Genomic DNA, 144,179 nt, shown 5'->3' with positions numbered 1-144,179 from the left:
GGAGACAAAAGCTTTAATTCATCACTGATATCAGCCAACTGCCTGTACTAGGTGCTTAGACTGGGAGAGGTAGCAGTTATAACTGACACTCACTAAGTGTAGATTGTGTTCTAAGAATCTTGAGCCACAAAGGAAACTTGTAGCTTCCAGAACAGTTTGTAGATTCAGCTGTGAACTGGTTCACTTGAACAATTGGTAGAAGGAAAAATGCTGTTCAGAACACAAGAGAGGTAAATATTCAAAGCCAAAGAAATTTGATAAAAATTCAAGTAAATTTCAAATGAAATATGTGGAGTAGAGGGTTGGGGGAAGACTCATTTCTGCATACAAACAAGTTCCCCCTAAATCAAGTAGCTAATTCTAAAAATAAAAACAAAACAAAACAAGTAAATAAGCAAAAACTAGGGGGTGAGGGCTGGGGTTGTGGCTCAGTGATAGAGCCCTTGCCTAGCATGTGTGAGGCACTGGGTTTGATTCTCATTGCCACATAAAAATAAATAAATAAAATAATGGTCCATCAACAACTAAAAAAATATTTTTAAAAAAATCTAGGGGGTGAAACTCAACAAAAATGTAATGAGAATAGGAAGACATATTTAGTATTAGTTTTCCCTTTCTTTATTCAAAGTATAGCTAACATTTTTTTAGTAAGAAAAAATGTCAGTTCTATCAATTTTAAATGTGAAATTCAGTGAAATAAAGTCAAGAAATCTAAGTATTTCAGATTCATTTAAACTTTGTTTGTTTTCTCTCTCTCTCTCTCTCTTTCTCTCTCTCTCTCTCTCTCTCTCTCTCTCTCTCTCTCTCTCTCTCTCTCTCTTCCTCCCTCCCTCCCTGTCTTTAGATGTCTCCTTTTTCTCTGTCTCTTTCCAAGCACAGAAGGGGGGGGGGGAATCATCTTTTGGAAATGGAGGATAAATGTTAATCTATACACTTAAAAACTGAAATGACTTATTTAGAGTCCTCAGGGCATATTATAGACAGGTTATAAACTAAGATACTAACCCATACCTGCAGTAAACAGACATTTCTTATCTAACTTAGTCTTTCATCTTCTCCTGACAAGCATTTACTAGAATAAATGACCCACATATCTACTGCCATGGGAAGGAAAACAAAACAAAATCATTGTAGTGCTACCTCTTTGTTCTGGGTAGAAAACAGGGTTAGTAGTAAGGTGGCATAAACAGCAGTCCAGAGAGATGAAATCAGTGAATACTAAACTTGTCTTTGCCTTTCCTTGCCTTTGGGATTACCAGCAAAGCATTTATTCCTTCATCGACTCATTTGTTTAATCATTCCCTTTGAATGCAGATAATAGCACCAGAGAAGCAGATGTGAGGAATAGCTAAACAATATGATAGAGCTTTGTCAACATAAAATGCTTTATTTAATAATTTCTTTAGAGACTGAAATATTATATACACAATTACTTGTTTACTCAGATTTTTATTATATAAACTAATCTCTGCAAATAAGTAGGGAATTTTGTTAAGATAACTCTTAGAGATATTATAAAATCTTTTAGGTTACTAGGAGGAAAGACTGTCTCAGAGCCCAAATTGGTATTCTTCTCTCTTAAAAGTTATTGTGGTTTCCAGAGAGAAGACTTCTGTTTATTCAGTGCTTTCACTCCACAAATATTTACAGATCATCTGCCAGTATCACGAATACATGTTATTCCTTGACAAAAGTGGGAACACAAAAATCTCTTGATCAGCCAAGCATGGTGGTACATGCCTGTAATCCCAGAGATTTAGAAGTCTGAAGGATCAAAAGTTTGAGGCCAGTCTCAGCAATTTAGAGAAACCCTCAGCAACTTAGTGAGAACCTGTCTCAAAAAAAAAAAAAAAAAAAAAAAAAATTAAAAAATGGTCTGTGAAGCCAGTTGCAGTGGTGCATGCCTGTAATCCCCATGGCCAGCTCTGGAGGCTGAGGCAGGAGGATCACAGGTTTGAGATCAGCCCCAGCAACTTAGTGAGGCCCTAAGCAACTCTGCTAGACCCTGTCTCTAAATAAAAAATAAAGGACTGGGGGGATATGAAAGCACTGAATAAACAGTGGTTAAATACCTCTGGATTCAATCCCCTGTATTCTACTTCCCCCTCAAAAAAAAAAAAAAAATGGTCTTGGGATATAGCTCAGTGATAAAGCACTCCTAGGTTCAAATCCAATTACCAAAACAAAACAAAACAAACAAAAAACCCCTCTGGATACAATAACTAAATACTCATGAAAGCAGAGAAATGAATGAAAATAATTTTCTCCCAGATGCCTATAAACTTAAGCCATGTTGATAAAAATCTACTTTAGAAAATAGAGAATAATTCTGTGTGTGTGTGTGTGTGTGTGTGTGTGTTTGTGTGTACCGTATGGTATGCTGGGAATACCCAGGGCCTCATGCATGTTAACATGCACTGTGCTACTGAGTTATGTTCCTCATTCTCCCAAGAATCTTCTTTTTGTTTAGTCTGAAAATCACAGCCATTACTTTAATTGTCTGGATGCATTTAATATAGTACACTTAAATTATTCTTTTTATAACAAATATAATACAAATGATTCCAAAGAGTGTCAAGTAAAAATGGATGTCTGTCCCCAGTAACCCCACTGCAGGAATAACTACTGTTACCATGTTTATTTGTCCAGATTTTTTTCCCTATATGCATTAAATTATAATAGATGATCCAAGAAAGTAGAAATTTCCAAAGCACTGGCAAATTTGACTAAAACCTCTTTTATAATTGATGAAAGCCTGAGAGAATCTTAAGTTACCCAAAGATTGCCAACCATGTCTGACTTTCCCAGACAGGGAAAAGTGGTCTGTTGTGCTTCCTTGCCACACAAGTGTGTAACAGGGACAGAAAACACATCTCTTCAATCCTTTCCTAGTCTTGTTGCTGTCCATAAGAGTTGAAAACTTCAAAACAGTCTCAGAATCAAAGTTTGGTCACCACCCTTCATAGGGCTTTATATCCTGTTAATGATTCCCAGACTCAGACTTCATGACACCACATGTTAGATTATTTCCAACAGGAAGACCTTTAACATGTCCCCATTCCCAGCTAGTTCTTTCATTTGGCTGTCAAAGAGAAACTTATAATTCTGTCCTAATATGCACTTAATCAACAGGCTAATATTTATTCCTTCAATGAGTATTTTTGAACAATTGTTTTATGTCAATTAATATTAAGAACAAATGGAGAGATCATCAAAGCTAGAATTTTAAATTTTACCAAACTTTTGAATTTTAAATTTCCCCAAAAATAAAATTGAGCTTTGAGAGGAAAAGAGACTTTTCCTGATTGTTTAAGCAGAGTTAGTTTACAATCTGGGTCTGTGTCCAGGTTAGGGCAGTATGGCAGGTAGAAAAAATTCCTGGAAAAAAAAAAATGTCCTTGCCCCAAGAAAATAAAACAAAATTGGAAAACAGAAGACATTTTGAGGTAAACATAAAATACAGAATGATTAGATGTTTAGCAATTCTTTATGACTTCCAAGAAATTACTACTGAGAGCAGAAAAATAGAGCAATATACAAGAAACTTCAAAGGCAAGATTCACAATTTCATCTCCTGAGAAAACCACTCTGCATTCCTTATGTATACCTCTCATAAGAGGTTTTAGATCAAAAGACTTTCCAACAGCCAGAACAAACCCAGTCCAGCATTCTAGAAGTATAAGAGTCTGTTGCATTTATTAAGTATCTTGGATTAGGCCTTGTTTTGTGAAAGGGTGCTAGTGTCTCTGTTTGGATGCTCCTTGCTTTTAGTCTGTAAATGTAAAGTCTTAGAAATAAATTATGATAGAAATAGGATTCCATGAAGACTGTGATCCATATCTCAAGTGACCTTTCTGATTTTTTAAACCTAATTTTGACACTGTCATACTTTCTGAATGACAAATACCCAATTTGAAAACACCCAGAATAAAAATGGACTGTTAGACAACTATCATAAAAATAAATTTTTGGAAACAATTTTTTTTTGTTAGTTGGAGTCTGGCACAAACTTTCTACCTTACTTATGAAGTATTTACTAAATATATTTGGGGTGAGGCTGGGGGTGTAGCTCAGTGATAGAGCTGATGCTTATCATATATAAGATCCTTAATTCAATCCGCAGTAAAAAAAAAAAAGAAAAGAAAGAAAGACAAAGAAAAAAGAAAGAAAAGAAAAAAATGTGCAGGATAAATATCTTCTGAGAAAAAATTGAGAGACGGTTATTTTATTAAGAGTTAAGAACAGCAACTTGAACTTGAAGTACAGAGAAACTTGAAAGAAAATGAAAAAAAAAAAAAAACTTGAAAGGTAATCAAAGAAAAGCCTCCAGGGAAGTCTTTTCTCCAGTCAAGAAGGGATGTACTCAAAGCTTATTTAAAAGAGAGCAAAAAGAGCTATTAGAGTAATAAGAATAGTTGATATGAAAGAATGTAAGAATGGTGTCAAGGGAGTGAATCAGGCAAGGAAGATGAGACACAAAAGCACAAGTGTTCTTAAGGGAGAGAGAAATTGAAAACTGCTTACAAAGAGAGAAAGGTAATAAGCTAAGAAACTTCAGACATCCCTGAGGTGACATTTTAAAGAGAGGGTTATTTATGTCCATGTCTCTCTGCCACTAGATTTTTAGCTCCTTAAAGCAAGATACTGTACCGTATTCATTTTTGCATCCAGAGCAGTTAGCTCAGTTCTATCTGATAGAAGGTGCTCCATAGGTGTTGAGTTGAACATGAATAAAAGTTACCTGTACTGAAATTTATATGCTGGCTATGAAACACAGTGAAAGGGACAAAGAAAGACAAAAGTTAATAAATATTCTGGCTCATCTATCCATTCTACATATTCTTAGTGAGCTAGGAAGGATCTGAGGATAGAACAATGAATCATACGTGGTTAGGATTCTATTTTTCTTTTCGAAAATACAACCCAGATCTTCTAAGTTAAGTACTAGAAGGAGAATTTCCAGATGATCAGAAGACAGTTGGACCACAGGGTCATGTATATTTCCTCTGGCTTTCCCTTGCCATTGGGATCTTTAAACTGATTGCTATTGAGATAAACATACTGGGGCATGCAGATCTCTCATTTAGCATTTTAGACCAATTATATATAACTCAAATAGTTTTTGAAAGATTGATGGAGCTGGGGATACATCTCTGTGGTAGAGCACTTGGCTAGCATACACAAGGCCCTGGGTTCACTCCTCACTACTGCAAAAAAAAAAAAAAAAAAAAAAAGAAAAAAAGAAAAAAGAAAAAATTAAGGAAAATAGCCAGGTACAGAGGTCTGCTGCTATAGTCTCAGCTACTTGGAATACTCAGAAGGCTGAGGCAGGAGGATTGCTTGAGTCTAGGAGTTCAAGACCAGCCTGGACAACAGTGAGACCCTGACTAAAACAAAAAAAGTAATAAACTTAAATAAAACCATGAATTTCCATAATCTGGGTTGAAGTCCTGTAACTCTCCACAGCTCATGTACTACCCTGGAATGGGGGAGAAAGACAAATAAAAAATAGATATTACCTTATTTTTTCTTCTTGGCTCCTTTTTTGCTATCATGTGGTAGATCAGGGGAGTCATCTTTAGCAGCAGTTTCTTTCTTTTTGTGTATTTTTTATTTGTTCTTTTAAGATATACATGTAGTGGAGTGCATTTTGACATATTATACATACACGGAGTAAAACTTATTTTAATTAGGATCACAGCAGTTTCTTAAGAATACCCTTCCAGCTAGGTGTGATTGCTTATGCCTGTAATCCCAGCAACTCAGGAAGCAAAGGTAGGAGGACCATAAGTTTGAGGCCAGCCTCAGCAACTTAGCAAGACCTGTTTCAAAATAAAAAAGGACTAGGGATGTAGCTCAATGGTAAAGAACCCTTGGACTCAATTCCTAGTGATAATGAGGAGGAGGAGGGAGGGGAGGAGAAGGAAAGAATACATTTCCAAACATTCTATTTCTTGACCTTTGGAGAGCAAATCTTATGTCATATCAATTTTGGCTTTTGGCTTCACTCACTGAGTAAAACTTTCCTGAGTACTAGCCTCTTTGGCAATTGTCAACAAGAAAGACATAGTCTTTCAGACAAAACTGTACTTGCAGATCTGAGGATATTACGTCATGACACATACAGTAAAAATAGTATAAATGGAAAAGTTAGTTCCTCACCATGAAGGCACTATTCTCCAGTTTCTGCTTTCATTTCTAATTAGAGAAATGGACACTATTTATTTTAAAAATATAGTTATATAAAGACTTAAAAATTGTTGAGATTTTATGTCCAATTATCCCACCAAATAATCCAGAAAGACCAAAAAAAAATGTATAAATGTTCAATGTATAAATGTATAAATGTTCAAAACTGAGTTCCCACACTTCTTGTCAAAGCACTTGTATTGGCCAGGTTTTCATTGCTATTAAAAAATACCTGAGGTAGGTCAACTTTATAAAGAAAATTTAACACATAGCTTTGGAGACTAGATGTTCAAACAGCATTGTTTGGGCTGTGGCAAGTTGTGTCCTTTGGCTGTGTCACATCATGGCAGGAACTGTCTCTGTGTGGTCTCTTTCCCTCTCCTTATAAAGCCATCCATATTCAAACATGGGGGCCCCCACCCTAACTTGATCTCATCACTTCCCAAAGGCCTGATCTCCAAACATCATAGTTGGATCAAGTTTCTACTCTCTTAATATCATGAACATAAAATTTGGGGCATTAAATTTCTCCGTGAGTTCACGGGTGGGGGAGGGAAACCATATTCAAACCACAGCAACACTCATGAAAGGAAGAGGGTTGTGTGGAAAGGATAGAGGAAGAAGCTGCTTTAAAATATATATATATATATATATATATATATATATATATATATATATATATATATATATTTTAGTTGTGGATGAACCTTTATTTATTTTTATGTGGTGCTGAGAATTGAACCCAGTGCCTCACACATGCTAGGCAAGAGCTCTACTACTGAGCCTCAACCCCAGCCTGAGAAGCTGCTTTTTTAAATGTGGACTATGTGCTGATGTAATTCTAGCAGTGCTCACAAGGGCAATCTCATTGAATTTTCACAAACAACCCCATAAATTAGGAACTATCATGCCCATTTTATAGGTGTGAAAAACAAAACACAAAGACTCTTAAGTGAGGAAATCTGTGTGAAATCGGCTTTCCATTGCTCTAGCAAATACCTGAGATAATCAACTTATAAAGAGAAAAAAATTGTTTGGGCTGATTTTAGAGGTTTCAACCCATGATTAGTTGGCCTCTTTGCTTTGTTTTGGGCCTGTGGTAACACATCATGGCATGAATATGTGGCGGAGCAAAAAACTCATGGCTGGGAAGTGAAAGAGAGAAAGAGGAAGAGACTGGAGTCTCATGGTTCCCTTTACTGTTTTGTTTTGTTTTTGTTTGTATTTGTGTGCAGGGGATTGAACCAAGGCCCTCATGCATGCTAAGCACACACTCTAGCACTGAACTACACCTCTAGTTCCCCCATATTCCCCTTCAAGAGCATATCCTAATGGCCTGCAGATCTCCCACTAGGTCCCAGCTCTGAGAGTTTGAACCCTTTCTCAATATTGCCATGCTGAGAATCAAGACTTTAACACAGGCCTTTGAGGGACATTCCAGATTCAAAGTATAGCAAGGTCTGTACATTAGCTTATAATTGTTGTGCTAGATTAGATTGGATTCGGCTTAATGTAAATCACTCAATAGACAGTTTACTATGAAATTATTATGTGTAAGCATTATAAATGTATCACAGAAGACACAAAGTGTTATACATTTTCCATCTTCAAATTACTTCCACTCTAATAATGGAGATTAAAAATCCCACTCCACTAATGAGGAGGTCATTCATAACCATGGAAATAATACTTTCATATGATAATAGAGAGGGTAGAAGCAACCATCCAGTTGCTTAAAAATGAATACATAGCGTGAGGGAAAAGAAGCAGTACATCTGAAATAGTATACTCCCTAGACATGTTGACTCAGGTTGAAAATTCCCAAGTTCTTTTAAAAATTGAATTTGCTTAGTTACATTGAGTCATTCATTCAGAGACAGCCTTAGGGTAGGGACATTAATTAGAACCAATTGTAGCAGATCCAGATCTAGCACAGATCTCTGCTTTAAAGGAAGGGGAAGGAGGGAATGAGGAACAGCCTTACATGAGTCCAGAAAAGAATTGTTCCACAAAGATCAAAAAGTAAAGGCATTTACAAAGAGAAGCTGCATTACAAGGTAACAAATGTATGAACAGAAAGAGTCCAGCAATATGAGAGGGGATGAAAACTGTATTTGGCAATATATTCCAGTGGCTTAGCACATAAATTTAGACCTCAAAAAGACCCAGATTTGGATCCTGGCTTCCCTGAAGAAAGCTGTTTGGCATCTTTGAGGGTCAGGCTTCTCATCTGTATAATGGGGGAAAGTGATAGTACCTTATGTGGTGGTTGTAAAGGTTAAATAGGCAAATATGAATAAAATGTCTGGGGTATTATGCATTCTTAAATAAGTGGTTCCAACTGTGATTATTCAGTGAGTTAAAGAAACTGTCATTGAATTTAATGAATAATTAATTGGTTAATCTACTGGTGTCATATAATTTAAAGGAATGTTAGGCAAACTTTATAGTATATTCTACAATACCGGTTCTTAACTGGTTTGTTCTCACTTATGGGTGGGGCATTTTGAGAGGTGATAGGAAAAATTTTTAGACATTACAATCATGGGGGAGGAGACAAACAGGGAAGTGATATTTGAGATAGTGAGGATCTAGAATTTTCTGGAAAGTCCTGTACAGGATGTACCCTACAAGTTTTTCAAATATCCTTTTGGGGCTTGAGGATGTAGCTCAGTGGTAGAGCACTGCCAGCATGTTTGAGGACTTGGGTTCCAATCCTAGCACTGAGAAAAATAAAATGTTTTTCTCGACAAATGTTAACCCCCCTCCCTTTTTTAAAATGATCTGAACCTAGCTAGAACCAACTCCACTTTACTTATAAAGAGAGTTAAGGTGTTTTTTTTTTCTTCTTCGTGGTTTTAACATAAATTTTCTAAAAGTGTAGCTATAGCCAGGCATGGTGGTACACACTTGTGATCCCAGCTACTCAAGAGGCTGAGGCAGGAGGATCTCAAGACCAAACTGGACAATTTAGTGAGGCCCTGTCTCAAAATAAAAATGAGTGATGTAACTCAGTGGTAAAATGCTGCTGGGTTTAATCCCCCGTACCAAAAATACATACGTACATGTACATACATACCTACATCTAAAAAAATGTGGCTATAATGTAAATGAACAGAAGATGTACTTTGTTTTATTTTGAATTTTACCATTTTGCTGCAGATTGAACCCAGGGGCTCATGTGTGCTAGGGAAGAACTCCTCTGCTAAGATATATCTCTAGCCCTTGGTGTCACCTCTGTGATATATTAACAAATCTGTTGCTTTACGGCCATGGGATTCATATTAAAGTTACATGTAGGTATCTAACTTTGCTCTTAATTATCTTATATATTATAGATAAGGCATTATATTACTTTTAAAATAAATTGTTAATATACATAAAATATATTATTTATACCTATCAGGTCAGGATAATAAAGAAGGCATTATAAAATATTTGCTATTAAAAGGGAATATTGGGTCCACTGGGATTAAGAGTTATGCTCTAGGATTATGTTTAATGGCAAAGAAATACGTTAAGACTGAGTTTTTAAAAAGTGAATTTTTAAGTACTTTTAAAAGTACTTTCTATGGGTTTGGTTTCATTTTTAACAAACACCACTAAAACCCATACTCCTTCACCTGTAAGATAGGATCACAAAAACAAGAGAGCTAGTAACTCCAGAGGTCTGTTCTTATACATATAACAGTTCTGTAGCATTTTTATCAACTAATTCATGTACTTTATTTTAATTGGAAAAGTATGGTAATGCATTGTTTGGGTTCCTGGAAATCAAATGGGGAACAAAATGGAGGTTCTAATCTTGGCTGTATTATTTAAGTCAAGTCATTTAACTTTATAGTTTTTTTTTAATCTGAAAAACCTGAGACTTAAGTTATATTATCAATGACATAAGATTTCTTGCTTTATAGTTCGATGATTTTAAATCAGCGCTTTGCTGATTACTGGTTGAGGTAGTGTTTTCTGAAGTATGCTCTACAGGCTGGGTGTGGTGGCATTCGCCTGTAATCCCAGTGGTTCGGGAGGCAGTGGCGAGGCCCTAAGCAACTCTCTTTCTAAATAAAATACAAAATAGGGCTGGAGATGTGGCTCAGTGGTAGAGTAACCCTGAGTTCAATCCCCGGTACCAAAAAAGAAAGTGTGCTCTACAGAATACTAGTGTGATAGGACATTTATGGGTGTGAAGTTAATAGGTTTCTATAGTTCATATATTTGTGAAAACACTGGGTTAAACATGGTGCTTTAGTAAAACTTCTTAATTTTTGGTTCAACTTAAGAGTATTGAGTTTTCAAGAGGAAAAAAAAAATGAAATGTGTGGCAGGCGTGGTGGTGCACGCCTGTAATCCTAGCAGCTTAGGAGGCTGAGGCAGGAAGATTGTGAGTTCAAAACTAGCCTCAGCAATTTTTAGCAAGACTCTAAGCAACTCAGAGACACTCTGTCTCTAAATAAGATATAAAAAAGGGCTGAGGATGTGGCTCAGTGGTTAAGTGTCCCTGGGTTCAAATCTGGTACCAAAAAAAAAAAAATACTAAATCCCCGTGGTGAATTTTTAGGCATCATGACATGCAACAAGGAAATAATTTTGTGTAGTAATTTTCTTAAATAACATAATATGATGAAATCCTAACTTGCAAGTTGACAAAAAGGAGGAACTGAAAAAGTTAACCCAAGAACACAAATTAAAATGTGTGATGAGCATGAGTCATTTTAGAACTAAAGAATGAAATAGAGACTGCATGTTCACATCAAAAGAATTGCTCTATTTCATAAATTCTGTGGAAAAATAATAGGCTTGGTTGGCCTATTCAGTTAAAATAGTTAAATTGGAAAGGGTTTTTGTTGTTGTTGTTTTTGTAGAAAACATCACAATGTAGGTATTGAAAGAATATACTATTATATATGGAAAATAAACAGGAAAAAGTTAGAAGATTTAAAATATTAGAAATATTGTTTTTTCTAGGCTATTTTTGGTGATTGGGCTACCAACACAGACAAGCTAAATAAAGAAGTAGAGTATAATGCAGAAAGAACACAAGAACAAGATTAGCGCTATTGTTGGGTATGGTAGTAGAAACCTATAATTGTAGTGACTGAGGCAGGAGGATTATAAATTCAAGGATAGCCTGGGAAATTTAGCCAAACCCTGTCTCAAAATAATAAACAAACAAACAAACAAATAAAACGGGTCAGGGAATGTGTAGCTCAGTGGTGGAGTGCTTAGCATATGCAAGGCCCAGGATTCAAACCCAATAAAACACACACACACACACACACACACACACACACAATCCCTATTGCAGAAAAGAGCACAATTACTTTAGGTAATGATTTAGGTCAGATAGTGGAAGTTCACTGAATTTGTTTTGTGTAGGTTGTATATCAGCATTTAGTATTATTTTAAAACAACAACCAAAACAACTTGATTCTTGGTACTTAAAGAGTTATTTCAAATTATGTGTATCAAATTTCAAAATGTAAATTACTTAATGGGTGGAATATCTGTTGCAAAATTTTAAAATCTAGTTTATTCTGTCATATAATGTACTTCGGGGCTATAATTTCTAGCATAAATGAAAACTAGTTCTAAGAACATATCAAGGAAAACTTAATCATGAAGTTTACTATCAAAATACAAACAAACCAAATGGTGAGATAATGGATTGTAAAACCAAATAAAGGTTTCTTTCCCTTCTTTTCTTTCTTTCAATTTTTCTTATTAAAAAATTGGTCTTGCGGATTGAACTTGTGTACAGAAAACTTGTGCTCTATCATTGAGCTAGCTACTCCCTCAATCCAAGCTTTTGCAAAACTAACATAAAGTCCTTCAGAACAAAAACAAAATTGAATTCTATACTTTACCAAACTATGAAGTCTGTACAGGAACAAGTCATTGAGTTTGATTTCTGGGGGGAAAACTATCATTACCTTAATCCATGATTCCAATTAATTTATTGTGGGTTAACCAGTTATTACTTAAGTTCTAATGGGCTACAACATGAAGTATAGGATGTACTATGATAAATTCTAGTTTAAAATGTTTAATTTGAATCTATTATACCTTTAGCTATAACATTTGGTTAGTAGAAAACACCGAGGATAGTGAAACAAGCCAAATGGTAACATTTTTCTAAGTAATTAGATAATCAGGGGCTGGGGTTGTGGCTCAGCAGTAGAGCACCCCCCCCAGCATGGGCGTGGCCCTGGGTTCAATCCTCAGCACCACACAAAAAATAAATAAATTAATTAAAGATACTGTATCCAACTACAACTAAAAAATAAATAAAGAAAACATTACTTTAAAAATTTTAGATAAATCATAAAGTGTGACTTTGTTTTCTTTCTTCTTTTTTTTTTTTTTAGTATGACATTCTATAGAACATTGTCGTGGTTCCCTCAAAAGTCAAGGTTGTAAAAAGGGACAGTGTTAGGAGAAGGGAGACTTATGAACCATCTTAACTGGATATAATGTGTGATCCTGGGATGGAGACTGGCTTGGACAAAGTAGCTCTAAGGGACATTTGTGTCACATAAGTATGTATGGGTGGACATCATTTGATGATAAAAGGCTACACAGCAATAAACATGGTATGAGTTAATTAAATTAATAGACCACTGAAAAGACATATATCACTGAAGTCTTAAGTGTAATTAAAATGCAAAAATTTTTTTTGAGATGGGTTCTTATTATGTTGGTCAGGCTGGCCTTATTCACCTAGACTCAAGTGATCCTCCCACTTCAGCCATGTGAATAGCTGTGAAGGACCCTAGGTGCATATTACTGTGCTTGGCTAGTTTTAATTTTTCTTGTCTGTATTTTCTAATGTTTTATAATGGAAATTCATTAATAAAGGGCTATTAGGGCTATTAACAAAAAAATAAATAAATAAATTATTTATGACCTTCAAGGAAATAACAGTTTCCCCTGACTTATCAGGCTGTGTATTTGTAAGGGAATCTGACAAAAGCCAAGTTCTTGCTGGATCTTGATTCTTCAAGTGAATGTTTTTAAAATGCTTCCATTACCTTCTGCTCCTATCCCACTGTTCCTCTATGAGTCAAATATTTCTGGGAATTTTTCACAAGTTGTTATGCATAAACTCTTCTTCTTGTCTCCTAAGGACACAGAGAAAAGGACTTCACTCCTGACCCTAAGAAACATTAGTTGGAATGCTTTTTCTGCTGGGTTTCTTATTCACTAATACCCCATAAAAGGGGGAGCAGAAAACACATGGGCTAGACCTTGCCATTCACGAGAGCATATTTTTGTGGATAAGGTTGTGAGGCTTAACGTGCAACTCTTCACTTTCTTTTGTACATCAGCTGGACTGTGTTTCCAGTTCCACCATGTTAGCACATCTGGACAAAACCTCAGCTTCTCCTACCATCAGGACAAGGCCTGCCATTCTCTCTATCCCTACTTAGCTGCCTGTCCACAAATCTCTTTCTTGCTTTTCCAGCTTCTCACACACAATAAGCCAGACAACCCAGTTCTCTTCATTACTCTGGGGAGGGAATCCCCTACTTTGGCCTCAGCCTGGTGGTGTATTTAGTTGATCATATTTTTCAGCACATTATTATTTAGAGACTATGCTAAATATCCTTTGCTGATACAAACATTCACAGGAAAATGAGCTTGGTTTAAAAAAATAAAATTCTTCAAATAAAAAATTTAGGGCATACAAATTATTCATTTCTCATAATATTTTAGGAGAATTATGTAGTATATGGTGTTTTCAGAATAATAATTCCAAGTAATGAAATTTGATAAAATGTCCAATATTTTTCCATCTCTTTGTTTCTTGAAATAATCCTTCCACTTATCTGCTTAATGTGATGATACTTTAATTAAAAACCATACAATAAAATAAAAACAAACCTGAAGGTTAAACATGTAAGTTTTTTTTTTCTTTTTTTTTTTGCGGAAATTTGGAATTTAATGGAAAGTTCTCATCTGAAAAATCATCTCTATAGCAACTGACTATAATTTTATTAACAGATTCACATATCAATGTGAGAACTAGAGTGATGTCTTATAATCTTTCTGTGATTTCAAGGCCTAGGTCAGGCTTGCTATACAGAATTGCAGATGCCCTGAAAAAAAACCACAAAAAACCAGAAGAGCACATCCTTCCTTGATGCTTTTAGCATGAGAGCACAGTGACCTTTGGGATTTTTTGTTAAGCAGTTATGTGGGTCAACCCATTCATTAGCATCTAATCTTAGGTGAAAATATTAATTTGTCAGACAACTGTAAATGCTGTGCTATTAAAGAAAGGAAGAAAAAAGAAAGGTAAGAGTAGGTTGGCTCAGAACTGACGAGGATGTGCTGTCATAGAACAAGCTACTAAAGCTGATAATGAAGACATTCAATGCAGGAAGACAGCCAAAAAGAGACATAATTATTTTTTCCAGTTCTGGGAACTAAACAACTGCTCCACCAGTGAGCTACACCCCCAGACCTTTAGCCTGTCTTATTTTAATAACAACATTATAGACTTATAAAATATATGGCATTTTTCATAACTTATGCTTCCTCATAATATTTTTACTTGTTTATATTTACCTTCAAGTTGTTTAGGGTATGCAGTATTTTTTTCTATATTTTTGATAGATGAGAAAGCTGAGGAGTGAAAATCATGGTAAATAGCCAAAAGTAGCAAAACCTTTTTTTTTTAAATATTTATTTTTTAGCTGTAGCTGGACACAATACCTTTATTTTATTTATTTATATGTGGTGCTGAGGATCAAACCCAGGGCCTCGCATGTGCTAGGCCAGTGCTCTACCACTGAGTCACAACCCCAGCCCACAAAACTTTTTAATGAGAAAATTAGAGTGGAACAGATAGATCTGAATATTTCTGCAATTTTTCAGGTTATGGTTACCTGGATATTATTTGTAAAGAGATTTTTTTTTAATTAAACGTGTGCCTTAAGTATTTTCTACTTATGGTTATGCTTTCTAATTATGTCAACATGTTTTGTTTTCATGATTTTTTTTTAACTGCTAGTAATATGAAAGCAAGCACAGTAGTTAACTCTTTGAAGCCTTTTTTTTCAGTATTAGGGATTGAATGCAGGGGTTACTTTATCACTGAGCTGTACCCCTGCCTTGTTAAAATTTTATTTTGAGACAAGGTCTTACTAAATGGCTGAGGCTGGCCTGGAAATTGAAGTCCTTCTACTTCAGTCTCCCAAGTAGCTGGAATTACAGGTATGCACCACTGTCCCTGGCCCATGAAGACATTTTTAAAAATTCACAATATTAAATATAGTTCAGCACAAGCCCATGTACTACATCTATTAACTTAGTCAAGAGATATTGAGTGCCCATTATTGTCAGACTTAACATTTACTATTTCATTTGTTTTCATGCCAACCCTGCAATTAGATAATTATACTTATGTGTCAGATGAAGTTAAGCAATTTTTCTGGGATTATAAATGGCAGAGCCAGAATTTATATCCAGATATTTCTTTTCTTTTTAATTTTTTTTTAGTTGTTGATGAACCTTTAGTTTATTTATTTATATGTGGTGCTGAGAATCGAACCCGGTGCCTCACATGTGCTAGGCAAGCGCTCTACCACTGAGCTACAATCTCAGTTCCCCAGATATTTCTTACTTCAAAGCCAATTTGGGGTCTGGGGTTGTGGCTCAGTAGCAGAGCACTCACCTAGCACGTCTGAGGCACTGGGTTTGATTCTCAGCACCATGTAAAAATAAATAAATAAAGGTATTGTGTCAATGTCTAACTAAAAATATTTTTTAAAAAACCCCATATGGTTTCTGGCATACCAAATTTGCATCTCAGAGTCCCTTTCCTCAAAGTGCTGTGAGTGTTCAAATTGGGGGGAATGTATACCTGATTGTTGGTCATCAAGAAAGGCTGTGTGAAGGAGGTGTGAAGGAGCATTGGAGCAGGTGCTTGTAAAATGTGCTTAGAAATGTATGGTTTAAAAGTGGCAGTCGAGAACAATGTGAACAAAAGAACAGAGTAGGAGTCAAGGCAGGTATAGGGAACAAGTTTTGTTTAGTAAAGGAGAAATGTGCCAAGTTCATGAATGTTTGACTACCAGTTATAAAAGATTCTTGAGGGGCTTGGGCTGTGGCTCAGCAGTAGAATGCTTGTCTCTCATGTGTGAGGCCCTGGTTTGATCCTCAACACCACATAAATAAAATAAAAAGGTATTATGTCCACCTACAACTAAAAAATATTTTAAAAAATAAAGATTAAGATTCTTGAATGAAAGGCAGTGGGGAGTCTTCACTGCTCACCCCTGGCTTAGAAACAGGTATGAATATAAAAACACATAGCCCTAAACTTGCAGTAGTACCTGGGAGAAGGAAAGGACCTTCTGCTCATGAAAAAACTTTTTTTTCCTTTTTAAATATATATAGTAAGGGAATCCTTCTGCTTGACAACTCAGAATTTAAATATAGATGTTCTTTTTTATATATTTTAAATATAGATGTTCTTTGGAGTACCCCCCAAAATTCTACTGACCTTTGGGTGGGCAGGGAAGGAGGAAGGGTGAGGGAGAGAGACAAAGGGGGGGTGGAGAGAGAGAGAGACAGAGACAGAGAGAGACAGAGAGAGACAGAGAGAGAGACAGAGAGAGGAGAGAGAGAAATTAGTCACAGGCTTCTAAAAACAGACCTTGAAAGTGCTTTACTTTAATTTAGATCAACACAATTGCACGTTTGCTTTACTAGAGTTGAAACTTTTGGTTATGAAACTCAATATAATGCCTTAACTGTTTTTTTTTGACTCACTAACCATTCAAGGTTAAAGCCATGGTTTGTATCCATGCTGCACTTACAGGGCGGCTGCCCAGTAGTTTGTTTATGGTGGCAGTATGTTTAACCAAAACACTGTTTTCTAGTTTCCTTTTCAGCTAGTTATGATCTTTCAAGAAGTTTTTGGCTAGTGAAATCTAAGCAAATATTTTTTTAGATGGGCCTTCTAGGAAAGTGCTTAAGGGTGGGGATAATTTTTACTCTGAGAGGAAAATGGATTGGATAACTAGAATTCCAGTAGCTATATCTCTGTTACTGTCTTCGGTTCCCAGAATGAAAAGAAGCACCCATCCTTCCAGATGTAATAGAAAAAGTTCCTCCACTGAACACATGCAGTCCCTCAGAGTATATAGTCCCACTCACTTCTTGATCAGGTGCCTTTGCATTAAACAAAGTATGCAACCATTTTGGGGTAGCCCTGTTAGCCCTATTGGACTATGAAGCAGGAAAGGAAGTCATGTTCAAAGAGAGAAGGAACTAGGTCCCTGTGGACAATGAAGGTACCATATCAGCCCTACTTTTTTTGAGAGAAGAGTAAAATTTATTTCAAGTAATTGCTATTTCTGATTTATTTTACTATCAACTAATTGCCAGTATATTAAGACTAAGTATGTGATTTAAGATGTGCTAACATTAATAAAACAAATATTCCATGAGAATTATGTATCAGACATTCTATGTAAAAGACAGATATATTGAAATCTAGAATGTAAAAGACAGATGTATACATACACAAGTAATTATAGTTATATTCTCACGTTGTTCAGTGTGCATATTGCACAGAGACAGCTGGCCAAGAGGCGAGTGGGGGCTGTGCTTTGACAGAGCATATCCTCCCAGTGGGGGAACCTTTCTGAATTCATCTCCACAAATAGGGTGACTCTTTTAATTTTGATTTATTTTGGGGGTGCCTCTTTTTAAAAAGACTGATTCAACCAATAATAATGCTGTATTGTCATTTACTTCAGTGATTTCCACATTATTTTAATAGCAGTTAGCCTTCTTTAAAAGAATATGTAGCCATAAAGAACTATTTTGAATGTTTTAGTTGCAGAAGTCAAAACTTGAGTTATAGTACAGAAAAGAGTATACTTATTAATTTAATCACACTTACTGTAATTGTGGTGGGCAGAGAGTCCTAAGGGAGATCTTAGTAGGATTTTTAAAGAAAGCTTCACAAAGGAAGTGATCCTTGAGGTAAAACTTGAAGAACCATTTTAAGAAGAGAACAAAGGGGGCTGGGTTGTGCTTAGTGGGAGAGCACTTGGCTGGCATGTGTGAGGCACTGGGTTCGATTCTCAGCATCACATATTAAAAACTAAATAAAATAAAGGTCCATTGGCAACTTGTATACACACACACACACACACACACATATATATATATATATATATATATATATATATATATATATATATAGAGAGAGAGAGAGAGAGAGAGAGAGAGAGAGAACAAAATGTGTAAGAGCATTCTATGCTGAGGAAATAGTATATACAAAGATATCTAAGAGAGTATTCCTGTTTCAGAAATGACAAACAGTTCATTAAAAGCAAGGGTGAGAGAGAGGTTGGTGGTTAAGTGGTTGCAGGTGGTAGTGGTAAAATAGAAGCAGATCATTAAGGAACTTTTGCTTTCAAATGAGGGTTTATTTTATAAATTGTGGGGGGTCATTTAAAGAGCAGATTAACATGAACAGAATATGTTTTAGAAGTATGTTGGGATTATACCTGGTTGCGACATTAATAGACAAAATGCAAAAGCTCGTGTAAAAGTTCACAGGCTATTTTATGATATTGCCAGTGCAATAGGATGAAGTGAATAAAGATAATATTTATAATACAAATTTATAATATATTTGTATTTATCTATTTAAATAATTATATTTACATAAATATGCAAATACATAAGCAAATATATAAATGCTTATAATAATTTAAATATTTATACTGTAGGTATAATTGGTACCTCTTGGTGAGGCTGAGAGAAATGTTAAGGATGACTCCTAGGATTCTGCATTGGATAACAATTCTTGATGATTATATGATCTTTAGCATGATAGTACCATTTTTTAATGGGAGACAGTCATGAAAGATCAGGAATAGATTTTGGAGGAAAGACAATGAACTCAGTTTTGGACATAGTGATCTTGAAATATGTTCAGACTGTCTGGGTGGAAATATCCAGGAGGAAATTGACAATATAAATCTGAATGTGTGGCAAGTTCTGTAGATGTATATTTGAGGGTCATAAGTGTAGAGCTGTAGTTAAAACTTGTTGATGTGACTAAGACTCAGAGTGTGTTTGGGACCAACACTGAAAAACTTTGAAGAACTCAAAGAGGAAAAGGTTTTCATTGTGGCTTTCACACCACCAAATATCTCCCTACTAAGCAGACAGTATATGAAATTGCTGTTGTTGAGATGTATTCTTTTAGGTTACGGTTGTATTTCTAAATAATTGCCTCTTAAAAATACCTTTGGGAGGAATTAAATGGAGTAATGTAATGAAAAGAACAACTAAACTAGGTATCTAGAGACCAGTTTCTAACACTGCCTGCCACTGACTTCTTGGTTAATGCTTAGCAAGTCACTTTGCTTCAGGTTCCTGATGTGAAAAATTAAGAAAAAGGGCCAGGTGATCCTCAATGTTTTGGTAGACTATGATCCAACAAATAATAATGATTTGTTGTAGCTTAGTTCAGTAAATTTCAAACTTATGGAGCAGTAGTAAGCCTTTAAAAAAACTCTCATGCGGAAACAGTGTATTAGGCTGTTTGGTTGTAGAGGCCTAGTGTAGATACAGAAGAGAATATACTAATTCATTTAGCTATACTATGTGAAAGATGCAGCTGGGACCCCAAACATGACTGGAACCAGGACTTGCTCTCTATACTTCTCATCTGTGTGGTGGTTTCTTTCTGTACAATACAATATGGGGCCTCTGGCCATTGTCACACTTTCTTTGTGGTTATTCCACTGTGGTGAATGGCTCCTTCTCCTAGTTCCACCTGAAAATATCCTGGAGAAGAATTCTTGCTGTGGCTTGAGTTATATGCCCACCCTTGTATACAAGAATTAGGTGGATTCCCTTGACCATCAGCTGCCAGTATAATCATCTGTTAATATTGAAGGAAGGAATAGTTTCCCCAAAGAAAAGAAGCATTGCTTGAAGAGAAAGGAAGATTACTAGGCAAATAGATGGTCAATATACAAGACAGATAAAAGAGACTTTTTAGTTTAGATCTTATTTATGTGTGTGTTCTAGGTGGCTTCTGAAGCATACCTTGAAAACCCCCATGAAGCTAGGTATGGTGGTGCATTCCTGTAATCTTAGCCACTCAAGAGGCTGGGGCAGAAGGGTAGCAAGTTTGAGGCTAGCCTCAGCAATTTAGCAGAGCTCTGCTTTAAGACATTAGAAAGAGTTGGGGATGTAGCTCAATAGTAAAGCACACCTGGGTTCAATCCCCAGTACCAAAACAACAAACAAAACTAAACCCAACCCAATAGAAAACAAACCCCATGAGGATTCTTAAGAGTACAGCATTAAAATTATTTTATTGAGTGCATAGTATGCCAGTGTTGCCAAAATTCTTGACAAACTGAGGCACTAGAAAGCTAGATATTTGTTAGTGGTAATGGTGCTTGCTTAGTAGAAAATTTCTGGAATATAGGGAAATACTAGGAAGAGTGGTGCTAGTGTTAATGGGGTTGGGTAGAGAACCTCAATTTTCAGGACTTGAGATGGGGAGTCTAAAAAGAGGTGGGAAGCAGAAGGACACTAAGATGAATTTTGCTTACTTATCATTTTATGGAGAACTGATACATCATATGGTAAATTATTAATGGTGAAACACGTTCATCTTTGGTAAGACAGTATTATGATCCTTGGTATCATACACGCATTCTGGAGTAAGGGACAAAGGGAAGAGAGGCCTGGAGAGAGGTAGAAGCAATGAGTAAAGCCATTTCTCTTTGACGAACATACCAATGGTAGATGGTACCTCAAAGAAATATAAGAAACAAAGAGAGGGAGGGAGGGAAGAAGGGGGGGAGGAAATGAAGGAGGGAGGGAAGGAGGGAAGGAGAGATGGAGACAGAGAGAGGGAGATAGAGGAGCAAAAGACGGGAAGATAGAGAAGAGTATAATTCAGTAAAGGTAAACTATGTCACTGTAATATAGTTTGGAGGCCCTGTCAGGAGGTCTAGAAGGTAAAAATTAATGATTATCTTAATATTTATTTTAAAATTAGGGTTATTTTATACTAATGATTATCAAGTAAAATGCATTTAGGCATTTTACTAATTATACCTACTGAAAACCTTTAAATATGACATTTTCTTGAAAAGTTATGTAGCTATTAGTACAGATGTATTGAAATCAGTAAAATAAAATTTAATTAATTCTTTATCAAATGGTAATACTTTTCTTAAGTAAAAAACTGAAATCTTTGCCTTTTGAATGAGCTACTCAATAAAATTTGAGAAAAGAGACAAAGGAACATAGTTACAAGGGATCTTATAAGACCAGCCACCTGTGCTACCAATAAAAATATGGAGAGATAAGATTTATTCAGATCAAATATAAATTGCTAATTCAGAAAAGACACAGGTAGTCTCTAGAACATCAAGTACTTTTTAATTGAGAAAGAATGAACCAATTCTGCAATAATACAGATAAGCAAACATGTTTTAGAACAAATTGTACCTACACACTGCTGTTAAACCGATTTGGTCAAAAAGGCCTTTCTTAAGCCAGAAACTTCAGATCACTTCTTTTTTTTTATTTTTAATTAGTTGTTGATGGACCTTTATTTTATTTATTTATATGCAGAGCTGAGAATTGAACCCAGTGCCTCACACATGCTAGGTAAGCGCTCTACTACTGAGCCACAACCCCAGCCCTTCAAATCACTTCTTTAAAAAGAGATTTTTCTTTTTAAATTTTATTAAAAAATAAAAATCTTAAAATTTTATTTTGACACATAATTGTACATATTTATGGGATACAATATATTTTGATATTCTGTATATATATTGTATAATGATCAATTCTGGGTAATTAGCATATTTATCACCATAAACATCACTAATCCAGGGAAAATGCAAATTAAAACTACAATGCAGGCTGGGGGGATATACTTTTTGGTAGAAAGCTTGCCTAGAGCATGAAACCCTGTTTGCATCCCCAGCACTTTCCCTCCCAAAACAAAACAAAAACAAAAATCCACAGGAGATTCCATCTCATCCCAGTCAAAACAGCCATTATCAAAAAGAAATGATAATAAGCATTGGTAAGGATGAGGAGACAGGGAGCCTTCACACACTGTTGATGGAAATGTAAATTAGTATAGCCATTATAGAAACCAGTAAGGAGGTTCCTAAAAAAAAATGATTAGAATTACTACATGATCTAGCAATCCAAATACTGGTTATATATCAAAAAGAAATAAAGTCAGTATATCAGGGGCTGGAGCTGAAGCTCAGTTGTAGAGTGCTTGCGTCGAAGGTGTGAGCCCCTGGGTTCAATCCTCAGCACCACATAAATATAAAGATATTGTGTCCATCTACAAGTAAAAAAAAATTTTTAAAAATCAGTATATCAAAGAAAGAGCTGCACTCCCATGTTTATTGCAGAATTATTCACAGTAACCAAAAGATTTTCTGTTGCATTCTAGTTCATAAATAAAAAGATTGCATTATCTGACAAACATGAAAACTTTCCAGAAATGAGATATCAAAGCAGGTTATTATTCTGTCACAAACTTTGATTTTACTATAAAGTTGCTTTTTAAAAATGACTAGGGCTAGGATGAACCTCAGCCAAAGAGTGCATGGTGGAACATGTCAGGTCCTGGGTTTGAACTCTAACACTGAAAAAAAAAATCAACAAAAATTAGCTAAGTCTTATTATTTTCTTGTTTTTAGAGTGTCTTTTGAATTGGAATATTATGAGGAAGTTTTTTTAAATATAATTGAAAGTTTAATTTTTCTGCATTTGTTCAGTGTCAACTATTTGAAAATGATAATTTCTTTAATGTCAATCTGGTTGCAAATACCCTCTAGGTAGGTAGATTTCTAGCTTTTCAGTCATATACAATAAGCAAACAAATATGAAGGTTGTATTATATTCCATTCCATTTTTTGTATGATACAATTAAATTATACTGTATGAAAGTATTGTTTTCTTGTTTTTAGTGAGTCAGTCTATTTGATATGGTACAAATAAAACATTTCTTGTAGTGGAGATTATTTAAACTTATCCTGAATTCAATTGACCTTTTAATAATAACATTCACAATATTTTTGAGTCTCAGAAATCTTTTATTTATGACAGACATACCCAATATAAGTGAAATTCAGTAACATTCACTATTCTTAATTCTAAATGTCACAATCACCTTTTCCCCCAATGGGTTGAGATGTATTTACTATTTGAAATTTAGAGGTTGAAAATGAACATACCATAATAAATTTGATATTCAGCACTGGGAACCTCACCATTTATTAGTGTTTCTTCAACATCCACAGTGACTTTCTCCCTTCTTCCCATTCCAGTTCTGCTGTTATGCAGTTTGTGAGAGTGAGCATATGTCAAATAGCTTTAGTAAAAATGCCAGTGCTGTCAGTCTATCCTCCTATACATTGTTATGAGTATTTTGTGTCACCTTTCATACTTTCATTTCTGGTTTGTTCTGTGAGAATTTCCTGTTTATGTGTCAGCTTCCCCTGCAACAACTGTGAACTACATAGGCTCGGAGACCACAAGGTTGACAGTGTATCTCCAGTGCTAGAAAGTGTATGGAATATAATACACCCTTCATATTTGTTTGCTTATTGTGTATGAATGAAAAGCTAGAAATCTATCTACCTACAGGTATTTGCAGAATTTTAAGTCTGTGACTTACATCTTTTACATCTGACTTACATCTTTCAAAGTATTCATCTCTCTCTCTTCAACATTTGGTAGTAATGTTTGTGTGTCAATGAGAAATGCTGTGGTAAGATGCCATGAAGGTAGACGCACTGTTCTAGGATACTGAAATGGCTTGGTTGGCTTTGTTACTGACAAAGTCAAAGATAACTATTCATTATTGGTCAGCCTAGATCTAAACAGTTGGGAATGAATGATACTTCTAGGATCAAGGCCATTTTAACATCTGTTACAGAAAGTGGTGTGGGGGTGGTGTTGCTAGGAAGGAAGATGGAAACTTAACCCAGGTGAAAAACAAAGTAACCCGAAGTCTTTTTGGTCTTGAGCAGCCTCTTCATTCATTCACACTTCCTGGTCACAAAAGTGATGCAGTGCTTCTTCTGCAATGGTGGACTCTTCTAATAGCTGTTCAGTTCTGGCTAAATGATGATTTGCATTTTCACCGTACCTTTTTACCCATGAGATAAAGGCATTTTACATTCAACAATAGGGCCCAAGATGAATTGAAACCAATACAACGTGCGTCATGTGCTAAACAATACACACTCTTGTGGGGAAAACACACTGAACAGTGCTAATATATCCTTAACCAATTCTGGTAAATACACAGCCGGGGCATATACTGTGACAGAGAATGAAATGGCGCAAAACTGCAACAGCAGTACTCTGCCCCTACAGTCCGTGTAATTTGCTTTTTGGATTGCTGGCGGTAAAATCTGAAGCTTGTCCACAAAAGCAAAATTAACCTCCAGAAACTTAAGATATTAAGGACACATCCGCACAATAAACAGTTTTAGTTTACCTTTAAATGTTTTCATTCTGTAGCTGGCACAAACTGCCACATGTAATTTTATCGCGAGAAGGGAGAATTAGAAAATAGGACGGGGCTATAGCAGAGCGTCACAGGTTCTTTTATTTACCTTTCACCGTACAATTTACAGATGTTATCCTTTAACAATCCACCGAAGATGACAGGAAACATTTCCTTCGGTCACTTCACCTCACCTGGCATCTAATTAACCATCTAGACCTGCCCTGGGGTTCGCTCTGTTCGCCTCGGGCAAGCTTGCAATAAACCGCACCGAGTCTACACAAGAACACAAGTGAGGGGGGTCGCTAGTCTCTTATCCAACGGCTTGGCTGACTTAAGATTTTAAAAAAAATTTAAAAGCAGATACCACATTTTTTATACCTTTATTTATCCATTTTTACATGGTGAGGAGGATCAAACCCAGTGCCTCGCACATGCTAGACAAGCGCTGTACTACTGAGCCACAACCCCAGCCCCTAGATTTAGGATTTTTGATATCCTATAAGTCTTCCAAGCTCTGCTCTTTGCTCAAGGAAATAGTAAGAAAGTAGCAAAGGTAAAGGAGAAAATGAGTAAGAACTCCCTGGCCGCCGCTGGCGCACGCGCACCACGACAAAGCGCGGGGCGCGAAGGGCGGGGCCAGGGCGCGGCGCTGGAGCCCCGCCCCGCCGCCGCTCCGCCTCCTTCCCCTCACCCCACCTCTCAGCGCTGGGGAGTGACTGACTCCCGCCAGCCCCTCCACGTCAATCAACCCTCCTCCTTCTCGCACTCTCCGCACCTTGTTATTAATCTCAATACCGATATCGCCCGGACGCCTCTCCCCCAGCCTTCGGGGGTGTGAACGTGTGTGAGCGAGAGCGAAGGCACCGAAAGCTGGCGTCTTTGCTCGGCCTCGGCCCCAGCAGCATTCGGCGCAGCAGCAACCCCCGCAGCGGCGGCAGCCCCAGCGCCAGGAGGCCAAGGCCAAGGCCAGGCTCTGTGAGGCCCTCGGAGCAGTAGCCGCGGCTGCGGGGGCGCAGCTTCTTCTGGCTGGGGCCTTCACATCAGCGGCCGCGGCGCCTCTACTGCGCGCCCAGGGTCACCGTCCTCGAAGTCCGGCGGCGCGGCCTTCGTCCCCCTCCCCGCCCCCCGATCCGTCTCCTCTCTCCCTTCAGCCGCCCTCCGCGCCGCCGCCCCTGCCGTTCCTCGGGCCCGGCCCGCCCGCCCCGCGTCCCCTCCGGCCGGTGCCTCTCCCCCCGGCGGGCTGCCTGCATGTCTTTGCTGCCCTCAGCCCCGCCGCCACCGCCGCCGCCGCCTCCCCCGCCGCCGCAGCCCCAGCAGCAGCCGCCCCGCCGCCGCCGCCGCCGCCGCCGCCCGGACCCTGGCGCGCTGAATGCAGGTGAGGAGGGGGCGCAGGCCCTCGGCGACCCAGGGCTTGGCGCGCCCGCCCGCCCGCGAGCTCTGAGTCCGGGCCCTGTCTGCCGCCGCGGCTTCCCCTCGGGGCGGGCGGGCGTGGGTGTTTGTGTTTGCGTCTGCGGCCGCGGCTCTGGAGGGGAAGCATCTGTGGGGGCCTGGTGCGCGCGCGCGCGTTTGTGTGTGTTTCCCCTGCCGCGGGGAAATGGCTGCTGTTGATCCTTCTGGGCCAGGGGAGAAGAATGAGGTAGAGTGTTTTTGTGCCTTCGGGTAGGATCGGGAGTGTTGGGAAGAGTCGAGCGTCCCCGGGGAAATGAGGTGGGAGAGGGACAAATGTTCGTGTGGGTGTGCGAGTTGGGACTTGGGCTGGCGGGAGAGGCCTGAGGACCCACGGAGAGTGGGTGTGTGGCGGGTGACTGGAGGGGGTGGCGGGGCCGCCCAGCGTCTCCTCGGAGGGGGCTAGGGTTCCGGGGTGTGTGTGCGTTGGGAGGGGGTCCGCGCTGGGGTCGGCACTCTGGGGGCGGCTTGCGTGTGTTCGGGACCTCCGAGTGGCGTGTCCCTCCCCCTTTGTGGCTGGGCTCGGGAGCCTCGCAGGTGGGAGCTGCTCGGAGGGGGCCGGCGGAGCAGTTGTGAGGGCGGTGGACACTCGGCGGCCGGGCTGTGAGAGCCGTGGGTCGACGCCTGCCGCGGTTCCCGGGGCAGCCGTTCTGGTGGCTGGGACCGCGGCCGCGGCAGGAAGCGCGCCGGCCTGCAGCGCGGCCTAACCGCCTCGGCGCCCGCCTGCCTCCAGCCGGCCTCCCGGGACGTTCCCGGGGCGCCGAGCTCGCGCGGGCCCAGGGCGCTGCCTCGGGCCTGGGCAGGTGAGGGTCGGGGGCGGGACGCCGATCGCCGTCGCCTTGGCCGCCTCCGCGTCTCCTGAGGAGCGAGGAAGGCTTATTTTGGTGTTCGAACTGCAAGCCTGCCTCTGCCGGCGGTGGGACCCGAGGGAAAGTGAATCAAAGCTGTAAATCTCGGAATACGCGTTGCTCAGATCCCTTCTTTTCACCATTCCCTTAAGGCTGTCTGTGGAGGGACTGAGTAAATATTTTCAATTTTTGTTGCAAATACTTTTATGTTGGTAAGATTTTTTTTTTTTTGTAAGATAAGAGGTTTCCTTGGAGAGGCGGGGGAAGAAAGGGAAATTATCTTCCCCTGGCCATGGTATTGGTGGGATTGGATGGATTTTGTGCATTTGATATGGTTTTATCCTGCCTCCTAGGGGGAAAGGCGAGTACACGCTGGGCTGTGGAGGTCGGTGAGGAAGAGGAAGTTACTGGAACTGTCATCTTCCTTAACTGGGCCAGCTCTTTAGCTTGAGCTAATCAGAAGGATTTTATTCAGGGAGTTTAGCTGAACTGTTTGTATACGTTGGAAGCACAGTACCACATTGTAGGAAATACTGTCTTACGGCTTCTAGTTATCTTAATTGTCAAGATTGTCATGTTCAACAAACATGTTTTCCTCACAATCTCCAAAACTTAGATCAAGCCGCCTCTATGTTCTACTCAGTATATGCTCCTGGAAAGCTATTCTGAGAGTAGTATAAGCAAAACGTGGTAATAAAAATAAACCTGCTGCCAATAGGCATACAATAAATTTCAAACCAAATATAAATGGCACTTGGGTAATTATTTGCAGGTTTACTTTCCTCTCTTTACATTTGTATCTAGTTAGCTCATCTAGCTAGAACCCTATTATAGATAAAGTCTTAATACAAGTTTGATACTTTTAGGCCATGCTGCATAATGACCAGAGATTACCTGGTTTCATAAAGAAATAATGTATGCTGTTAATTGGGAAATGGGGGCAGGCAAAGGAGAAAGTTTTCTGTAACCATTACTTTGAAAAACAGTTTAGCATATATACTTAGTGGAAAAAGGACTTGTTTTCTATAGAGCTCAATGGGAATCCCAGCTATGCCATTTTTTCCCTGTTTTGCCTTAAGCAAATTATCTAGTATTTATAAACCTGTTTTTTTTTTAATCTTAATAGGGAGATAATGCCTTTTTAGTAAGGTCGTGAAAACATTTGGAACATTTGGAACATAGTAGATGTTAAGTTAATTTTAGTTCTGCCTCCTGTAGTCCTGTGAGTATTGAAAGAATTTATTAGTACAAATATTAATTACCTACAGCAATATTATGTGTTGAATTAAAAATCAAGACACTGAGCTGGAGATGTAGTTTAGTGGTAGAGCACTTGCCTAGCATGTGAGGCCTTGTATTCTATCCCCAGCACAAAAAAAAAAAAAAAAAAAGAAAACAATGGAATATTTCAGAGTTCTTTGATATATATAAAATTTATGTGAACATCTTTTAATACATACAAGAAATTCTTTTTCTAGGAATAAAATTGTCATAGCCTAGAGTAGTAGTTTTCATATTTTTGAATAGTCTTTCCATTTCATTACTTTTTATTAGATTTTGCTATGTCACCCTGGGGGGGAAAATAACTTAAAGATCTGTATATTACATACATGCTTCAATATAATCAAGCATTAAAAAATGATTAAGGAACCAGTCTGTCTATATAGATCTGTAAAGAATAGTGCCACAAAAAATGCTACATAGTTTTCAGTTCACATTGACTAATTTTGGTAAACAAGACCTATTGGAAGATTTTTCTGAGTGGAAGCAAAAGTTTTCTATCAACTTCCAGTAATTTCCCATATTTATTGTTTTGTGTGAAGTAATAAATGTGTTCATTAAATTTTAACTGTATCATGTAGGAAACATGGTCTGAACAATCAGGTAAAGCCAACAGAAAGGTTAATTAAAGGGTTTTATTTTTTTGGTTTACTTTTTTTGGTTTTGGGGGATGTAGGGCAAAGAATGTGGGAGGAGTTAAATTGGTTTAAGTTTGTAATGTCCTTGTTTACAAATGACAGTTTTCCCAATTAGGTATTATATGTTATAATTTATATCAGCAATAGTAAATATAAACCTTACTAGACTTTTCTGACACTAAATTTTCAACACTTCTAGAAAAATTTTTACATATAAGAACTTCTGAGACAGATGGTAGGGACAATTTTAATAGACTATAAAATATTAAATTCTCTTAAAATGTGTATTGTGGCTGGGTGGTGTGTGCCCATAATCCCAGCAGCTCTGGAGGCTGAGGCAGGAGGTTCAAAGCCAGCATAAGCAACAAAGCAAGGCCCTAAGCAACTTGGTGAGATCCTGCCTCAAAAAAAAAAAAAAAAAAAAAAAAAAAAAAAAAATGGGCTGGGAATGTGGTTTAGTAGTTAAGAACCTCTGGGTTTAATCCCTGGTAGCAAGTGTTGTGTTGTGGATGTGTGTATATTTATAGTGGATAGAATTGTCTGCCATGTGGTTATATTTAAAGGAATAATTCTTTTAAAAATTGTAACAATTTTTAATATTTTAAAAAATAGAAATGAATTTTGCCTTAGTCTGTTAATTTCCACTAGACATTATGCATTGCAGTATTTAAAAACTCCTCAGTTTTTAAAATTTTAATTTGGAATAATTGGGGAAAACATTTCTCTAATCATGAAAACAATGATCTTGAACTGAGAGATGGGCAATTCAGTTGTTTAGATTTTAAAATTTAATGTTATTCAAAGTGACTTTAAAACAGTCTTCCCAAAATATTCTAGAGTATAGTTGTCTTTAATTAGAGTGAATTGTAATATTTAGGAATCTCTGCATTTATTACTTTGGGTAATGTCAATGAGGGTAATAAATATACTGCAAATAATAGAAGTTTATTTTTTTTCTACATGGCAGTCTAGTGCAGGTGCACCTGGTTATCAGGCTTGCGACTTTTCACTCACCCATGTGGTAATTTAGAGATCCTGTGACTCAACCATTCTTAAGTCTTGGAGTCCTTCCTGTTGCCCACAGACCATTTCTTAAGAACCCCTAGACTGAAAATGATAAACATCTCCCTAAATCTCTTTTACATAGAGCCTTATTTGAATGCAAGGAGGATGAGAATTGTAGTTCCTAGATAGTGGACTGCTTAGCAGTTTCTGCTTACAAGGGGCATTTCATGATGTTATTTTATTTTATTTTTTGGGGGACAAGGGATTGAACTCAGGGGAACTAAACCACTGAGCCACACCCCCAGCCCTATTTTGTATTTTATTTAGAGACAGAGTCTCACTTGAGTTGCTTAGCTTCTCATTTTGCCGAGTCTGGCTTTGAACTCTCAACCCTCTTGCTTCAGCCCCCCCAGAGTGGCTGAGATTACAGGCAAGTGCCACATGCCCTGCTCATGGTGTTATTTTAGATGGTAACATATTTATAAAGTTATGCTAAAAAGTGAATTAAAATTCTTAAGGATTGCTTTCCATTTTCTAAAAGTAAAACTGTGCATGTAGGGAAGGGAGTAAATAGAAAAGGAGAAAAGGATATGAGCTACTTGAGGAGGAGGAGGAATGAGAGTTCTTATAGGTGAGGGACTTGGATGACAAGTTAACTTCAGCAGCTACTTAAAGACATACAGTTTTAAGCTCAGTGGCTGGGTACCCCTTATTTAAAAATACATAAATAAAGACATAATTTTTTGGAGAACATTACCTTTGGATTCTATAACATTTGATGGGCCACTTCTTTGCTATCAGTTACTGATTGTCAGTGAGTTTTAATGGGTTCTGACTGTTTGGGTTATTTCTCTTGGTAACTTTGAAATTAGTTGAGATCAGTAGGCCAAAACTCATGAATTTCAGTTTTTGGGGTATATTGTCATAGGAAATACTCTTTAAAAAAATATGGATTTCTTTATTTATAATTTCGAAGTACACACACCTTTTAAAACTGTGCATGAAACCCAGTGACAAAACAGGGTAGAATGTAAATGGAAACATTTTTTAGAAACATTTTTCTCTGTTGGGGGGATAGAGTATTATTATTTTGTACTTTGATGGATATCATTTAGGTGAATCTTATCATCTGTGTGCCGTTGGCTCTTTTTAATTCTAAAGTCATTAAAATTAATTTTGAGCCTTAATTAAAAAATAACAAAATCATCAAATAGAGCACAAATGTTTAATTATTAACTTGTGTTCATACTTTGTGATGAAAATACTACAACTTTTACTAACTGCATTTACATTAAACATTTAATATACTATGTGGATTTTAATTATGGACAACTTCAGTTTAATCAGTTTTTTTTTTTTTTTTGTGGGAGGATACTGGGGATTGAACTCAGGGATGCCCTACCACTGAGCTACATCCCTAATCCTTTTTATTTTTTATTATGAGACAGGGTCTCACTAAAATTTGCTGAGAGTGGCCTTGAACTTGAAATCCTCCTTCCTCAGCATCCTGAGTTGCTGGGATTACAGTTGTTTGCCGTCATGCCTAGCACAGTTCATTTTTTTGAGAACCTACTCTATATCCATTATATCTTGTTCTGAAGAGAGTATGAAAGATGTAGAAGAGACTCTTGGAAAACTTTTGGTTTGAGTTAAGGCGATAAAGTATGTAATTTAGTTATTTCAAAACAAAAGAATTTGCATAAGCCAGCATAGCATATCAACTGTATATTGATGTCCTGAGAGGGAGTGACAAAATTTAATTGGGTAAGAGAACTCTTAGTGAAAAAGTTGCCTGGAATCAAACCTAGGATATTCTGCATGCTAGAAAAGTGCTGTACCACTGAGCTACATCTCCAGCCTTGCTTATTTTTTAAAACAGCTTTGAGATATAATTCACATAATTTATAAGAAATCCATTTAACATGTTTATCTCTATAGTTTTTAGTGTATTCACTGTTGTATAACCATCATCACAATCAATTTTAGAACATTTTTGTTTCCTGAGATATAATTCTATATCCTCTGTTACCCTTCATTCTCTCGTACCTCTAGTTCTTTGCAACCACTGTTAAGAGAACTTTCTACAGATTTGTCTATTCTGGACATTTGATATGAATGGAATGTTAATATAATACATGGTCTTTTAGGGTGGGCTTCTTTCACTGATATTTCATATTTTCGAGGTTCACCCATGTTGTAGCATGTAATAGTACTTCATTCTTTCTTTAATGGCTTAATAGTTTGCCATTTTATGACTGTAACAGTTTGTTTATTCTTTGATGGCTGATGGACATCTGAGTTGTTTGCACTTTTTGGCTGTTGTTAATCACGCTGCATTGAATGTATACAGTATTTGAGATATATGTTTTTGGTTATTTTGACCACATACCTAGGAATGGAATTGCTATATCAGGTGGTACCTCCTTAAACTTTTGAGGAATGTGTAGATAGTTTTCCATAGCAGCAACACTATTTGACATTTCTGCTGGCAGTGTTTAATGCTTGATGCTCTACATTCTTGCTAACAATTATAATTATTTTTCAAATATTATCTTTCTTATTGGATGTGAGGTGATTACCTGTTGATTTTTATTTGCATTTTCCTGATGGAAGATGATCCTTTTATGTTCTTATTGGCCTTTCATATGTATTCATTGGATAGATGTCTGTGAAAAGATTCAAATTCTTTGCCCATTTTTATATTGAGTTTAATTTTTATTGTTGAATTGTAAATGTTCTTTGAATATTATAGTATGTCCCTTTTCATATATGTAATTTACAGCTATTTTCTCCCATTCTGAGTCTTTTTTTTACCCTCCCAGTGATGTCCTTTAAAGCACAAAAGTCTTTAGCTTGATGAAATTGTGTATATGTGTATGTGTACACTTGTGTGTGTGTGTGTGTGTGTGTGTGTGTGTGTGTGTGAATATATTATGTGTTTTTGTGATGGGGATTGAATCCAGGGCTTCAAGCATAGTAAGCATGTGTTCTACTGAGGTACATTTACAGACTCTATGAAGTCAATTTCTTTTTTTGTTGCTTGTGATTTAGTGTTGCAGTTAAGAAACCATTGCCTAATCTAAGGTCACAAAAACTTATTATCTCTGTTTTGTCTTAAGTTTTATGGTTTTTAACTCTTATATTTAGGTCCGTGATCCATTTGAACTTATTTCTGTAAATGGGCTAATAATGTAGGGGTCTAATATTCCTTTGCACATGTATATCCATTTGTTTTTGGTACCATTTGTTGAAAAGACTATCTTTATCTTTTGTCTTGTCACTCTTGTCAAAAATCAATTAACTGTAAATGTGAGGGTCTATTTTTGGATTTTCTGTGTCCACTGACCCATATGTTTATCCTTAGGCCAGCACTGTTTTTAATGAGAATTAAGACCTCCAACTTTTATATTTATCAAGAATATTTTAAAAACATTTTTTTTTTTTTAGTTGTACATGGACACAATACCTTTCATTACTTATTTATTTTTATGTGGTGCTGAGGATCGAACCCAGTGCCTCACATGTGCTAGGCAAGCACTTTCCCTGAGCTACAATCCTAGCCCCTGTCAAGAATATTTTTCAAGAATTTTGTTTTTGGCCTAGTGTGGTGATGCATGCTTGTAATCCCAGCAACTCTGGAGGTTGAGGAAGGAGGATTGCAAGTTTGAGGCTATCCTCAGCAATTTAGTGAGGCCCTAAGCAATTTAGGGAGACCTTGTTTCAAAACAACAAGGGGTGGGGGAAGAGGCTGCTGAGGATGTAGCTCAGTGGTAAAGTGCCTGTAGTTTCATCTCCAATGCCCCTTCAGGGGAGAAACATATTTTTGTACTTTCTGTAGGTCTTAGAATTTAAAACAACTTTGAGTTTGGCTAAGAATCTTTGTTCTCAAGGCAAAATTGGAAAGTGGTAATACAATTTTTGTTTTGTAGTGTTCTTTTTCATAGTAAGATTATTAGTTTTTATTAATTTTTTCAGTCCACTTTAAAATTTTGTTAATGATAAAAGTTTTTTATTGAAGTAAGTAGTTCTCTTTGCTGAGTGAGCGACTCATTGTTCATACTGAAGAGATGCCTAATTTTGGGCTTTCAGATTGTTTTATTAACAGTGAAATTGGTGACATGAAAAAGATTAAAATAAAAATACTTAATCTTCCTTATTCATCTTTTACTGAGAGGATCTCCCTCTTATTTAAAGTTTAAATAGTTTTTATTTCTTTTCACATATTATTTAAATAGGTTTCCTAAATGAATAACATAGATCAGAATTATATAATGCAAGTTACAAATTCTGCTAAAATAATAGAACTAAGTTTAGGTTATACCAACCTCGATGGCACTCTGTTTAAGATATTTGGGATCTGAACGTATATACCTACTGCTTTCTGATAATAATTATTATACTTAAACAAAACCCCCAAATTGCTTATAGGATATATCTGCTATAGGTTCATATTTAGCTCAAGCTTCTGTAATATCTACATATAAATTTATGAAAAATGTAATATGAATTATATCCAGAATGATGATCTTGAAACTAAGAATTTGAATCAGTAAAGGAATATCTAACCTATTTGTACACATTCATTAAGCTTCTACTGGCTGTAAGCTATTGTATTCATTGTTCTGGGGCTGTGTGTGTGTGTGTGTGTGTGTGTGTGTCTATCTCCCACCCTGAAACACACATTCTCACTGGGGATGAAATATTGGGCCTTGGGCATACATTCTACCACTGAGCTATATCCCTGGCTCTAGGATATAGTCTTCACTAGGGAATGGAATAATACTGGACTACTTAATACCAAGGACCTTGAAAAGCCACTCCCCCTCCCTTTAAATATGTAACCTTAATTAGTCATCATGAAAATCCTGTGAGATAGGGGGTATGATTCTCAGTTTGTAGTGGTTTAAGAAGGTGAGCCTTAAATCCTCCACTTTCTAGCTCTTGGGAAACTCATTCTCCATACCTCAGTTTCTTCATCTGTAATGGGAGAATGGTAGTAGTCCTCTATTTTGTGGAGTTGTGTAATTAAATAATGTCATAACTATAAAGCACTTAGAACAGAACCTAGCAATGTCCATAATTTAGAAAATCCCAAACTCAATATATGTTAGCCATTACTGTTTCTTATTATTAGGAAACATACAAGTTAAAATGCCTGACATTACAATGGAATCTTTTTTTTTCACTCCAGAACACTTACTTTTACACTTAATTAGGGCATTTAAGTCTGGTTACAGCAAACAAGTGAAGGCAAAATATACTAAGTGACAAAGGAATATTAAGTACTGTAACATACAGCATACATGTGGGTTTTAATCTATCATAGAGAGAGGGTAGAAGTTTCGAATGCCTTTATGATAAAATGAAAGGAAGGGAAGAAGTTAATAGATTACCATAACATCTTCCTGGTCTACCACTTTCCATTATTGTTACTTTGTACATACACGTCACCAGAAAAATACTTGTAAAATTTGTTGCATATTACTTAAATTCCCTACTTAAAATACTTCAGTAGTAATGATAGTTATTTTCAGTTATATATTATATGCTAAGGTAGGAGTCAGTAAACTTTCTGTAAAGAAACAGATGTAAATATTTTAGCTTTTGGGGTCACATCTTCGTTGTGCCAGGTGTGGAAGCACATGCCTGTTTTCCCAGTGACTTGAGAGGTTTAGGTAGGAGGGTCACAAGTTCAAACCAGTCTCAGCAACTTAGTGAAACCCTGTCTCAAAAAATAAAAAGTAAAAAATAAAAAGGACCAGGGGTATATCTCAGTGGTTAAGCACCCCGGGGTTAAATCTCCAGTTTACCTCCACTACAAAAAGATCTTTGTTGTGATTTTTTTTTCTTTTTAAACAATCATTTAAAAACATGAAAGTCATAAATTGCTGTTAAATGAGATTATAAACAGTTTGCTAATCCCTGTGCTAGGAGATTTACATGAAATAAGTGGTTTCTTCTTGTTACAATCCTGTTAAAATTGATATTAATAATCCCTGTTTTACACTTGAGGATGCTTTGCAAATTTTATGAACGTCAAATAGTAAGTGAAAGATTCAGAATTAGGTCATTGCAATTCTTTCAATTAGCAATAATCACGCCTCGGATAAACCTCATTGGCTACGATACTGCCACTGCGCAAAGCTCATTGCAATTCTTAAACCTGTGTACATTCCAGTATATCCTGTTGCTTCCTACTACTTTTTTAGAATATGATGCAGATTTTATAACATTTTAAATAAGGCCTGTAAAGATCTTGTTTTTTGCTTACCTCTTCAGTTTTTTAAGTTTTATTTTTGGGGATACCAGGGATTGAACTCAGGGGCACTCGACCCCTGAATCACATCCCCAGCCCTATTTGGTATTTTACTTAGAGACAGAGTCTCACTGAGTTTGCTTAGCACCTCGCTTTTGCTGAGGCTGGTTTTGAACTCTGGATTCTTCTGCCTCAGCCTCCTGAGCCGCTGGGATTACAGGTGTGTGCCACTGAGCCCGACATCTCTTCAGTTTTATTATTATAAATAACTTTATAATTATTTGTAAATAACAATAGTAATCTTTATTCATTTTAAAACTCTTTCCTCACATATTCCTTAGCTTAGCCATAGCAAATCACTTTTTTGTTTGGTATGTGCTTTATATGTGGCTACAATATCTTGTACTTTTTAAATTTATTTTGGTATGGGGAGGATTGAACCCAGGGATGCTTAATCACTGTGCCATATCCCCTGCCCTTTTATTTGAGATAGGGTCTTGCTAAGTTGCTTGGGGTTTTGCTAAGTTTCTAAGGTTGGCTTTGAACTTGTGATTCTCCTGGCTGAGACTACTGAGCTGCTAGGATTACAGGTGTGTGCCACCACATCTGGTGGTTCCTTGTACTTAATGACCTCACTGACTTACTTCAGTAATTCACCTCAAGTGCTCCCTATTCTAAGAAACCTTACCTGACATTTCCAGTCTTTGCTTTGTGATTTTTCTCTGTGCTCCTTTAGCATCCTGTGCATTCCTCTTTTATGAAATTTACCACATTGTCTTGTATTTACCTGGTTTATATCTTGTTTTTTTTTCTGTTAGACTGTGAGATTTTTAAAAATTTTCAATACTGGGAATTGAACCCTGGGTCGTGTGCTTGCTAGGCAAACATTGTTACCGCTGAATTGTATGACCGTACCCACTTTTTTTTTTTTTAATTGTATTTTGAGACAGGGCCTCACTAAGTTGCCTAGAGCTGCCTCTAACTTGTGATCCACCTGCCTCAGCCTCCTAAGTAGTTGGGATTACAGGCGTATACCACTATGCCTGACCAGACTGAGATTTTTAAGGGTATAAGATTATGTATCCCTGACCTTTATAACTCAAATGTTTGACACATATAATAGGGGCTTAATATAACAAGTGAACAATCAAATGGCATTGTAAACTGAAAATTAGGTCAAGAAATATAGTTACAGAAAGATGAATTCAGATTCAAGGTGAGTGGGAAAGTAAATTTCTGGCTAACTTCCAGTGCTTGAGTGGAAACGTGAGGCTAATATAAGGCAAATCAAAGCATGATTATGGAGGAGTTTGAATTCTTACATAAGGAATTTTAATTTTGTCCTTCCATCATTGGTTGAAAGATTACAACTCTATGAAATCTTCTGTATGTTCTTGAAATTCATAAACTGGGGTCTCTTATTTATATTCAAGTTTTATGTTGTAATATTTTGCTTTAGGACTGGGGTTGTAGCTCAGTGGTAAAGCATTTGCCTAGCATGTGAGAGGCACTGGGTTCAAACCTTAGCACCACATAAAAATAAAGATCTTGTGCCCATCTACAACTAAAAGAACATAAAATATTTTGCTTTATATATTTATAAGCTATTCATTAACCCATTCATTAGTATTTTTAGTAGGATTGTGACTCTGAAATCTCATAATTATCAGTATTAATAAAGACATTGGGAGCCAGTGAATGATTTTGATCCAGTTGGTGGCTGTTTGAAATGTGTTTATTTATTTATTGTGGTGGTAAGGATTGAACAGAGCTTTGCACATTCTAGACAGTCACGCTATCACTGGGTTGTATCTCCAGTGCCTGCAATTGATTTTTTTTTTTTAATTTTTAAAGAAGATTTATCTGGCTGAGGTAACAGAATCAGTTGGGGAGATGGGAATACTAGGAGGAAAGACATTTTTAAAGAGTTAAAAGTGATAAGAAATACGTTTATGTTGGCTAGAATGGAAAGAAAACTTTTTTTTAAAGAGAGAGAGAGAGAGGAGAGTGAGAGAGAGAGAGAGGGTTTTTTTTTTAATATTTATTTTTTAGTTCTCGGCAGACACAACATCTTTGTTGGTATGTGGTGCTGAGGATCGAACTCGGGCTGCATGCATGCCAGTCAAGCGCGCTACCGCTTGAGCCACATCCCCAGCCCCGGAAAGAAAACTTTTAAGTGACATTGATGATTCTGTATGAAGAAGACATGAGATAACAAGGAAGAGACAGTTTAGCTAAAAAAATTATGAAGTTTGTGTTAGACAAAGTGGTGTGATTTCTGTTTGAGTGATTTTTATTATTACCTGAATTTAGGGCCTTCTTACTTTATGCTTGATAATTTGAATATCTTCATGATTGGCTTTCCTTCCTGCCTCTCATTCGTGGGTTCTAAATCTTTGTTATTGTGAATTCCATGGGCAGTCTGGGAGAAGGCTGTGGATCCTTTCTAGAATAATAATCTTAAATGAATGAAAACATAAATGGGATTGAAAAGGAACCTGTAATAGATATAGAAATACATAAAAATGAATTTTGATACAGTGATATGTGCTTTTTTATTTAAATTAAAGTATTTAAATAACAAGATCTAGCAGTGAGTCTAATGACTTACCCTAATTTTGAAGTAATGATGCATTTAGATGCTATTTTGAAATTTTGGTCACAATTATAATGTGAAATGAAAATGTGTCACAGGTGTGGCTAAATCTACTATGGTAGGTTGTCCATATCTGTGTGAAAGAGGTACTACATTTTAGGTAGAAGTTAGTGAAAACAGTGATGTAATTTTCTTCCTATACAAATTCACAGGTTTTCTGAGATATTTATGCATACTAGCTTCATAATTTTTGCTTGTATCGTCTCCTTGTTTTACTCTATTTTGTTTTTATTGCTTCATGTCTGGCTTTGGAAGTAATATGTGCTCTTAGTTAACAAAACAAAACAAAACAAAAAAACCCCTAAATGATACTGAGGAGCATACTTTCCTGGTTATTTTACCTCATGGTGATCATACTATGTGTAATGTTTTTTACTTGCTTTTTTCATTAAAACTTATCACAATCATTTTTTCCATTAATAAATGTACTTCATATTTTAAAAAAGATGTATAGAATTAAAAAGAAATTGAAACTGAAAATGGTGGTACACACATGTAATCCTAGGTAAATGCAGGCAGAGGCAGGAAGTTCCCAAGTTTGAGGCCTACCAAGGTAAATAAAATAGAAAAGGGGTGTGGATATGGCTCATTGGTAGAGTACTTGTGTATTATGCATGAGGCCCTGGGTTTAGTTGCCAGCACTGAAAAATAATTATGATACACATTACAAAACAAAATTAACCATTTTAAAGTATGTACTTCAGTGATTTTAGCATGATCATTATTGTGAACACTACTAGTAGCAAATTCCATAACATTTCCACCGTTCCCAAAAGAAACCTCATATCTAATATCAGTTCCAATTCCCCTGTCTGCTGGCATCTACCAACTATGAGTTTGCCTATTTGAGGCATTTATTATAAGTAGAATTATACAAACTGATTATGGTGGTACATGTCTGTAATCGCAGTCACTCAGGAGGCTGAGGCAGGAGGAATACAAGTTCCAGGCTAGCCTCAGCAGTTTACTGAGGCCCTCAGCAACTTAGCAAGACCTTCTCTCAAAATAAAAAGGGTTTGGGATATAGCTCAGTGCTAAAGTACCCTTGAGTTTAATCTCTAGTACCAAATAAAGAATTATACAATATGTGATTTTTATGTCTGACTTCTTTAAATAAGCACAATATTTTCAAGATTAATCCATGTTGTAACATGTAATATTACTTAATTCCCTTTTATGGCTGAATAAAATACAGTATATACATATGTATATGGTTATTTTTGGTTATTGTAAATAATTTTGCTGTGAACATTTATATATATGTTTTTATGTGGACACGTTTCCCATTTTTCTTGTGTGTGTGTGTGTGTGTGTGTGTGTGTATGGAATTGTTGATCGTATAGTAATTCTGTGTTCAACTTAATTTTATTTAATTTAATTTCAAGATGGGGTCTTCCTAAATTACAGATATGTGCAACTGTGATGGGTATTTTGCACACGTTTAAAAAATACATTTCTAGAAGTGGACTTGTTAGATTAAAATAAGTACACATTTAAAATTCTGATACATCTTGTCAGACTGCCCTTTAGAAATGTTATATAAAATTATATTGGCACCAGTTGTGTAATAGATGCCTGTTTCTCCAAAACCACAGATTAATCTTTGCCATTCCAATAATAAAAATCATATTTTAAAATTTGTAGTATGTTTTGCTAATAGTGGGATTTTTTTCCCCCCACAGATTTATTCTTTTGTGAATTATCTATCTGATCATTACCTTTACTCCAAATTTGTCTATTAGGAGTGTTGATAGCTTCTTTTTTATTGATTTGTAAGAGCTATTTAAATTTTAAAAACCTAACCTTATTGTATATTATGAATATTGCAGATATTTTTTCCATTTCCTGTTTATCTTTTGACTTCATTTTGACTTTGCTTTTTGCCTTATAGATATTAAATTTTTTAATATTTAACCTGTCTTTTTGTGGTCTTTGCCTTGCTTAAAAGAGTTTTCTGTACTCCCAAGACTGTAAAATTATATTCTGCCATTCTTTTAGGAATGTCTAAAATTAGACTTGGCATGGCTTAGTGAAAGTGTACATTTTGTAGTTGGAATTGACCTGTGTTCAAATTCCAGCCTAGTCACTTATTACCTGTCAGGTGTTGGATGTTTCATAAATTTCTGCATATCCCAACTTCCTCATTTGTAAAATGACAGTTAATATTTATTTATTTCATCATTTTTGTGAAATTAAATATGCAAATTGTGTAACATACTATCTGGGCACATGCTGAATGTTTTCTTCTCTCTTTCACTCATAAACTCTGTCTTCCTTACTTAAAATCTGGTCCAGAAAATAGGAGAGTGGAAAGTTTCAAGAAATGGGAGTATGGTGCTCAGTTTTCAAAATTGGATAAACTCATAGGATGAATTATGACCGAAAAGGAGATTGAAACTTCACTTAGTAATTATGAAGACATTTATGTTTAATAATATTTTTCAATAGCATGAGTCATATTTAGTCATATTTAGTTATTTAGGATGAACGCTAAATAAATGCATACAACATACATAAAGGATGTGTGCATATGTTACATGTATCTACCATTATTTATTATATTTCAGAAATAGCTGTAACCTTTTCCTCATTGTTAGAATGTTAGAGGATAGGAATAATAATACTAACACACGGTGTATTTATATTGTATATAAAAGTTGTACACAAATTTGGATTATTTTTACTATAAGTTACAAATTATAGTATTTGTAACACTTCACAGTTAATTGTCAACCTGGTTAAGAGTTGCTTCATTCAAATTTTAGTGGTTCTTTTATGAAATTTATATATATTCTTTATTAAATTACAGCGATTTGTAAACAGTGTTATATTTTCTTTGTGGAAAGTAATTTTAAATACATTTTGGAAAGAGGTGGGAAATAGATAAATATTTATGAAAATCACTGTTTACATTTTTCTCCTACAGTTTTAGGGCAGGGAAAACAGTTCTGTCATAGGTTTTGGATAAAGATCTTTAAAATATTATGTTTCCCTCTTTTGTCTTTTGACAAAGTAATTTCAAAATAAAATTTTTTTAAATTAAAAATAATTAAAGCTTTTTTCCAATTGCAGTAATAATGGACATAGACGATATGTAATGAGGTTTCAAAACCAGATATCAAATTCTATTCTTTGACTCTCTGTAACTGCTTTTTATTCCTAGTATGTTGTATATACACCATCATTATTTTGTTAGCTTCAAAACACAAAGAAGGAAATTCTGTATTAGTGAGGACCAAAACAGGAAATTTTGGTCCTCATTGATCTTTGATGAATTTGTCATTTCAGCTGTAGGACTGAAATTTGAAAGACAAACGTATTTAGTATGCTTTGTTGCTTTTGCATAGTATCTACCTGCCATTAAAAAAAAAATAATAAGTGAAGGACTGTTACCTTTTTGGGAAGTGATGCTCTTCTTTGACAAAGTCTGAGTATCTGTATTTTTCAGTGGCAGGATTTTGCTTTCACATAAGGGCCAAAGTATCCTTTTCCTGGAACCAAGCTTGACTCAAAGTCTTTGTAACTTCTCATGTTCTTTATCCTTTTTTAAAAGAACTATTTTAGGAACTATTTTAAAGTTGACACCCCTTCCTTCAAACCTTTTCCGCTAGTTACAAAGCATTACCTTCTTGGCAGTCATTTATATGAATAGAGTGGATACTTTGCAGTAGACATTTGTTCATGCCAAAAAATTAATGGTTAGTGTTTTGTTTAATGCTGTCTGTTTGGGATCAATGTGAGTCAGCATTGGACCTACCTTTCTTTTGAATTTTTTCATAATTAAGATGTTGACAGGGCTAAGGTGTTAGCTTAGTGGTAAAGTGCTTGCCTAGCATGTGTGAGGCACTAGGTTCGATTCTCAGCACCACAGATAAATAAATTAAAATAAAGGTCCATCAACAACTAAAAAAAAAAAAAAAAAGAAGAAATTGTTGACATTCTTTGGAAGCCTTTCCTTGATGGAGCTTTTCTTTATGCTTATTTTTTACCCTGGACAGTTGGTTACTACAAGCTTTTCCTGTTTTATTCTTACCATTTTAAAAAATATTTATTTTAAATTATGTTTATCTATTTTTATGTGGTGCTGAGGCCTGAACCCAGTGACTCATATGTGCCAGGCAAGCCCTCTGTCACTGAGTCACAACCCTAGCCCTATTCTTAACATTTTTAATGGAGGCTGGTAGATGAATTAATTGGTTTTGGTACTAGGGATTGAACTCAGAGGTATTTAACCTCAGAGCCACCCTGACTCTTTTTATTTTTTATTTTGAGACAGAGTGTCTCCCAGGTTTTCTAGGGTCTTATAAAGTTGCTGAGGGTGGCCTGAACTTGTGATCTTCTTATCTCAGCCTCTTGAGTTGCTGGAATTACAGGTGTATGCCACCACGCCTAGCTGAGATTTGTAGATTTAGATAGGGCTTTTATCCTTAAACCTTGGTTCTCAGAATAGTAATATTATTTTTAACGTCTCTTTATATGTATATTTTATTGTGTTCATGTGACACTGGAGCATGTATTATTTGGTTCAGGTCAATATAGGATGGTTATAATTGTTACTTTCAGACATTCATATTTTCAAAATTTTGTGTTCACATTTTAACCTAAAATATATTTTTTTTCAAAGAGAAGCTAAAGTAATTCAAAAAGTTATTTGTTTTGAAAAGAGTTCATTAAACCTGTATTTTTGATACTGTCAGGTTTAGTTTTCTTTTAAAAATGTCTTTATTTTTATTCATTTATTTATATGTGGTGCTGAGGATCGAACCCATTGCCTCACACATCCTAGGCAAGTGCTCTACCACTGAGCCACAACCCCAGCCCTAGGTTTAGTTTCTAGTAGTTAAAGCCAAACAATATCTTAAATTATTGTTTATTTTTTGGATATAGTTCAGTCATACAGGTGATTGCTTATATAAACAAATATTATATTTGTGGAATATTAAGTCATTGATTTTTTTATATACCACTATAGAGCAAAGCCTGAGATTGGAAGTTGGGAAAAGGAAAAAAGATGACATGTTGTCTGTAGGGTTACTTCAAGTTTTTTTTCCCCTATTTAAATATGGTGGACTGAATTTAATTTGTTTAGTGGATTGTTGCTTTGAGGAAAGAACTCTCATATTCATGATATTCTTGCTTTTTTTTAAAAATAATGTGACTTCTTTAGATGATGTGTGATTCTTTTATAGGTGTCCTTGCAGCTTGTCTCAGTTTATGTCTGAACATAATTTATTTTTGACTTTGTTTATAGCAGCAAAGATGTTTTCATTTCTGATGGGTTTGAAGAAACAGTCTGTTCTATGGGATTGTTGTTTATTCATCTTTCAGCTTATACAGCCTGGGCTGGGGATGTAGCTCCGTGATAGAGTACTTACCTATGTGAGTGAGGCCCTGGGTTTGATCCTTAGCACTGAAAAAGGTGAAGGAGAGCTTCTCATTGGATTGCCAGTTGATTTAGAATACTTTTCTTTGGGTGGTAGGTTTTTTTTTTTTTTTTTTTTTTTTTTTTGTGAGGGAGTATATTGGGGATTGAACCCAGGGCTGCTTAACCATTGAGCCACATCCCCAGCCTTTTTTGTATTTTATTTAGGGGCAGATTTTCGCTAAGTTGCCGAGGCTTGCTTTGAACTTGAGATCATCCTGCTTCAGCCTTCTGATCTGCTAGGATTACTGGAGTGCGCCACCTCATCCAGCAATACTTGTTATTAATTAACAGTTTCAAGGGAGAACTTGTAGTAAACTTTTCTATTTTAAAAGTCTGGGCAACCTTGTAAATAGACTACTCTTCTGTGTTTTCACTGCCCTTTAACTTTAGTTGGAAAAGAGGGATTCAAAGGAGAAATTGCAGTAGTCGTTTAAAGTGACCTTTGATTATCAATATATTAAGAATGCTGGAGAACAGACATATAACTTTGCATGTTGATCCTTGAACATATGCCAGTATGTATTGAATATATCTGTTTTGACTACAGTAACATCTTGAGTACATAGTAGGGTGGAGACTGTTCTCCTTAGTTTTCTGTACTACCTATGTAACAACTGCTCTTCTGAGAGGAATTTGAGCTATTTTGGAGTTTGGCTGACAGAATTTGGAGGAGGAGGTACAAATAAAAAATAAAAACATCAAACTATTTTTCTGATTTATGTTTTTCAGTGTCTATATTAGTTCCTGAAGGAGGAAATGAAGAAAACTGTTAGTGTTAGAATTCATAGGGTAATGGCAACATGGTTCCCTTTGTGTTATTACTAAATCTGTTGAATAGTAAGCTTCACTGTAATTGGTGTATAATGTTTGTTGTTCATATGTCAGAAAAATGAACTCTTTGATTACTGTATGCTCCAGGTTATGGATTTAGGGTGTTTAGGGTGTAATAATAATAGGATTTGGGTCTCTAGACATATTGTCATCTATCCTGCTAATTTCCCTCCTGTGTCTTTGGGTTTTCTGAGCTGTACTTACAAATACAAACAATTGAATTGCCAATTTAATATGTAGGTCTTCTACTCCTTGGCTTTCCGGCTTCTACATCAGTTTTTAAAAAAACAGTTTGCTGAAATTTCCAAAAATGTCTGTTTTCTTTAATTCAGCACAATTATTTTGAAATTTATCCATGTGGCCATGTGTGTCAGTAGTTCATTTTTTTTTTTATTGCTGAATTCATTATAAGGACTTGTCACTATGTATTAGCCTTTTGTTATATATTTGGGTTGTTTCTGTTTTTTGGCTTTTAGAATAAAATTGCTAAGAACATGTATGTTTAATTAAATCATTGGGGTGAACATGTTTTCTTTTTCTTTTTTACTTTTTTTTTTTTTTGGTACCGGTGATTGAACCCATGGGTGCTTGACTATTGAGCCACATCCCCTGCTCATACTCCCCCTTTAAATTTTTTTTTTAAATTTTTATTTTGGGATAGGGTCTTTCTCAGTTGCTTAAGGTCTCTTTGTTGCTGAGGTTGGTTTTGAACTTGTGATCCTCCTGCCTCAGCTTTCCTAGCTGCGTGATTCAAGTGCACCACTGTGCCAAGCTCCTGTTTTTTTTCTTTTGTTGGGGTGGGGATGGTACCTGGGTCAAATGGTAGATATATGCTTAAGTTTTTAATAAACTGCTAAATGGTTTTGCAAGGTTGTACTGTTAGTATATGAGAGTTCTACTTGCTCCAAATTCTCAATTTTTTAAAATAGGAATGTGGTAGTATTTTATTGTAGTTGAATTTTATTTGTCCTGTGACATTGAACATTTTATCATGTGCTTCTTTGCCATCCATATATCTTCTTTGATGAAATACCTGATAAATTTTTTGTTCATAATTTGGAACTTCTGGTACAAGGTTGAATAAAATTTAAAGGAGGCATGCTTGCTTTTTTTTTTTTAATTTTAGGAGGAAACCATTCAAAATTCTATTGTGAAGTTTTTTCATTAGTGCCATTTATGAGAATAAGTACATTCCCTTTATTTTTTTAAATGACAATTTTTTTTTCTTTTTGCCATGCCTGGAATTAAACCCAGGGCCTATAGCATGCTAGGCAAGTGCTCCACCACTGAGCTATTATCATAACCACTGAACCATTATCACCACCCTCACCCCTCCATTTTTGAAATGGAGCTCGCACCAAGTTGCCCATTCTGGCTTTGAACTCAGAATCCTCCTTCCTCAACCTCCTGAGTAGCTGGACTTATAGGTATGTGCCACGATTCTCAGAAAGTTTTTCTTTTAAAATAGGAATTGATTGTTAGATTTGCCAAGTGCTTTTCATGATATACTGAGATCATATTTAAAAAAAAAAACTCTGATAGGTGAATTATATATTGATTTTTAAAAAATGGTAAACCAATCTTGCATCCCTGGGATAATTATCATTTGGTATGATTTGTCATTTTTTAAAAAAATGTATTGCTAGATTTTATTTGCCAGAATTCTAAAAATAATTTTGCATCTGCTTCTGTGAGGTATGTAATTTTCTTATACAGCATTGATCTGGTTTTTGTATTAGGGTAATACTTCAGCTTCATGGAAGAGTTTATGTAGAATTGCTAGTATTTTTTTTTTTTTCTGTAAAGGCTGTAACTAAGAGTTTGGGAACTATTGGACCATATGATCTTCTCTTTCCTTCTATTTGTAAAATTTTAATTCTGTCCTCATATGATAGATGTATACATTTTTATAAAACAACTTCTAGTTCTTGTTAATAAATGAACATTCTTGGAAGTATAGTAAATGAGTAAATAAACTTAGCAATAGCACAGAAAAAGTCAGTGTTTTTCTTTTTTTTCCAGTGAAGCAGAATTGACTTCATGAGATTTAGGATTTATAGGAAAGGGAAAGGCAAGATTTCATGTATTTGCATTCATATGCTTGAGTTGTACTGGTTCATTTTCAGGAACTTTACAAGCTAGTTATTAAGCAATCTATTGAAAATTAAAAGTAGTAAAATGATATAAACAAAATTAAACATTAGAAACAAAGTTTCACTGCTTAATTATTTATTATCTGTGTTCTTCAGATTATTTACATTTAAAATATAATGTAATGTCAGGCTGCTCGCTGTTTTCTTGTAGCTCCTTATTCATGGATATTTCCTTGGTAGCTTGAAATCTTCCATGAGCTATCAAGCCATAAAAAGATACAAACCTCAAAATGCCATTGTGTGGGACAGTCTTCCTTCCCTCCCTCTTTTCCTCCCTCCCTCTGTTTTTTCTCTCATTCATTCATTCATTCTTTCTCCTCTGTAATGAGGATCAAACTTAAGGCCTTGAATATTTTAGACAAGCATTTTACAACTTGGTCTACCCTTGTCCACAAGACACAAATGCAGGTGGGAGTATTTGCACCACAAAAACAGATGAATGTGGGACTGGGGATATGGCTCAGTGGTAGAGTGCTTGCCTAGCATGTGTGAGGCATTGGGTTTGAGTCTCAGCACCATATAAAGATTAATAAATGAAGTAAAGTATTGTGTCCATTTACAACTAAAAAAATAGGTGAATGCTTTAAACATATTTAATATGTTGGTTTTCTAGACTTAAAAGTAATAAGAGAAGCTGGGCATGGCATGGTGTGGTTGCTTATAATCCCAGCAGTTAGGAAGGCTGAGGCAAGAGAATTGCAAGTTTGAGACCAGCCTTAGCAATTTAGTGAGGCTCTAAGCAACTTAGTGAGACCTTGTCTCAAAATAAAGAGGGCTGGGGATGTAGCTCAGTGGTAAAGTGCCTTTGGTTTAATCCGCAGTAATCTCCCCCCCCCAAAAAAAAAAAAAAGAGGGGAGGAAATCATAATAAATCAAATCAAAATTTAATATGTTGCAACTTTTTTTTTTTAATTAAAAGTTTTTGAGACAGTCTTGTTAAATTGCCCAGGCTGGCCTTGAACTTGAGATCCTCCTGCCTTAACCTGAGGAGTCCTGGGAATTATAGGTATGAGCTACAATGTCCAGCTGTAATTTCTTTAAGAATGTGACAACTGAAGCAGTAAAGGATATAGACCCATTTTGATGTTCTACTAGAAGAAACACTGTTGAGCAGAAGTAAAAGGGAATGAAGGAAGGTGACTCTAGGAATGGTAGTTTCATGTTTATTATTAAACTTTTATGGGTGAAAGTTTTTCATATTAATAAAATGATCAATAGCAAAGAGTCAGGAATAAACAGATTTTTAAAGCTTTCTCTATCTGTACTTTGCTTTGGTAAGTACAATACCCTCTGCTGGCTCCAGTGATACTTTAAGCAATCCTGAAATACTACACTTGTTCCTCTTTTCATGTTGTATATTATCTTGGTGCCTTTTTTTGTTTTTGCCTTGTCTATCTCTACCTCATTCGCCAACCTTTCCATGAGGGAAATTCTGATTCCTTTTCATTCTTTAGGACTCAGCTGTGTGTGTGTGTGTGTATGTGAGTGTGGTATGTGTGTGCACGCACACATGTGCATGTGCCAAATCTTTGTCAGCATTGGATGTTGGGGATTATAGGCATGTAATACTGTTCCTGGTTTGTCAGTTTTAATAGGTGTGTGATGGTATTTCACTGTGATTTTGAGTTGCATTTCCCTGATGCCTAATGTTTGAATGTTATTCCACGTGCTTATTTGCTGCCCATGTATCTTCTTTGGTGAAGAGTCTTTTCAAATCTTGTGTGAATTTTTATCCCTGGATGCTGGGGATCAAATGCAGGGCCTTCCACGTACTAGCCGAGCGCTCTTAATACTGAGTTATAGCTCCTTGGTATTTTTTTTTTTGCAAGTTCTTTATATATTCTTATGTGTTTCTCAGATGTGTTTTGGTTATATTCTCAATATTATGACCTCTCATTAATTGTTCAAGTAGAAGTTTTAGATGTTTATGAAATCTAGTTTTTTAGATCATGCTTTTTGTTATACTTTTAAGAAATCCTTGCCTAATGCAAGGTCATTTTTTTCTTATGTTTTCTTGTAGAACTTTTATTTTGGCTACTAGGCATTGAACTCAGGGGCACTCAACCACTGAGACATTACCTTTCTCCTTTCCCCCTCCATGACAAATAAACCACTCCTTCACCCCTTTTCAGATCCTGAAGATTTCTGCAGTTATCTCTCATTCACATAAAATTACTTCTGGATTACTTTTGTAAAGTTATATAATAACCAGTAACATCTTCATCTGAGTTAAATATACCGTTATGTTGTTATGTGTTTAATTTAGTTATCTTAGTCCCATTCCCCAATATAGACCATTTAAAATTTGTTATTGTCGTGGGAACTCTACTCTTTCCACCTGTCCTTGAGTATTCTACATGTTATCTGTTTTTCATCACTCTTACCCTTCTTTATAAGAATACAATTATTTAAATGTAAAATATTATATAACTTTCTTTTTCAAGTAATACCGTGAAAGTGGTATATGCTTCCTGAGGACTATACGATTGTCCATCTTGTTCACCAAAAGTAGTATATGCTTCCTGAGGACTATACAATTGTCCATTTTGTTCACTTTGAAGCCCTACTCCTCAATATAGTATATGATGGTGGTAGCTGTGCAATAAATATTTCCTGAATAAATGTTAAACTGGTCAGAAATATGAGACTTCAAAAGTCCAAGAGCTGTTTTCCTCCTAATGACTGAGTGACTTTACCATCATAAAATATAGGTTTTATTTTGTTTAGAGTAGTCACAGAAGCTGCAGATGTTGGGAAAACTCGGAATGAAGTTCTTTTGTGTATGTTTGTACTTATTTATCATCTGTAGACTTTAACTAAATAGGTAATGAAAGAGCAGTCTCATTCAGAGCCCATTGAAGGGAAGTGGAATGAAATTGATAATTAAATTTTTCTTTATCTTGGAGTGTAAACTAGTTTTTGAAGTCTATCAATTTTTAGTCTTTTTAATTGTGGGTATTGGTGATTGAACCCAGTGGTGTTTTACCCAAGAGCTACATCCCCAACCCTTTTTATTTTTTATTTTGAGACACGGTCTTGCGAAGTTGCTTAGGGCCTCACTGAGTTGCTGAGGTTGGCCTCAAACTTGCAGTCCTCCTCCCTCAGCCTCCCAAGTTACTGTGATTATAGGCGTTTGCTACCACGTGCAGCTAAATCTTTAGTTTTGTCAGTATGAATCTACAGTAGGCAGTGTGATTTGCTAGGTGCATTTGAAATGATTGTTTATCATTTAAATGATACATTTTGTTATTTTGAAATAGGGTTTTGTAATATGCTTACAAGGTGAAATGTTGATACTGAGAACCTGATGGAAAAATAATTTTAATTCCCTGCATTTGCGTCCTCTAATTTTTAATACTACAGTTGAAAACCTGATGTTTGAGGCAATAGTGATCATCAGAACTATAGTCGCTACTAAATTACTGAATTAACCCAAATGAAAAATATTTTAACTTACATAAATTCATTTTAAAGGATTAAGGCTTGTGTTTCTATTGGCATTTTAATCAAATCCCAAGAGAGATTTCTGACTCTAAATATGTCCTTATTAATATTATTTTTGTTTTTAGACCCTACTTGACTTGCAGACTTGACTCCAGTATAATAATAGAGTATTTCAATATACCTTTCTCTCTAGTAGATAGGTCATCTACTCTAAACTCTGTAAATAATCTTCAAAACCCCAAATTATTAATTAAATGGATTTAATAGACATCTTTTGAATATTTCCTCCAACAATAACTGAATTCACTTTCGTCTCAGCTGCTCATGAAACTTGTTCAAAGTAGATCATATTTTTCTTATCTAAACAGACCATATTAGGCTACAAAGCAACTCTTAGCAAATATTAAAAAACTGATATAATTCCTTGCATCTTACCATATTAAAATGGAATGAAGTTATCAGTCAACATCAAGAAAAACTACAGAAACTATATAAACACATGGGGATTGAACAATATCATTTTGATTGATGAATGAGTCATAGAAGTAGTCAGGGGAGACATTTAAAAGATTTTGGAATCAAACCAGAATAGTGACACAACATACTAGAAACTTTGGGACACTATGAAAGCAGTTCTAAGAGGAAAGTTTATAGCTGTGAGTGCCTACATAAGAAAATCTGATGGACCCCAAATAAACAATCTATTGATTGATCTTAAATCCCTAGACAAACAAGAGACAACCAATTTCAAAACCAGTAGAAGGAGGGGAATAATTAAGACCAATCTGAAATGAAATAGAGAGTTAAAAAAATACAAAAGATCAGTGAAACAAAGAGTTAGTTCTTTGGTAAAATAAACAATTTAATAAATCCTTAGCCAAACTAACCAAAAGAAACAAGAGAACAGACCCAAATTGATAAAATTAGAGATGAAAAAGGAGATATTACCACAGATATCACAGAAATCTAGGGGATCCTTAGGGATTACTCTGAGAATTTATACTCCAATAAATTGGAAAATCTAGAAGAAATGCATACATTCCTAGACACATAACCTATCAAAGTTGAACCAAGAGGAATTTAGAAAACCTAAAGTGATCAATAATAAGCAATGAGATTGAAGCAGCAATAAAAAGCCTTCTAAAACCTGGGACCAGATGGATACTCAGCTAAATTCTACCCAGGTCTATAAGGAAGAACTAATGTTAGTGCTCTTCAGATTATTCCATGAAAGGGGTGGAACACTTACAAATTTGTTTTGTGAAGCCAGTCTCATCCTGATACCAAACCAGATAAGGACACATTAATGAGTTAAACTACAGACCAATATCCCTGAAAGCATTACATGTAACAACCATTAATAAAACATTAGTCAGACATATTCAAGAACATATTAAGAAGATTGTATATCATGACCAAATTAGTTTCATTCCAGGAATGCAAGGATGGTTCAACATACACGTCAATAAATGTAATTAAAATAAATAAATAAATAAGTGTAATTCTCTATATGAATAGAATTAAGGACAGAATCATCACATTGCCACTTCAATAGATGCAGAGAAAGCCTTCAGCAATATTCTGCATGATAAAACTATGGAGGAAACTAGGAATAGAAGGAACTTGCCTCAACATCAGAAAGTCTATATATGACAAATTGAAAGCCAATATCATGGTGAATGGAGAAGAATCAAAAGCATTTCCTCTAAAATCAGAAGCAAGATGAGGATGTCTCCTCTCATGATGCCTATTCAGTACAGTACTAGAAATTCTAACCAGGGTAATTAGGCAAGGGAAGGAAATACAAATAAGAAGGGATATAAACAGGAAAGGAAAAAGTCAAATTATTACTGTTGGCAGATGATTTGATCCTACATTTGGAATCTAGAAAGCTCCACCTTAAGACTGCTAGAACTAATAAATTCAGAAAAGTAGCAAAATACAAACTCAACATACAAAAATAATTTTCCAACATACCAATAACGGATTCACTGAAAAATAAATCAGGAAAACAATCCTATTCACAAGAACCTCAAAAATAAAATACCTAGGAATAAATGTAACAAGACCTCTACAGTGAAAATCATAGAACACTGAAGGACACTGAGAACAACTCTAGAAAATGAAATGACTTCACACGTTCATGGGTAGGCAGAATTAATATTGTTAAAATGATCATAACCAAAAGTGATATACTTATTCACTAAAAATCCTCATCAAAATATCATTGTCATTCTTCAGAAAACTAGGAAAAAAACTGCTAAAATTCATAATGGAATAGTATTTTCTGAATTCTCTACATGTAACAAATTTTAGACAACAAAGTCTTCCATTCAGAATATTAAATTTAAATTTTACTTAGAAATAGTCCCAATTCGGACATTTGGTTTAGGGTTGTGTGTGTGAAAATATAAAAGAGGAACCAACTACAAATACATGGCAATTGCAGATGATATGCAGCAGTTTAATTAGGCACAGAACTTTGTATCATTTGCTATACTTTATTTATTTTTCTTCCTTTTGCCAAAGCAGTAATTTTTATATTGGACTTCTTGAATAGGTTACTTTAGGGCCGTTTGCCATTTACTTTGTATGTGTCTGTGTCACATTTGAATAGTGGAGTAGTTGGTCATCATTGATGATTGTGTTGTGATTATGAAAAAGACTGCATAATATTAATTTTGATCAAGGTGGCCGTGTAACTTATCCAATTGGAAACCTTTGAAAGTAAAGAAAGAGTGATATTAATAATTACCTTAGAAGAACAGATATAAATTAAGACTGTCAAACCAAGAAATATAATCATCCAAATTACAATGCTTTTGAGAGAAAAGTATCAGAAACCGTAACTCAAATTACCTTAGAAGGGAAATAGATACTGGCTTTTTTGGGATTACCATAGGTGTGATTCACTGAAGTGTGCAGCTTTCTCTGTTTTCTAAAACCATTTTCTCCAGCTGGTGTTCCTTCTCTTTATTGAAGGATTGCCCTCAGCAGTCTGGGCTATATATTCTTTTTTATTTATGATCAGAAGGACAGAAAAGTCTGCTTTTCTCATAAGCATAGAATGCGTTTGAACTATTCTCTGGTCAAGGGGGGTGTCATGTACTGATCTGATATCTGAAATATCACTGAAAGAAATAAGAGAATTGCCTGATTCTTTTAGAGTAATATATTTAGGACACTGTTTGTAAGGTCAGGCTATCTAGGAAAGCAGTGCATCTAAATGAAGGGGAAGGAATTAAGAACCTCTTTGAAGTCTAGAGTCATTGCTTGTTTGCACTTTACTTTAGGTGTCTTTTAATGTTTTCTGCAAGAGTCTAGCATGCTTAGATGATAAGTTTTCCTCAAATGAGAATTTTTAGTATAAAAAGACTTAGTAGCCTGGCAATGGGAGAGAAAAAGAAAACTTTCCATCTCATTTTCTCTAGAAGACTATAGTAATTATTGATGACCTTTTTTTTTTTTTTCCACAGACTAATAGGGATGCCAAAGGAAAAATATGATCCTCCAGATCCTCGCAGAATTTATACCATCATGTCAGCGGAGGAGGTAGCCAATGGGAAAAAATCTCACTGGGCAGAATTAGAAATCTCGGGTGAGTGGAATCTGAAGCATTTTATTTGAGATATACTAGTACAAATGAATAAGGGTATTGCTATTTTGATTTTAATTAGGTGGACTAATTGAAAGTATACTAGAATGCCAAGGTACTAGTTTTTTTTTTTTTTTTAATCTGTTACTAAGTATCTTTGTTCCCACCCTTTCTTTGAGATTAATTACCTTGAGTAAGAGTTACCATCTGGAATTGAGGATTATTGGAAGTTCAGATTCTAAGTAAAACCAGGTTTTGTGATATAATAGATTTTGTTTTATTCTTTCAGAGTAATTTTGACAAATTAAAATCTTTGCCATCCTCCTGTCACTTAAATGTTGGCAAAAAAGGAAACCTTCTTTGAAGGTTTGAATTGAAGCTATCCTAACAAATACATGATTACTGTGTTACAAGACCTCAATAAATGTTTGGGATTTGTTAAAATAGAATATAACATCAGACTAACTCAAACTGAAGTACATTCTACAAAATACCCACTACTAAGCCTCAAAATTATCAAGGTTGTGAAAAACAAGAAAAGAATGAAGAACTGCCATAATTACGGAGATATGATGACTAAATAGAAAATAGTAGCTGGAGTTGAATCCTGGAACAAAAAGGTGTAAAAACTGTTGAAAACCAAATAAAGTCTAGATTTTAGTTAACAGTAATATACCAATGTTGGTTTCCTGGTTTTGCCAAGTTCACCATAGTAATGTAAGATTCTAAAATGAGGAGTAAGAGATATGACTCCCTGTATTATTTTGGTAACTTTTGTGTAATTCTAAAATTATTACAAAGTAAAAAATAGATTGTAAGAAATGTTTTTCTTTTCTGAACTGCTATAGTTCAGATTATATGGGATGTGATTTTTCCCAGTAGGCTTTTGTTTGGAAGAGTTAAACTCACATCGTAATATCAGTGGCAAGCATGGCAAGAATAACTCATACATGTAGCTAAAAGGTAACTGGGTGGATGACAGATTGGCAGTCAGAAGAATATACATGAGCAAATCCTTCAGATCCTATTAGGTTAATCCAGGGTTTGTCAATCTTGGCATATTGACCTTTTGGACCTGATAATTTCTTGTGGTAGAGGGTCGTTGTATGCATTGTAAGATGCTTAGTAGCATCTCTGATGTCTACCTATTAGAAACCAGTAGTACTCTTTTAGTTATGAAAACCACAAATGTTTCTAGACATTGTCAAAGTCCCCCGAGGAGCAGAATTTCTGTATGGAGAAACACTTGGTTAAACCCTGGGTAGAATTGAAATATGTTTCTTTCTTACCTAGAGTCTCTTCACTTGAAAACTTTGTTTAACAATTAAAATGCAAAATTTTAGTTGACATTATAAGTTTGATTATAGATAGCAGGAAAGAACCTGTGGTAGAAAGAACCTGGACAGAAGTTAAAAGTGAATCTACTCCTCAATAGCTATATGAAATAATATTTCCCCTTTGAGAATGATAATGAAAAATGATATATAATTAAAATATCACTTTACTTTTGTAAAGGAGCCTTCAAATAAATTATTTTGTACAATTAATACTTACTGTAGGCATGATAGGTAAGACAGCATCTCATCTTACATGAACTGAGGCCAAATGATTTGTCTGGACTTATGTAGCTAATAAATGATAAAAAGCAGAACTCTGAGCCAGGTCTTATGATCTAGTATATGTTCTATTCTAGGTATCAGTTGCTGATTGATAAAGCTAGATGTGGAACTATTTTCTTGAGGATGTTGCACTTAATGCAAAAAATCTTAAACCAGAGTTCTTAATCTCTGATTGCAAGATCAGAAGAAGATTCCTTTGGGAATACAGTGGTTTTTCTGATGGCTGATCTAAGGCTCATTCTAAATTATATAGTAGTTTATTCTTGTTTTAAAGTTTGTAGACTAATCCAGATCTTTGAAATGGACAAACCTTGCAGTAAAAATTATCATGGAGTATGTGAGGAAAACTTTAGTATGGAGTCAGACTTTAAAAAAAAAAAAAAGTCAAGATTCTTCTACCACTTGTTCAGTTAGCTTCGTTTTATCCATGAGATCTTACTCCAAGGGTCTCTACATCTTGCCATAACTCACTGAATACATGGAAGGTCTATGGGAAGGAGGGATTATTGGGTGAAAGTGGCCAGAAATTAAAGTATGGTTGGGTGTGTTTAGAAGCAATTATTTGACCTTAAACACAAAATTAAAATGTCAAAGATAAAATATTTGTAGGCAGCTGCTGCTATCTCTCTTTTTTTTAAAATTAAAACAATTTTTTTTTGTAGTTTTAGATGGACAGCATGCCTTTATTTATTTATTTATTTTTGGTACCAGGGATTGAGCTTAGGGGCACTTGACCACTAAGCCACATCCCCAGTCCTATTTTGTAACTTACTTAGAGACAGGGTCTCACTGAGTTGCTTAGTGCCTCTCTCTTGTTGTGGCTGGCTTTGAACTCACAATCCTCCTGCCTCATCCTCCCGAACTGCTGGTATTACAGTGTGTGTCACTGTGCCTAGCTTATTTTGTTTGTTTATTTTGATGTGGTGCTAGGGATTGAATTCAGTGCCTCACGCGTGCTAAGCAAGTGCTCTGCCATGGAGCTACAACCCCAGCCCCTGCTGTCATATTTTAGTCCTTGTGACTTAACCTTTTTCTTGGGCCTGGAGTTTTATGCATCAATATTTTGCCTTTCAGGTAGAGTGCGGAGCTTAAGTACATCACTTTGGTCATTGACACACTTGACGGCATTGCACCTAAATGACAATTTCCTTAGTCGCATTCCACCTGATATTGCCAAGCTTCATAATCTGGTTTACCTGGATCTGTCATCCAATAAACTCAGAAGTTTACCAGCAGAACTAGGAAACATGGTGTCTCTCAGGTGAGGAAATGCTTACAGATGTGACTTACTATATAAAATTCTAAATTTGCCAAATAAAAATATGGGATATTACTCATTTTTTGAAATATTTATTTTTTATTTGTAGTTGGACACAATATCTTTATTTATTTATTTTTTAATGTGGTGCTGAGGATCCAACCCAGGCCCATGCATGTGCTAGGCGAGCTCTCTACTGCTGAGCCACAACCCCAGCCCTGGATGTTACTCATTTTATAGTGGGATTTCTACATCTTTGTGAAGATTGAATTTTAAGTACAGTGCTTGATTTGGTCTCCATTAGACATTTCTTTTTCTTCCTTTGTCTAAAGAAATTTTCTTCCTTTGTCAAAATCACTTCAATGAAATACAGACTTGAAGTGGGGTGAGATTAAAATATTTAGTAAGTCTCACTTAGGATCAAGTCTGATATAACTAATCAGGAATAATTGGAAAAATTGGTTTGCTTATAAACAAATTTTTAGGGACATAACTATTATATAAGATAGTATATTTATATTTTATATTACAGTTCTTTAAGGGAACTGGAAAGCCTGACAAAATAGGTTTATTTCTAGTTCTTTCAGGATCCTGTAAGAATTTCTTCATAGGAGAAAAATTTTCAGGAATCTTAAGACCTTATATAAATGTTGCCAGTGAAAATAAACATTGCTTTTTTTTTTTTTTTTTTTTTTTCAGATTATAGTGGGTTTTTTTGGTATTTTATTTATTTATTTCTTTTTTTTCTTTTTTTCTTTTTATTTTTTATTGTTGGTCGTTCAAAACATTACATAGTTCTTAATATATCATATTTCACAGTTTGATTCAAGTGGGTTATGAACTTCCATTTTTACCCCGTATACCGATTGCTGTATCACATCAGTTACACTTCCATTGATTTACATATTGCCATTCTAGTGACTGATGTATTCTGCTGTCTATCCTATTCTTTACTATCCCCCTTCCCCTCCCCTCCCCTCCCCTCCTCTCTCTCTACCCCCTCTACTGTAAATCATTTCTTCCACTTGTATTATTTTACTCTTACCCCTCCTTTCCTCTTATATGTAATTATGTATAACCCTGAGGATCACCTTCCATTTCCATGCTAAACATTGCTTTTGTATCTTATCTGTTGAGTAATAATTTTAAAAAATTACTGTGATATGTTAAAAATTAAACAGACTTTTGTTGTTTATCATCCCTTACTGATTTATTGGTTTTGTCTTAGTTTTTCTGGTTATCTACTAATGAAGGTGCTCTTTATTTTTTCTATAGTACTCTCGAAATTTCATAATCATGAACCTAGATCTTATCTATTATATCTTATTGTTATATATTCCATCCTGTGCTTTAATGTTTATGTTCTGTGTCAGTGATTGTTTATCAGAGTACTTGTCTTTTCATGTTTTCTATTTAGCTACCTTTTACTTCTGTGATACACTAACTTGTTCTTTCTTTTTTCTTTTTTTGTTTTCATAGTACTTTGACATAGATTGTAATCAATTATAAAAATCACACAGGTTATTGGCCATTCATTGTGGTTTATTCCTAAAGTTTGTGTAAAAAACTTAACTTTTTTTTCTCTAAATTAAACTAGGTTTCAGTTGGAAACTATTGGTATTTGTCACTCTGATTTGCATATGACAGGCATTTTGGGTGAGAGAAGAGAACATGGATTTAGCATGAGAATGATGTGCAGTTCCTATACTCCTGACTTTAATTTGTGCTGGGAAATGAGGAAATCATAGAAACACTGTTAATTGTGGCAGTTGCACATTTTGTAGTACTTTTAGTGTTGCACAGCAGTTTTGGATTAGTATAGACAGATGCTTTGAATGTAAATATCACTCATGGTATGTTAGAAAGTTAAGAATGGCAAATGTGGGGTTGGAGATGTGGCTCAAGTGGTAGTGCGCTCATCTGGCATGCATGAGGCACTGGGTTCGATCCTCGGCACCACATAAAAATAAAATGTTTTCATTAAAAAAAAAAATAGCAAATGTGGAAATTAATAAAGCCTGGTATATTAAACTGAAACAATGTTGTTTTTTTTTTCTTTAAACAGGGAATTGCTTTTAAATAACAATCTGTTACGGGTTTTGCCTTATGAACTTGGTCGGCTCTTCCAGCTACAAACTCTAGGTTTGAAAGGTGAGTTTTTTTTTTGTTTTTGTTTTTGTTTTTAAAGAGAGTTTTAACACTGAGTGTTAAGGTGTTCTGAGCCCTTAAAGGCCATTTTGGTTATCATATAACCGAAAAATTTTAGTGTCATTTTAAGAAAAGTAGTTTTTTGGGTATCGAATTTAGCTTCCAGATTTCAGCATAATGTCATCATCTTAAACAAACTTGTTGGGAAACGATTTTTGTTTTGTTTATGTACTTTAATTTTGTATAAAACTCTAAAATTATTTAGAGAAGATATTTTTTCTTTTTATTATTAGTGTAACTATAGCACATTAATTGTAGAAATTGAGTTTCACTGTGTGGAGATACTTTAAATTAATGCTGCAGTTCCCCACACCTGCTCTTTTAGGATGACTTTATCGTAAACCATAGTAGTCCAAATGCCCCGTGTTTAGTGTTTAATGCACTAGATAAAATAATGACATATTATATAATTACAAGAGGGAAAACATTATAATAGTAAGAATTAGCTGTATCTGATTAGTGTAATTATTTTAAGTAAAATACATTAATCAAAAATTTATGCTCCTGGGCTGGGGCTGGGGCTCAGTGGTAGCACACTTGCCTAGCATGTGTGAGGCACTGGGTTCCATACTCAGCACCACATACAAATAAATAAAATGAAGCTCTGTCAACAACTAAAAAAAAACCCAGATAAATTTATGCTCCTGAGACTTTGAATTTTTGCTTAGTTTGGGATGAAAGTCATCTTCATATCATATATATATATATATATATATATATATATATACACACATATATATATATATATATATATATATATAATGAAATTTGCATATGAAGAAGAGTTTATTTTTTAACAGAGGACTAAATACAAATGCACTGTACTAAACATTTTATTCTATGCTTGTGAGGAATAAACATCAATGTTTTATAAAGTATATACTTTTAGATTTGTTTTCCTTTCTCAAAGATTATGAGTCTCCATGAAAATGATCTATTTGTATTTTTTATATTCTATAATGTAGCATTGCAAATGATGTTTAAGTGAGAATGGAAAGAATACTGATATTATTGGCTAAAATGCAGAAATATTATGCTTACTGTTATATTTTCATAAATTAGATAGTTAAATGGATGGCCTGAATATCATGCTTATAGTTGATCCATAGGATTTTACTGGGATTTTTTTGTAATGTTGAAGTGGAGAGGGAAAATACTTTATTGAAAATATTTTCTGAGGATTAGTCCAGGACATTTGAGATTTAATGGTAATAGTCCAGGACATTTGAGATTTAATGGTTAAGACATTTTTCTGTTATTTCCTATATGTTAAATCTTATTATATAGTTAAAAGAGTATGGTGCAGCAAGAGGTAGAGTAGGAACAAGTCTATTCCTCTTTGTAAAGAAATTATGAAATGTTTTTTTTAATAATGTTGGATTCATAAAATATGAAATTCACAGATTCCTACTGATTATAATAATTATAGTTCTTTGTCTTTAGAACCATTATTATTTTTTTATACCTTTATTTATTTATTTTTATGTGGTGCTGAGGATTGAACCCAGGGCCTTGCACATGCTAGGCAGGTGCTCTACCGCTGAGCCATGACCCCAACCCCAGAACCCTTATTTCTTTACACATTAATCAGATCAGCTATTTTTTTCTTTTGATATTGATAGTACATCAGTGATAAATAAATAATTTATAATTGAACCTAGCAAACTTACCTTTTGTACCAGGCAGTTTTCCTAAAAAGTAATGTTAACATTTTTTCTTTTTCTTGTCTGGTACCAGGAATTGAACCAAGGGGCACTTAATCACTGAGACATGTCCCAGCCCTTTTATTTTTATTTCTTATTTTGTGATAGGGTCTTGCTATGTTGCTTAGGGCTTTACTAAATTGCTGAGTAGTGATTCTCCTACTACAACCTCCTGGGCTGTTAGGATTGCTGGCCTGCAGCACCTTGCCTGGCCGATTTTTATTTTTCATGAATCAATTCCATATTATCTTGCATAGAAATGTATTATGATTTGGATAAGAAGTGTTCCCCAAAGCTACTATGTTAATGCAGGAATGTTTGGAGGTCAAATGATTAGATTATGAAAGTAGTAACCTAAGCAGTCTGTCCTACTTTGAGTGGACTGACTAGATGGTAACTAGGCAGGTTGGGCATGGCTGGAGGAGGTGGGTCCCTGAAGGCACCTTCTGTGCCTGTACAGCCCCTTCACTCCTCTCCCTGGCTCTGTTTCTTGGTTGCCAAGAGGGGAACAACTTCTTCCACCATGTCCTTCTGCCATGATGTGCTGCCATGCTTTGGTCCCAGAGCAATGGACTCAGCCAACCATGGACTAGACCTCTGGAACCCTGACCAAAATAAATGTTTCATCCTCTACATTGTTTTTGTCAGGTTTTTTTTGGTCACAGTCATGGAAGCTTGACTAACACAGATGTGTTCTTGTGTTCTTAGGAAATTTACACTAAGTATCAACTGAATGGATATTCTGAATATTTTTCATTCAATTTTTGGTGGTGGGGGGATGCAGGTATTGGGGATTGAACTCAGGGGCACTCAATCACAAAGCTACATCCCCAGCCCTGTTTTGTATTATATTTAGAGACAGGGTCTCACTGAGTTGCTTAGTGCCTTGCTTTTGCTGAGGCTGGTTTGAACTCACAGTCCTCCTATCTCAGCCTTCTGAGCTGCTGACATTATAGGTGTGTGCCACCATGCCCAGCTTTTTCATTCGATTTTACTAGCATGATGTTAGTCCTAAAATGATTGTCTTTGGTTGGCCTTCCATTGTAGTGGCCTTTTAAACTCTATTAATACATATTCATTAAGGTCTCTTAGAAGTCTGCTTTATATGTCATGTACCATCTCTGCTTCACCAACTGTAACTGAACTTTGTTCATGCCTTTTCATTAAACTTCAGTTTGTTCTGTGGTGTACATAGGTTGAGTAGTGTTTTAGGTTTTGGATTTAGGGCAGGGTTTGAAGTATGTAAATGGGTATAATGAGATACCATGGAGATAAGACCCAAGTCTACCATAAGTCAATTATGTTTCATGTACATCTTATACACATAGCACGACCAAGATAGTTTTATATAGTGTGTGTGTGTTTCTTTTTGTGGAAGTAGCGGGAATTGAACCCAGGGTACTCTACTGCTGAGCCATATCCCAGCCTATTTAATTTTATTTTTGAGAAGGCTCTTGCTAAGTTGCCATGGCTGGCCTGGAATTTGTGACCCTCCTGCCTCAGCTTCTTGACTGGTTGGATTATTGACCTGTGCCATTGTGCCTGGCTTTATATGGTATTTTTAGTACACCTTCATTTTTACTGTGATCTATCACATGAGGTCAGGTATGGAACTTTCCACCTATGGCATCATGTCAGTGTTAAAATGTTTTTGACTTTGGAGTATTTCCATTTTGTGATTTTCATATTAGGAATGCTCAATCTTACCTTTAGGAATGCTTAACCTGAATATATTCAGTCCTTTTCTCTTCTTTGAGAATTTGTGTAGTTTTCAGTCAGTGCCACTTTGTATTCAGATGATCCACTATGAAAGAGAAATATATGTTCAGAAAAGAAAAAACAAAATCTTCCTGCCTTTTTAAAAACTGTAAGATAATAGCCAGGTACAGTGATGCATCCAAGTGACTTGAGAGGCTGAGGCAGGAGGATTACAAGTTTGAGACCAACTGTAGCAACTTAGTGAGACCCTAAGTGATTTAGGGAAACCTTGTCTCAAAAAATAGGGCTGGGAATGTGGCTCAGTAGTAAAGCACTCCAGGGTTCAATCCTTACTACCAAAAAAAAAAGAAAAAAAAAATTGACAAAATCAAGAATGCCCTAATGAAGTGATTGAAGAAATGTTTGTAACAAATCACAACTTTATATACTTAGGAAGGTAAAACTTGAAGTAATTTCTAAATCAATCTTAGTAGCCATATCATGGTTCTTCTTGTCAAGAAAGAAAGAAAAAGAAAAGTGAATGTATCATTTAAAATAGCACTGTGATATCCTTAAGAGAAACAATGGGAGTCAATGATTTTATTTTTGTATTGAAACTGAAAGAGGGGTGTCTTTTCTCTATTTTCTTCCTTAGAAACACAGATACTGAGCTTTTAATAATGATTTGGATCATCTTGGCTCAACAAACTAATTTTTAGAAATTCTTTTTCTTTTTATTTTTAGAAATTCTATTTTGAGATCTGGGGAGTGTGTATTTGAGGGTAGGTTGTTTGAGGAATTCAGATAATTCAGACCCCTATCTCTAAATAAAATTTAAAGGGCTAGGGATGTGGTTTAGTGGTTAAGCACCCCTAGGCTTAATCCTCAGTACCAAAAAAGAAAGCACAACAACAAAACACTTGAAAAATGTAATTATTACTAATTTAGGAGGTAAAGTGTTATTACTGTGTTATAACTGAACTTCTGGAAGTTAAAAAAGAAAAGTTTTATTGTTGTATGATATTATATCCTGTAGTTCATATGAGAGGGTATAATGCAAATTCTAATTATACTCAGTTCCATTTTTTAACCTTTCTGATTGGGATAATTAAAAAGATGATAGAATAGTTTTATTGGTGAGATTTATAGGGAAATATATAGATTTATAGGCATAATCATAGATCCCAAAGACTTTTTTTTTTGGCACTGGGAATTGAAGCCAGGGACACTTTAGCACTGAACTATAATCCCTGTCCTTTTTGTTTTTTATTTTTATATTGTCTCCGTAAATTTTCTGAGGCTAGCTTATAATTTATAATCCTCCTGCCTCAGCTTCCCACGCTGTTGGGATTATAGGCATGCACCACTATCGCACCTGGCCTCCCCTGTACATTTTAAGTTTCCTGTGTGTTCTTTCATGTTTACATCTTCCTGCTGTCTTCTAGAGGTTATTTTTGTCTTAAATGTTATATAAATGAAATCCTGAACATAATTTCCTGTGTCTTGCTGAATCAACATTGTTTTAATGATTCAGCCATGTAGATGCATACATGTAATTATACATCATTTGTTTCACTGCTTTGTTGTATTCTGATAGTGAATATGCTGTAATTTATTCATTATACTGTACATATTTAGATTCTTTTTTCTTTTTCTTTTTTGGCTTCTATAAGCAATGCAGCTATGAATATTCTAGGTAGTATGAGTCTCCTGATACAGTTCATAGAAATGGAATGGTATTGTTGGGTTTTAGAAGTCTGTGCATCCTTAGCTCTATTAGGTAATGCTAATGTTTTACAAAATAGTTATATAAAACTGCACTTCCAAAATAGTATAGTTTCCATTTTTCAGTCTTCTCTCTAGTTCTTTGTATTGTCAAGTTTTTAAAAAGTTTTGCAGTTATTGAATATGAAATAGTTTCTAATTGTGATCTTTCTAATTGCTAATAAGATTGAACACCTATATTGTCTATTAATATTTTTTCTTTAAATATACTATTGATGTCTATTAGCTATTTTCAATTGGATTGTTTCTTACTGATTTGTAGGAGTTCTTAACTTTTGTCTATTTTATGTACGTCTTTTCCCACTATTTGGTCTTTTCTTTTTCCTTTCTGATATCATTTAATGAGTAGATGATTATAGTAGTTGAATTTTTTAAAATCAATTAGTATGTTTTGTATCTTGTTAAAAGAAATCCTCCCTCCACCCTGTTAGAAATACTTGTTTACATTCTAAAAGTTGTGAAATTTTGCTCTTCTTTAGTTCATATGGAATTGATTTTTGAATATGGTATGAGGGTCTATTTGGGGAAGGATCTAATCATGTTTATGTTCTATGAGTAACCAGTTGTCTCAGTGTCATTTACTGAATAATTTTTCCTTTTCCCACTAGTCAGCAAAGTTACTTTTCTAGACATTTGCTATGTTTAGCCTACTTTTATTATCTGTGTTCTAGTCCAGTGGTCAGTTTGTCTAACCTTATACCAGTTACTAGGTTGTTGTTGTTGTTATTATTATTATTATGGCTTTATATTAAGACTTGATATCTCATTTATGAAGCCCTGTCACATTTTTCTGTAGCAGCATCTTGATTGTTTGGGTGTTTTAGCTCTCTCTTAGGCATAAAAAATAACTTGTTAAGTTTTGCCAGCAAAATCTGAATTAATTTGGGTTTTATATATAGACAATGATTTTACCTTTTTCATAGTTTTTCTTTTCATATTTTTATGTATTTAATTTTTTTCTTGTTTTAGAGCATTGCCTAGGATATTTCATATAGTGTTGACTAGAATCATTAATACCAGTCATTAATGCAACTTTGGAATTGCATTGACCCTCTGGATTACTTAAGGACAAATTGGCATCTCCTTTTCCATTTATTTAGATTAGATTTAATGCCTTTAAATAAAATGTTACACACTTTCTGTATACTGATCTAGTATCTATACTGATCTAGCACTTTTTTTTTTAAATTAGAGCTTTATAGTTATTCATAGTAGCTGGGTTCAGGCCAGCAAAGTCATACATATGTGGAATATGACTTCATTCATGATCCCTCTGTTTCCCCTCCCCTATTCTTCTTTTTCTACTGCAATTTTGCTCATCTGTTTGTTTTTGATGGTTTTTTTTATGCATAAGGTGAGAATTCCTGTGGTATGCTTATATGTCCATATAACATGATTAAAAAAATTAATTCCTAGTGCATCTTTTATTAGATTTGTATCTAGGTACCCTAAAATATTTTTTGTAACTTTGTAAACTATAACTTTCTATGTTTTTAAAAGTTGTTTTCAATGTTATTTGCTGTTTGGATGTGGATATAAAGCCCTTTCCCCTCCTCCCTGGGATTGAACCAGGTCCTTGGTCTTTTTTTTTTTTTAATATTTTTTTTAGTGATGAACACAACATCTTTATTTTTATGTGGATCCAACCCAGTGCCTCATACATGCGAGACAGGTGCTCTACCACTGAGCCACAACCCTATCCCCTAGATCTTTGGTCTTATTGTGAGCCTTCTTGATCAAATTCTCATTTTTTCTAAAAACTTGTTTGCAAATTATTTTGGATTTTATATGTATATAATCACTTCTGTGATAACTCTTCACATTCTTTTTTAAAAGTATTTTTAATTGTAGGTAAACATGATATCTTTATTTTATTTATTTTTATGTGGTGCTGAGGATGGAACCCAGTTCCTCACACTGAGCTACAACCCCAGCCCCTTTTTTCAAATTTTTATGTATTTAATTTTTTATTGTTGTTTTAAAGTACAACCTTGGATATATCATATAGTGTTGACTAGAATCATTAATACCAGGCATGCTTCTATTAATTCCAATATTAAAGGGGATACTTCTAGTAGTTTCACATTAAGAGTGATATTTGCCTATAATTTTGGTTAATAAAAGAAGTTTAGATTCCAAAATTTTCTTTTTATTCCTACTTTGCAATTCATTGTTCAGATAGTTTATCAAATGCTTTTCATCATCTGTTGATGATTATATTGTTTTTGTCATTTCAGAGGTTAATGTGATAAATTATACATTTCCCCTCAATTTAAACATTTCTTTTCTTTTGGTAAACCCAAAATGTTTGTGTTATTATATGTTTTTATATATTGCTGGATTTAATTTGATGTAGCTATCAAGGATTGTGAAGGCAGTGGGATTTTACTCTACTAATAAGCTAATTAGCCAATTACTATTTCATCAATAATGGCAGGAATAACATGAGACTCTGGGGTTGGGTTAGAGATAAAGAACACTTTAAATTCACAAAGTGGCCCCTCTGCATGCTATGTACACAGTGAGTTTGCATTATAATCGAGGAATCTTGGTTTAAGGGATCAGCACTTTTGAAGCAAATAGTGAAAAAAGCAGCAAAAAGCTAGCCCTGCTTCTCCAAGGGAACAGTTAACATGGTAGTATGCTGTGGTTGCTTTGACCTATTTAGTTGTCTATATAAGTAACTACAGAACCTTCTAAGTATCAGGAGACAAATAAGCCTTTGCATCAGTCATACACCAAGAATGCAGAAGGAAACACAAGGCCCGTGGTGGACTCCTTTTCCTGACATTAAAGATTTTCAGGTATATGTTTAGCAATAAAGTAGATCTATGTTTTTTATTATTTTTATTCAGTTGTGTGTAAAATTTATATTGTCTGTAAAGTGGTAGAGCGCTTCCCTAGTATGTGTGAGGCACTGGGTTAGATTCTTAGCACCACATATAAATAAATAAAGGTCCATCAACAACTAAACAAAATATTTTAAAAACCCCCATAATTACATTGTTTGTTCTCTATTGAAAATATCCTTTTTGGAAAATATTTTTTTTAAAAATATATTTGTAGTTATGAGAACTAAAGAGGATTTTGACTGGTTAATGAGTCAATTTTGAAGGAATTGTGTCTGTACCATTGGTATTTATCAGCTTTAAAAAACTTTAATTTGCTTGCATGAAAGTTTCTGTAGTACTTTCCTGGTATGTTTTTTCTATTCTGTTTTACTCCCCACTTTTTTTTTTTTTTTGGTTGGTACTGGAGATTAAATCCAGAGCCTCATACATAATAAGCAAGTGTTGTACTACTGAGCTACATCCTCAGCTTTACATTTCTTCATTTTTTTTAAGAGAGAGAGAGAGAGAGAGAGAGAGAGAGAGAATTTTTTGTTTGTATGTGGTGCTGAGGATCGAACCCGGGCCGCACTCATGCCAGGCGAGCGCGCTACCGCTTGAGCCACATCCCCAGCCCACATTTCTTCATTTTTAAGATTATTTGTTCCTTTTTTCTTTAATTTTTATCTAATTTTAAATTGGATATGATTATTCGTATTTAGAATTAGTTATCTTCAAATATAAGCATTTAAAGCTATAGATGGTCATGTTTGACTACAATTTGCTGCATCCTCAATTTGAGATGAAATGTTTTTATTTATTTATTTTTTAGTTTTTTGAACCTTGTCTGGCTGTGTTGTCCAGGCTGTCCTCCAACTCATGAGTTTAAGTGTTCTTCCTACCTCAGCCTTGAAGTAGCTAGGATAGGTACCACTGTGTCCCGCTAGGAAGTATTTCATTATGGTTTTGTGTCACGTTCCTTGTGACAGAAACACTCAGGGTCACTCCAGGGAAACTGGGCTGCACGAAATAACCACACAAGAGACAGGGATACCTTTTTCTTCGGGGGTCCTTTGATGGCTCCTCTGACCTTAAGGGACCCCAGAAAAAGAGAGAGCAAGTGCGTGCTGACCCTTTTATTGAGGAGAAGCCATTCCAATGAGGCAAGGGGTCAGGCTTTGTGATGTCTGCTGTCAGTAGGTTGACTGACATCTGGGAAGCCCACACCCAAAGGCAGAGCAAGAGAAGGGGACACACAAAGGGCATTTCCATGGAACATTCTATCCTAATCAGGGTAAAGGGGTAATATCACAAAGGAACGGGTGAGTGTAGCTCGATCCATGGGGCTGCAGGAAGGCAAGCCTAGGCATGAAGACATATTCTCCTACTTCAAGGATGGGGCAGTGTCTAGGGTCACTACGAAAGTGACCAACAGAGCCTCTATCAATCATGGGAATGAAAATGCTAGTCATTCAGTGTGACCGCTTCCCAGTTTTGGTCTGTTTTAAAAAATGTGGGTTGTCATATCTTCTTTGTATCGTCAGTTATTTAAAATATTTAAAATTTCAATGCATGTGTGACTTTAAAATATAGCTTTTTATTGTTAGCTTTAAATGTAATTGTGTTATAGACAGATGAGGTAGCCAGTATGAACTGTTTCTTTGATTTTTTTGTTGGCCTAGTATGTGATCAGTTCTTAGGTTTTACTTGTATCTGAAAAAAATATTGTTTCTCTTATTGTTAGGTCTAGGGCTATATATTTGTCAGTTATATCAGATTTGTAAATTGTGTTGTCATATTCTGTTTAAGATATTTATTTTAAAATCATGGTTTTGTTCATTTCCCATGTACTTTGGTTTTTACTCTTTCTTATAAGAGATTATTTTACAAGGTGGTACCATCTTAATATTGCTGTATCTGGTGAATTGACCTTCATACTAGGTAGTGAGTGTTTTTCTTATTAGGGTTTTGTCTTACAGTCTGTTTTGTCTAATATCATAGCTATTTCAGTTCTCTTCAGCTTAATGTTTGTTTCGTACTTTAAGCCTTTTGTGTACTTATGGTTAGGTTTGTCTCTTAGGAGTAATATATAGCTGGACTTTGTTTTTAATCCAGTCTGCCCTATGGTTTTTAATATGTGTTCAGACCACTTGCTTTATACCTAGATGAATTATTGATATTTTTGTTACTGCTATCCTATCTTTTGATTCCACTCTTGAGATTTTTCTCTTTTCTTGCCTGTGTTTTATTCCATTTGCTGTAAAAAAAATATCTGAGGCCAAGTAACTTAAAAAGTAAAGAGGTTTATTTGGCTTATGGTTCTGGTGGCTGGAGAGTTGAAACAGCAAGGTACTGCTATCCTGGCAAGGGCCAGGATGAACATGGTGGAGAATTGGCAAGGGGAATTGGCCATGTGCAGAAAGGACCAAGTATGTTAGGTGGCCTTGTTTTATAACTTGGTCCTGCGTGAGCTGCATTAATCTCTTCTAGGGGTGGTTTTCTTAGGACCTAATTACCTTCTTTTAGGTTCTACCTTTTATAGGTTTTACCACCTCAACTGCCATATTGGGGACCAATATGTAGCACATGGACCTTTGGGGAACAAACCATATTCAAACAAAAGCTCTTAGCTTTTTAGTTAGGCAGTTTTTAATCCATTACATTTGATGTAACTGTTGATGAAGTATGATTTATGTTTGCCCTTTTGCTGTCGATTTTCTATGTCTCTGTTTATTTTTCAGTTAATGTCTTTTATGTTAAATGTATATTTTTTATTGTACCATTTAATTATTTTTTTCATTTCTTTTGCTGTGTGGTTTTGAGTTATTCTCTGAGTGGTTATTGTAGGATTCTAATTAACACTCAATTTATTGCGATCTAATTTGGCTTAATATCAACTTAATTTTAATCATATTAACAAACATCATCTTTATACATTGTATGCCCATCAACTGAGATTTATGGTTATTGATTTACCTAATTGTATTTCATATCTGGTATGAGAAAAAGTTTAAAAATACATTTGTACTTTTATATTTACCTATGTAGTTACTTTTACTGGTAGTTTTTATTTTTTTATGTGGATTTGAGTAATTATCCAGTGTCCTTTCATTTTAGCCTGAATGGGAGTTTCTTTAGTGTTTCTTGTAGGATTGGTCTGCTAGTGATAGACTCATTCAATTTTTGTTTATCTAGCAGTGTTTTAATTTCTCCTCATTTTTAAAGGTGTATTTTCTATATAAAGTCTTAGTTGACAGTTTTTTCCTTTCAGTATTTTGAATATGTCATTCCATGGTGTCTGGTGAGAAGTCAGTTATTTTAAATTTTTTTAAAAATTTTAATTAACATATAATTCTACATATTGTGAGTACATTGTGATATTTTAGTCCATGTATATAATATATAATGATCAGATCAGGGTAATTGGTCTGTCACCTCAAACATTTATTATTTCTGTATGTTAAAAATATTAATCTCTTACCTGATTCTTCTGAAATACATAATTGTTGTAAAGTATAGCCACCCTTCTGTGTTGTAAAACATTAGGAGTTGTTCTTCCTTTTCTGCTGTATTCTGGTGCTTATCAACCATCCTCTTCTGTCTCCATCTTTCCCCCTATACTTCCTATCCTTTGGTAACCACTACTCTACTTTTGAGATCAATTTTTTGGTTTCCATGAATGAATGAGATCATGTGATACTTGTCTTTCTGAGAGACTTATTTCACTTAATATAATATCTTCTAGTTCTATCCATTTTGCTGAAAATGACAGAATTTCATTCATTTTTATGGCAGAATAATATCTGTTTACATTCATCTGTAGATGGAAATGTAGGTTGATTTTATATCTTGGCTGTTGTGAATAGTGCTGCAATAAACATGGAAATTCAGATGACTCTTAGCATACTAATACCATTTTCTTTAGAAATACACCCAGAGTAGGTTGCTGATCACATGGGTAGTTATTTTTGTAGTTTTGTTTTTTTTTTTAGAAACTTCGATATTGTTTTCCTTAATGTTGTACTAATTTACATTTCCACCCACATTATATGAGTTCCCCCTTTTTCTACATCCTTGTCAGCATTTGTCTTTTTGATAATGGCCATTCTTTTTTTCCCCCTTTTTATTGGTGCATTATAATTATATATAACAGTAGGATTTGTTATAATATATTCATACATGCACACAATAATACAGTAAAATTTGATAAATTTCATTCCTCAGTACCTCCTCTTTTCCTCCCCTTCCTCCACCCAACCCCTTCTTCTATTCTGCTGGTCTGCCTTCTATTTTTTTCAATTAGTTACATATGACAATAGAATGCATTTTGACACATTCACAAATGGAGCACAACTTCTCCCTCCTCTGGCTGTACACAGTGCAGAGTCATACCACTAGTGTAATCATATATAGGGTAATAATGTCTGTCTCATTTTACTGTCCTTCCCATCTCCACAGTCCCATCTCTCCCTTAACTCGCCTCAGCACAGTCCAAAGTTCCTTCATCCACCCCCACCAGCTCCCCAACACTATAGATCAGCATCTGCTTATCACATGGTTTTTTTTGGATTGGCTTATTTCACTTAGCATGACATTCTCTAGTTCTATCCATTTACCTGCAAATGCCATAATTTCATTTTTCTTTGTGGCCAAGTAATATACTATTGTGTATATGTCCTACATTTTCTTTATCAGTTCATCTCTTTTTTTAAGATAGATAGATAGAGAGAGAGAATTTTTTAATATTTATTTTTCAGTTTTTGGTGGACACAACATCTTTATTTTTATCTGGTGCTGAGGATCAAACCCAGCGCCCCGCGCGTGCCAGGTGAGCGCATTACCGCTTGAGCCACATACCCAGCCTCATTGGGAGTTTTTACCATGAAAGTATGTTGAATTTTATTAAATGCTTTTTCTGCTTCCAATGAGATAATAATATGGTTTCTTACATTCTGTTGATGTGATATACCATGTTTGTTGATTTGCATATATTGAGCCATCCTTACATTCCTGGGATAAAACCCACTTGAATATGGTGAAAATCTTTTTAATGTGTTGTTGAATTCAGTTTTTTTTTTTTTAAAGAGAGAGTGAGAGAGGAGAGAGACAGAGAGAGAGAGAGAGAGAGAGAGAGAGAGAGAATTTTTAATATTTATTTTTTAGTTCTCGGCAGACACAACATCTTTGTTGGTATGTGGTGCTGAGGATCGAACCCGGGCCGCACGCATGCCAGGCGAGCACGCTACCGCTTGAGCCACATCCCCAGCCCCTTGAATTCAGTTTGCCAGTCATTGTTGAGAATTTTTGTGTCTTGTCTTTACAGAAATATTGGTCTGTAGCCTATGTTTTTTGTTGTGTCTTTGTCTGGTTTTGGTATCAGGGTAATGCTTGTCTTATAAAATGAATTTGGAAGGATTTTCTCCCTTTAAACTTTTTGGAATAGTTTGAGAGGAATTGGTACTGGTTCTTAAGTTTAGTAGAATTTAGCAGTAAAGTCCTCCAGATCTGGCTTTTCGTTGTTGACTTTATTTTACTACTACTTCAAGTTCACTGCTCACCGTTAAACTGTTATTGGTAGGTTGTGTGTATGTAGGAAATTATTAATTTCTTCCAGGTTTTTCAATTTTTTTTTGCCATAAATTTGTTTGTAATAGGCCCTAATTATCTTTCATATTTTTGTGGTACCAGTTACAGTATCACCTTAAGTTTTGTTTTTAGTTATTTAGGGCTTTTCTTTTCTTAATCTTATCTAAATTTATTGGTTTTTATTTTAAAAACATTTGGTTTTGTTGATCTTTTGTTTTCTGTCTTCATTTATTTCTGCTCTGATCTTTATTATTTTTTTCTGTGTAGCTCTTCTGGGGTTTGGTTTCTTTCCTAGTTTATTTAGTTGCATCAAAAGAATATTTAAGTTTTTCTAATTTTTTGAAATAGGTTCTTACTGCTACATACTTCCTTTTTAGTACTGCTTTTGCTGTATTGCTAAGTTTTGGTATGTTTTGTTTTCATTTTCATTTGTTTGAAAAAAAAGGTTTAGTTTTCTTAATTTCTTAAAAGGTTGTTCAGAGGATGATGTTTAATTTCTATGCATTTGTGCAATTTCTGTAGTCCCTCTCCATTATGGTCAGAGAAAACACATAATTTTGATTTTTTGAATTTGTTGAGACTTGTTTTGTGACCTAACATATGATCTATGCTAGAGAATGTTTCGTGTACTAAGGAGTATATATTTTGCAGCTGTTGGATAAAGTGTTTTGTAAATGTCTATTATGTCCATTGGCCAGTGGTATAGATTAAATTTGATGTTTCTTTGTTGATTTTTTTTTTTTCTGGATGATCTGTCCATTAATGAATATGTGGTATTGAAGTTTACTACTGTTATTATTTTTGGAGTTTGTCTCTTCCTTTGGTTCTAATATTTCCTTATAAAGGAATATATAATATTTGCAGGGTCCAGTGCTGGGTGTGTATACATTTATAATTGTTACCCACTTGCTGAATTGATCCTTTAATCTTTATATTTTATGTCATCTTTTACAGTTTTTGATGTAAAAGTGGGTTTTATATGAGTACAGCTACTCCTGCTTACTTTTGGTTTACATTTGCAATGAACTATCTTTTAAAAAATTGCTTTACTTTCAGTCAATGCATGTCTTTACTGGTGAGTTTCTTTTAGACATCTCAGCTGTGTTAACCTGAAAAATCTATACATGATTCATTATCTCTCCTGCCATGTTTAAAATTCTTTGTCCTTGACTTCTTGCAATCTTACTAGAATTTGTTGAGGTATGCATCTCTTTTATCTCAAACTTACTTAGAGTTTGTTAAGCTTCATGAATATATATACAAATGATTTTCATCAAATCACTGAATCTTTGTCCATTATTTCTTTAATTTTTTTCCTATTCTTTTCTGTCCTTCCTTTTGAGACTCCTATTATGCATATGTTGGTATCATTGGTGGTAGACAGTAATCATTGAGGCTCTATCCATCTTTTTTCATTTTTTTCTCTCTGTTCTTCAGACTGTATAAGCTCAACTGAAGTATTTTCAAGGTCAGTAGTCCCTTCTTCTTTCCTACTTAAGACTGCTTTTGAGGTCTTCCAGAGATATTGTTGTTTATTGTAGTTTTCTACTTCACAATTTCTATTTAGTTCCATTTTATACTTTCTTTTTTGATATTCTCCCTTTGGTGAGGTGTCATTTGCATACTTTAATTCTTTAGGCAACTTTTTTGGGGGCGGTGGTGAGGGGTGATTGAACCCAGGAGTGCCTTTCTACTGAGCTACGTATCCAGACTTTTTTTTTTTTTTTTTGGAGACAGACTCTCACTAAGTTGCTTAGGCAGGCTTTGAACTTGTGGTTCTCTTGCCAAAGCCTCCCAAGTTACTGGGATTATGGACATGCACGACCACAACTGGCAATGATTTTTTAATTTTTATAAAGCTCTTTGAGCATACCATGCTTCTCTACTTATAGTGGGGTTACATTCTGATAAATTTGTTTTAATTTGAAAGTGCATTTGACACCTAACCTTTTGCACATTTGAGTTTAGCAGTACAGTACATGTAGAGTATCAGTTGTTCACATTTATGGTCTTATTTTCTTTTTGGAACTTGCACTATCTAGTAACACAAAAAAGTATCATTCAACATATTGTTAGCTTGGTAGAAGATGAACATTTGACATGGTTTTACTGAATATACGTTACTTTTAAACCATCATAGAATTGAAAAATTATAAGTCAAATCATCTGAAGTCAGGGACTATTTCTGTTTTCCATAGCTGATTTAAAGTCTTTGTGGTAAGTCCAGCATCTGTCCTCAGGGTAAGTTTTTATTGATTGCCATCCACCCCCATGTCCTATTTATATGGCACTTAACTTGCCTATTTTTTAGTGTGTTTTATAATTTTGTTGAGAATTGGACATTTTAAGTAAACATGACAGTTCTGAATCTCACCCCCAGTAGTTGCTTGTTGTTACTTGTAGTTTTTGTTCATCGCTTTAGTGACTTTTGAATTAATTCTGTATCCTTTGTCATGTGTGGTCATTAAAATCTCTACTATGTTTAGTGGTTAGCTAGTGTTGAGACAAAGATTTCCTTAAATGTCTGAAAACTAAATTAAAAATTAAATCTCCCACTCTTCCGAAGTGGCTCTATGTTTGGGACACAACATCAGTATTAAGCCAGGAAAGTAACAACTTTCCCTTTAGCATCCATTTGCTGATTGATATGTCCTTAAGATCAAAACAGGCCCTTCTAACCAGCAGACTACCCTGGGAGATCAAGCACAGCTGCCCATATCCATCCACACATGCCTCTGTGGGGCCCGGGTGCACAGCTGGCCTGGTCCACCCCTTTGCTGTCAGGGCGGACACTCCTGTCTGATCAGTGGACTACTGCAGGAGCTGAGATCCAGCCCAGACTGCCCACACCAGCTCACACAGGATCCAGGCTCTCAGTAAGCCTGGTTCACCCCTCCCCAAGTGGGGCAGACACTACCAGAGCCTAGCCTTTGGTGCCCCAGATCCACCCACTCCAACTTAAGCAGGACCCAGATCCAGGATGAAGTAGCATTCATTGAGGGACACCAACAAGGTCTGGAATCCCAACATCAAGGTGAAGTACAGACACCAGGTACAAGAATATAGGGAAGAAGTTAATATCTTAGATCCATGCTGCAGTCCGGCTGCAGCAAAATAACCGGGGCGGGGGGGGGGGGCGGGGGGAGTGACGAACGAGCAACTTGTGTACATTGATACACCAGGAGTGGGAGTCATTTATTGTAGGACAGGAGGGGTATATATACATAATTACACACAACTTATCTTAATTAACATAAACTAGATACAGCAGTCAACCAATAAGGAATCTCCACACTTAATGGCTCGCTGGCATTAGTTTACAAACCACTCCCTCTGGCAAAATGCCAGGCGCCATCTTGACTTGTTTACAGACCCTAACAGATCACACTATAAGAAAGGAAGACACATAGACAGCATGAAAAAACAAGGGAAGAAAGTGTCCCAAACAAACCAGGGCACTATAATAACAGAAGGCATGGACAGTGAAGTTGATGAAATATCAGAGAAGGAGTTCAGAAGGTTCATAATTAAAATGATCTGTGAATTAAAGAATGACCTAAATGATCAAATACAAGCAAAAACCGATCACTCCAACAATGAGAAAAGAGAGCAAATACAGATAGCAAAAGATTAATTCACGAGAGAGAGACTGAAAAAAAACCAGTCAGAAATTCTTGAAATGAAGGATACAATAAATCAAATAAAAAACTCAATAGAAATATAATCAACAGACTAGATCACTTGGAAGAAAGAACTTCAGATAATGAATACAAAGTATACAATCTGGAAAATAAAGTTGATCACACAGTGAAGAAAGTTAAAAAACCATGAACAGAACATCCAATAATTATGGGACAGCATCAAAAGACCAAATGTAAGTTATTGGGATAGAGGATGGCACAGTTTCAAAGCAAAGGAATGCACAATCTCTTCAATGAGATAATATCAGAAAATTTCCCAAGCATGAAGAATGAATTGGAAAATCAAATACAAGAGGCTTACAGGACACCAAATGTACAAAATTACAACAGATCTGCACCAAAGCACATTACAATGAAAATGCCTAGCATACAGAATAAGGATAGAATCTTAAAAGCTGCAAGAGGGAAGAATCAGATCACATATAGGGGGAGACCATTTCGTATTTCTTTTTTTTTTTTTTGGTGTGCAAAGGGCTTTACTGGAAAGATAGACAAAAAGATCCAAAACCCAACAAATGATTCAGTTAAAATGTTACTTTTGGGGGGTAAACAAAGTACAGACAGTACCATGAGCATAAAAAAATGCAAAAAAGTCTGAACTTTGACAATGTCATTGTTCAAGAATATAACAATCAGTTTTGAGGTATTTTATAATATGGGTTGGCTATTAAAAAAAAAACTAAAAAGGCAAACAAAAAAACTACATACAACTATGATTCAGCTATGACAAAATCTTTCCATATTCTGATAAATTAACTGGTGTTTAAAATAGCTACATTTCATTTGTAAATGCCGCAGTCTGGCATACAATTCAGGAGCCACTTGTCAAAAGAAACTAACTTTATTTTTAGAACTACAAACGCCAAACAAAACCGCTCCTCAGGAAAAACCCCTCAGAGCCCAACTGCCACCACCGGCTTCCCACAGCCTCTCACCCCCACACAAACCTCACCACCTCCCACAATCCTCCTGTTCTTGAGGCCGATTGGCTGGGTTGTGTGGGCGGAGCCAAAGAAGTCCCCCAATGAGCAGCTCTGTGGAGGAGCCAATCAGCTAGATGTTGCTGGGGCCGCTGTGAGCCAATCATCAGCTGGCAGTCTGAAGGGCAGGGAAACAGCCCAATGAACATCACCGTAGAGGAGCCAATCAGCTAGATGTTGCTGGGGCTGCTGTGAGCCAATCATCAGCCGGCAGTCTGAAGGGCAGGGAAACAGCCCAATGAACATCACCGCAGAGGAGCCAATCAGCTAGATGTTGCTGGGGCCGCTGTGAGCCAATCATCAGCTGGCAGCTGGAAGTTTGCTGGGGCCCCTTTGGCTGTGGCTCTCAACAGTAAAATATCCAAGATAAAGATTATCTGCAGAAAATAACTGGTAGCAACATGCTTACAGTGGCTCAAGGCAGAATATGATCCAAGTAATTTAGGAAAATGTATTTAACATGGGCCTGGCTATATTTTTCTAAACTTCTATATGAAAAATAACCCATCTAACTCAATATTTTGTAGATTCTACTAATTCAATTTTAAAGATACTAAGAGAAGTTTATAATATAAACACTTTCAATGTGACAATAAACCTAAAATATATTAAAACGCGGTAATAATTCAAACCAAAACCCGTGAGAAGCTGAAAATTTTTCTCTTAAAAATTAGTTGAAAAAAATACACTTAACACTAGAGTACCATTCTAAAGAAAACACTTTATGACTTCAGTGACATATTATTCTTAAGAAGTCAAACACCTTATATGCTTCCGAATACTGTGGACAATTTCTCAATACTGTACCAAGTGCCATTAAAGAGAACCTCATCCTCTGAACTGGCTTCCTAGTTATCGTGGGAAACCCTGTAAGGCAGGAGCTTGAGAATCACGTAGCCATTGCTGAACTCCTGTTGGCTTCTGTAGTTAATTATCTGCAGGGTCACTCCAGTCAGTCACAGTTACTCAGCTGCTTTTTAATGTGCTCCATTCGTGAAGGGTCACCCCAGTCAGCCATAGTTATGAAGCTGCTTTTTAGTGTGCTCAATTCGTTTTCCTGACGAACTTCTGTTTTGGATCCCCTAGGTTTAGAAGCAACCCAGGCACTTGGCACTTGAGTAGAACTCGATTCATTCTTCAATGGTGGAGGTTCCTTCCATTCTTTCACAGTTTTCTTCCCCAAGGAATTTTCTTCTTCTAAGGATGATATGTCCCAGTCATCATCGTCCACATCTGCGCACTTTAGTTCTTCTTGTAATCCTTCCTTTGCAATAAATGCCTCAGCCACATTAATCCCACCAACTGGCTTATTCACATTTTTTTGCTGTGAAACCATCTTTTCAACTTTTTCAGTCAGTGTTTTAATGGCGGTTATTGTGGGCTTGGGAGAAATGTCAGAGTCCTCCATTTAGCTTCCCTCAGTCCAGTCAGTGTCACTTTTGATGCTGCTCTTTCCATAGCTAGTCTTGTTGCTTTTAGAGGACTCCACGGGAAGTAAGTCTGGGGACATGTATGCCTGGATGAGGTCATCCTCATCCACCTCTTCCTCTGAACTGAAGGGAGGTGTCGTAACAGACAATGACTTTCTGGGAACAGGATCTTCTATGACATTTTTCTTAATTTTTGGAACAGGAGCAGTTCTATCAGTATAAACAGGTCTTTGTCTAACCACCATTTCGTATTTCAGCGGATTTTTTCAGTCCAGATCTTCAAAGCCAGGAGATCGTGGAACAACATATACCAAGCTCTGAAAGAAAATGGATGCCAACCAAGAATCTTACATACAGCAAAACTAAGCTTTAGATTTGATGATGATATAAAAACCTTCCATGATAACAAAAGAATTTACAATGAGAAAGTCTGCACTAGAACATCCTCAGCAAAATATTCCAAGAAGAGGAAATGAAAAAAAAATGATGAAAATCAGCAGAGGGAGGAATTACACTAAAGGGAAATCTAATCAGAGGAGAAACCAAGTCACGTTAAATACCAAAAAATAAACAAGAATGGCTGAGAATACAAATCATGTCTCAGTAATAACCCTGAGTGTTAATGGCCTAAACTCACCAATTAAAAGACATAGAATAGCAGATTGGATCCCAAAAAAAAAAAAAAAAAAGAAGAAGAAAAGACCCAATAATATGCTGCCTCCAAGAGACTCATTTCACAGAAAAAGACATTCACCGGTTGAAGGTGAAGGGTTGGTTACGGGGCTGGGGATGTGGCTCAAGCGGTAGCGCGCTCGCCTGGCGTGCGTGCGACCCGGGTTCGATCCTCAACACCACATACCAACAAAGATGTTGTGTCCGCCGAGAACTAAAAAATAAATATTAAAAAAAAAAATTCTCTCTCTCCCCTCTCTCTCTCTTTAAAAAAAAAAAAAAAAGAAGGTGAAGGGTTGGGAAAAATCATATCACTCACATGGACTGCGGAAGCAAGCAGGGGTTTCCATCCTCATATCAAATAAAGTAGACTTCAAATTAAAGTCAATCAAAAAGGATAAAGAAGGACACTACATATTGCTCAGGGGAACCATACACCAACAAGACTTAACAATTATAAGTATATATGCCATAAACGACGGAACAGCTATGTTCATCAAACAAATTCTTCTCAAGTTCAAGAGTCAAATAGACCACAACACAATAATGTTGGGTGACTTTAACACATCTCTTTCATCACTAGATAGATCTTCCAAACAAAAGCTGAGCAAGGAAACTATAGAACTCAATAATACGATCAATTACTTAGACTTAATTGACATATATAGAATATTCCATCTTTTAATGAGAGAATATACTTTCTTCTCAGCAGTACATGGGTCTTTCTCTAAAATAGACCATATACTATGCCACAAAGCAACTCTTAGCAAATAAAAAAAGGAGAGATACTACTACCTTGCATTCTATCAGATCATAATGGAATGATATTAGAAATCATTGATAAAATAAGAAATAAAATCCACTCCAACATCTGGAGACTAAATAATATGCTACTGAATGGACAGTGGGTTACAGAAGACATCAAGGAAGAGATTAAAAAAATTTTGGAGGTGAAGGAGAACACAGATATCGAAATCTCTGGGACACTATGAAAACAGTTCTAAGAGGAAAGTTCATTGTAAGGAGTTCATGCCTTAAAAGAAGAAAAAGTCAACAAATAAATGACTTAACATTATATCTCAAAGCCCTAGAAAAAGAAGAACAGATCAACACCAAAAGCAGCACAAGACAGGAAATAATTAAAATCAGAGCTGAAATCAATGAAATTGAAACAAAAGACACAATTGAAAAAAATGATAGAACAAAAAGTTGTTTCTTTGAAAAATAAAATTGATAGACCCTTAGCTATGCTAACTAACAGAAGGAGAGAGAGAACTCAAATTACCAGCATATGTAGTGAAAAAGGTAATATTATGATAGACACTAGAGAAATACGGAAGATAATTAGAAATTATTTTTGAAAACTTATTCTCCAATAAAATAGAAGATATTGAAGACATCGACAGATTTCTAGAGTCATATAATTTGCCCAAATTGAATCAGGATGATATACACAATTTAAACAGATCAATTTCAAGTAACAAAATAGCAGATGCCATCAAAATCTACCAACCAAGAAAAGCCCAGGACCAGACAGATAAACAGCTGAGTTATAGAAGACCTTTAAAGAAGAACTAATACCAATACTCTGCAATTTATTTCAGGAAATAGAAAAAGAGGCAGCACTTCCAAACTCATTCTATGAGGCCAATATCCAAAACCAGGCAAAGACACACATTAAAAAAAAAACAAAAAACCAACTTCAGACCAATATCTCTAATGAACATAGATGCAAAAATTCTCAATAAAATTCTGGCAAATCAAATACAAAAACATATCAAAAAGATCATGCACCAAGATCAAGTGGGATTCATTCCAGGGATGCAAGCTTGGTTCATATGGAAATCAATAAATGTAATTTATCACATCAGTAGATTTAAAGTAAGAGTCATATGATTATTTAAATAGAGGCAGGAAAAGCATTTGAAAAAATATAGCACCCCTTTATGTTCAAAACACTTGAAAAACTAGGGATAACAGGAGCATATCTCAACATCATAAAGGTTTTCTATGCTAAGCCCCAGGCCAACATCATTTTGAATGGAGAAAAATTGAAGGCATTCCCTCTAAAAACTGGAACAAGACAGGGATGCCCTCTTTCACCACTTATATTTAAGATAGTCTTGAAACACTGGCCAGAGCAAATAGATGAAAGAAATTAAAGGGATACACATAGGAAAAGAAGAACTCAAATTGGCACTATTTGCTGATATGATTCTATACATGGAAGACCCTAAAAGTTCCACCAGAAAACTTCTAGAACTAATAAACGAATTCAGCAAAGTAGCAGGATATAAAATCAACACCCATAAATCAAAGGCATTTCTGTATATTAGTGACAAATCCTCAGAAACGGAAATGAGGAAAACTACCCCATTTTCAATAGCTTCAAAAAAAAAAAAATGGAATCAACTTAGCAAAAGAGGTGAAAGATTTATATAATGAAAATCACAGAATCCTAAAGAAAGAAGTCAAAGAAGACCTTAGAAGATGGAACGATCTAACTTGCTCTTGGATAGGCAGAATTAATATTATCAAAATGACCATACTTCCAAAAGCTCTATACAGATTTAATGCAATTCTGATAAAAATTCCAATGACATTCCTCATAGAAATAGAAAAGGCAATCAGGAAATTCATCCTGCAATTCTTAGCAGGAAGAGTGAACCAGGTAGCATCACAATAACAGACCTTAAACTATACTACAGAGCAATAGTAACAAAAACAGCATGGTATTGGCATCAAAACAGACTGATAGACCAATGGCACAGAATAGAGGACACAAAGACTAACCCACAAAACTACAATTATCTTATATTAGACAAAGGTACCAAGAACATTCATTGGAGAAAAGATAGCATCTTCAACAGTTGGTGCTGGGACAACTTGAAATCCATATGCAACAATATGAAATTAAACCCCTGTCTCTCACCATGCACAAAACTCAACTCAAAATGAATCTAGGACTTAGGAATACAACCAGAGATCCTGTGTCTAACAGAAGAGAAAGTAGGCCCTAATCTCCATCATGTGGGATTAGGCCCCAACTTCCTTAATAAGACTCCTGGGGCGCAAGAATTAAAATCAAGAATCAATAAATGGGATGGACTCAAACTAAAAAGTGTCTTCTCATCAAAAGAAACAATCTGTTAGGTGAATTGAGAACCTGCATATTGGGAGCAGATCTTTACCCCTCACACATCAGATAGAGCACTAATCTCTAGGGTATATAAAGAATTTAAAAACCTAAGCACCCCAAAAAAACCAAATAACCCAATCAATAAATGGGCCGAGGACCTGACGAGAGACTTCTCAGAAGATGATGTACAATCAGTCAACAAATACATGAAAAAATGTTCATCATTAGCAATTAGAGAAATGTAAATCAAAACCACTCAGAATGGCAACTATTATATATACAAATAACAAAAAGTGTTGGTGAAGATGTGGGAAAAAAGGTATACTCATCCATTGCTGGTGGAACTGCAAATTGGAGCAGCCAATATGGAAAAGCAGTATGGAGATTTCTTGGAAAACTGGGAATGGAACCACCATTTGACCTAGCTATCCCTCTCCTTGGTCTATACCCAAAGGACTTAAAAATGGCATACTACAGGGAGACACCACATCTTTATAGCAGCACAATTCACAATAGCTAAACTGTGGAACCTACCTAGACGCCCTTCAATAGATTAATGGATAAAAAAATGTGGCATATATACACAATGGAATATTACTCAGCAGTAAGAGAGAATAAAATCATGGAATTTGCAAGTAAATGGATGGAGTTAGAGAAGATAATGCTAAGTGAAGTTAGCCAATCCCAAAAAACTCAAATGCCGAATGTTTTCTTTGATACAAGGAGGCTGTTTCATAGTGAAATAGGGAGATGGGAGGCATGGGAAGAATAGATGAACTCTAGATAGGGGACAGGGGTAGGAGGGGAAGCGGGGGCATAGGGTTATTAATGAGGGTGGAATGTAGTGATCATTATTATCCAAAGTACAGGTATGAAGGAATGAATTGGTGTGAATGTAGTGTGTATATAGAGATATGAAAAATTGTGCTCTTATATGTTTAATAAGAATTGTAATGCATTCTGCTGTCATATATAAATAAAAATAAGGTAAAAAAAATCAAAACAGACACAAAGACCAGTGGTATAGAATAGGACACAAGACAAACCCACATAAATAACAGTTATCTCATACTAAACAAAGTTGTCATAAACATAACATTGTGGAAAATATATCTTCTTCAACAAATGGTGCTGGGAAAATTGGAAATCTGTATTTAACAAAATGAGATTATTATTCTGTCTCTCGCCTTGCAGAAAACTCAAAAAGTGGATCAAAGACTTAGGCATTAGAATAGAGACCCTGTTGGGCTGGGGATGTGGCTCGAGCGGTAGCGCACTCGCCTGGCATGTGCGGGGGCGCTGGGTTTGATCCTCAGCACCACATAAAAATAAAATAAAGATGTTGTGTCCACCGAAAACTAAAAATAAATAAATATATAAATAAATATTTAAAAATTCTCTCTCTTAAAAAAAAAAAAAAAGAATAGAGACCCTGCGCCTAATAGAAGAAAAAGTAGGCCCAAATCTTCATTTTGTCAACTTGCTTAGGATCAGAATTCTTTGTCAAGACTCCTAAATTGCAAGAAGTAAAAGCAAGAATCAATAAATGGGATTGTATCAATCTAAAAAGCTTCTTCAAAAGAAAGAAAACAATAACACAAAGATATAGCTTACAGAATGGGAGAAAATCTCTGTTATCTGCACCTCAGATAGAACATTAATCTCTAGGATAATGGAAGATCGTTTGATTCGACAAGGGAATGAAGGGAAAGAAGGGTGGATAGGAACAGGAAAGACAGTAGATGTATCAGACATAATTTTCCTATGTTCATATATGAATACACGACCAGTGTAACTTCACATCTTGTAATAACCACAAGAATGGGAAATTATACTCCTTATATTTATGTCAAAATATACTCTACTGTCATGTATATAAAAAGAATAAATTAAAAAAAAACCTGGGGTCTGGGATTGTGGCTCAGTGGTAGAGCACTTGTCTATCACGCGTGAGGCCCTGGGTTCGATCCTCAGCACCTCATAAAAATAAATAAAGGTATTGTGTCCAACTACTTATATGAAATAAATGTTTAAAAAAAATACGGAGGTGAGAGATTGGGTATTTTTGGTCTTTTCTGGGCATTTGCGTTGTCCTTTGCATGTTCATGGTCTTAAATTTTCAGGAGTACGTAAGAACTTTTCAAAGCCATTATGGACATCTCTTTCCCAAGCTTTTCATATTAAGCTTTTTGGTTAGTCTGTTATTTGTCCCAGTTGTTACCATCACTTATACTTTCCTGTAATTTTTTTTTTTTTCAAACACTTGCTCAGTTCTAGGGAGAAGTCTCTTCTCCAGGGAGAAGTCTTTCAACATTGAATAAGAATCAGATAATTACTATACAGGTCTGATAATGACTATTTGAAAATGAGGCTTTGAAAGAGTTCCAGCTTTGATTTGTTTTTGTTGCTCTAGTGGCTTCAAAGTTGCTCTGTCAGTGTGGAATCAGAATAAATAAAAACTATATAAATCATTATTCTTAATCAGATTTTTTTCTTAAGTGAATACTTCCTGGGGGTTTTTCAGTAATGCATTGCTTTTTCTTTTTCCCTCAGAGTTGGCAAGAGTTCATTAGAAAGTGAGATAAGAATGTATAGTAGGCACTGTAACAGGATGCCTCTGGACAGACTGTGTATGTTGTAGATTTTCAGGGTTTGGGTTTCCTAAAAACTGAGGTTCTTGGCTTTCTTTGTTATTGTCACATTCTGTTATACCTCTTTAAGTGGTTTGTTACTCCTTTGTTTAGTGCTCAGAAAATTTTCTTTCTGAGGGTTGTAAAGATTTCGTCACAAGGGGTGGGTATTACATCTTGGAATAATAATTCCCTTAACAGGCTATAATTATCTATGGCTGGGGGAGGTTTGACATATCAGTTCCCATTTTCAGAAGCTTGTCTGCTTTGGTAAGTAGTAACATTCCCTGTGCTTCCTGGTTCTGTGACCCATGGATTCTTTTGATATATGTTCACTGTACTGTCTAAGTAATTGCCCTTCGTAGTCCTTTCCCCACTCACATGTATGTTCATGGCCGCCTGTTTGCCTAATATTACCCCCTCAAGGACTTGGGCCCCTTAGAGACGTTGAATAGGCATCAACCTATTCTGGCTGCCCCTGCTTAGAGACGTCAATGATGTGTGCAAAGCTGATCACTGTCCTTGCATTCTGTCATGTGGGGTATGGACGTTTAAAGGTATTCAGCATCAAAGTCCATGGTAAATGTCAGGAAGAAGAGATCCTGATATAAGTTTTCATAGTTGCAGTTGCTGAGCATTTGGACTAGATATACATGTGGTAGGGATCATGCTTAGACATGTATTAGAACTCCCACCAATTTGAGCCTTCAGTGAGGTCCCATGAGGTTCTATTGATATAGATGGAGATGAAAGTATAAGAGGAAGGTTAAGAGGCTTTTTTTTTTTTTTTTTTTTTTTTAATATAATGGGCTCTGACTTTCAGAAATCCTGTTGTAACTGACTTTCAGTCTTTGCCAAGGTGTTGCCCTGGCCAGGAGTCTTCCAGTTTGTCAGTTGGTAAGACCTGCCTTCCAAAAAGACTAAAAAAACACTTCCAGCCTCTCATCCTGAAGGACTGGATTTCAGTTGTGGCCTTTTGGTCCTACTGGAGGGTTGTTCTGGCCAGAGACTTTCAGTTGCCTCAAGAAATCCCTCCAGTCACCAAGAATCCAAGGTGTAGAATGAAAGTTCAAAAAAGGCTTAACAGGGCATAAACAAAAAATATTAGATAGTAAATACATAAACCAGCAACAGTTGTTTGTTATTATGAAATTTTATGTACTGTACATGATTGCATATGCTATACTTTTATATAGCTGGCAGCACAGTAGGTTTGTTTACATCAGCATCACCACAAACACCTGAATAATGTGGTGTACTGTGATATTATGAAGGCATTGATGTCAGTACGTGATAGGAATTTTGCAATTCTATTATACCCTTATGAAACCATCATCACATACGCATTTGTTGTTGATGAAGTATCATGCTTAATGATCATAGGATGATTTTGATAGTTTTTACTTTTTTTTTGTTTGATTTTTATAGAGTGGCAAATTTTTGGAGGTCCTGTTCTAACTTGGTTGATTTTTTTAAAAATCTGTTTCTTTTTGAGTGAGCTTTCAAGAAATTTGTCCTTCTGTTCTATGATGTTGAATTTATGAGCATACAATTCTTCTCACTTTTGAAATATTTTTATTTTCTCTATAATGTAATATAAATACTCTAAGATGAAGTCTTTTTTATGATAACATTTATTCTGTCTCATGTGGGGCTGTTTGTCTTTCAGTTTGAAATCTGTCATCAAAAATAAATATAGAACCTATAGGGTTACTTAAGAATTGAAGATGAGCCTTGCGCAGTGGCACACGCCTCTAATCCCAGTGGCTACGGAGACTGAGGCAGGAGAATTGGGGGTTCAAAGCCATCCTCAGCAATGGCGAGGTGCTTAGGAACTCAGTGAGACCCTGCTCTAAATAAAATACAAAAATAGGGCTGGGGATGTGGCTGAGTGGTCAAGTGCCCCTGACTTCAATGCCTGGTAACATGCCCCCCCTTCCCAAAAAAGGAATTGACCAAGATGAAGTGATGTGTTTATGTATGTGTCCATACATATGTTTTTGACAAGCCCAAATTTTAGGTTCATAATATAAACAGTGAAATCTGAGAAGAAAGAATTCTTTTGAAGTTTCATTATCTTAAAAGAATATTTTTTTAATTTCTTTAAATGTCTGACATTAAATACAGTAGAATTCAATTTAGAAAGTGTTTTGTTTCATAATGTACATTTTTTGTCTTGTATTGCAATTCTGAGTCTTATAAGTTTTATTTTTATTTTCTGCTTTAGGCAATCCTTTATCACAGGATATTCTCAACTTATACCAGGACCCAGATGGAACACGAAAGCTACTGAATTTCATGCTTGACAATCTTGCAGGTAACTATTAATGACAAAAGGAGTATACTCTCCAGATAATATCATGGTAGAACATTATTCTTTTCATAAATGGAGTGCTTTCTGTTTATTAAGCAATGTTCTAGGAAATTTAGTTACATAATTTTAATTTTTCTAAGAACCTAGGTGGAAGGAATTTTCCCAATTCACATTTTACAGTTACATATTCATTGAATTAGATACTAATCATCTGCATACAGCTGATTAATGCCTGAGCTATCAACCCAAGATTGTGCTTTGCTTTTTGTAACAATAATATATAATTCTTAGTTGTTTTAATTTGGTACACATTACCTGGAACCCATACATGTTACACATTTTTTAAAAAAATTATTTTTTAGTTTTAGGTGGACAAAATATCTTTATTTTTATGTGGTGCCGAGAATCGAGCCCAGTGCCTCATGTGTGCTAGGCGAGTGCACTACCATTTGATCCACATCTCCAGCCCCCACATTTTTTTTAATGAATAAAATGATAGTTCGATTTAAGATTTTAACTTTGTGTGTGAATGCATACCCATGCATGTACTCTGTTTTAAATTTTCTGTTTTTAGTAAATTATGTGAGGTTTTCAACACTTTATTATAAAGTTAGTTTTATGTTAGAATGATTTTGCTCAGCTGTAGTCTAAGTGTTCTGAGCATGTTTAATATAGGGTAGGCTAAGTGATGATGTTTGGTAAGTTAATTGTATTAAATGCATTTTTGACTTAACATAATAAACTAATTGGGATTTAACCCCATTGTAAATCAAGGAGCTTTTGTAGTTTGATTTACTGTACATTTGTGGAAATTTTGCAGGCAGCCTTTTTTTTTTTTTTTTTTTTTTTCTTTTGTACTGGGAATTGAACCTGGGAGTACTTTACCACTATGTTCCATCCTCAGCCCTTTTTTATTTTTTGTTTTGGAACAGACTCTCACTAACTTGTTGAGGGTTTTGCTAAATTGCTAAGGTTGGTCTCCAACTTGTGATCCTCCTTTCTCAGTTTTCTGAGTTGCTGGAATTTCAGCCATCACCACTGTGCCTGACACAAGCAGGTTTTTAAATTAAGAACATTAGAGTCACGGGACTAAAATGGTTGTATTCCATATACAATGTTTTCTTATATTAGACAGGTATTAAGTGTTTTATTTAAATTTTTTTTCCCTTTGCTTAAGTTTTCAAAGTGTAGGTAAAAGTTGGAGATACTACTGAATTCAGATAGTTTCCTTGGAATAATATCTTTTTAAAATACAGAATTCTTAAACAGCTTCAGAAATCATAAATTTATATTATAGTAGCCCTTATTACAATATTTTGGCTTTACTCTTTTTTAATTCTATCAAAAAAGACACCTTCCCTCCAATATACAAAAAGTAGGGTTTATAATAGGGGAAAACCAGTTAGCATCATTTAAAATACTTTGGTTAAAAAGACTTAAAGTTGATTGATGGAAGATAAATTAGCATGTGCATTAGAGATTTTTTCATTAAGTACTAGAAATATGTGAAAATTAAGCTGTACACATCATATGTGCTATTTCCAACTTACTTTACAGTTAAATATCTTTCTTGTCTGTATAGATGTAGCCAGTTAATTCAGTTATTGATGTGTGTATGTAATTTTTAAGGTATTCTTCATCTGTTTTAGATAAAAGCTGCTTGATGTTATATATGTTGTAAATACCTTTTCCTATGCTTAATTTATCTTTTGTTGAACAGAACTACTTTAACATATTCCAACTTACTGAATTTTCTGATATAGTAATGTTTCTGTTTCCTCTTTAAGAATTTTTACCTACCACCTTGATCATGTTATATAGACACTCATATTTTTATTTGCTATACTTAAGAAATGTAACCTTCCTGAAATTGATGTTTGTATAAGGTAGGAATTCATGATTTTTTCCGTATGTGTATTATATTGACCCTGAACCATTTATTGATGAGACTGTCTTTTCATTATTGTGTTTTTTTTTTGTATGTGTATATGTGCTATCTTTGTAATAAATCAAGTGTCAGTGTATGTGTGTGTGTGTGTGTTTTGGGATTTTTTTGTTTTCTTCCATTGGTCAGTCTTTCTTTCAGAGCTTTATAATTATACATTGTAATTGAGTTTATCCCGACAAACTCATACATGCATGGATTTTTATTTTAGTTTGTGTTCCATTAGTCTTTATGGCAGTGTAACAGTGTCTTTGATTATGATAGCTTTTATAAAAAAATCTTGAGATCTAGTAGGGTAAGTCTTCCCTCTTTATCTGATTGTGATGAATCTTGACTAGCTTTGGCCATGTGATTTTTTTACTTTATATTTTTATGAAAATTTTTGGAAGTAGGCTTTTCATCTCTCCCTTCTCAAAAGGTATAAGGATATTATTTGGGATTATATTGAATCTATAGATTGCTTTGGAATAATTGATATATTTATGTCAGTGAATCTTATTTCATTTTTCATGGCTTTTATAATTTTGGTATTGAGTTGTACATTTCTGTATTGCCATTTTATGTAAATTCTAAGTATAGACTGTTTTGACGCTCTTATAGTATTTTGAACACAAGACAGGTCACAATTTATGGAATATCCTTGAATTTTGTATATTTATGATACCATGCTAAACATTTGCTAAATGCCTTTGCTAAAATGTTTTCAACCACTTTGCTAAACTGTTCTTAATCCTGATACGTTTTTTTCATTTTAATTTGTACCATTGTAACATCTGCAAATAACGATGGTTTTATTATTTTCTTTCTCATATACATATAATTTTTCTTTCTTTTCCTTCCTTTATCTTTTTCTCTTTTTCTCTCTTTGTTTCTTTTGTGGTACTGGGGTTTGAATCCAAGGCCTGTTCATGTTGGGCAAGTGCTGTACTACAGAATTACATCCACAATCCTTATTTATTTATTTTCTTGCCTATTGCACTTTCTAAGACCATCAGTAAAACTGCTAATTAAAAGTGGTGATAGTGAATATCCTTGTCAAATGTCACAATTTATTAACTTCTAGTAGTTTTACAATTAAATGTGATATTCATAGTACTTTTTATATAGATAAGCTTTACCAGATTAAGGAAGTTTTTCTAATTTTAGTTTGCCAGCAGAGATTTTTTTGTTTGTTTGTTCATTTGGTTTTTTTGAGTTGAGGCCTTGTCATGTTGCCCAGGCTGGCCTTGAATTTACCATCTTTCTGTCTAATGGAATTGCTGGGGAGATAGGCAAGTAAGTACCAATGTAACCAGCCAAGGGAGTTTTCTCTTGAGAGGATTAGATATTTTTTAGCCTTTATTCTCTTAGTATAATAATTATATTGATTATTTTTGTGTGTTATACTACCTTTGTATTCCTGGAATAAATCCATATAGGTTGTGCTATATTATAATTCTTTTTATATATTATCCCCAGATTTTCAGTTTGTTACTATTCTGCTTAGAATTGTTTATGTCTGTGTATGAGTCTGAATGACCATTAATTTTCTTTCTTCATTGTTTTTGTCAGGTTTCTTATACTGGCTTTATAAACTTTGTGGGGAATTCATATTATTTGAAAGAGTTTGAGATTGGTATTTTTTCTATCCTAGATATTCAGCAAAGCATATCTGGGCCTGAGGTTCCTTTGTAGGAAGTTTGAAATCATTGATTTATTTTAATAACTGTGGACTTGTTTGGGTTTCTGTTTTTTCTTTCAGTTTGTAAAAGTTATGTTTTCTGTAAATTTGCACATTTTATCTAAATCTTTAAATTTATTGGCATAGAGTGGTTCAAAATATCGTTTTACAGTGTTTTAAGGTCCAAAAGATATATGATATCTTTTCCAATGAGATGCTAGTTTGTGTTGCCTTTAAATCCAACTTCTGACCATATTGGTTCTCTTTATTGTGTTTTGTTTTAGTGTCATTACTTTCTTCCTTTTGCTTTCTTCGGGATTCATTTGCTGTTCTTATTTAACATAAAATCTAAGTCATAACTTTTGTACTCCACCTTGCAACATATCTGCTTATAAATCTCTCTCTGAACATGGCTTTTGAAGCTGCATCCCACAAGTTTTAATATGCATTATTTTCATCCAGTTCAGTGTATTTTCTAATATCCCTCAATCATATCTGCTTTGACCTATGAGTCATTTAGAAACTCATTTCTGAGTTTTCAAGGGAGTTTTAGTTTTCTTTGTTCTTTTGTGGTCAGAGAACTTACTCCAAGTGATTTACAGTTAAAAGAATGTATAATTTATTACCCAGCACATTTTTAATTTTTCTAAATGTTAAATGTCAAGCCAGGCATTGTGGTACATGTACTCTGTTTTAAATTGGGAGCTGAGGCTGGAAGATTGCAAGTTTGAAGTCAGCCTCAGGAAGTTCATGAAAACCTATCTCAAAATAGAAATCGCTGGGGATATATGTAACTTAGTGGTAAAGCACCCCTGGTTTAATCCCCAGTATCCCTCACCCCCACGCAAAAAAAAGATAAATATTAAATTTATACTTGAAAAGCATACTTTTTTTGTGGTTATTACAAAATTTTATATATACTGGTTTAAATTTGTTAATTGTATGGTTTGAACATGTTTTACATACTATCCTATCTTAAAGCAAAAAAAAAAAAATTCTTTGGTCTTATTCATTACTGGCATATATAGTTGTCATGTTTTTTAATCAACTAAGACTTGCTCTTTTAATGTTATGTTAAAATCTTCCTTTTTCATTGTAGAGATCATTTAATTTTTTTATTCTTTTTATATATACATTACAGTGTATTTTGACATATTTATAAAAACATGGAGTATATTTTATTCTAATTGGGATCACAGTCTTGTGGTTGTACATGATAGTGAGAATGACTGTATTTATTATGCACATATGAAAGTTGTCAGATTTATTCCACTGTTTGCTATTCCTATTCTTTTAACTTTTAAATGACATGTAATAAGGGTTTTTAAAATGTATTTCATATTCATAGTTATTTAAATCTTTTGTCATTGTGCTGTACTTTACTTTGAAATTTATTTTGACATAACTACATGAAAAACTTTCTACATGTGTTCTCTTTGCTTCAGATTGGCATTGTATATTTGTGTTTATTTTACTTTTACTCTTAACTTTTTTTTCATCTTTGCTTTGGATTTTTTTTTTTTTTTTACTATTTTTCTAGTTTGAGGTAGAAATTTCTATTGGTTTGAAATTTCTATTTGGTTTTTTAATGTAAGCATGTAGCACTGTGAATTACCCTATCAAAAACTACTTTATCTGTACCCCACAAAATTTTGGTATGCTATATATATAGTTTCATTTTCATTCAATTTCCTTTGAGACTGCCTCTTTGATTGATGAATTATTTAGAAATGTGTTATTTAAATCACACGTGTTTTAGAAATGATTCCTGTTGTCTTTCAGTTGATTATTGTTTTGATTCCAGCTTGCAACTAGTTGAAAAATTTCTCTGATACGTTGAAATTTGTGTTATGATCCAGGATACTGTCCATCTTGGTGATTATTCCGCAGGCTCTGGATAAATATAAATATTCTGCAGTGGTTGAGTGGAATTGTCTATAAATAAAAGTTAGATTATCTTGGTGATGGTGGTCAATTCTCATTTTTAATTTTACTATCTAGTAGTCCTTTCAAATGGTGATTTGGGGATGTTAAAGTTGCCCATTATAGGGGTTGGGATTGTGACTCAGTGGTAGAGCATTTACCTAGCATGTGTGAGGCACTGTGATTTTGAGCCTCAGCACCATAAATAAATAAACAAATAAACAAATAAATAAGAAATGTATGTATGTCTATCCACAACTAAAAAAAAGTGGATTTTTTTTGGTCAGTTTTTGTTTTAGGTATTTTGAAGCTCTGTTGATTAGTACATACTTATTTAGGATTGCTATATCTTAGTGGATTGGTTATTTTCTCAATATGTAATGAATTTTTGTGTTTCTTGCATTTGCTTTGAAACATGTAGCCATTTCTGGTTTTTAACAATTAATGTTATTATAGCATATAATTTTTCATTCTTTTATTTCCAACTTTTCTTTGTTGTATTTGAGAGATTTTTTTGTAATCAGCATATAGTTGTCATGTTTTTTAATCAACTAAGATTTGCTCTTTTAATTTTCATTTTTAGTAAATGCTAGATACTTGCACTGAGCACCAGAATAGTTATTGTTATAATTTTTTGATTTAAGAAGCTGATAGGGAAAGTCTATAATATTTATCCCTAATTTTACCCATTCCTTTTTTTTCTTATTGATGTTTTGTTTCTTCTGTTGTATTTTTCTTCCTGTTTAGAGAGCTTCCTTTAGTTTTTATTTATGAGTAGTTCTGTAAGTGATCCCTCTCTTAATTTTCCTTTGTCTGTTAAAATCTTTATTTCCCTTGACTTTTAAATGATAGTTTTGCTGGTTACAGAATTTGCAGTTAACAGTTATTTTCTTTGGTTTACAGAAGTTTAGTCTGTTTTGGTATGGATTTCTTTGAGGTTATTCACCTTTTTGGATTTGTAGGTTTGTTTCTAACACAAATCTGGCAACTTTTATCCTTTATCTCTTAGAATACTTTCTTCATCCCCACATCCTTTTTCTTCTAGAACTCTGATGATATGAATGTAGATCTTTGGTTATACAGTTTCATAAGTCCTTCAGGTTCTGTTAAAAGTCTTTTTTCTTTTTTGTTCTGATTGAGTTCCATTAATTTATTTGCAGTCACTGGTTTTATCTTTTGTTACCTCTGTAACTATGCTCTTCTAATATCTTTAAAATTTTGGTTATTTTTCAGTTTGAAAATTCTATTTTAACGCCCTCCCCCCCCCCATAACTTCTTTGCCTGGGTTTTTCTATTTTTTCATTTGTTTCAAGGGAATTTGTTTTTACTTATAAAAATTGTTGAGAGGCCCTTGATTCTTTCTGAATCTTCCGTTTTAACAGACAAATTTCCTATTGAGGTTTTGCATGTAATTCTCTTGTCCTTTTTCAGGCTCAGTTGACGTCATCACTACAGACAGACCTAAGCTCACTGCTGCCAGCCACTGTGAGGTGTGGGTGGGATGAAGGGGTAGTCAGGTTTTGCTGGGGATGTTGCCTTTGGCAGACTGGATGGTCACCAGTTTATTTATTTATTTTATGTGATATTAGCTCACACTTCTCTCTATTCCTTTCTTTTGTCATATCATTGACCATGCAGTTTTACCTTTAAACAATTAACTTTATCTGACACCAATATCTGATTCTTCTTGTAAAATATGTTAAAATTCCTGTTAAAGCTAAAATTTCCTTTGGTTTCTACCTTTAATTCCAGTTCCTCTGTGTAGGTTATCACATTTAAAAGTTGGGTCTGTTTCCTTGTACTTTTTGGGCAGCCATTTACATGCAAAAATTATATCAGGAGAAATTTTGTACTCTAACTTTTTTTAGAGTATGGTTTTATATTTTCTAATAAACTACCATATTCAATCCTTATACATTTTGCTACTTTTTTTCTTAGTAGGATTCCTTGGATGTCTTTCCACTTTAACATATAAGTGTCTCAGTTTTTCTTCTAACTGGTAAAGTCTTTCTTAAAAATGGATATTAGCTGTTTACCTTTGCTTTTGTTATTATAAAACAATAGGGTAATTCATATTTTTTTGAATGCTGCTTTAAGCAGATAGGACTGAATCCAGGAAATAAAATTTCTAGTTCATAGGAACATGAATGCTTTAAGTTTTATAAGATGACACCAATTTGTTCCGTAGATAATTGTTCTAGTTTATATTCTTACCAGCTAAATATTCAAGTAGCTATTACATTATCACAAACCCTGGATATTATTAAATTTGAAATTTTTTTGTCAATTGGGTAGACATATACTGCCTTATCTTTTAAATTTTCCTGGTTACTAGTGAGATTGATGTTGGCTCTTTCAATGTTGTTGATGAACTACTTAGACTGATATATAGTTTTAGTTAAGATTTGGAAAGCACCAAAATGTTGACATTAATTACTTGTTTTATTTTGAGAAGCTTGATTTCTAGATTTTTACCCACAACAGCTTAGGTAGATTTTGCTATTAAGGATCTCAAGTGCTAGAATGTTCTTTGTTTACTCTTATTCTATTTGTAGAATGCTTTTTTGAGACAAGTTGCTGTGATTCTGGAATGGTACTATCAGTAGGCATGATTATTTTCTAGGATTGAGTATATTGAACTAGCTGGATGATTTGTTATGATAACTTTTCTTTCTTTCTGCCAAGATGTGGAATATGTGAAATAATGTTCAGTTTACTCTAAAAAGTGTGGTTGCTAAAACAGAGTAGTATTCTTTAAATAAATATTTGGAGCACCAGAATGATTAGTAAAGTGACACTCTTAAAGGTCTGGGATACTTTTGTCAGAATTTCCAGAGCTGAATGAAAATGGAGTGATTTTGTTTTAAAGGAGTACATTTCTCAGCTACTAATACCTTGGACAAATCTGCAGACTTGAATGATTTGTTATGTAATTGCAAAGATTTTCAAAAAGAAGAAAAGGAGGTCGTTAAATCTTAGTTATTTTCTTTCACATAGTAATTGGCTAGTTTTAGTTCATGGTATTGATAACCATATCTGAGCAATTTAATGTTTTACTACTGCCTCCCTTTTTTTTTTTTTTTTTTTTTTTTGACCATTGCAGTTCTAACCTTTTGCTTTGCACTGACATTATAAAAGAGATAAAGTAAGACCAGGAAGTAAAAAAAAAAAAAAAAAAAAGAACTAGAAAATTCAAGTTTTTATTATACATTCAAGTGCGCGCCCCCCCCCCCACCTTCCCCTGTTTTAAAGATGTTTGAACATTTTAATTTGTCAGTCTGTTACAATTTTATATGGCTTTGATTTCCTGGCAGGAAACAAGGCTGACTCAACACAATTTACATATGTAATTAAGACAGTAAGATTTTACTTAAGGTTTTAAATAGGTACCTTTCATAAGTGCAAGTGAAAATACCATTAATGAGTTTCCTAATGTCCTTTTCTGATGTTTTATGTTCTCTTCATAGCTCTTCTTAAATTTCCTTTGGTTTCTAAATCCTCATTAAATTTCAGCATTGGATTTTTAAGTCAGTTTGTGGACCATTACAGTTGAATAGAAACCAGGTTGATTTTTCCTTATAAATTAAGTGACACTGATTTTAGAAACACACGAAATTAACTTTTGCTTACAATTTTTTTTCCCCCTAGTTCATCCAGAGCAGCTTCCTCCGAGGCCATGGATTACATTAAAAGAACGAGACCAAATTCTGCCATCAGGTAGTTTCTCATTCTTATTTGACTCTTTTCAGAGATACTTGAAATACCATTTAGGCTTCACAGTCTCTAGTTAACAGGCCTCATTTTACCTTCCATGGTTAGATGAATTTAAGAATATTTAAAATCCATATTAAGATAGGCTTATGCACAAGTTATTTTGTATCTTTCACAGAGATGCAACTCCTGGAAGGTAGATCTATATCTTAATGATAAATTAACTTAATGGAACTGATAATAAAATATACTGGTCTAGGGTTATAGAAATAGTACAGGGTAAGTATTTGTGCAATTTAAGGGTATAATTTAGCATGTCTAGAATAGTAATAATATAGAAAATATAAACCTTTGTTTCTCTGTAGGGACCAGTAGCAGTTTATAGAACTTCATTTATAGAATTTCATTTATAAAATGCTTATATGACAGATGAGACATTTTTGGGGTTGGGAGTTCTACTTGAAATAAAATTATAAATTATGGTTTCTTCCAATGACTTGTTTCATCACAAGTAATAATTCTCATATTAATTTCAACTTAAAATTAAATGAAGATTTCCACTGTTTCGATAGAAGAATAAACCAGTCATTGAATACTGCTACTGCTACTTTAATAATTTTTAAAGGGTAAATCACAGTTAGAATGTATTATTGACATGTTGAACAATATAAAAGCCCTTCTGCTTATGAATTTTTGGCTTTTTTTTAAAGATTCAGAACAAAACATTTGATTTAGTATTTATTTTATTTAGTATTGGGAAATGTGGGAAGTGTAACCTTCATGTTTCTATTTGCATTTTAATAACTCTGAGAAATATAATATACAATATAGTTTTGTGTATGCCTAGGGTAATACTTCTAAAATCACCACACACTAGAACCATAGTTTCAACCTGTCAGAAAGGGCACTGTGTCATTGTTATCATGAATAAGAGTTACTCCTTATCATGACGCACATTGGTGGTCTAAGTAAAAAGAACACCAAGGCCTTCTACAAAGCCTTTTATTTTATATTGGTCTTCCCTAGTGTGTAATTAATCATAAGCTTTCTAATACTAAAAACACCATTTTCTAGTTCTTCAGAGTAATTTCCCTTTGAATATGAGTGGATGCAATTTTGAAGAAATGCTTTCCTAATATCACATAGCTATATTTCTTTGAAGAAAAAGAACAGCAGAAATAAGTTTTCATAGTTGCTGAATTCTCAAAGTAAAGGTCTTGGGATTTTCTCTTTTGAAAAATTAGTATGGATTTTTTTTTTGTGTGTGTGTGTGTGGGGGGGGCGGGGTGTTTCAGGTTCATGGTGTTTCCCTGAGACTCTTAAGTGCTTACAAAAGATACTAACAATTCTAGCCTTTTTAAAATTACTGATGCATAAGGGGATGTCTATAATAAGTGATGACAAATAATAGTGATTTATTATGATAAACTAAGCTAACATTGTAGAAAGGTACCAGATAGTAATTAAGTGTGAACGAGCAGTGATAAGGGCACCTTAAATAATTTTTAGTTGTGTTTAAAAACTAAAGGCATTCTACTAATATAAAGAATTTTGGATATTTTATAGGAATTAAAATTTATGACTTTTTCTATAAAAAATCTCACTTCACAAAAGTCTTAGAAACAAAATGAGTGAATAAAAGTCTATCTTGCTTCATCTTATTTCCAAAAGACATTTCAAACCCAGAGAAGCAGAGTAAGGTAAACTTAGGGTGCTCACTTTACAATATATAGTGATTTGGAAATGGTTCTAGGCCATTTCAAAGATAGATGATAAGAGAATACAAATAAGTCAAATTGAAATTTAGCCCTCAGTATACAAAATGACTATTAGATACCTGGGGGATCATTTATCTGAATTTTTCTTCATACCTTTTCTATCCTCTGAAATGGAACCAGCCTCAATTAAGTATTACTTTATCTTGGATTCTCCACCGTATCTGCTCATTATAAAAACCTGGTATGACTTTTAAAAATATAAATACTAGGAACCTAATATTCTGACTTAGTCTGGAGTCACACTCTAGATATCAGCATTTCCTCCCTCTTTTAAGCTCTACAAAGTAATTCTAATGGGCATCTAGGATAGAAAATTATAAAACTTAGGACTCCTAAGACTTTAACATATGTGTGCTTATGGATCTCTTGGATTGTTCAGCAGGTTATTTGTGGGGTCAGAGATTTTACACTTCTGAGGTAGTAGGTAATCACTGATACTGCTGGACCTTAGAGAACAGTTTAAGTAACAAGGATACAAACCATCTTCTACAGGCTGTTAGTTTCTTTACAGTCCTTTTCTTTGTTTAATTTTTTGTACCAGGGATTGAACGCAGGGGCACTTAACCACTGAGCCACCTCTCTGGTCATTTTTATATTTTGTTTAGAGATAGGATCTCACTAAGTTGCTTAGGGTCTCACTAAGTTGTGGAGTCTAGCTTTGAACTCAGTAGCCTCCTGCTTCAGCCTCTTGAACCTCTGGGATTATAGGTATGCACCATATGTCTGGCTGCTTATAGTCTTTTTATAGTTCAAGGACATTTTCAAAAATGAGAATTTTATTTCAGAAATGAACATTGGGTAAAAAGGTTACTCTGATTACTAAACTTTATTGGTCCACACTTTTCTGGTTCAGAGAACATTAAAAGGCCCAGGAAAAAGAATGGAGATTTTGGTAATATGAAGTAATGAAATTAGAGACTGTTAATTAGAATGAAACCAAAATTTAACTTTGTTCTACAAAAAATTCTAAGCAAATTACATGCAAAAAATTAATAGTGACTTAAAATTTGATATTTTAATTTAAAGTTTCTCAATCTCAATTGTTAACATCAATGATCTAATTCTAGATGAATAAACGAACTATGGTGTGATGGATTCCAATGAAGTTTTAGGAGATATAGTTTAACAAAATCTTACTCCTCCCCTGGGCATTTTACAATGATGATATTTGGGGTATGTGTATGTAATTATTCAGGTGTGTATGTGATATTGCTTTAGAAGAAGTTGCCTAATCATCTCCCTTTTGTCTGTTTTTTTCTCCCACTTCTTAGCATCATTCACAGTTATGTGTTACAATGTGTTATGTGATAAATACGCTACCCGGCAGCTATATGGCTATTGCCCTTCCTGGGCATTAAACTGGGAATACAGGAAAAAGGGAATTATGGAAGAAATTGTTAACTGTGACGCAGATATCATTAGTCTTCAGGTAACACTAGAAATTAAGTTATCTTTAACTTAAAGGTGAACTTAAAAACAAAAGAAGATCCTCTTCTGGGATTCTGTGTTCAAAGCAAAACTCTAAAGGAATTATTTTATCTCCTTGTTTTTAAAAAAAAAACAAAAAGGTTAATTTTAATAAGCATTTAAGAGATCTCCACAGGGAAACTATTTTGTTCAGTACAGCTATGCACTTGTATTCATTTACTATTTTCTGAAGTCTTACCCATTATCCATTTTAACAATTCACCTTATGAAGAAATCATTGGTATTGCTGAAAGAAAAATCTACAGAAGATTATCAGTTTTTCAGAACTATAAATTTAATGTATAATAGAGTCTAGAAAAAAAATGCTTGTCCACAGTTTTTCTTTAAAGATTAACCATTTAAAGATATTATACTGTAAATCCTACTTTTTACCTTACTTTATAAACCACCACTGAAATTGATATTCTTCCCCCCACCCCTTAATTCATGCAGTTTTATTTTAGGAAATGTATAATGTCTGCTGGACTTTTTGAAACACTGAACATAATTTTAAAAATTCTTCTTGCTTCCTCTTAAGGCCTTAGGTCTCCAAGGGAGTAAAATACTGATGAAAGGACTGACTCATAAAAGGCCCAGTAGTTGAAGTTGCATACCCTTGAATTGGAGAGGGAGACCTTAAGAGTCTTCTATTCAATAACACTTCATTATTAATGAATTTAAATGAAGAAGAAATGTTGTTTTTAAAAAAATTTTTTTAGTTGTAGTTGGACATAATACCTTTATTTTATTTATTTTTATGTGGTGCTGAGGATCGAACCCAGCGTCTTACATGTGCTAGGCGAGCGCTCTACCGCTGAGCCACAACCCCAGCCCCAAGAAATGTGTTTTTAATGAAATATGTTCTGTGTTCTTCTTCTCAACACTTAGCTAATGATTAGCCAAAAACATTTGAGTAGATTTCGTTTTTTGTCTTAGTAACTTCCAAAGTACTTTAAGTGCTTGAAAATGTATTTAATATTTTTTATTGATAATAATTGTGTATTTTAATGGGATATAGTGGGATATTTTGATACATGTATTTTTTTAATGGGCCTTTATTTTGTTCATTTATTTATATGTGGTGCTGAGAATTGAACCATTGCCTCACACATGCTAGGCAAGCACTCTACCACTGAGCCACAATCCCAGCTCCTGATACATGTATTTCTACTGTGGAATGATCAAATCAGGCAAAGTAACTTGTCTGTTACCTGAAATACCATTTCTTAAAGGTGTTTCAAAAAAATACATTCTGTTTTGGCATATCCTAATAAGAAAAATGACTACTTATAAATAAATATATGCATGTGTGTATATATGTTTTTTTTTTTTTTTCTGTGTGTGTGTGTTGGGCAGAGGGTAAATTGGGGATTGAACCCAGGACCTGTGCATGCTAGGCAAGCACTCAAGTACTGAGCTGTCTCCTTTTAAATTTTATTTGGAGCAGGGTGTTGTTGAGTTGCCTAGGCTGATCTTGAATTTGTGATCCTCATGTTTGAATCTCCTGAGTAGCTGGGATTACAGGCCTGTACCACCATGCCCTGGTACTTTTACATATTTTTTTTGTAATATAGTATGTTAATGATTTTTTAATGTTGCTTGAGAAATAAAGTTTAAAAATCTATAAAAATTAAATTTCCTTATGAACACTGAGAGGGACACAGAATTGGGGGGCAGGAGGAAACAAATAAAATTAGGCTATTTTAGTTATTGAACTGTTTACCTTTTGGTTTAGTATTTATAGTAATAACAGCCTCACATCCTTCTAAATAGTGTATAGTTTGAAGAATGATTCATCATAATTTAAGATGACTTTTTTTCTGTTATAGAAATAAAAACTGATAGTGTTCATTCTAGAAAAGTTGAAAATTTTGAAAAAATATAAAACATCTTGCAAGAAGATCCTGTTCCCATATCCCCAAAGATAGTGGCTATGCTAAAACTTCTATTTTTCTTCTACACATTCCCTTACCAACTTGCATTTACCTGTATATTTTCAAAATAAAATTGGTTATTGGCATATTTTGTTTCTTGATAATTGTATTTAATGCATTTTCCATGTTAACTAACATTCTTCAAAACCAGTTAATTATACGAACATATATTAATTGATTTAATTTTTTTCCTTCTGTTGGGCATTTACTAGTTTGTAAGTTTTTAATATTATAAAATCATGCTGTTATGAGCATCTTCAAACATAAATTCTCTTCATATTTGATTATTTGGAAAGATTTGTTAAACATATGATAAAAGAGTGATCGAAATTATTTGAGAGACCATTGATTGGATAACTGATATTCAGGTACCTAAACATTTATAAAAAAGTAGATTTTTTTTCTTGATTTTATGTTTCTCAATCTTGGGTATCATTCTTTCCCACCATAGTTCATTATTTATTTTTAAAATAAATAATTTTAAAAATTACCTCTCTATATAAAATGTTCTATTACCTACCACCTTAATCTATATCATATGTCCAGCTTACTTGGTCTTGAGAAAGTGAATTATATTTGAATAAACTCTAAATTGGAAGTCTAGAGACTTGGGATGTATCCTACTCCTGTTACTAACTAGCTGTGTGAACATAAGAAAATCATGCCACCTTTCTGATTCTTTCATATTTTGCCCTTGCTAAATGACAGCTTGGCAGCTGTTAACAATAAGGTAAGATAGATAATATTCATTATGTGAACTATTTGAACTTAATCATACCTTACTCATAATGTTGAATATTCCTATGTCCCAATCAGTGTTTCCCGGTGTCATTTAGATAACAAGTTTTCTTTCATCTCAGGAAGTGGAAACAGAGCAATACTTCACTCTCTTTCTGCCAGCATTGAAGGAGCGTGGATATGATGGATTTTTTTCTCCAAAGTCACGTGCCAAAATCATGTCTGAGCAGGAGAGAAAGCATGTGGACGGTTGTGCAATATTCTTCAAAACAGAAAAGTAAGTTAAGGAAAGAGCAAAACAGTGTAAATTTATTTAATTGTTACACATTTAAAATTGACTTTGGTTTGACCCTAAAAAACAAAGCTAAAAACAAATGTTACAGAAGTTAAAAACTGTTGGTAGTGGTTTTTTTTTTTTTTTTTTTTTAAAGACTGTATATTGGAAACAGGGATGTATATTGTATTATTCTTTATGCTTTTATTGTCAAATTACATGAAAAATTTTAGAAGTAGACTTGAATATGGTTTCATAATTTTTTGAAGATATATTTTTATAAAGTAAAAGTTTTTGTGATAAGTGAAAATTGTTGCCTTTTAAGATTACCAATAAATCATCTGGGTTTCTTTTCTTTTCTGACAGTTGGCTTTTTCAGAATCATTGATTTTTTTTCAACCTTTTCCTCATTTGAATTATCATTGTTTATTTACTCATTTATTCACTAAATGTTTGCTGAGCATTTGTTTGTGCCAGGTCCCATACTAGGCATAATAGACAAAAAAGATAGACAAGTCATAGTTTCTGATTTCACTGAAAGCTCAAATCTAGTAAGAAGAGATAGGCACAGTGGACAATTATAATATGCACAAGAGAGATAAGAATAGATTAGTAAGGCTGGACAGAGGAGAGGCTCTGAGTTTATAGAAGTGGGGAGTTAAAAAGAATAAATTGAGACAGGGCAGTGGAAATTGCATGAAGTCTGATAAATGTTGAATCTGATGGTTGATTGGGAGTTGATACATTAGATGGGGAATTATCTACTTATAGAATAAATATATAATGCTTGTGATTATTTCCATTATTTTCCTTTTGGTCCCTATTATAACAAAGCCAGTCAATACTTTTGTTGACATAATATCTTACCAGTATGACATACTATTTTAGGTAAATAAATTCAGTGAATTTGAAAAATATTTGGTACACTTTTTATTCATTTTTTCCCCTTTTCATTTATATATACATAATTTCCTGTCTTTTCCATGAATTTTTAGTGGAGATAATCACATTTTGGTTTATATTTAGTACTGGGCCCTATGTCTGAGGTTAGAGTATACTGAATTCCAAATTTTTTATGAATTTTAAGAGTAAGAGTTACTGTTTTTTCCATAGTGTTTATGATAGGCCAGGTCTTTTCTAATTATCTATATGGATTATCTTATTTAATTTTTAAAGCGAGCACTCCTCCGAGGTAGGCAAAGAACTATTTCCTGTTTTTTTTTTTAATATTTATTTTTTAGTTGGACACAATATTTTATTTATTTATTTTTATGTGGTACCGAGGATCAGTGGAACCCAGGGCCTCGCCCATGCTAGATGGGTGCTCTACCGCTGAACCACAACCCCAGCCCCCTGTTTTTTTTTTTTAATAGATGAGGATACCAGGGCATGCCCTGGTTCAGTAACTTGTCCATGGTTACACCGCAGTCTAACTTTATAGTCCATGCTTTTAACCACTATACTAAAGAATTCTTTTGACATTTTGTTTGCGCATCTATTATTATTTATCTCTTTCAAGATTACCTCATTTGGGAAAATTGCTTTAAATTTGACATTTGTTACATTTTTCATAGTATTTTATACTATGTTTAGTTTAAGAGTACGTAGATGTGATCCAGAAAAGGAGGGTATGCGGCAACTCATGGGCAATTATACTGTCTTCTTAACTATGTTAACATCGTTCCTTTTTATAGGTAAGGAATATTAAGTCTTTTTTTTTTTTTTGTACCGGGAATTGAACCCAGGGTTTCTTAAACACTGAGCCACATCTCCAGCCCTTTAGTCACATGATAGCCAATCAAATTACTTTTAAACCACAAGTTGGTAAGAAATTGAGTTATTTCTTTGTCTGAAGGCTTGTTTTGGACATTCTTCCTGCATATAAATACACAACTGAATAATCTTTTTCATAGGAGAAGGTTTTTGTGTCCTTTCTTATACCCATGTGAGTTTTGTTTAAATTTTTCTAAAAGGCAGAAGAATTCTTAGGGAAAAAAGTGTCAGTAATGATGCTTATAGTATCTGTATACCAGTCATAGAGTACAAATAATAAATGAATTTAAATACTAAAATTTTTTATATTACCAATGCTTAGTGAATTTAGATTAGTGATTAGAAAAAAACTATAAATCAATATGTATATTTAAAAAGAAGCATCTAATAGAAGCAATGAAAGAAGACCTATGTATTTCAAAATGATTTCTTCAAAAAATAAAGAAAAAAGGTAAATGGTGCAAGATCATAGCTATCACCATTAATACTGGAAATCATTCTTCTGAAATGCAGAGTAGCTAAAAATTCTTAAGGTTCAAATAGCATATTCAATTCTTATTTAACTTTCAGTAGAAAAAGGGAACTGTCTTTGGTTCCTTAGTTCTCAACTAAGAGAACAGATGCTGAAGCTAGTGAAAAGATTTGAGAGACACTTTGCTTTAGTGTTTCTCAGTGTCAAAGAAGAGAGTGTTAATTATAATCACGTGTTTAGGAAAGCTAGTTTTATTTTTCTGAACTTCTTGAAACCAAAGACAATAAAAAGAAGATACTTCAAGAAGACTAGGAGCTTTTAGAAGTATGGCAATACTGTCATAAATTATACCAACAAAGAAAGTTGGAAACATCTAATAAAACAAATAATTATATTCAGGATTCATTTTAAAAGAATTGTTTTCTAAATGAAGAAAAGCATATTTTTAAAAACAGTTTTAAGAAACTATAGTCATTGCCAAGAAAATTAAGAAAAACCAAAGCTACTCCCCTTTTAAAAAAGAAAAAAAGATGAAAAAAAAAAAAAAGAAAAACCAGAGCTATACAGTTTCTATTTTGCTTTCATGATCTTATTGAAGGAACATTATCTTCAAAGTAGGATTAAGACCAGTGAAGAGGAGAATGGAAAATCAAAAAGGTAAGATTGGTAAACCGAGAGTCATTAAACTATTTTAACTAGTTAGGTTTCTAAATGAAAATAATTATATCCATGATGTTAAAGGTCCTGTAAAAGTGTGTCTAGAAAACTGGCATGGGTGATCTGTTATGAATATTGGAATATAGGAAAAGTTCTGAGATTTTAGAGATAGATAAACCATCTTATTTTGCAAAAAGATTTGCCTAGCCTCAATTTTCTTCGTCATTGTAATGGTAATAGTAATTTATCATATTACAATTTGGGTTTCCAGAAAGAAGACATTCTGGAGTATATTAGGAATCAACATTTGTGGAAAAGAAAGGGAGGAAGCAGAATTTCACATCTAGAGAAGTGGAAATGATCCCCCAGGAGCTTTGAAGCTAATATGCCCTATGAGAATTAAACTATGGACATGGGCTAAAATTGCAAGACCTTTATTTTTGCTTTTTTTTGGGGGGGAGGTGGGTGGGTACCAGGGATTGAACTCAGGCACTCGACCACTTTGCCATATCCCCAGCCCTATTTAATATTTTATTTATAGACAGGGTCTCAATGAGTTGCTTAGTGCTTCCCTTTTGCTGAGGCTGCCTTTGAACTTGCAATTCTCCAGCCTCAGCCTTCTGAGCCAGCTGCTGAGATTATAGGTGGTGCACCACCATGCCTGCCTTTATTTTTGCTTTTGATTTTCCATTGGATGTTTGTGCTCACTGAGTATATGATTTTGAGGGCACACAACTGACAAATTCCCTGAAGGGTAGATGAAGAATCTGAGCAGTATATCTCCATGTGAAAATTTTAGGACTAACTAACATCATAAAGTACTTAACACAGATTTTGATAGAGTAGACCCTCAATAATGGGTAGCTTTTATTTATTGTTATTTTTTTCTGTTGAGAATTTTAATTATTTGAGGAAAAATAGAATGCATATACATCACATTTAAAAATGCCCAAAAGCTGGTGAGTATATTTAATCTGTTAGAAAAAAAGAATGAAGTTTCAATGTGCTCTTGATATAATCTGAATGTGGGTAATCTATAATCAGTGGATACTCATGAAATGATACTTAATAGAGATAGTTTGCTGCTCTTACATTATTAACAGAAGAAAAGGAGGGATTGAAAAATCACCTGGGAATACAGAAGAATATGTGCAAAGCTTACATCATTGGCTCATATCAAAAGTAACTTAAATGTTCAACATACAGTAGGTAAATAATCTATAATGAATCTGTTTATTTAGTTTAAGAGACAGGGTCTTGCTATGTTGCCTAGACTGGCCTTGAAATCCTAGACCCAAATCAGCCTCCTGTGTAGCTGGGACAGCAGGTGTGCACCACTGCACCCAGTCTAGTTTATGGTAAATCTGTGTAGGGGACTCTAATGTAGTCATAAAAATTGATTTGGAGGGCTGGGATTGTAGCTCAGTGGTAGAGCGCTTGCCTAGCATGTGTGAGGCACTGGGTTTGATCCTCAGCACCACATATAAATGTATAAATAAAATAAAGGTAGAAAAATACAGTAACATTATTTTTTAAAAAAAATTGATTTGGGAGTATATGGCTGTCTCCAAAGGCAATTTTAGTTTTTAATAAAAATACAATAAAAAATGAAGAAGACTCATTTGTGCATTGTTTTAGGTACTGCACTGTATAAGTCTGTTTTCTGTTACTTTCTAAGGCTGGGTACTCACAAGATACTTATTTAGCTTGCAGTTTTGGAGGCTTCAGGGCATAGCACTGCCATCAGCTTGGTTCTGACTTCTGGCAGGATAGCCTCAAGGCAAAAGTGCCTGAAAGAAGAAATCACCTGGTGAGATTGAAATCTAGAGATGGGAGTGGCTAGGATTGCTCTTCAAGAGAACTAACCAAGGTTTCAGAACAACTACCTTAAATCTCTTTTTGAGAGCTGTGTCCCTTTGACCTCCTACTAGGTTCTATCTATTAAAGGTTCCAACAGCTCACTGTCACTACACTGGAGATAAGCCTTCAACATGTGAACCCGTGGGGTTTAAACTGCATCCAAACTATGGCATGTGCCTTTAAACTTTTGTTTAAATAAAAACACCATTTATTATGTAAAGAACCAATCTTTTCTGGAAAGAATTTGAGGGTAGGTGAACATTGACATGTTTGTCATATATTTAAAGTGCTGTCACATGAAATATTCTATAGTTCTTTAAAGAGAAGATCTAAATCTAGGTTTAAAGGAGAAAAAGGAAGATACAGGGAAGTAAACTTTAATGACGACCTTTCTTCCCCTGAAAAGAATGACCTGACTTTAATAGAAGTAAAATTATTTTAATAATAGAAATATTACTATTAAGCAGGATTTTAAGACAATCTTGTCAAACTCTAGGTTCCTAAAATAAGCCTTACAAGTTCTGTGACTATTTAGAAAATATTTCAAAATTTAAATAATTGCACTTGAATTTTAAAATGTTCACTCATATATTTCAGGTACTATATATTAACACTTTGGAAATCACTGCCATGTTCCTGATGTGCTGCTTAATTGAGTTGCTTTGGTACAAGCAGTAATGCAGTCTTAAAAGTTGATCATGTTTCTGCCTTCCTCTTGGCTTGGCTTTTCTGTGTGAAAGACAAGTTATTTACTCTGTTTATCTGTGTATGTCAATTAGGTTTTTTATTACTACTCTGTAACCAAAACAAAATGGAGAAAGCAGTTGGATACTGAGACAGATATAAGACTGTGATTATCATCTATACCCTTTAATTTCAAGTTTTTCTAGTCCTCAAAACAGGTTGATTGTGTTCAGTGATTGATTTACTCTAACATAATATTGCTTTAGTCTGTTTGGAATCACACTATAAATTGTTTAAAAATGAATCACTCTGATTTGGAGAATGGTTAATTCTGTCTATCAAATGGTTGTTTTTATGTTTGTTTTTTTTTTTAACTGGAGATTGAATCCAGGGGCACTTTGCCACTGAACCACAGTGCCAGGCCTTTTTTAGATTTTATCTAGAGACATTGTCTTGCTGAGTTGCTCAGGGGGCTTACCAAGTTGCTGAGGCTAGATTTGAATTCGTGATCCTCTTGCCTCAGCCTCCTGAGCCACTGGGATTACAGGTATGCCCCTCCATACCCTGCTCGAATGTTTTTTGAATCTGCTCACTGTTCTTCATGTCTCTTGTCTTGGTCTGAGGCATCATATTTCATCCAAACAAACTCAAAACTTTTGCATCTGGTTTCCTAATTCCTAATTTCCATTTTGGTTCCTATAATCTATTCTCCACAAAGCAGCATTGTGATCTGAAAATGTCTTTGCTTGGAATTTTTAGTTGTTTCTGTTCTTCTCATCTTCAACATCATTTCTTACCTTTTTATTCTTTTCTAACCCATTAAATTACAAAGCTATATGCTATCTCAGAACCTTTTACTCCTTCCTTCTATTCAGAATGCTCTTAATTCCATTCTTCACCTTGATAACTCTTCATTCTTCGCATTTGAGCTTATAGATCACTTCTTTAGAAGGGTGAAAAATGTATTCCCTTTAACAATTCAGTTCAACTCAGGGTTAGAAAAGGCACATGACTGGATCCTTTACACTTCTAAGCACATTTGAAGCTCAGTATTGGAGCAGGAAGGGAGAATATTGTTTCCTCTAATACAGCATCCTGTGGCATAGTAAGTTTTAGTCCCTATTTTTGAAGGGGTATGTGTGTGGCTCTGTTTTCAAGCTAAGAAGAAGAAGGTAGGGAGTAAGCTTAGTTAGGAGAGCAAAGATGTCTTAACACCTAGTGAAAAAGTAGCATGTTTAGTAGTTTGAGACATTATAAGTATTTCACATCTATATTAAAAAAAAGGGCTAAACAAGGTTAAATGGCTTGACCAAGTTCACTGCTATTAAATATAAGTACAAGACTAATTCTGTCAAATCCTACAACTCCATCATACTTAATAACTAAGGAAAGAAAATACTCTAAGTGTAGAAGCTATGATTGTAGGGAGAGCCATTTCTTCATATTATGAATGAATCTGTTTCTCTGAACACTTAGACCCAATTACAACTTTTTAGTAAAAGCAGGATTGAAAAATCTGTTATCGTTAACTGAGATAAAGGTTGTGTCCTTGAATTTCTTGGCTAATCTCTTGATGTGATGGATATAAAACTGCAAATAGGTAGATAGATTTTATTCTTATGACACAGTTAAGATTATGTGTACCTTTTAATACGAGAAAATCTAAATAGTAAGTTAAGCAAATAAGGAAGAATAATTTTTTTCATATAAGAAATAGTCTAGAAATAGGCAGACCAGAACTGGTTCAGCTGATTGTTCATGGCACCAGCTGGAAAATGCAGAGATGTAAAAGGGTGAAGGAATATATGCCATCTTTGCTAGATGGGGCCTCTAAGAAAATTTCTATAGAAATCAGACTTCTTATGTCTCATTGGTCAGAACTGTATCACACGACGACTTGAAACTAGTAAATGACAGAGATGACGAATGGTATCTGTGTCTTATGCCCCCTTCACTTAGTTTCTTTTTGTGGGATGGTCTAAATAACTAAATCACAAATTTGCATTGTGCCTTTTAGATTCACATTGGTGCAGAAGCATACAGTGGAATTTAACCAAGTGGCAATGGCTAATTCAGATGGATCCGAAGCTATGCTGAACAGAGTGATGACGAAAGATAACATTGGTGTTGCTGTGGTATTAGAGGTCCACAAAGAACTATTTGGAGCAGGTGAGTGCAATTTAAAATATTCTTATTAATAAATACCTTTCCAACTCTTCTTAAAGCAGGTGAAGAGATCTTATTGTTACTTATTGCAAAGTTATTTGCTTGTCTTGAGGAAAGCTGAGGAAGATGGGCAGGAAAACACCATTTATTTATGAAACATTGTTTCTTGGGATTTTTTTTGAGAGATTCTGTGGTCTCTGTTATTATTATTATTATTATTACTATTATTTTTTAACCTATAAGGTAATTTGTGTAAGGTCTTTTAATATACCATTAATTCCAAAAGGTTCCTTGAAATAGAGAATGTTTTGGTTATTCTGAATTTAGAAATTATAATGATTTGGCCCTCTTTTGAGCCATATTTTTAGTTTCTTGTCTTTGAGCCTTTTGTTCTTTAAGGTTAAATACTTGGCACATTTTCTTTCTTTCTTTCTTTCTTTCTTTCTTTCTTTCTTTCTTTCTTTCTTTCTTTCTCTTGTTATATCTCAAGTCATTGTTATGGTAAGAGCAGATTTTTATCTATGCAGAACTGTTCTTCAGCTTTTAAGCTTATTTATAGATGGTTTCAGAATCAGAAATTCATTATGTACTTTGTGTTATCTAGACCTCTTTTTACCCTTTTCTATTGCCTGCCTCCAAGTGTTATATTGTTTACTCCTTTGTTTTAAGGAAGAACAAGAAGGAAGTGAGGCTACCTCAGTACTTTTCTTTTTCCCTATACTTTTTGCAGAAGAGAAGATTTTTTCACGTTTGAGTTTGATTTGAATTATTCAGACCCTGAGTATGTGTCCTTTTCCCATCATCCTTCAGTGTATCCTTCATTGAGAAGGATAAACTGTGAGATTTGACTTTTCTTTCTTTTGAGCCTCTTCATTGTTATATATTTTTATAAATTTTATCTATTTTTTGTCATTCCCATCACTTTTCTCCTTTGGTACTTTTGTTCTGATATGATAGTAATCAAGTTTATTTTGGAGTTTTACTCCCCTTTTAACTTGGAGAAGAGTAATTCCAGACTATACAGTGGGTACTTTCACTGAAATATGTATCTTTTGTATTCCTAGAAGAAGAATTTAATAATATAGAAAGTGCTTACAGCTCCTTTGCTAAAGCAAAGGGCACATTTTTAATATTTTATGTAGTGAACAGTAGAGACAAGATCTCACTGAGTTGCTTAGCGCTTCGCTTTTGCTGAGGCTGGTTTTGAACTCTTGATCCTCCTGCCTCAGCCTCCTAGTTGCTGGGATTACAGATGTGTGCCACCACGCTTGGCAACTTTTACAATTTTTAATATATTATCCTGTCTACCATTTGGAAAGTAACTATGTTAGTGTTTATTTTGACAGAATTAAAAAATAGGATTTTTATGGGGGAAAAATAACCTTAGTTGAATTCTCACTTTCCAAATGAACCTGAATACCAAAATGGTAACTAACTGGTCCAAGACCACACAAAATAATTAGTAATAAAGCCTGGTCTGAAACACAATTCTCATTTATCCTGGTGTGTGTTAGTAAATTTGTTTAGGTAGAAAATTGACTTATTTTGTAGAGCTTAATATCATGTGGTCTTTTATTACTGATCAGGAAATGCAAGATCAATTAAAATCTAGGTAACTTAATAACTGAAATCCTGCCTAAGTTATTGTTGTATTTAATCAACAGATAGTTCAAAGTGCTTATTTAAACTAAGAACTCAGCAAATGCAAGGCATTATAATCAAATGTTGATTATATCATGATATAATTCCTAACTTGGGTATTTAGATAAATGCAAGGATCAGCAAAGTTTTACTGTAAAGGAATAGATAGTAAATATTGTAGGCTCTATAGGCTACCTAAGTCTTAATCACAGATTCTCCAACTCTCACCCTTCTTTCCTTCCTTTTAAAAATATATAAGCATCCTTAGCTCGCATGGGCTACACAGAAACATATGTGGGGCCATGTTTAGCTTATGGGCTACTTTGTCAACTCGATCTGGAAGAGTAATTTCCATATTAGGATTACTAGAATCTTAGCCCCTTGACTTCTGAGAACCAGATTGAAATAAAAGGGAAGGTATAAATTCCTGGAAAAGAGTAAAGAAATTGCTATGGATTTAAAAAAATTTTTTTTTTAAAAGATACTAGTTGTTGACAGACCTTTACTTTATTTTTATGTGGTGCCGGGAATCGAACCCAGTGCCTCACACATGTAAGGCAAGCACTCTACGACTGAGCTACAACCCCAGCCCTGCTATGAATCTTTTTGTGAAAACTTTAAGATACCACTTTTCCTGAGACATAAAGCATAACTTTATCTTTTTTTATAATGTTTAAATTTAGGTATGAAGCCTATTCATGCTGCAGACAAACAGCTGCTTATAGTGGCAAATGCCCACATGCATTGGGACCCAGAGTATTCTGATGTGAAACTTATCCAGACCATGATGTTTGTCTCAGAGGTTAAAAACATTTTGGAGAAAGCCTCAAGTAGGCCTGGCAGCCCAACTGCAGATCCTAATTCCATCCCGCTGGTGCTATGTGCAGATCTTAACTCATTGCCAGATTCAGGTATTTATAACATCATTTCCTTCTTGTTTTCAGTTTTGCTTTTACTCTGAGTTGAAAGCCTTGTAACTCCTTGTAACTTGTAATTTTTGGAGTTGAAAATTTCTCTTTTAAATTAAGAAGTATATCAGTGAGAATTGCAGGGATAGGGCAGTAAGCAATTGAGGAAAGTTTAATAAGGAAACTATTTCCAAAGGTGTGGTGAGGTTTAAGGGAAAAAAAAGAATGAATGTTGCAGTACTCAATCACAGGGGCTTTTGGTCTGGGAGCTGTCAGCAGAACTTGTAAAAAAAAAAAAGTAGATTATAGAAGAGAACCACATAATAGGAACAATGACTTTGAACTGAATGATGGCTGCAAAAACCAGTAAGAAGGGACTTTGCTTCTCTCTCTCTGATCTCTTGCCAGTGCTGCCCATTGACTAAATCCAACTAAAAGCTAGAGTGGGAGAAGGGTTTTGCAGTTAATGCAATAAAGATAGCTTCCTAAGGAGTAAAATAAAGAACGGTGATCTGAATGGGCAACCAGAAAATATTCATTGGTTAATAGTTGGAAGATTTTCAGTGAATAACTGATACTAGGTATAGAAGAATGATCAAAACACCTAGAATTTCATATTATTTCTTGATCTCCATTAACTATTTATAACTTGACTTCTGTCATTTTAGATCTCTGCAAAACTCAGTTTTCTGTTTCATGAAATTAGTTGATTAATTAAGTAAGTAAGTTTATTTTGGTACTGGGAATTGAACTCATGGGCACTTTAGCATTGAGCTACATCCCTAGACCGTTTTAATATTTAGTTGTAGATGAACACACAGTATCTTTTTATTTATTTTTATGTGGTACTGAGGATTGAATCCAGTGCCTCACACATATTAGGCAAGTGCCTTACCACTGAGCTACAGCCCCAGCCCCCTTTTTATTTTTTTATTTTGAGGCGCAAACTTGCCAAGTTGCTGAGGTTGACCTTAAACTTGTGCTCCTCCTACCTCAGCTCTTGAGTTACTGAGATTACAGGCACGCACCATGATTCCAGGCTTCAGTTTTCTATTTGATGCTAAATGTCAAACATAAAACATTAAGGTATTACTTTTTTATTATTACCAAAGCATATTCTAAATTTTGTATGTTATCATTATTATTAGGCTATTAAAAAGCAGCCAACAATAAACATAAAACAACCCAAATGCCTATAATTGGAATGTTTAAAAAAAGTCACTAAACATCTTTCTCTTTTAGAAAATAAATGCTGAAATCTTTATTTACACATGTTTTATGACCAATAGGCCAGTTGGCACCTTAACCATACTCTCCTTTTTTTAATCCTCTGAGTTGAATTGCTCTGATATACAAGTGTTTCTCCTATTTAATTTGATTTCATTCAGCCAGTTACTGTCATTTGTCAGCCAAGCATAGTGAGCTGACTGGAGACTTTCAGGTTGGAATCCTACTTCTGCCACTAACTAACAGTATGGTCCGTGATCAAGTTTCTCAAATTTAAATAAGAAAATAATCATTTTACATATACCATATAGAGTTGTTGTTTGTGAGGTTTAAGTTTGTAAAGCACTTAAGATAGGCATATAATAAATAGTAGGTAAATGGTAATTTTTTGATACTGATATTACATTAATTACTTCTTCATTGTATCTTTCGATCATCCTGATCACAGATAGGAAGAGACTCTAATATTAGTGTCTACTAATTATCATCATAAGAGTTGTGATAATTTTTTCATGTTTCCTAAAATACTGGAAACTGTACTTTCTGAATTCTCTTCATCTTTTTAGATACACCTAATAATTTGGTCAAATAATATGTCTGTGGCATATAAATAATCTTTGTAGCGTCAGGCTGAGAAAACTCATGCTAGCTCAAAATAATGATGTTGTCTAGCTGACACTAGACATTGAAATGTTGAAGATGTAAAATGTTTTTGTTGAATTATTTTTTATTACATATGCTATATTTTATGTTTCCAAAGTTGTTGATTGTGTAGAATAGGAAAATATTCAAGAGATAGATAGGTTTAGAATAATATTCCCAAAACACTTAAGGTCAAGATCATTCTGGTAAATGTTGCTTAGATCCTTGAAATCATATAAAGCTGAAGGAACTATTAAGAAACGCTGTTCTAGGTAATCTGGATACTTTGTTCTGAAATAAGCAAATATCCTTAAAAAATTTTTAATAATAAAGAAGATGGTTTCATATGACTCAAAACCATTAAAACGACTCTGAACCTGGTATAGCTACCTGGCTACAGGTCTTAACTGTTAAAGAATTGTGTAAGGACTAAATGCTAACTGGTATTGTTCCTTTCTTTACTCTGCTAGGTGTTGTGGAATATTTAAGCAATGGAGGAGTAGCTGACAACCATAAAGATTTCAAGGAACTAAGGTACAATGAGTGTCTTATGAACTTCAGCTGCAATGGAAAAAATGGAAGCTCAGAAGGGAGAATTACACATGGCTTCCAACTTAAGAGCGCCTATGAAAATAACTTGATGCCTTACACCAATTACACCTTTGATTTCAAAGTGAGTAGCAGCCTATGTGCCTGTGTTGAAAGTATTTCAAATGTAAACTTGTGACAAGAAAAGTATAATTTCTGTACTTAAAATTCACTTTTTTAGATTCTCAAAATGTCAAGTCTAAGTGTACATCTAAATATAAGGAATTTTGATAGGTTTGTGGTGGTTATTGTCTTAACAATTTGTTTTTTAATCTTTATTTTTTCAAATTTCAAATAATACTGATGATAACAAACACTTCTAAAATGTTTACAATGTTCCAGACATGTTTAACATACTGGACTATAAACTTATCTTTTTTAATATTTATTTTTTAGTTGCAATTTGACACAATATCTTTATTTATTTTTATGTGATGCTGAGGATCGAACCCGGGGCCTCGCACGTGCTAGGCGAGTGCTCTACTGCTGAGCCACAATCCCACTCCCTAAACTTATTTTGAATGGATTTATATGATGTTTAATAACAAAATTTCTTAGTACTTTTCATCTATATTTATCTTTAAAATTTCTAAGTTTCTTTTAAAGAAGGGGTTATAGGTTACGCATAACATCTTATATCCATTTAGTCATACCAATATATTCCCATACATTGGAACACTCCATCTTTAAAAAGGAAAAAGACAGTTTTTGCAAAATAAGAAAAAGAAATTAAAGGACTATTGTACAGGGCCAGCTGTTCTTTAAAGAGATTGATCATGGTGGCTTTCTATAGTTAATCCCTTTTTTATTGCCTATTTTCTAATCACTTTGTCTCCCTTTAGCTCTTATTTTGTTCCTATTTTATTTTCTGGCATTTCAGGCGTCTATACTAATATACTATCCTGAAAAAATAAATATTTTAGAAAGTGGTTTGGTATAAGCAGCCATGAGAGGATTAATACAATACCAAAGGAAATTTGTGGGCTTTTTCACAACTCCAGTAGCCTTTTTTTCATTTTTAGTGTTTGCTCCTGAAAACAAATTATTTATCAGCTTTTGTAATCAGGAAGTTGGGGGAAAAGCTGCTTAGAAGTTGATTGTAATTTGGTATTTTTGCTATTAGATAATTCTATCCAGTGATAGTTCATTTTGTTTTAATCACCCATATGCAATGATGTGCTGGTAAATATTTCTTGGAAAAAGAAGTCCTGATCTGTAGAGTTTGCTGATTTCTGTGGTTTAAATGCTTATGCTAAAGCATATTCCAAGCTCCCAGAATGCTACCTTTGAATGTAGTGTTGTGAAGGTGTACTAAAAAAGTTGGTACTAGCTGGCTTCAGGCACACCAGTGTAAGCTTAAAGAAACACCTCTATATTTAATGATAGTTTACTATAGGTTAAATCCTATCCTTTTAACTATAATGATAAATCTGCTAGTATAACCCAGAAATCCTGTAATAAAATTTCTCCAAAAGAAGTGTTCAATAATTCTACAACTGTTAATGTTTTGGTATGAATATAAGTAAAAGAAAACAGATATTATTTCTTCCTTGTTTTTTTAAAAGTTACTTTTTTCTTGTTCAAAAGCAAAAATCAGAGAAACAAAATTTGGCTATCAATCTAAGCTGTCTTCCTCAATCATCTGAATTGGTCTAAAATTCTTTGTTAAAATTTCTTCAGAATCTATTATGGATGTTAATAATCAAATCAACATTCAGACTGGCTAAATGAGTACAGTTAAAGTACCAGAAATGCTTGGCTTGGAGAGTAATGAAATAGAAGAACAGAGTTAGAAATGAGTGGAAAAGAGGCATGTATATGGGTAGATAAGTAGACTGGCTGAATAGATAGATGGGATGAGAGTGTAGAATGGGATAGAAGGAAGGATGCTTAGAGAATGAAATAAGGGCATTTCTGACTAGAAAGAATGAACAATAAACATTGCAGATTTATATGAAGGATTTTATGTCATTCTATCCCAATATTGAAGAAAGTCAATAAAAAAGATTAACACCAAATATAAAGTATCCTGTGATCAACTGTAAATACAGATCCTACAATAGTGTCCTGCCATTGCCTCACTGAGATGTTATTTAATTTTGTTTACTTGGCTGAGCATTTGTTTACTTTCTTGTTACTGAATAAGTATTTAGAATCCAGTCCCTTTATCTAGAAATGGTTTGGAGTGAATTGAAATATAGCTGTTAGGAGAATTACTTCTTTCTTAGCATTATTTACAGACCAAATAAGTTTAATAAACAGTTTTATTGAAACCTACTGCTGTTCCTCACTGGTCCCTCATACCCCCAATCTAAAAGCATTTTTAGTCAGCTTTTTTATCATTGTGACCAGAATACCTGACAAGAGCAACTTAGAGGAGGAAAAGTTTATTTTAAGAGGAAGAAAAGTTTATTTTAGTATTTTATTTTCTTGTTTGAAGCAAAGGGTGGTCTCAAAGGGGAGGTATAGCACCCTGGTCCTTGTTAACTCTTTTTCTGAAATATATCTATAAAACCAGACATTAAGCAAAATGAGGGAATAATACCTTGTCATCATATAATTTCTAGACTATTTGGACTTGAAGCATTAATGACGGAAGTCCTCCTAGATTCCTTAATTTATGGTAAAGTAAGGTTAGAAAAGGTCTTTTCTCTCAAAAGAATTATTTTGGTCTTGGTTATATAAAAATTGGCAAATTAAAGTCATGGTTTCTAGAATCTCTTAGTAGATACCATTATTATGTATAGTATTTGTAAATAGGTACTTTCAACTGTAGAAATATTTTTTTTTTTTCTATTTGGGTTTATGTTCTCTTGGTTTAGACAGGAACCATATAGGAAAAATGTGAATTTGTTATCTTGCATTCACAGCCTGGGACAATCAAGCACACTACTCTTTGAGATTTACTGATCAGACAAATCATCTAGCTCTGAGAGATACAACTGATATATTTGGGTCCCTGCCAAATATTTTTTATTTAGATATCCTTATATAGTAAGGAAATCTAGAAATGATTGTGTATCAGGGTTTGTGGAAATTAGAATAGTTAGCTGTGTGCTAGCTATATGTTGTTATACATGTTCTTATTTTCCCACTTACTATAACAGTACAGTTTCCACATTTATACTGATAAGTATTAGATTTCACTAAAAAACCAAGCAGGACAATTCTAAAAATACCTAGACATAATTTGGTGTGTATTGTAGCTCCTTAGTTTATCACTTATTCACACATGGGAGTTTTTATGATTCACTAGGATGCTCTGTTTCATGTAATACCCATTGAAGATTTGAACCTTATTTGATCCTGCAGTAAAATAGATCTCAGAAGTAAAGATTATTTGTTTTGCTTTTATAAAATTATGAAGTTTTCTTTACGTAGAGTTTTTCTATTATCTAAACATTTTTTTTTCTCCCCCCTATTCTCAACCCCCAATCTCTTTCTAGGGCGTGATTGACTACATTTTCTATTCCAAGACTCATATGAACGTGCTTGGTGTCCTGGGGCCTTTAGATCCTCAATGGCTGGTTGAGAACAACATCACTGGGTGTCCACACCCTCACATCCCTTCAGACCACTTCTCACTGTTAACACAACTTGAACTCCACCCTCCACTCCTGCCTCTTGTCAATGGTGTTCACTTGCCTAATCGGAGGTAGTGGAGTACTGCCCCGCAAAGACGGGGATCTGTTGCTATGGACCTGTATAGTTGTAAATCAAAGTATGTAGGAGTGAAGTATGGCCATCCTTAAGCTGCTTCTTCAGGTTCCTTTCATTATGTGTTTGCTATAAGACTTTGTACATTTTTGTGCATATTGATATCATTTGGCACTAGGGCTGGAACCAAAGTATTATTGTCTTTCCAAAATTTTAATTTAACGTGTTTTTAAATTGGATTTTCTTCATATTATATTAGGAGTCAGCATTCATAATTGATTAATCACCTATTTGAGGCCAAGCAACAATGTATTTGTTTTTTCAAAACAAATACATTCTTTTGAATGGTTTCAAATGAGCCAGTTGATTTTGTAAAAGGCAATTTTTTAAAACTATAAATATAAGATTTTAAATTGAATGATGGCATGCCTTCCAGGGAAAACTTTTTTGAATTTCTGTTTTCCTTTATATCAGACCAATTTTTGGCTCCCCAAGTCATTTGCACATTAACAAAGCACTTAAATTTGCTTGATCTGTACATAAACTATGATATAACCTCTAGCTGTAATAAGAAAATTGAGAAATTTGAGAAATTAAAAGATGATTGCACAATATGCTTTCAGAATCAAGCATTTAACAGCACATGACAGTTTGTTGGCTAAACACTGGTTGTTTTGTTTTGGTTTGTTTTGAGAAATCACTCTGTTATTTTTGTCCCTAATATTAGTTATAACCTGTTTAAAAGTATTCTAAGCCTGTCTCTCTAGTTTATTTATAGGGCAACAGCAGGTAATTTATACTGCCATATATCTTGAAAATAGAATTTGGTGTGTTTAGGATGCCCACAAATTTAGTGTCCAGTATTTTTCATTACCTACTTATCCTTGTTTTCTATCTGGTTATACTGGGAAAAGAGATAACGTCATTTTGCCTTTATAATCAAATATTTACAAAACAAACTGCTGAGAAAAAAGACCCTGATCAAAGTTTCAGAAAGGGAAAGCCATACAGATATTTCATGTGTTTCCCAAAGTAGGTTAAATGGTTGTTGGTTTTGATTGAGGTTACTAATAGAAAGGATTTGAGGGGGAGAAAGAACAGATTTTGGGCAGTAGTTGAAAATCTTGGATCATTTTTTTTCCTGACTCTAGCTGCCAAATGGCCATCATATGCTTTTAATCTTTGTTTCCATTGTCTGTCAGGGTTGAATTAAAAAGCTACTGGTTTATTCCCAACTGTTGATGCCTTCAGATATGTTGGAATCCTTTTTTTTTTTTAATACCCAGGAGGAGCCAGTTGAAAATCTGTGACTCAAGAGGCAGTGAACGTAATATCTCGTTTTCTGGGGGGAAAAATTGGTTGGCTACTTGATGTTAATTATGGCACAGTAACAGGAAAAGGTTGTGTCTGTGTTTTTAAGTTTTTCTTTATTCTGCTTTTTTGCTGCTATAAGAGTTTTCTGAAATTTATATTTTAAGACTTTTCATGCACTTTACTGTTTCTAGTCTCAAAATGTGATATTTTTAATAAATGAGAAATTTTCCATTATGTGAATGAAATTTTAAAAGAAAATAGCCTATATTTGTGTCTCACTAATATATAAAGTACAAGTCAAATTTAAATTATTTAATTAGTTTTAAATATATACAATTTGTCTCCTTTTTCAAACCTGACATCTTAGGCTGTTTTATTATTAAATGATGCATTTCCTTTGGTCATTTTATACTAATTTCTTCCATAGTAAATTAATCAGGCTATATAAGATAGTATATCCCCTGAAGGGTAATTTTAGTGGGACAAGGGTGGTGGGATGATGTAATATCATATATGGGATTGCATCAGAAGGGTTCTGTAAAGCCTAAACTCCCTTTTAAAAGTGCCTAGTGATAGAGGCGTTGTTTGTCATCTGCTATAATTGGAATGTCATTGTAGTTCAGTGAAGTTTGATGTAAATAAAATATTCTTTTAAAAATGTTAAAGTACCAGAATAAACAAAAAGAAACAACTCTTAAGATGACAGATTTTCCTCAATGTACAGGTATCCCTTCTTATATACCTCAAGCATCCAACATCTAGCCATGCAAATTGATTACCTGAAGCATAGTACTGGAAAGTAGAATAGCATGAAAAACTTAATTTTGTGGACATTACCTTTTTTTGTAATCGGCTACTGTATGTTTTATTTTAGATCTTTTTTTTGGGTGGATTTTCTGCTCTGGAGGTATATGCACTAACAAAATATTTTCCTCCTTTCATTATACGCATGTTAATTAGCAATGTGAGCAATATTTCCTACCATACTTCACTCCCAATATTTTTTGAGATGTTTGTATAAAATGGAATTTAAAGTTCACTTATGATTGTATATGAACCACAGAGGAGCCCATTTATTAATAAAAAAAACCCCTTTTTTAATAGTTAAATGTAGAGGGAAAAATAAAAAATTGGGAAACATTGTAAACAGCTTAAGTTTATTTTGTGTATGATTGAGGCACTCTGTTGCAGGAAGGTGTGTAATTGGGTTCTCTCTGCTTCCAAATGCACTCTTTCAAACCATTCATTATCCTGTGTATTTTTAATGTGGTTTGAGTAAATGTTGGTAGTAGCTCTGTTGAAGTAGGTAATTGTGTTTTGTTTTGGGTGGCACACACACTTGGGGCATGGTGACCCAAATTTCATGTGCACGGTTTCCCTTAAGCCCATTGCCCAAATTTCACACACCCTTCACCCTTTGTTCCCTTTGTAAAAGGAGTGGTATCTGTTTTGAGCTGCCAATTCAGGTGATCAGAAATGCTGCTATCCTCAGCATTGTCTTGTTAAAATGCATGCCATTTGGAACTTTGGCAGTGAGAAGCCAAAAGGAAGAGGTGAATGACATACAGTAGTTTATGTTCAATGAAAGCAAAATATATATGCTCATATACTTTCTAGTTTTCAGAATAAGTTAAGCTTTATACCATTGAGCTGCTGCATATTTTATCTGAAGATAAGAGAAATTTTGGGCATTTTTCGATTGTGATATGTTTCTTTTAAATTGTTAAATATGATTCCTGATATTTATCTGGGAACTGGAGTGTTCTTTAAATTTATTAAAACAGTGTTTGAGGAAGGGAAAACTGCACTGTTTGCCATTATAACAGTCATACAAGTGCATGTCAAGTCACCCACTCACTCAGGCATCAATATCCGCCTCATAGCTTTATACATTTTGATGGGGAATATTGCAGCATCCTCAGGACTGACATCTGGAAAAGGCTCAAATCCACTTACTGCTCCTTGCTTGTTGACTTTGTTTTAAAATATTGTGCCTGGTGTCAACTTTTAAGCAACAGCACTGCCTAAAAGCAAGCAGAGAACAGAATCCCAGCACCATTCTATAGGCAACTTTTTAGAATTCAGATATAGTAAATCTGTTCAAGATTTATGATGTTTTATGTAAAAAAAAATTTTGTACAACATAGCTGAATATTTTTGTTTTATTTCTTTGATGTGAGGCGTGTGAACGTTCGTTTGAATATCACATGTTAAAGTCAGGTATGGCACAATGGGTTCTGAGACCAGCTTTTTCCCCCTCCCATTTGCCTTGTTCCAAGCTCTTTCTTTTCAAATTACTTTTCTTATATTCATAGGCAGATATTTAATTTTACTAATAAGCATCCTGTGTGAATGTATTAAAAAAGCCACTGTGTTTTAGTGTTGTAGTTTGCAGAAATATAAAACTCTGTTCCTTATTTGCTCCTATTTTTGTGTCTTAGAGTTATATATTAAATCACAGAAGCAAGGGAGAAGGTTGAAAGATATCTAAGGCTCATATCACTTGATTCTATAGCAGATTACATTAGAATTGAGGGTGTGGCACATTAAAACCGGAACATGGGCAAACATCTATTTAAAAATTCTGTCTCCTAAGTATATATTGTTAAATGGTTGAAAATTTAAGTCTGCATTTCCAAGAATTTCTAAAAATCACTGATGTTGCTATTTGATATTGAAAGAAAAGATTACGAGTACAGAAAGCACATGGAGGTATATATTCTTTGAAGGAACTGGAGGCATATAATTTGTCATTCCTAATACAAGGCTAGATTTTCTATTGTTAAAAATTGCCTGTGTCCCAATACTTATTTGATTCTTAGCTTTTATATTCTGAATTTGAGATATTTTAATAGCTTTGCAAAATATGTTGACTGATAGTAGCTTCAGTCACAGAAATCGTGATCAGTTTTTGTTACAGAATGATTTTATGGCTAGCAGAAGCTTTATGGCACATTTTCAAATAACTCATGTTTGACATAAATGTGAATTTTCACATTTGTAAGATTTTCTCACACCTCCCCTCACTTTGAAAAAAGAAAACACCTTTCTAATGTGTTGAAGATTTGTTTACCCCCCTTTCCTTTTGAATTGTATCATGTTTATAGAACTCTGAATTATAGGTAGCAAATTAACTAAAGAAGTTAGAATTATTTTTCTAAGCCAGGAACTTCAACTAAAGTTTTGAATTTGTAGACAGATGGGAACTTTTATGCTTATGATTGCTTTGGGATTTTAATTTTATAATAGTATCATGATCATCAAATTGAATTTCAGATATAGTTAACTAGTGCATCTTTAACCTGGTGCATTTACCAAAGTTATAATCTGTTCAGTAGGATGCCCAGAGCATCTTTCAGAACTGTCACCAACAGCTAAGGGTAAAAAAGCCCTTATATCTGTACTGCAGGATGTTCTGAACAAGAACCTCTTGAAAGACGGTTGGCAGTTTTGAGGAAGGTATTAAGAAGCACGCATGTTTCTTATTTTTACCAAATCGCTTCTTTATGAAAATTTATCTTAAATCAAAAGGCCTGTAGAAAGAAAGAAAAGCAGGAAAAGCAAGCTTTATTAACCTAGTAAGTAATTTCTTTTGGCATAAGTTTGGTTAGACTTGGATTATTCTTGGAACCAAAGGAAAACAAGTATGTTGAGGTTTTCATTCAATAAACATGACATGGAAGTAATACCGCATTTCTAAGTTAAATAACTTTCAGTGTTAAAACATATGAATTAAGGACATGTCTATTAAATGTTAATTTTTTAATGGCACATTGTACAAACAATATCATTAAACTGAAATTAGAAGTGTCATCAGAAATAAATCACAATATGACAGGGTATGCAAATAAATGCCAAGTGATATGACTCTTTTGGCATGGTACATTTAGCTTTCAGAATCTTTCAGAAGGCATAATTTGCTGCTTATCACTAGTTATTTTGGTTATAGCAGTCTCCCTGAATTTAGATAATTTCACCGTTTGTCAGTTTTAACTTCAAAGCATAAGAATCATGGTAGCCCTCTCAGAAATGGTCCTTGCTTATTTCAGTTTTGTGTTAATTTCAAAGTACCAATACATTTTCTTTAAGCCATCATATTTATATAATCATATTTAATTTGCCTATAGTTATCTGAACTTACAAAATTGGCTCCGTGTTGATGTGTCAAACCATGGCTTTGCTTCGTACTGAACAGACATAGTATCTCCTGCTACTTGTGTCAATTTTGATGCAGTAAGTGATGCAGTATCTGGGTTTCTATTTATTTAGAAACTGTACTGTCCTTTCTCTGTGTTCAATTTACTAAAAAATGTATTCCCTTACCTGTGAAATTCCTGAGCGGTGCTCTGCCAGCTTTTGAGGGGAGGGGTTTGGATGGCTGTGTTACTGCACACTGGATCCGGAATCAGTGTTGTGAGTGGCAAATTTCTTAAACACCAGCAGCACTGAGAAGTGCACCATGGGCATTTGTACAGTTGTCCAAAAGCAAACACTGCTTTTACCTAGGAGAAGCTGAGGTCTAGAGTTAAGTAGGAGTACTTGGAATGTTTCAAGGAAGATGAATTTTTCAACTTTGTTATCTCTGAAGTAGGGTAGTATAGAGGTGGGTGGGGTTTTTTCTTATTTTTTTAAAGTGAATGTGTACCTTTTCTCTTTGGAAGGGCCAGAGTGTTTGGTCCATTCCACCATGAATTAATTTATATCATGTATTTTTCTTAATTTATATCTTCTATTGTGATTTATTTCAGCTGTATAATAAGTGCCAACTAATTGTCCATGGGACTATATACTCTTCTACTCAATTTACCATTGAAGTAGGGAGGGGTTCATTTATTTTCATGACCTGGAACTAAATAATTCATTGTTTTGCATACATTTGAGTCATTCTGTGGCCTATAGTGTTTTTGTAACTGATTCTAATGATCAGAAAGCAAAGCACATGATTTTAAAACTGAGCAAGGTGTTTGGGTAATTTTTTTCCCTGAATACTTGTTAGTTTCTATTAATAATATTCTAAAACAAATTGTTTCAGCTTATGTATTTGCTTTGTCCTAAGAAAAAGCCAAGCACTAAATCAACTTGTTATTGTGTTCCAATAATCAGTTTAAAATCCTAAGGTTTTTTTTTTTTTTTTAATTAGAGGATTTAATGAAGTGCCATGTAATTGTAGCTTGCTAGTGTTTAATGTTTAATAGACTGGTTCTGTGGTGTTCTAAACATTTTACACTCTGTCATCCCTGGAGAAAGTGGTTCTACTCTTATTGAACACATTCTCTCTGACAAATCACCAGCTGCTTTATTTTTCTATTTATTAAACAGTTGATGAGGTCTGGATCCTGACCTAACTGCTCAGCTGAGATGTTTTTTCACAATAGATGCTGTACAAAATGTGCGTGCAAAAGAACACAGTTGGGTGGTAGTATTTTTTCATTAATGTGAACATTGACTAAACAAAGCAGTCCTGCCTTTTAAATCTTGTGGCAGCTCAGAAGGGAGGTGCTTAAGAATCTTAACTACTATGTCAGATGACAAAATACTTTTTTCCATTTTGGAGATTGGGTACTGCTCACACATGATGTATAGGGCTAAATATATGCTTGTTTCCTTGCACCTGTGTACTTTCCCTTCTCTCCCTCCCTTTCCTTCCCCCCTGTAGGCAATAAATGGCCATTTTGCAACTGCATACTTTTGTCTTGGTTTTTGATTATTTGTGCAGTGTAAGTTTCTATTTTTAGTTTGGTTCTTTTATAAATTAGGGAGCCAAAGGAATTTAGACAAAATGAAGACAAATTCATGGTACTTTTTTTTCTGGTGAAAATTACATACATACTTTGTTTAGAATAGATTTTGAAGTTATGTGACTTGCTTTGCCATAGGAAATCCTATCAAAGGGACGTGTCATTTGGGTGGAATTTGGAGACGCAGTATGTAATTTGTTGTAATGCATTTTCTTGTGCCTTATGGATCATGAGAACATATGTTGAGATTGAACTTCTCATTCTAGATCCTTCAGTGACTGAACAGAACTCCCTGCTGATTTTTGGACATGTAGTATGAGTAAGAAACAACAGTCTCAGTGTGATATGAGGGCATAAATTTGGCCTATCCTGAATGATAGACAACCATCAAATCATCTGAGTTACCTGTATTGCCCAAACTCAGCAGCTTAGGCTCTCCAAGACCTAGAATAAATTCATTGAACAAACATTTAGGTTATATTCTATGAAAAAAAATGCTATAGGTGATGTAAAGACAGGCTCTCTGACCTCCACAAATTACTTTCTAAATACTCATATCACACAAGATGCTGAGATGTTTTAGAGTAAAGATAATCTTTAAATCTTAGGATTTTGGAAAGTGGGTGGTGAGGAGTGAGGTCACAGTGAAATAATTAGAAATCCAGCTATGGGAATATTCAAGTGAAAAATAAGTAGTGTGATTCAGAACATTAATCTTATAAACAACTGAGCTAAAACCATCTTAGTAAATGCTTGGATTATTTTGGCATATCAGAAATCTGGAGACTGAAACTTTCATGCTTACTGACTTGGCCTTTTAGCTAAGGATTCAATAAGATCCTATCACTGATCTTAAAACCTTGTCTTCATGGAAGTCATTATGCTGCCAACCTTCAAGAAGTTTCCCAAAAGCAGAGTCACCTGCAAAGTGAATTATAAGGTTAAGGTTTCAAGATAACTTCCATATTTTGGTACTTCTGAGAGAGGGCATTGACATCAAGTTTCCTTGCATTCACTGTGATCCTGGGCAAAACATGCTCATTAGTAAAATGGAGATTAGAACCTAAATCTTATGATATGCTTCTCAAAAGCAGAGGCCAAGACAAGGGCTTACACGGAGGTAATTTATTTGGGTAAGTGATCCAAGAAAGAATGAAGACTAGGATGAATGAAATCAGGAAGGAGGGAAAGCAAAACCAATGGTGTGTATATTGAGCTAATCAGATCTGCATTTAACAAGAACATAAGCTTGTCAAGGACCCTCTCAGGAGCTGAATAGAATGTTCCTTTACATTGTTGTCATCAGGGATGGGAAAAGAATTTATTTGTGGACTTTTCCCATGAGACAAGGGTTACTCTCTAAAGCTAAATTTCTAAATTCCTTTCCCTCACCCACATTTGTGCATATACCAAATTCATTTAGATTCTGCAGTTGTCCCAGAGAGTGATAGTGGAGAAATGGTATTAGGGGTATAGAAAGTGAAAAACATTTGATGTGGCTAAGGCAAAGTGCTGTAAGTTATACCTGTGTACATTTGGTTGGCAATGGTGAGAACAAGGAATGAGCTGAGAGGGAGCAGAAGAGCATGAGTCTGATACACTACCTTTTGTACCTTTGAGATCTGTTTGGGCCTGTTTTATCAGCCTTCTAGGTTGCAATGTGCTGTATCTGAACAAAAAATAGACTAGTAGTGGTGGAACCAAAGTAATTCACTGCTACAGCTAGTTCTCTGGCTGTGCTTAATGTGTCACCTTCCTTTTAACATCATGCATTCCAGAATCTACTCAGCTATGTACCAGCTTGTCAATAGCTTTCTGTTATTTCCCTGAGATTGGATGCCATACTTTCATCCCACAAGATATTTTTCACTTGTTAGATTATGGTTTCTTTCTCAAACATGAAAGAACCAACAGATGCCCAGTGAATCCCCTGGGTTCCAGACATGCTTCTTCCTCCCTTCCATCAGGTAGTAGCAATTCTGCTTTTTCTATGCCAATATTGTAAGTCTTTGTTTGTACAATAGCATCATAAGGCCAGAATGACCCCTTCTTTGGAGCAGCCTATGTCCAATGCCTGGGCATGTGTGGTTAGAAAGTTCTAGGCTTAGCCCATCTTCGCAACTCTGATAAACCATCTCATTTTCACATTTTCTAGGCTACTTTTGTTGAGACTGCTTGTCCTGCCCAAATTCTCTCAGTCCAACCCTCATTCCTTTCCTTCTCTTTCACAGGTTTTGATTCCAAGAGTATTCACTGAGCATTTCCTTCCCACTAATCATCTTAGAAGTTGCTTGCCAGGGAACTAAGTTTTATGTTTTGTTTTGCAGTACTGGGGATTGGGCTCAGGGGTACTCTGCCACCTGCTTACTAAGACTTTATATCTTGACTCTATAGAGTGCCACCATATCGGTGCAATCTTATTTGAGTCCCTTAGCCCACACTTTGAATATCCATTTTTCACTTGTTTCTTTAGTTTTTAGTTAGTGTTGGCCCAGATCTTAGAATTCTTTGGGTGAGTAAACTATTTTCTTTTGGTGTAGGTACTGTAGAACTTTGCTCAGGCTATGCTGTGATGTGACTGTAGTGGGTCTCAAGTTAATAGAAGAGGGTTGGGGTGAAGCTAAAGGAAGACAAGCATTTTGTGAGGCATCTGCTCCAGGTGAGAACTTTGCCTCGTATCTAGGCAAGGAGAGGTTTCTTTTATCAAGGGCGAGGGCCCTGAGGGTTAAGGATATCTGGGGAGTCAAGCTTCTCCTATTTTCATTTCCAAAGTTTCCCATCTTAGATCTTGGGCTTTTGCTTTGAATACACAGGGTTGAAAACCATGCCTGTATTTTTAGGGGCTCTGTTCCTGATGTGAAAATCCTAAGCCTGGTCTTTAATACTTTTTTTGCCCTGGAATATAGCCACTGGAATAATGGTCTTTAAATAGTCTTAGATACATTCTGACTTTCATAGTATACCTTCAATTATTGTTGGCTAATTTGAGCCCAACATTTTATTATTTTAATGTGCCTGAAGTCGGTTTTGGAAAGCAGATGTCCTCACAATCCTTACATTTACCATTCCCCATACTGTTTTAAGTGCTGTTCCTTTACACATAAGCCAATGCTTCCCTTACACTTCTGCTTCAGATCTGTCACCAATGAAAGCATACCAGGGGTCATCATCCAGTTATGGGGTAACTGGAGAGTGATCAAAGTCCAGAAGTCCATCTTGAGCCTTTGTTTTCTTGGGCCATTTCTGGTACTATGTTAACTTGAGTTCCCACAAACAATACAGCCTGAGATCTTCCTTGCAGATAGTGTATTTTGGGTTGTGATCTTAAGAAACAAAGTGGGGGCTGGGCTTGGGGCTCAGTGGTAGAACACTCACCTGGCATGTGTAGGGTACTGGGTTCGATTCTCGGCACCACATGAAGATGAATGAATAAAATAAAGGTATTGTGTCCATCTACAATTAAAAATATATATTTTTTAAATTAAAAAAAAGGTGAGGACTAGGAAGAATCATATAGGGAAGGATGAAAAGCCAGTTCAATGGTGGGTTAATGAGCTAATCACTTCTGCAGGTAACTGAGGCTTGATCCTACCAGGAATTTTCTGAGGGACCATGTAAAACGTACCTCAGAATGTCCACCTGTGGAGTAGAAGAGAATATTGATCCAATGGCCCCTGTATCCCATTGGATAAAGTTCATTTACCTGGGTTTTAACTTCCTCTCAGATTGAGCTTTATTTTTTTTAAATATGGCATGGTGAAGGATTTTACATTTTTGTTACAGCAAATCAAGAAAATCTACTTAATTACGATAGCAAATGATAAAAAGTCCTCAGTAGTTCTTTTTTTTAGTACTGGGTATTGGATCCAGGGGATGCTTTACCACTGAGCTTCATCCCCAACCCTTTTTATATTTTATTTTGAGACAGGGTCTCACTTAGTTGTTGTGGGTCTCATTAAGTTGCCCAGGCTGGCCTCAAAGTTGGGATCCTTCTGCTTCAGCTTCCCATGTTTCTGGGTGTACGGAGGTGCACCACCATGTCTGGTGCCAAAGATAAAATTCTAAATAACAGTCCTGTTTTTTTTCTGAGCATTTTATATAAACTTGTATCATGACAAGTTGGTCATGACAGATATGTAAATTTATGTAAAAATTTATTGTTAAAAAGGTTTTTTACATGCTGGGTACTAAACAATGTATGCTTGTATACCTTAATTTATTTAACCCTCACAAACCAGTAAAAAACATGCTATATTTTTCCAGAAATAACTGAAGCCCAGATAGTTTGGTAACTCAACAGTTGTGTGATCTTGGGCCCAGGTTGGTACAGGAAACAGGAAGGTCTGTGCAGCATGTCCAGACTATAGTGCAAGTGACCCTTCCCATTGGGCAATGGAACCCTTGCAGGCCTATGTTGTTAAGCGGTTCAGCTGCTATTATACAATGCTTTAATACTATGCAGGCAGTTATTTGGCACTTGAAGGTCCAGGGGCAACTTGGTATTCCCTGGCCCTGTGCTGATGTTAAATTGACAAATGTAATAATAGGCTCATAAAGGGTAGAGTAACCAAGTTCTGGGTCACCTCACTATGTCAGCCACCAAGACCAGCAGAGGTCCTAGCTGAGGAAGAGAACAAGTTGTGGGTATTGGAGGAAAGAGAAGGTGAGTGTCAATTTTAGCCTAAGAATGGTCCAACAGAAGAGACTGTAGGCTTTTTCTTTGTACATGTTCTTGGGACGGGGAGGGAAGAGGGAAGGAGATACTTCCAGAATATATCATACAAATCAATTGACTCTGAATAGACTGAGATGACCTGTGGTGTACTGCCTTGATTATCTTCTTCAAGACTCATTCGTTTTCTCATCTCTGAAGAGTGTAGGAAGCTGAGGGCTTTTTGCTAAAACCCTTCCTGAAGAAGGAGGGTTTCCTTGCCTCAGGTCATGGCCTCTTTTGGGTGGGGGTTGGGGGTGACCTGCAGCCAAAGACTGGTGAAGGTGGGTGGTATTAAGGCTTAACTCCTTTTTATCAACATGTAGGAAGTTCTGAAGGGAATGCTAGTTCCAAAGCTCCTTATATGAATGGCCAAGGTCTTGGTTATGACTTCCTTCACCGATTTGATCTTGAGCACTCTAATAAAAACTTCCCAAATACCATTCTTCATCTCAAAATCTGTTTTTTGGGACACTATCCTGTGGCAAGGAGAAACAGGTTTCATATGGCAGGTAATTGAACTAGTGCTCCTGGATTATAGAAAAATCTCTCTTTAGAAAACTCTAATACTTGGAAGATACATTGTGTGTGTGTGTGTTTCATAAGAACATATTGAGTGCTGAATAATAAACCCAATTACTCAGCATCTGTTTTCGTACTTCTATCATTTTTAACTTAAAACTATTCAAAACATAGGAAAAAACATGTTGACCTTATTCAAAAGGTAAATGTAGAACAATTTATGAGGATTTGTGGTCTATGTGTATTAGGTTTAAAAGTGGCTATTATAAGGGATTGTATTAATCACTTCTTTGGAAAAACAGAAGCTACTCTATTTCAATCAAGATAAACACAACACAAGGGATCAGTTAAGTGAGTAAGGAAATGATGAAGCCAAACAGTAAATAATAAGACAGACCAGAGGTTAGCAATACCCCAAATCCACTACAACTTTAAGACAATCCATGGATGTTGGGAAGATAGAGTTACCAGATCCAAGGAACTGAGTTTACCTATCAGGAGACAGAACCATGGCGGGGGCTGCCCATAGGTGCTGGGATCACAAAGATTCAGACTCTGATGGGAATGATTACCCAAAGCAATAAGAAGAGAAACTCCTTAGCTTTTCCTCTTCCTCCAGTGTTCTACTATGTCTCTCATTGACTGAACCTAACCATAAGTGGTTGATAAAGAAGCCTGGGAAATGTTGCTTTCTTGATCCATTCAGAATAGAGAAACAATGGGTAATGCATGTGAGAGCATGCAAGCACATGACTAGCATACACTGTTTTAATTACTCAGCATCCATTCTCATACTTCTATCAATTTTAACTTCAATACAACCACAATTTAATTCTGCTATGTAACAGAATGCAACTGTCCTTTATATGAATATGCTCCTCTCATGCATTCCTTCATACAGTCATGTGTTGCTTAACAATGGAGATATGTTCTGAGAACTGTGTCATTAGGTGAATTTGTTGTGTGAACATCATAGAATCTACTCAAACTAAAATAGCTATGAGATTATTAGGCAATATAATCTATTGTTGAATGAAACATAATTATGTGGTGCGTGACTGAACTTTGGTGAAACGTATGTTCTTCATTCCCTAGAGGGAAGTGTATGACTGGGAGTGGCTAAGCAGTTATAAGTCCATTCCAAATTCCCATTTCTAAGATTCTCTAGACTCCTTTGCCTATGCTGTGCAATTCAGTACAGCAATCTCTAGTTCATGTGTGTGTGTTTCATAAGAACATATTGAATGCTGAATAATAAACCCGATTACTCAGCATCTGTTCTCGTACTTCTATCAATTTTAACTTAAATGGGAAATGGCTACTCAGCATGATTTCTAACATAGGGGAAATGTTCCAAGACATTAGTTTAGGCATTGATTTTTTAGTTAGGACTCCAAAGGTACAGACAACAAAAGTAAAAATAGATGATGGAATTATATCAAATTAAGAAGTTTCTGCACAGCTAAGGAAATAACAGAATTAAGATACAACCTGTAGATTGGGAGAAGATATTAGCAGACTATATATCCAACAAGGGATTAAAATCCAGAATATATAAGAACCTAAAGAAGCCAAAAAAAGAAAAAAATGAATACTGGGCTAAAGAACTGGCACTCCTTAAAAGACATACAAATGACCAAATATATGAACAAATGCACAATCTAAGTAATCTTTAGGGAAATGCATATTAAAACCACAAGGTATCTATCATCTTACCCTAGTTAGAAGGGCTCATTAAAAGCGAAAGATAGATGCTCATGAGGGTGTGGAACTCCTATACACTATTGGTGGGAAACATAAATTAGTACAGGCATTATGAAAACCAGTATGAGGATTCTTTAAAAAAAACTGCAAGTAGAACTCCCATATATGTATGAGATCCAGAAATCCCACTACTGGGTATAGATCCAAAGGAGATGAACTATTTATACTCAAAAATACATACATTTCCATGTTTATTGCAGCATTATTCACATAGTTGAAATATGTATTTAACTTAGATGTCATCAGTGGATGAATGGATAAAGAAAATGTGACGCACACACATAATGGAATATTATTCAGCCACAAAGAAGAATGAAATCTTGTCATTTGTAGCAACATAGCTGTAACTGGAGGTCATTATGTTAAATGAAATAAGCCAGACACAGAAGAAAAATACAATGTGTTCTCATTTATTGTAGAAGCTAATATGTGAATCTCATAGAAGAATGAAATGGAATAGTGGTCGCTAGAGCCTGGAAAGGATGGTGGACAGGATGGAAAGGAAAAAAGTTCAATAAGTTTAAAGTAGAAGAGGAAGGAATTAGTTATTAATTATAATTTTTTCCATAGCATAGTAGGGCAACTATTGGTTAAAACAATCTGACATATTTCAAAATGATTAGATGAATATGAAATTCCCAATCCAAAAATGATTGCTGCTTGAAGAGATGGAAATATTTATTACTCTGACTTGATTATACACATATATATATATATATATATATATATATATATATATATATATATGTATCAAATTACCCTCACATACCTTATCAAGGAAAAATGTTGGTACTAGGAAGTCTGAAATTACATATGTAGCTCATGTTATATTTCTGACAGCACAGTGTGCCAAGTAAATTCTGCCAACTCTACTTCAGACCCTTCTAGCTTTATGTTACTAATTTATCAGGTAACTAATACCACTCCTGGTGTTTGAGTCAACAGATTAAACTCCAGGTAGGTGTACCCATGTCCATAAATTCAACCTGATGCAATCCATGTCATTCTTCCAAATAGTCTTAGAATATATTCCCATATGTGTTTCCAAAATTTCTTTCAATACAAATAAAAAAAATTCAGCAACTCCTTTGGTGTTTGCTATCTCATACTGGATTAGGTCATACACTTTCCATCTGGGTTACATTGGGATCAATGATAGAAATAACTTCTAAGGCAACTGCTACAGGTGAAATCATGCAAAAGCTTTTATGCAAGTGAAGGATAGTTGTAGGTGGTGTGTTAATTGACAAAAGGAGAGCTGCCTTTGCTAGTGAGGAAGGTTTGGGGAGATGGGAGTTCAGAGTCCCATCTCTGTCTGCCTAATGTCATTATTAAAATTCTTATAACATTCCTTTCTAACCAGAGTGCTTACCTCAGCATAAAATACTCAATAGGACTATTTACTTAACTGAAGTTGCAATTTTGCAATCTCTTATCAATTCTTGAGCCTGCTTGTTAACCTTGTCTGACTTGGCTGCAGAGCTAAGGAATGTGGGTGGTTACATGGCCTGATTTGGCATTAAAAGTTCAAGGTGTTAGCCTCATCTTTCTCTGTATATTCTTCACAGCAGGCAAAAGTATCCATCCTGTGTAATCATTTATCTTTATAATCAAAATTACTATCATAATAGTCAAATGTAGCAGTTACATGGCCAAAGCCTTGTTTTCGATTTGGACTGTCTCAATAAACCACAGTTTATAGTTTAAATACTTATGATAGCATTGCATTTTTATTGTCCTATTTCTTGACTATAAGAAGGTCATGAATGCATTTAGAGCTAACAACACAATCTTAGAGTTTCATGTTGAGTGTAACCAAGAGCTGTAGCAGGAAGGTGCAATTGAGAAAAACAAAAATCTGAGGATTGCAGACCAAAGATATTTCAGTGGTACAGTCTGTGGTACAGGATGTGGTACAGTCTTGCTTCAGAGAAGCTTGCAAATATGTTGCAATATTATATATATTTATTAAATGTATGTATGTTGGTAGTAACAGCATGAATGCTAGATCTTGTGTAATCCTAGTATTATTATTATTTTTTAACCTTTAATTTTTTTTTTAATGTGGTGCTGAGGATCTAACCCAGTATCTCACACATGCTAGGCAAATGTTCTACCATGGAGTTACAACTCCAGCCCCTAATCTTAGTATTATTTCTGATAAGCCTACCCATATACATATTTTATACATGGAAGAAATCATTATACATATTATTTTATAAGAGGCATGAAATTATTTATAACCATAAGTTTTTAAGTGAAATTCTATCTGAATACCTTATTCTGAAATCCAAAGGATAGTGAACATTTCTCCTACTATAAACTTACTAATTTGCAACTACATAGCTAAGATGACTTCTCTACATTTAGTAGAACACACACACACACAAAAAAAAAATGTGTGAAAATCAGGTTCTAAATGCAGGGAGGAAGCAGCATCGTGAATCCTGCTTCAAGTTTATCTTTGTTAAAACCTTAATCTTTATTTTTTAGCATTTTCACATCTATAAATATTCTGTGTGTGGGATAAAGGGACCCTCTTTCTAAGAGTCTTTTTTAAGCCAAAAATAGTCTTGCCATTTTTTTTTTTTTGCTTATGCCCTTAATCATTTGTAAAATAATGATTTATAAAAAGATAAATTCAGAAAGTTTGGGTTTAGGTACTTTCTTGTTTTTTTTTTTAAAGAAAGGACTTTGTGTTCTGAATATGTGAATTCTGTACCCTGTGATCAGGACATTAGATTCAGGCATTAATCTAATGATCCATGGAATGTCCTGTACTTTTTTCCCCAGTGGAAGGAAGAAAGATTTGCTGGAGGGACTGACAGCATAAGAATGTGCTACTTCTCAGCCCTCCAGATTGGGTTTCTCCCCAACACAACTGGCTGAGCAGTTGTTTCCAAAGCATATTGGATGTTATCCACATGACCAGTTTTTCCATCTTACATGGTAATTCCTTCCATCAGAAACCAGGGAGAATAGCTTTGGTTAATCTCCATAAACATCTGCCTTTACAAACTTACCACTTTAAACCATGTAATGTTGAATGCTAGATTCAATATGAAGAAGACAAAACATGAACATTGTTTTCCTGATGCAGGCTAGTCCCTGGCATTTTTTATAATAAAAAAGTGGGGGGCATGCATAAAGCCATTAGGAAATGCACAGGATGAGTTAGGAGGGTGAATGGATACCAAAGTCCTGATGATGCTTTTTGCAACTCCTCATTTTTGGAGGGTGGAACATTTTTTTTCTTTCATCTTTGTATGATGTTCTCAATAAATGTTTATTAATTGAATTCATTAAAGAAAACTTAGAAATACAACAGCCCTTCAAATATTTGAAAAGGGTCATATGGGAGAGGAATGAAATTTCTCTTTCTAAAATAGCTGCCTTTAGCTTTCCTCCCCTTACCATCTCAAACAATATTCAGGAGAGTTCCCAACTTACTAGAACTGTTTAAAAGCTAACCACTTGGAGATTTCCTTGCTATTACTTCTGAATACACCATAGGAGAAAATACAGTTTCTGTAAATGATCAGGCTTGATGACCACTAATTGGCTGTCCAACTCTGCCATTTAGAATTATAGAATCTTCAGTTTTCATTTTCACTGAGATACTTTGGTTTTCATATTCATTTATAAAGAATACCTTAGCTGGGCACAGTGGTCATACCTGTCACTCAGGAGGCTGAGGCAGAAGGATTGCAAATTCAAGGCCAGCCTGAGCAACTTAGTGAGAACCTATCTCAACATAAGAAGGGCTAAGATGCAGCACAGTGGTAGAGCACCCCTGGGTTTAATCCCCAACTGTGTGTGTGTGTGTGTGTGTGTGTGTGTGTGTGTGTGAGAGAGAGAGAGAGAGAGAGAGAGAATATGAATGAATACCTCCAAAGTGTGCAATGAATTAAAATACAACTGGGAGAATTTCTTGCATTCTTTTAAGAGGTTGAGGTATACCTATATGTTGGAAAACCTATGAAGACATAATCTGAGTTTCTAGACAGGAAAAGCTGGTCACAATATGGCATTAACAAAAAGTTTATCAAATATGTGTTCAAAATATATATGGACACTATAAACTGGGACTGGGGGAAATGTAATGGCTAATTTATTTGGCATAATGGAGAGCAGCTCAACTCAATGTAATTAAATCTTTTTCATTCTGCATGAAGTTGACTTGAATCTATTACCGTCTTATTTTGAAAAGCTGTTTCCTTCACACTCTTTAAATCATCTGGACTTAGAAACATGCAAGCAGAGTAATGAATCCAGAAAGCAAAGGTGGTCAACTCCCAGGCATCAAGTTGATGATCTTGGTCCCCATTGTCCTCTACCTTTCTGCAGTATTCAACCATGACAGGCATTCATTTATTTTGAAAAAAATTCCATTCTCTTGGCTTCTGTGAACCTTCAGAAGAACTGAAGATAACTTGGGAAAAAAATCACTTCTTCCTTATCTGTGTTGTTCCTTTTCTTTCTCCCTCTACTAGCCTTGAAGTTTTCCAAGCATCAGTCATACTTGCTTCCTTTCCTTTTCTTTATTCCACTCATCATTCCTATTCTGATGACTCAATGTCTATGCTATCCCTAATCTCTTTGGTTTTAGTCCTCTATTTCTAACTGCATCCCTGAAAATTCTTGGGCAAACCTAGTTACACTATGTTTGAAATTAAATGAATCTTTCCATCATTATCCCTATTCCTACTCTTTTGTTTCTTAGCTAGCATGAGTAAAAGATTTAAGTTAAGAATTCTTATTTACCTTTTTGTTTGGGAAAGTGCTGGGGATCAAACCCTGGGCCTTACTCATGCTAAGAAAGCACTTTGCCACTGAGCTACATACACCAGCCCCTAATTAAGACTAAGGTTTTGCTAGCTATGAGAAGAAAGAGATCAGTCAGATATACAAGTAGGACTCAGTAACTCACACCTTTCTCCTTTCCATTCTATTAAGTACAGATCCATTATTGGTAATGAAGTTGTACAAAAGATCATCAACTTTCAGTGCTGTTTATCCATTTATTTACAAGGAATCTCCATAAGTTCAATTATTAAACTGAGTTTTTCAACCCTGTTTATGCTTTAGGCTTTTAAGTTTCCCAAATTCAACATCTTCCATCTTATAGATATCCAGGAATTTAATCTATAATTGGGAGATGGTAAATGTATGTATTTCCTATAATAGAGTCAGGGCAATTATATATAAAATCAAGTGTAAGAATTCCTAAAGTTGGAAAACTTATCAAGGAATTAATTGAATCTATACTTTCCTCTATATACATACCTCTTTCCCAAATCCAAACCAGAATGGGCGGTCTTAATTATGGACCTGTGATAACTCTTTCATTTTCTCCCATTCCTTGATCTGATTCCATTCTGAATCCTATTGGAAGGACTAGTAATGGCTCTTTAGTAGGATCAACTGTGTTTTGAACACCTGCTCTCTAAATACACATTAAAGAAGCTCCTCCAAGTAGATGCCGTTGTCTAGCTGTGGAAATACTCAGCTGTCCAGAGGGACAAATGTCATGTCATGTGGGCTCTCAGTGACTCTTGCCATATCCTGAAAACAAATGCCAGAGAGAGAAACAAGAAATCCTTTCAGCATATGTGCCAAAGGACTGAGAATTCCTTACAATATGGTTTTTAAAAGCAATCATAGGATTCTACCCACTTTCCAGAATTAGACAATGACTATACAAAGTTCTGATCCTGCCTATCTGAAACCTGAGTGGTGGGATTTTCTCCTTCCAGTGGAATGGTGTCCTCATGGGCCACCAGCTTTTCTCTAGTGAACATCTTGGTGATGAGAGGAAATGGGAGAAGTGTTTATTCTGTTCTACAATTTCACTCTTCGTATCTATGACTCAGAGAGGTGCCAAGAAGAAGACCTGGCATGACTTTTGGAAGAAATGGTGGGAAGGAGAGAAATGAAAGTGTTGATTTTTTTATGGTGGTGGTATTGGAGAATTGGAAATAGAAGAAAGAGCTCCAGGAACTGGTAGAAGCAATAAAATGGCTTATGCCTCCTGTTGCTGTGGGTTTAGATTGTTAATATGCTTGGATCTACAGCACAGCTATAATGGTAGCATTAACTTGTTACTATTATGAATATGCAAACATGCTTTTAAAACAAACAGCAGTTCCTTTTTACACATATTTAAAAATATGTGTAAAAAAAAGTTTGAATAAAAATACACCAAAATGGTTACAACTTTTAAATTCATTTTTTATATCCTATTTTTTCCTGCTTAGCATAAAGATTTCTTCAGGTTAATAAATATATTTCAAAACCACAGAATGCTATGAAGTAATTCAAAATGTTTTGGTTGTGCTAACTTATGACTGAATTTTGTACCTATTGAATATTTAAATTGTATACTGAAACTAACAGAAGTATACTAGAATTTTTGCTTTTCAGTATCAAAACATATTTTGCTAATGCTTCAAATGAGGAGAATTACAAAGGAGCATTCAGATACATTCAGATACCTACATGTGCAAGTTGGGGGTTTTAATCTGCTTCCACCATTAAAGTCCAGAGAGCCAGGGGTTAAACTCCTAGCAGATGGTGTGGCTGCTAATGATGCTGCTGACTGAGCATGACAGGAATTTAAAGAGTAGCTTAAACAAGGTTAATATATGGCCCGTGGGAAGACAGCTGGGCTGTAGCAGAATTAGAGGTGAGGAGGTTAGCCACATTTTCCTGAAAACAGGACAGTCCAGAATCAGTATCAGTGAAAGCCATTTAGGGACAGGAAAAAGCAGAAAGTTCCTATTTAAGGCAGCAATTGAATGAGAGGGTAGATGGTGTTAGAGTAGAACAGATGAACCACCAAATATGGAGAAGGGGGATGGGGAAATGAAAGAAGATAGAACAAACATGGCAGAACACTGCCCCTGCAGCCTCCATTCTTAGATATGGAGAGACCATACCTCCAGCTTCTTCCCAGATGCAAAGATTGGTTGTCATGCTTTCAATTGTATGTGGATGTGAGATGGAGCACTCCCTCCAATCCTGCCAGGCAATTAGACATTTAACATGGCTAGCTGATGCTGTAAGACACAGTGGGATGTTACCAAGTTGGAAGAAGACATTATCCTCTTGCAATTACAATCTCATCAAGGACAAGGGCTGAAACTCTTGAAGTCCAAATTCTGCAAATGCCTTGAGGGTCTATTATTGGTGGAACACTGTGAGAAGGGTTGCAAAGGTTTGAAATTTAAAAAAGAAAGAGACTGCAACACAAGGTTGCAAATGAGTATAGAGAAAGGAAAATCAAAAGCAAGAGAGACATAAGGATTAGTTAAGAAGACAGTAAATTTTTATGAAAGATTTAGGATATACAAGGTCATTGCTAATGAAAGAAATCACACAAGCATATTCATCAAGAGATGCATGTCCCCCAGGCCCCCTCCCCAACATATGGGTGGTTGTATTTCATTTTAAAGCACTCTGAGGTCTGTATGGAATAAGTCAACTTATCCTCACATTCAATTTTTGGCATAAATCGTTGTTCAATAAATACATTTTGAATATTAGAAGACCCAGATTTAAATGATAAAGCCTACAGAATGACCATGGGCTTTTAATGCTAGTTGGATTTGATCTTGAATAAATGACTCAATCTCTCTGAGAACTTTTCTTATCTAGAGAATTGAGAAACATAAGAATGGACTTTGCAACATTGTTGTAAGGAATAAATAAATAGGAAGATATGTTAAATACATTTGCTCGATGAGGGCTGCTTTTCTAGTTTTCCTTGCCTTCACCTTTGCCCTGATCAAACCTTTGTGCGGCTGCTCACTGCCTCCTTGGTAACAGCAGAGGGCAACATTATTCCATTCTTATATCAGAGGCTTTTAGGAGTAAATCCTGTTCATTGTAAACAGGATTTTTAAAAATGCTTCAGCAAGGGAGTAAATAGAAACTCTGTGTTCCAGAAGGTGAATAGGGCAATAGGGGATAAACCCTGGAAGGACTTGGGAACAGCTGTTGTGTCTCTGCTCCGTGGGCAGCAGCTGTGTATGAAGATGCCATCAGAAGGCACCACTGAAGCAATCTATTTCTGCCAGCTGGACTGAGAGGACTTCTTGGTGCTAATAGAAATAGAATCTTAGACTTGGAATCTAAATGAATCTGCTTGTTTAATACTGGAAAACATTTTTCTTCATGATATCTATGAAAAGGCTGCTGGAATTTGTTTGCTAGAGAATCAGAACTATGTTGACCACATGTGTGCCTTAAGCAATCTTTTCTGCCTGTGGCCCTGGAGTAATTAATAATGCCTTTTTACTTTCTAAGTGCCTGGGTTTGCAGGATAAGTTATATGGCCACCCAGTTCAGAATGTTAGGAGGGATATTCTCGAATAGTATGGATTAGACTTAGCAAGAGTCCTTGGGTCTTGTAAAGCCCAGTGCATGGGCTTTGGAGTTAGAGTGACAGAAATATATAGGTTAAAATTCTTGCCTTGTCATTTGCAAATTATTTAGCCCCTTTATCCTTAACTTTAATTCTTTTTTCAAAGAAATTAAATGTCATAAATATAAGTAAGACCTCTGGTGCATCCCTCCTGGGCACAGCCTCTTCTTTTATGTATTAACTAATTATTAGGGGTTATAACTACAAGTGGACTTACAGAGTTTTAGGGTCTAAGCATATTTGTTATTCAACATTACCAAATTTGGTCAAATGGAACCAAAAGTTTTCCATGATCAGGGATGTTGGTACATGCCTATACTTCCAGCAACTCTGGAGGCTGAGGCAGTAGGATAGCAAGTCCAAGGCCAGCCCAGGCAACTTAGTGAAACCTTGCCTCAAAATAAAAGATAAAAAGGGATGGGGATGTAGCTCAGTGGTAGATCATCCACTGGGCTCTATCCCCAGTACCACACACACACTAAATTTCCAAGGTGATTGTTTCAATCTCCATTGTATTTACAATTTTTCCCCCAGATAAAATATTTTAGTTAAGACAGAGAATATGATCCATAGCTCTTCCAGCAGTCAAGTAATAGGAGAAGCACTAGTTGTAAAGCATATGCACCATAAGAGAGAAATGAATAACAACTGGGTGCCCACTATGTGCTAGGCCCTAAGCTAGATGAATTACATCTGCTTTACAAATATGTTTCAATTAACCTCATTGCCCATCAATCATCAAACCCTCTGAATTCTACCTCAAAACAGTTCTTAAATTCATCCTTTAAGAAGATTTTGCAAAAATCCAGATGGCACCTGCTGAGTGACACCTACATATCTCCTTGCTTCTAGTCTTTGTCCTAAGGATGCATCCTTTGCAATTGTAGAATTCTTTTCCTAAAAGCATAAATGGAATTGTGTTCCTTCTGTCTGTGGAAATGTTTTAGGGGTTGTCCATTGACTAGAAAATAAACTTCCCACTTTTTGGTTGAGGTAGATTTTGAAAGATTTCCTATAACCTAGAGCTTTTCTTTCCCACCTCCCTTTTGCTCCTTTGCCCTTTATTATCCTGCTGCCCAGGTAGACCAGTTGCCCAAATAGGACCTATACTTTTTCAAATGGGGAAGAGCATAAGCAGAGCCATGGCAATTTGAATGTTCTTTCCAACACTCTCACCTCAGGCAGATTTACCCTAGTGAACAGCTCTTGAGTGATTGATGGTGTCTGGAGAAGGGAGGGGAGGAGAGCTGGGAATGGCTTTCCTCTGAAAGGAAGGGTTAGTTGGATGATACAACTTTTGTCATTGATAGAAGACCATATAGTTTAGTATAACTTATATTTAACATAAAACTGGAACACTTTCAAGATGGGGAGGTTAAAAACATTAAAATTACATAATTTGGGGGGATTTTTTGTTAACTATATAAAATATTGGTTTTGTTCTATTGGAAGAACAATAAAATAGCTCTATTTAAAAACTACTTTGGACAAAATTATGTACATTAAATAAAGACTTATGTAAATTTAAATAAAACTTGTAACTACAAAACCTAAGGAAATTTGTCTATGGCACTGAAAATTTAAACTGAATTTACAATAGCATTCTCTACAATGAGAGCTATTTCACTTTTGTCAGAATGAACTTCCAACCTTGATTTCCTGCAGATGAAAACAATGAGCTATTATTGGACTTAACCTAAATGACTTTCTCTTTGAAGTATCTGAAGACTTTGATTTGGAACTGGCAAGATTTAACACTTTGAGATGTTCTTCTGCTAATGGAGTTAACAAGTTAACCATTCTCACTTCATTTTTGTACATGAAAAAGACACTTGGAATTGAAAATGTGCAAAGTAATTTAGACATTTGCTCTAAATAAAAAGGTATGCTTCATGGGGGGGGATATGTTAGCACTAACTTCAGAAGCTGCACATGTTAAATTGGCTTCTTTGGGTATAGCCTTTATATAATAATTACATTTTTTTAAAAAAGAAGAAAGTACATTATCTTTTTTAAGTTTTTGTTCTTTTTTTTTTGAGTAAACATTCTGCTGAAAGGTCATTCCCCTACTTTATAGGAAACAGCATAGATTCTAAGTATGGAGCTCAATGAGCACACAAACAGAACGTTAGTAGTCT

At 34.9% G+C, this 144,179-nt stretch overlaps 1 protein-coding gene across 3 annotated transcripts; it reads left to right on the top strand.

The window, feature by feature from the left end:
• Window positions 1-25,582: 25,582 nt before the first annotated feature.
• Window positions 25,583-130,788, top strand: CNOT6L (CCR4-NOT transcription complex subunit 6 like). Of its 3 annotated transcripts, none has more exons than XM_081303893.1 (12): window positions 25,583-26,108; window positions 54,193-54,314; window positions 57,005-57,191; window positions 59,254-59,339; window positions 87,776-87,865; window positions 97,039-97,107; window positions 100,151-100,308; window positions 103,141-103,295; window positions 110,756-110,907; window positions 113,229-113,456; window positions 115,793-115,995; window positions 119,357-130,787. In XM_081303893.1, exons 2-12 carry the CDS (start codon window positions 54,203-54,205, stop codon window positions 119,567-119,569), a joined length of 1,653 nt encoding a protein of 550 aa, XP_081160019.1. In that variant the 5' UTR covers window positions 25,583-26,108; window positions 54,193-54,202; the 3' UTR covers window positions 119,570-130,787. The 3 variants fall into 3 exon arrangements, with proteins under 3 accessions (XP_081160019.1, XP_081160017.1, XP_081160018.1); XM_081303891.1 differs by lacking the exon at window positions 25,583-26,108 and adding an exon at window positions 26,222-26,369 and having other exon boundaries at window positions 119,357-130,788; XM_081303892.1 differs by lacking the exon at window positions 25,583-26,108 and adding an exon at window positions 26,317-26,440.
• The last annotated feature ends 13,391 nt before the right edge of the window (window positions 130,789-144,179 follow it).

Source organism: Spermophilus citellus (genome assembly GCF_964194105.1).
Source record: "Spermophilus citellus genome assembly, chromosome: 8".
NCBI lineage: Eukaryota > Metazoa > Chordata > Mammalia > Rodentia > Sciuridae > Spermophilus > Spermophilus citellus.
The sequence above is the reverse complement of the archived record's forward strand: the minus strand, read 5'-3'. Positions and strand labels throughout refer to the sequence as shown.

What these genes read in the sequence shown, in the direction of transcription:
- CNOT6L (XM_081303891.1), top strand. An exon ending in GGCAGAATTAGAAATCTCGG is followed by an intron (nt 54,315 to 57,004) that starts GTGAGTGGAATC and finishes TTTGCCTTTCAG; the next exon opens with GTAGAGTGCGGAGCTTAAGT. An exon ending in CAGATATCATTAGTCTTCAG is followed by an intron (nt 100,309 to 103,140) that starts GTAACACTAGAA and finishes CTTTCATCTCAG; the next exon opens with GAAGTGGAAACAGAGCAATA.